At 48.5% G+C, this 144,179-nt stretch overlaps 1 protein-coding gene across 1 annotated transcript; it reads right to left on the reverse strand.

The window, feature by feature from the left end:
* Positions 1–29,702: 29,702 nt before the first annotated feature.
* On the reverse strand, positions 29,703–86,337 carry CDHR3 (cadherin related family member 3; the record flags this gene model as incomplete). Its single annotated transcript, XM_080818183.1, is given in 20 exon segments — positions 29,703–29,800; positions 29,803–30,000; positions 31,649–31,697; positions 33,450–33,481; positions 35,129–35,142; positions 37,217–37,398; positions 39,087–39,337; positions 41,104–41,275; positions 43,238–43,464; positions 44,874–44,972; positions 45,857–45,968; positions 47,198–47,369; positions 52,705–52,894; positions 54,665–54,813; positions 59,392–59,496; positions 59,889–59,983; positions 70,173–70,270; positions 73,360–73,525; positions 77,398–77,600; positions 86,292–86,337. Coding segments are annotated over 20 exon segments (2,658 nt in total).
* Between the last annotated feature and the right edge of the window lie 57,842 nt (positions 86,338–144,179).

Here is a 144,179-nt window from a genome sequence, read left to right on the forward strand (position 1 = left end):
AGCCATCATGAGGATTCAGACGGAAGAGGTAACCTCATTTCTGCTAAAGGACTTCTCACACCCCTGATTCCTGGTGGCAACATGACATTCTCATAGACCCCATTTCCCTTCTAAGGCCCTTCCCAAACACTTCTGATTTCCCAGATGGCTCCGCCAGCCAATGCTGAGATTTCTAATGCTAGACTCCTTCTCAGGCATCCCAGATTTTAGAAGAGAAAGGGAATTCTCCTTGACCCAGCCTGGCTGTGTGCCAGGTACTGTGGGGTGGGGGGGTGCTGAAATCCTTTTTCTTATTCAATCTTCACAGCCACACAGGGAGATGGGGGTTATGGTTCCCCTTTGACAGATGAGGAAACAGAAGTACAGAGAAGCTAATTAACTTGCCCAAAGTCACACACTAGAGCCAGGATTGATCTCAGACACGTTTGCCTCTTTCTTGTCCAACACATGGCCCCTTAGGGACTGTGTGTGTCTGATCAGACCTCCTAACCTGGCTCACACTGTTTCTGGGTCTAAAAAAAATGCCATTCTTTCAAATGACTCTGTGGAATTCCACTGTCCTTTTATAACTTTATTGCATGGAAAATAATCATAGGTCTTGAGGTTAAAGTAACGCCAACCCAGAATCACATGTGGCCTGATGTTCAAAAGCTTAAGGTGACACCAGTGCGTGAGGGGGACTTCCACAGATCTGCAGGCCAAAGGGGGTTCCCTTTGGGGGAATTCTGTTCAAAGCATAGAAATGCCCAGAGCTGGCTCCTCTAGCCTTCCTCTCACACTTCTTAACCCTCAGAGGGGCCTAGGGCAGGAGTCAGTGCCTGTTTACAACAAGGGAAACCTTCGTTCTGGGGGTGGGCCAGGGTGGGGGGAGATTCAAGGGGTCTGCCCAGCAGCGAGGAAGGTGCGGAAGGGCCCCGTCCAGCTCGAGCCTGACCCCACGGACTGCTGACAGCCCCACAGGGCTGTGATTAGTGCCTCCCACACACCCCAGGAGCCCTGCAGTAGCGGAGTCTGCATAATTTCATGCTTCCTAATTTCTGAGGTTAGCGAATCCATCTCCCTTCTTGTTTGCCTAGAAGAGCTTATGTAGATAAAAGCCTCCTGGGAAAGTCGGAGAAAATCACTCAAGAAAACAAAAGACTTGTAAACGAACATTTGAACGTTCTGTGTAGTCCGCATGAGACACTCTAAGGTTGTGAGAAGCCTTCCAGAGGTGTGAACAAATAGTCCCCAGATCATTCTAGAAAGGAACCCCGGGACACTGACTTCAAACAGCAGCAGTGAGCCCTGGAGACAGAGGAGGAGGGTGCTTCAGACTCGGCTCTCAGACATACTTCAGAATGTGTCAGGTCAAGTCACCCATGTCACCATGGTCAGCAGGCCCTGTCCGGGGACAGTCTACTAGGAGGCCCCCCGCCCACTGGAGGTATCAGCCTGCTTGCTTTAAGGAACAAAGGGCACGGGGGTTAGGACTGGGAAGAGAGAGCCCCATGAGTAGAGGCAGCCCCAGATAGTGAATTCCAGCTGCTGTAGGAGGGGAAGCCCCCACATGGCCAGACCCAGAGAGGAAGGGGCTTCCAAGAGGCCTCAGCCCTCCAGTCCAACCAAGAGGTGGGCAACGCACCCCGAGAGAGCTGCTGCCTCTGGCAACGCTCAGCAGTTTTCCCTTTTACAGAAAGGAAAAGGAGGGGAGAGGCTGTGAATGCTGGCCTGGCTCCCAGAAGCCGGGCTGCCGCGGAAGTGCAAAAAGCCGCTCACCCGGGCTAGTGGGCTTGGCGAAGCTCAGGTCAGGGCAGGGGCAAGAAAGAGCCAGAGGCCGAGCCCCCGGCCCTGGTCCTCTCCGGGCCTGTCCCTCAGTGGCCACAACCACGCCCACCCCACCCCTCAAAGGCCCAGAAAGAGCACTGGGCGGGGCGTGGAAGTCCCAGCTGAAGGCCGCACCAGCTTCTTCCCGCGAGCCCCCTGGAGGGGTCCGGCTGGACTGCAGGCTTGCCCCCTCCCCCGGACGCCCGGCCAGGCCTCCTGTGCAGTTCATGCCCTCAGCATTCCGGGGCCATCACGTCCTCGGAGGTATTCACCGCCTGGTTAATAAGGAGACAGGTCGGAGCCCACCATGCGAGGTCCAGCGCATCGGAGTTCCGTGGCGCCGACAAGCGGGGATGAACGCCTCCGCCGGTCCCAGCCTCAGCTTTCTCACCCCGAATGCGGCTCATGCTTCACATGATGATGGGTGGGTTCAACCAACTAACATATGGGAAGCAGGAGAGGGAGCCCAGTAAATAAACGAGAGCTCTCTTTTTCCAAGCAGCTGGAATCCGTGACCACTTCCTTCCCTCTAGAGAGGGGGTGAGAAGCCGGTGAGCCTGGTCGGAGCAAGGGCCTCGCTGGTTTCAGGGTCACATCTGTCACTCTGGAAAGCAGATGATACACGTCTGCCGTGCCCCCAGTTAGCGTGGGAAGAGGCCTCCTGCTGAGGCCGGGGCCCCAGAGGGGGGACATGTGCAGCAGGGCCCTGTTTAAGCACAGCGGGTTGTGGGCACCGCCCCCAGCCCCCACCCCCCACCGCGGCCCCGTGGAAGGGCCTCCCGCCACCCAATCCCCGAGACAGACATCTGCCATCTCTGAAGCTCACTGATTCCTCCTACCTCCCCAGCCTCACACCTGCTGGAGGAGAAGGACAGGCCTTCCGTAATGCTTTGGAAGAGCTTTCAGGGTTTCCAAACCTGGTGTTAACCCCTGATGGTCCTACCCCTAAACAAGCCTCCTGGTGCATCCTGCTGCTGCTGGCACTCCCTGTGTCCGTGGCTTCGAGGCTGATGGCTGTGCCCGTCACTTTCCCAGTGTGATGACAAAGCACGCTCAGTCCACGATCTCCTGTGCTCCTCACTATGGGCAGGAAAAGAGTTCTCCCCTTTTTATAGACAAGGCATCCCGTCCCAGAGAGGTCACAGGGCTTATTAGCAGGAGGACTGGAAAACGCGTTCCCCTGTGCAGACCTGGCCCGTGACGGCAGGGAGGAGGGAGCCCTGCTGTTCAGCCTCATGCACTGAGCTCTGGCAAGAGGCAAGACGCTGGCAAGCACACGCGCGCGCTCGCGCACACACACGTGCTCGGTTTCTTCCCAGGTTCCGCTTCCTGTCGCCAAGGGCAGGGAAGGGACCCGGAGACGACCCTCCCCGATACCGTACCCTCTGCTTCGGAGAAACAGAACAGAACCGGCAGCGGCTGCGGTGGCTTCTCTAGATTCGGAGACCGCCGTTAGTCCGGCCCCAGGCACATTCAGGCTGTCCCCTCGGAGCCAGGGTCTCCCTTAGGCTCTGCTTGGTGAGCTGCTGGCCGATGGGGCCACAGGAGACCCCTGTGCCTGGTGCTCTGTCTCCCGCCGATGCAAGCTGGGGCCCAAACCACGCATCTGGTGGGGACCCCCGGGCACCTGGCGGGGACCCTGGGGCAGCCACTGCCTGGACCAGGCGTGGCCTCTTCTTTGCAGAAGGTGGAGAGCGGTCATTTCAGACCCGCCCAACTCTCATCGCCCACAGCCTCCTCCTCACTGTGGTGCGTTACCACCCAGGGGCCGTGGAGTGTGGAGGAGGGTCAGGGCAGAGAGGAGAGGCATAAACACAGAGACATCGGAGTCCCGTGGTTTTAGATTCAAATCCTGAACACTTTCTTCACAGCGTGGTGATCTTAGGAAGCCACGGAGTCTCCCTCTTTGCCAGTTTCCTTATTTGGAAAATGGGGATAATAGCAGCACCAACCAGGGGAGCCTGGGTGGCTCAGTCGGTCAAGCATCTGCTTTTGGCTCAGGTCACGATTTCAGGGTGCTGGGATCGAGCCCCACATCAGGGTCCCTGCCCAGCTGGGGGTCTGCTTCTCCCTCTCTCTCTGATCCTTTCCCTGCTCATGCTCTCTCTCTCTCAAATAAATAAATAAATCTTCAAAAAAAATAATGATAGCACCTAACCACATGAGCTGTTAAGCCATTTAAGTGAGATAATGCCCCTGAGTTACTGGACGGGGTGCGGCTATGACAATTGCTGAGTCCACGTTCACTGTCACTCAAAGGTCAGCGAAGTTAACTCTTTTCACAGCCGTTGGGTGGTGCAAACAGAAGCTGTCCTCAGAGCTGCTCATCACGTAATGTGTCCTAGGCTTCACCTTTTCCTTTATGTCTGGTCTCTCCCGCTGGAATAACATTTCCATAGGGCAGGGACTTGTGGCTGTTCACCAATGTATCCTCGGTGCCTACAAGACCATCTGGTGCAAAATGAAAGCTCAATTTGTTGGCTGAAAGAAAGAAAAAAAGAGAGAAAGGGAGAGGGACTGAAAGAAAGAAGTAAAATCTCTTTAGGAATGCTACTGACAAGGACGGTCGAGGGGAACCATTGCAGATCCAAGACGTACCCTGCCTGTTGGTTTTGTTTTCTGGTTTGGGGGCTTTGTTATTTGGCTTGGAAAAAAAAAACCATCGTTATTAGACAGAAGAACTAATGATGTATTTAGAAACATTTGCAGTTGGAATAAAAATCGGATGATTTGCCGCCTGTTTGCTCTGTTGCGATCCCGCTGGTAAAAATACTTGCATCAAATGAAGCTGTCAAGTTCTAGATTTTTTTGTTCTTTCTGCTTGAGGCAGAAGGTCATCTCACTTCCTCTTCACTAGGGGATGCTGACTCTGTCACCGTCCGCGTACATCTTCTTCAGGTGGCGTGATGTCGTGTTGCCCTGTAAGGGGCTTGCATTTGCAATCCTGGCCAAGCCAAAGCGGTCGGTCACTGGGGCTGTACTCCTGATGTTGAACTTGAGCTGACCTTCTCTGAGCTGCCTCCTGGATCTCCAGTATAGTATAAAGGGATAAAACTCAGGAATAGATGGAGGGAAGAGATGCGCCGGCCAAGCTATGGGGGAAGGGTGCGGAGCTCTGGTGCCCCTCCAGGGGCACCATTCTCCCCAAATCTCTATGCATTCACCACCTCCCCCCAACCAAAGCTCCCTGCCTGCTCTTTTTACAGAGGCCGTGGCAGCCATGGTGGCCTGAGCTGGCTTGGCACCCCCATGGGGTGGGAGCTGAGGGAGGCAAAGGAGCCATGACCCGGATTTCTGAGAGCAAAGCAGCAAGGAAAGCAGAAGGTGACCAGAGCCGTCCCTCAGTCACACCAGACCAAAGGGTCTCACCGGCGGGGCTGGAAGCGGTGCCCAAACCCCATGACTTAGTGTTTATTTGTTGGACACGTAATTATGCAGAAATTCCCGACAGGCTCAGCGGCATCTAGTTCTCATTCCGAGCGTGGACTCAGTCGTTTCAGGATATTCTTTCAGCAGCCTGTTTGGTTCTTAATGGTTTCTGAACCAGGTAAGCCCCAAAGGAAAAGTGTCAGCAAGATTCTGTATGGGCAGAGCCAGGGAGCCGCCCGTCGGGGTGGGACTCCTCCAGGCAGTGCTCCTTGTCCCACGCATGAGGCATCCACTTCAGTCAGCGGCATGACCCAGCTGCCCACGGGGAGGAAGGGGGATTTGGAGCCAGTTGGGGGAGTCCCTCCTTCCCCTGGACTTGGTCCAGAAGGTGCTCATTGTCAGCAGATTTACCTTGTCATAAATAGTCTACCCTGAGTTCCCCAGGGGCTTGTGAGTGATTTCCGGTTTCAGAAGATCTCCTTGCAGCCCCGTTGGCCAGACTGAAACCTGAGAGAAGAGCCAAGGGACGGCCCTGAGAGTGGGGGTGGGGCAGGGATCCCCCCCACCCCCCCGCCGTGAGGAGAGGAAGGGAAAGCTCAGGGGACCCATCAGGCTCTGGATGGAAGGGTGCTTGGGGCAAGAACTTAACAAAGGCTCCGCGGAGCCCAGCAGGTCAGGCTACCGGGAAAGGCTCAGGGTCACTGAAAACCATCCCAGAAGAGCTCCCCAGCCAGGGCGGGTCCAGAATGAGCACCTGCGCTGGGAGAAACACAGCTCATCATGGTCTGGGATGGCACTTTCCTGGATTCTGCCGAGGTTAGCATTTCCATATATGTACTTAGCTCTCTGTATTTCTTCTGTGAAATGCCTGTGTATCATTTTTGCCCATTTTTGCCTATTTTTCTATTGAACTGCTGGTCTCTTTTCCCACTGCCTGCATCCCCCCTGGAGTCCCCAGACCCTTGATCTATTCTTGATTCTAATCCTTTGTCACTTCTGTGTTACACATCTCTTCTCCCAGTTTGTGGCTTATCTTTTGAAATTCTTGAAATTGAGATAAATTTGTGATAAACTGAGATTCTTAAACTTAATGTATTTGAAAGTGTGAATCTTTTATGGCTTGCGATTGCCTGTGTGCGTCTTGTTCTGGTTGAATGTCCCCCCCTCGGGAAGCTGTTGCCACTTGAGGACCTGTGCCCAGGCCCCACGGTGGGGACAGGCGGGCTCTCAACATGCCCTGACGTCAGGAAGGGCCCCGCACAACCTTAATGGTGCTGCCGCTGTCTACTTGCACAACGGTGGGCTCTGGGCTCAGACTACTCCTCTGTGCATTTGGAATCCATAGGCACCCACAGGGAGGTAGAGGCAACACATCGAGGACAGTTTGGAGGCTGCATCCAACGGCGGGTGCTGGAAATACTGTGACCGGCACCGAGCTGTCTGCTCACCACATGCCAGGATCTGCCAGGGACCATCTCACAGCTAATGACAAACCTTCCTGTCAAGGCCACAAAGCAACGCTTTGTGATGCCGCGGTAGCCTGCATCCCCCCCAGGGCAGGGCTCCAGGCCAGGCTGGTCAGTCCAGGCCACGGTGGACAATGGAGCCACAGTCGGGTCTGCGCAGGCCATGGAAGTCAGCGTGGAGAGGGGCCACAAGACGCCAGCTGACCGGCAGCGGCCAGGTCCACACACGCCTCCGGAACAGGGTGGCAAGCCGGGCGTGATTCCCGCCAGAGTTAACCGGACAACCGGAGCCTTGCACGTCTACCCAGCACCCAAGCAGGCTCCACAGACACGGGCCTGCGCCCGGCTCGCCTGCTCTCAGTCCTCAGCCTTTCCCTTCTGCTCAGGCTTTGGTTTCAGAGCCTCCCTGGGGAACCACCCACCTGCAGGTCTGACCACCTGAGGCTGGGGTTCTCTGAGCCCCACTCTCAGGGGAGGAGGGGAAGTCGGGCTTCCCGTAGGAACACTGGTTCACGTGGTATTTAACTGGTATTTTAAAACACCAGTAACAAATAGAGAAGTTATCAGGGTTTGGGAAGGCTTTTTTTGTTTTTTTGGTTTTTTAAAAAAACAAGATGCTAAATTAAAAATTTGCATCTTTCCTATCAGACGAGCGAAGAGGGAGCCTCAGCTCTGTCTGTGGCCCCATCTGGGCAGTTCCCAGGGCCAGGTCTCACTTCTGCCTTCACGCTCTGCTGCTGCCCACAGCGGCCGCCCACCGGGGGGGGCCATCCACTGCCCACCCCATGCTTATCAGACTCCTCTGCCCCTCCTCTCCCTGGCCACACACCGTGGTTCCGACCACTTTGAATATAGTTTCCCAGTTAGCTCAAAATATTTGACCTACACCCCCCACCCCATTACAATGGACTTAAATGGAATCTAATATACATTAGACTGATCATAGATTAGGCTTAAACAGAGCATCTGGTGGGTAAGAAACTAAATACTGATGAAAGTGGCTGTGAATTCAGTAACCCCCCTAAGTGCAACGATGTTTTCTTTATCAAAGGAGCATCCAGGCACCTTGGAAAAGCAACAGTCCAGTAGGTTTGCTGTCTGTTCCGTCTAAGGACATTTGGGAGTCTGCCCATGAGTTTGCAGCTGCTTACAAAAGCTCGGGTTTCTGGAAGGGAACCCCAGTGTCCCCCCGCCTCGAGGTTCAGGGCTCTCTCTGGGCTCCTCCACCAGAGAGGACGGGCATACAGATCTGGGTCTCCAGGTTGACCAGTAAAATGTAGATTTGGCCCAGGTTGCCTGCCAAGTCTGGTATAGTCTGGTCTTGGGTGGAGAACTGGTTAGATCAGTAGTTCTTTGCCCCCCACTTTCTTTTCTTGGATCCTAGAACTCCTGGGTGAAGGTTTGGAGCTTTCCTCTGAAAAGTGCATTCTACAATTTTACAATTCAGGGGATTCCCAGAATTCTGGAGTCCCTCCACAGGTATCATGGATCCCACAATGGCAATCAACTAGATCAAGAGATCTCAAAATTTCTCATTCTAAGAGTCTGTGGTTGATGATTTGCTTAGCACCTGCTGGACTTTGATTCCCTGACAAAAGGCGTTGAGCTGGGACAGTGGTCTTTGCCTCCTCCTCTCCCTTCAGCTTGTATGGGGACCCGTGACTGTGAGGAGTAATATAAAGCCACCCTGTCTTGTGTTCTGACTTCATTTCTTACAACTCTCCCGCTTGCCTGCTTTGATCCAACCATACTGGGCTCCTTACATTACTGCCTCAGGGCCTTTGCATTAACTGTTCCTACTGCCTGGAGGTCTGATTTTTAAAACCATTTATGCAAATGCAGTTTGTACTGTCATATTGTGAGTCCAAAAATTGCAAATTTTTATGAAGAGGCTTTCACTCTCATTTGGCCTTAGACTGAGAAAATATCACATGAGCACATTAAAGAATTTTTTGAAATTCAAGGCAGCTTTAATGCAAATAATAGAGAGCGTACTAGTCAGCTTTCATTACATTTGGTGGCAGTAACAAACAACCTCAGAGTCTCAGTGGCTAACAGCAACAGAAGTATTTAGCCCCAAGTTATTTATTTCCCTGGGAATCAGCGATGGCTCTGCCCCTGGCTTCTTCGTGGCAGGATGAGGTCCTGAAGGGCTGCTGCCTAGTTTTCTCTCTCCCCGCCTTCAAGGAGAGGGTGACGCTGAACAAAGGAGCCAGGAGACCTGCCCCGCAGCTTCCTTCACATTAACGACCTTCACGAGGAAAGGAGTCTGCAGGGTTGTGGAGTAGAAACTTCCTCTGGCTGTAAGGTACTAGGCACTGTCTCCCCCCACCCCACAGGGGTGGGACTGAAACCGTCACTGCCGCAAAGCAGACTTGAACTGCCACCGTCGGGGAGGGACAGGAGTCCTGGGCACTGGGGGATCCCAGCCAACATCCACCTAGACCCCAAAGTGCCTAAGATAGCACAACTGTCCAAAAGGGAGTAAGAGGGCTTCTGGGTGCCATTAGGAAGCTTTGGGCAAAGGCGAAGAGAAGGGGGACGGGAAGAATCATCAGGGAAGCGGAGGCCAGGAAGAGAGCGGGAAAGAGGGGCACGGCACACGGGCGCTCTGAGACCCCAGGCTTCTGAAGCTCAGATCCATCCGGGCCTGCACCGACAGCCCCGGGGTGGGGGTGGGGGATGGGAGGGGCTCTCTTCGTAAAAGAAGTGCCAGCAGCCTGCAGTTTCCCCTAAACCTCGCGCTCACACGGGGAAGGAATGGACAAGCGAGCGGCCCACCTAGAAAAGCACCGGGAGATTGTTTCCTTCTCTTGAAAGATCTCTTTTCTCAGCCCCAGGAAAACAAGTTTCAAAGTGGATTGGGGAAGGGGGGGTTGGGATACAGATATGGAAAGAATGAGGAGGGAACAGATGGTGCCTGCTAAGGCGACCAGATTTTTTCCCCCAGTTAATCTGGGAATGACCTAATTTACATAGCATTTGCATAAATTTCCATTTCAAATTAAAGCTGTCCTAACTTCAAGTATACAGGAGAAAATAAATGAGATCAGGCGATCTACTGTAATTGAACTCAAGCAGACTTCTGTGAAATGCAGGTCAAGCTTTTGCCTACTGTCCGTTAGAGGGAGCAGGGCCGAGAAGGCTCTCTGCCTCTCAAATTAGAAAAAGCTATCACAGGTGGGGCCAGAGAAGTGATGAGATGAGGAAATTCAACATCTTCTTTGGGAAGAACCAACAGAAGAATAGAGCAGAAAAGCAGGGACCCCAGCACCCCCAGACCCAGCAGATGACACTTGTATGGAGAATGGGTATGCTTTCTACTCCTCCCTGGCATGTGTCGGGCTACTTGTCTCTCCATCCACTCATTCTCATTCTCCCTCAAGTCCCATAGCCCACCACAGACCCTCATGGACACACAAACCCATGTGAGTGCACAGGTACCCTCATACCCTCATACACACACACACACACACACACACACACACACACACATCCAGTCCCAAATCTGGCAATTGGAACTGTGAAGCCATGAGACATGAAGTCCCTGTGATACACCAAGAATTTCCCCAGTGGGATAAGGCTCTCAGGTTGACTCTGGCCCACGAAATATCCAGGGCCCACTAAATGTCCAGGCCCTCCTCTCTGTATCGGGGACTAAATCCGATCCGGGTGGTGAGTTCCCGGGCAGGTGAGATGGACACAGAGCCACAGTGGAGGCCTGGAAGGTGTTCTGCACTGTAGGGATGAGCCGGTGGCTGAAGTCATTCCCACCCAGGGGAGCGAAGGCCAGCCAGGGGCCCTGAGTGGTGCTTGCTTCTGTGAAGGCTTAAGGTCAAGGTGGCCTTCTGCTGACAAGCCCAGGTGCTGTCCTCAGGGGCCGTGTCTCCCGATGTCTCGGCACACAGCATCCCATTCTACTTCGCGCCAGAGACCAGAGGTGGGGGAGCCTTTCTCGCTCCCTTCCTTTCCCCCGAAGCAGATTTTGCTGAGAGTTTTCAGTGCCTCCCCATCCTTGAAGTTAAAGTCCCCGTCCCCCCGCCCCCAACTCTCTTGAGACAAGAACACGGAACAGCCTGGCTCCTGGGGGTGGCAGGGAGCTTGAGGAGAGGAAGGTTTAAAAAAAAAATGAACAAGGGGAATCAGGCATCTATGAATATTTTAAAAAATTGACTTTGCCACACACTTTGTTAGGAAGTGGTGACCTAGAAGTCAGAGAAGCTCAAAGTGAGATAGAGCCAGAGTAGAGGAAAGTGTTGCTAGCAAGGCAAAGAGGGAAGAGAATGGTCAAGTGGAGAGGTCAGGGTCCAGTGCTGGCGAATTTTTCAAAGGCTGCTCTCTCCGAGCCCCAGTGCAGCCCCAGCCCCAGGCCCGGCCGCTCGGTGCCTGAGAGTCAGGAGTCTCTGAGCGGCTGCCAGATGGTTGCTGCCCAGGCTGTCATGTGGTTCAAGTTCACCCGCCACGCCAGCCTGGTGTTCCCGCTGGCCAGCAAGCGGGCGCAGCCAGGGGCACCCCAGCAAAGCCAGATGTTCTCAGCCAGATGGTCTTTTAAGGGCCCCAAAGCAGCAAAACTATTCCTTTTGCGGTCATCCTCTCGCTAGCATAAGAAACGCCGTGCTTTAAGCCCAGGGTGGCTAAGCCAGCTCTGTTAAGGGCCCCAGAACAAATATTTCGGGCTTTGCAGGCCATGCCCAGGTCCGCTGCTGTGGTGCGGAAGCTGCCATAGACGACAGGCAAACGAGCGAGGGCGGCTGTGAGCCAATAATTAGAGACACTGAGATTTGAATTTCATATTCTTCTCATATGTCGTGAAAGTATTCTTATTTTGATCCCCCCCCCCCCCCTTAAAATCATTCTTAGCTCACAGACCTACGAAAACAGGCAGAGGGCTGGATTTGGCTGGCAGGCCATACTTTGCTTTAAGCAAAGCCCAAAGCAGAAGGTTGGGGCTTCATAAATGCAAATTAAGAGGAGGTTGATTTGATTTATAGAAGAATCTAAGTAGAGGATGTCTTGAATGCATTTCAAATAGAACTCAATTGCACACCTTCTTCCTGCCACACTCACGACTACCTTTCCTCCCTTCCCTCCTTTGGTGTTTCTCATACTGACATTTGTCATCCATCAGTGGGATGCAAAATTCATGAATGGCATTTTGGGAAACATGGGATAGGATAGGACAGAATAAAAAATAGAGCAGAGTCCATTGCATGTAACAAAGGTTATATCTTATAAAATGTTGCCAGAAGTACATATATTCATTCATATTCTACACATATATGCCTATGTGCGTACTGGATCGCAATGTGAGACGTATTCCTGACAGTGGATCGTGGTTAAAAAGACCACGCTCTGATGAATACTGGGAAAGAGAGAGGTTGAATTTCCAGCCCTGTGAGTCTGACATTTCTCTCTCCACCCCTGTGGAGTTCCCTGTGGGTTCCTTTGCTGTTCGACCCTGAGAACCACTGGTCAGATGTCCTCACATGATGCTCTGGCACATGGGGTACCAGTGATGAAGAAGGCACAGGCCAGCCCACCACGACACTGAGTATTGCTCACTCAGCACATTGGAGATGGAGTGCCTGATGCCTAGGAGAAGCTCCGCAAGTGTGTGTGAGCTTGCGGCCAGCCCCTCCAGCTGGCTGGGCAAGGGAGCCTGGTCCCAGTCAGCTCCCATCCAAGCAATGCAGAGAGAGCTCCCAGGCATTCCTTCCGATGCTCCCGCCCTTTACTCTGCCCCCACACAGGGGAAACCACATGCTTCTCAGCATTTGGGTCTGCCCCCCGCCCAGCCTTCTGAATAGCCCGCCAATTCCTTGAGCCCTTCCATGTGCAAGGACCTTCTGAGTCTTTCAAGATTTTGGAAGGTCTGTTGTGTGTGTACTGATGGCCTGAGCCCTGACCATGTCCTACAAAGAGCTGGGACCTGTGACTCTCTACAGCCCACTGCTGGGGGCACTGTGGACCTGCAGTGGACTCCAAGGAGGGAAGACGTGGAGACCCAAAGTTACCCTTCCTGCTGTCATAGTCACAGTGTTTGGTTGCAGTGTTGTGTTCTGTCTTGTTTTATTATTTTATTTTCTTTGGGTGAAACAAACATCTGGTACACAGATCGTCATACATTTTAAAGGTCTCTCCTACCTCCTTTGGGTGTTGTAAGACCGCCCCTCTCCTTTCCCTGCCTGTTCATTTGAACGTGAACTTAATGGATGCTAAGTAAGTCAGAAAAGATGTTATTTTCATGCAGCGGGTCAGATGTGTGTCTGAAGAAATGGGCTCATATACAGGCAACACGGCCCAAAAGGCACCTCCAGTCAGTTGCATGCCACCCAGCGGGGCCCCAAGACAGGGGTTGGCTTAGCCAACCTTGGAACGTGCACCCTGGAGGAAGCTCTTGGGGGAACTGAATGTGCAAATGCCACCTGTCTCTGTCCCCTCCTCATGGCACCAAGGACAGCCCCTGAGCTCAAGTGGCACATACCAGTCCAGTGCTGGGAAAATAGCCCATGCTTAACAATCCTGACGGGTTCAAACCAGGGCTAAATCTTTCAAGTTCCAGCCAAACGAAAATTCCAGCACTTTCGGGGATTCTGGGGAAAGCGGGATAGGCTAAGGAAGGCTCTCTAGAAGCCCGGGCTGACTCATCCTCAGGGTTGAAGAAAGCTTGCCTGACACAGTGCCAGTTTGGGATTTGCCTAGAATCCAGCAGAAGGCTGGAGCAGGACAGCTTTGGCCCCGATCCCCACCATCCCAGCGAAGGACAGGGGTGTGGGCTAAGGTACAAAGCAGTCCAAATGTTCTCATGGGTTTTCAGGGTAGTTGTCTTTTCCAGCCAAGCACCAGCCTCCCTGGCTCAGGTACCACGTGATGTGGCAGAAGGACAGAAGTCCCAGTGCTGGGTCTAGTAACTGGCTCAGTCACCTGGCCCTCTCTGTGCTTCCCTCTCTTTGTTTGCATAACAAAGGGGGCACTGCAGATGACCTCAAACCTTTTTGTAGGTTTAAAACTCCATGGACAGGGTGCCGGGTGGCTTAGTGGGTTAAGCATCTGCCCTTGGCTCAGATCATGATCTCAGGGTCCTGGGATGGAGCCCCACATTGGACTCTCTGCTCAGCAGTGAGTCTGCTTCTCCCTCTGCCTCTGTGATCTCCCCCACTTTCACTGCCTCTCAAATAAATCAATAAATCTTTAAAACTAAAAAAAAAAAACTAAAATAAAAAACACAACATGGACAGTTGTGTCTTCTCTAAACTCTAGTGCAGGGGCTTGTTCCAAGATTGGCACTGCATGTGTGAACACCACCTCCTGCAAACAGAAAGGCACCTGGCACATCGGCCCTTTTAAACGACCTCTGAGCCCTGGATCTGCCTGGGCCATCACCTCCCAGATACTCTTCTTAATGGATTTGTCAGCTCCTTAGATCAGAGATTGAACAAAAGCCTGGCTGAGCCCAGATTAGGTTTCTCAGAGACTGGACTTGGGGTCTGTTGTGTTGAAACACTTTGTCAGAGTCAGGTGATGGCCACAGACCAGGGTGGATGGCAGCGGTGGGGGCTCCTCCCCTGTGTCCATCCTGTAACGAAAGTCCTGTGCCCAGTGACATCAAGCAGCAAGCACTATGCACTAAAAGAAAACCCCCAACTGATGAGTGGTGGGTCACTCAGGGCTTAGCACACTTTCTGCTCAGTGAATGGCCCAAGTCCAGACTTGCATGTTCCAAGTCGGCCATTGTCTTGATCATCTTCTCTGGGACTGGTGACGTTTGGCCTGAGGTCCTTAGAGAGGCAGGGGGAACTGAGCCAGGAGGGAGACGGAGGACCCCACAGCACCCAGCTATGATGCATCTGTCACCTCCACCTGAAAGGGCCCCAAGGGGTACAAGCCCCAGCAAGGTCTCTAGGGGAAAAGAGCTGATGCTGCCCAGGGAAACCCCACCCAGCTAGAAAAAACTGAATGTTTACTGCTAATTATGATCTCATGATCTCATTTAATGTACACACACCGCTAGGGGGCAGACTCACGCCGCTATGGTCCTCATCATCACCATCCTTGAAATGGAGGCACAAAAATATTAAGTAACTTTATTGAAGGTCATGAAGCACCAATATTTGACCCCCAGTGAGTTTACTATGAGAGTCGACACTCTTCACCACTAAGCTATGTCTTCTCCAGAGTAGGGACAGGTCAGCTTGGTGAGGCCAACATGTAGACTAGAGATCATGTTTTGTCTTGAGCCACTCTTTGGCAGTAAAGTCCAAAGAGTCACCAGAACTTGGTGGGTTAAATAAATAAAACTCAAACAAAGACCTGGCATCTTTGGAGACATGAGCTACTGAGGTTTGAGAATTCATGTCTCTAGGATCCGAGGAGCCTTCAAGGAGGAATTAGACCTTAGGGACAGCATTTGAGGCCTGGGCGGAAGTGGGTCCAGGAAGAAAGGAGGCTTTCTTTCCCAGGTTAATGCTCTGGCTGAACCAGGGACTGTGCCAGACCAAGGGAAACTCCAAGTTGAAATAGGGACCTCCTTACCAGATTGTCTCCCACTGCCAGCCGTGGTGGTTATGGTTATTTTATCAAAAGTGGAGGCATTCTGGTACCTTTCAATTCATTGAAAAAATCATGGCGGGATAATGGCAGAGCTTCCAAAAGCCATATGAGTGGCTGGTCTGAGACAGGCCTCCTAGGTATGAACCTCCTGTTTTATGTTTTTCTCTGTGTCTTTTTGTGGTGTTATTTTTTAAAAAGATTTTATTTTTGAGTAATCTCTACACCCAACGTGGGACTTGAACTTACAGCCTTGAGATCAACAATCACATGCTCCACCAGTCCACTGACTGAGCCAGCCAGTGCCCCCCTCTTGCTTCTTTTGAAAGCATTTTGGCTTGTAGTTGGAGGCTCTGGAGTTGGCCTTAACTACGTAAACCAGGTGGCAGCTGGGTGCTCTGTGTCAGGGAAAACGAGTATTAAAATGATGCTCAGCAAATCTTTAAAAAAAATAAATTAAAAAAAAAATCATGCTCAGCAATCTCTCTCTCCCCAGAGTCCCTCAAAGGGCATGAGCCCAGGCAGCCTTTGGCTTATAGGAAAATAAAAATGGGTAACATCCACAGAAATAGCCAGGAGGTGAGATGCAGGAAGAACAGAGGTGTTGAAGGTGCAGACAACCCTTGACAATTATGAACATCCCCACTCCAATCACCATCACAATTTTAGGAAAGGAGAAGGTACCAGACACAATGATCATGGAATCTATCACACCCATGATGCCTGGCTAAGAAAAACTGCCCCAGTCGTAGCCCCCAAGGAGGGCAGTGTCCCCAGCTGTTCCTCATCCACTGTTTGAGTGTTTTTTTTTTTTTACCAAGTGACCCTCTCTCGGCCAAGTGTGATTGGCCAGGAGTGGATGCCTTGCCCAGGACCCACCACCCATGGGGCACTGCCTGCTATTGTTTGATGAAGCCCAAATCAATGGATCCTGCCCAAATGAGAATTAGAATTAGCAAATAGATGGATCAAATTCTCTTTCTCTCGAGCCAAATGGTAGCAGGACAAGAATCATGCAGGTACACTTAGAAGAGGAGAGTGAGGAGTGCAGTCAGGAAGTCATTGATGCCGGGGAGCACCAGGACCAGCGGTTCTGAGCACAAATGTCTCCACGCACGGGCTGGCAACGTGCACTCACAGGGGGCCACCACATTGTGCGCAAGGTGGAGGACGTAGCTTTTGTTGCAGCTGAAGGTGTGTATTGTTAAACGGTGCTTGTCAGACAGAATGCCAAGAGCAGAGTTTCTGGCAGAACGGAAAACGTAAGTGGGCATCTCGGCGGGGAGAGCTAGAGCGTAACGACGAAGGGTGCGACGGAGCTGTGCTTTGCATGGGTGTGCAGTTTGGTCCTGTGCTATAGCAGACAGCTGCGGCCGTATTACTTATCCTCAAATAGAAGATACTTGAGGACTCGAAGAGGAACCAAGTGAACGGGGTGGCAAGCAGGGGTGGGATTATATTCCTTTAAAGGCTTGACAAAAATTCTAGTATTTGGACGTGCACCACCGTATTCGCGCCCTTTTGGTTTCAAGTGACTGAAACTTTCCAAGGAACTAGATGGCTCGCATAGTTGAAAAACGTAAGGACAGAACTGACTTAGGCATGGCTGGATCCACGTTTGCAAAATGAGGAGCTGACCCTTCTCTCTTACTCTGCTTTCCCCCCACTGGTTTTCTGCTTTGGTGGTCAGGCTCCTCCCACACCTGACAAGGTGGTCAACGCTGGCCTCACCCTGCATGCTTCCCTCCTTCCAGCCGCGCAGCCGCGGTAGGCCAAGAGCGATGCCTAGAAGTAGGGCTCAAGGCCCGCGGACAGCTCTCATTCGTCCGCGTTAGGACACGGATTGATTTCTGAACCAATCACTGGGACCAGGGAGAAGCAGCAATCTGATTGGCCTGGGTAGGATCATGTGTCCAGCTCCGGCTCTAGGGCATGATGTCATCCCCACTGGAACACCGAGCCTGGTGCAGAAAATGGTTGTTGCTGGAGGGATGGATGTTGAAGAGGCAATAAACGGATAATCCACCTTAGTCCCAAACAAAATGGCCGAGCGCAATCTCTCCGGAGTAATGATCCTTGAACTCCAGATGTTAACCTCCTATAGCTAATGCTCGGTGACTTTCTGTTCCCGGCTCCATGAGGGAGCTATATTTGGGGTTTATTAATAACGGGTTTGTTAATCAGGTTTCTTACCTACCAACAAAATCCACTCTGGTTTGTTTAAACAGAAAAAAACAAATGTCTTAAGGGGTATTAGTGACTTGCAGAATCTCTGACAGAGTCAGAAAATGGGGCTTGAGTCTCTGCAGCCATGAACAACACCCAACTGCCCGCTCGTCCGGGCCCAGGCTTGAACCCACCACTCTTGTCTCAGGCTCCTGGGAGCCTCTCTAGCCCTGCTGCCTCCAGGCGCTCCACATCCCCTGCCACCATCTGCTCCCATCACCAAGAGACAAGCCCATGCAGCAGCTGCTTCCTTGCTTTCCATTCTTCCTGAAGTCTCCTGTTGCTACATTCCATTGGCAGAGCCCAGGACACGAGCCTGCGTCCTAGCTGCAGCGTGAGTCTGGGAAACTGAGTTCAGATCTCCACCCTGGTGAAGTAATGCGTGTAACATGACCTACTTTCCTAACTTAGAAAGGCCGTTCAAATGATGCCGGGCTGGCACCAACATGACCCACAACCACAAGGCCACACTTCAAACAGTTTGGGTCTTCTGTGTCTTCTGGGTTCTGGAGAGCTCAATTCATGGGGCCAAGACTCGTTATTTCCACGTGTGTCCTGCCAATGAATCTGTGAGTCTCTGTTCTTTGCAACCAATGGAAGGCAGTTAACGTAAGTAATTTGGCCAAGGCAATTTGGAGAAAATTTAGCCTGGGGGAGTGTTTCCTTCCCAGCTAGACCGCATCACAGAAGCTTGAGATTTCTTCTTCAAAAGGAAAGTCTTTCAGTGGGGCTTTCGAAGGTACCTGGAAAGCACGGCCACACGGAGCCCTCCCAGGGGTACCAACCCACAGACATTTAACGGGCCTTCTTATAGAGCTCTACGAACGCCACAGCAGGCCACTGTTTAACCACAGACCATCCCCAGCCGTTGGTAAGAAGCCACATTGCCGGGGGAGGGTGGTGCTCCCTGGCAAGGCCTTCCCCTTGTGATAAGTTTCCTTCAAAGTTAGGAGTCGTGCTTTCCAGAAGAATGGATTCTCTGCCCTCCCTCCTGTGGCTCCCCACTGCTCTCAGGAACTCAAGTGATTCAATTAAGAAAGATTTTGAGGGGCGCCTGACTGGCTCAGTGTGTGGAGCGTGTGACTCTCGATCTCAGGGGTGTGAGTTCGAGCCCCACATTGTGTGTGGAGATTACTTAAACTCTAAAAAAAAAAATAGATTTTGAGTATCAACTATATCCCAGGCATTCATTGTATGATTGTGCTAACACTGGACGTCCTCGGCCCCCAGGGAGCCTTCGGACAAGTATTTCAGCCAAAGCTTACCTGAACGAGAATGAAGATGTTCAAGCACCTTTATCCAGAAAGAGATGCATGGTTTTCATTTTTACAGACTTATTGATCAGGGTCATTTCAGAAGCTGAGGTCTTTGACTTAATAATATAGGAGCATAGGGGCGCCTGGGTGGCTCACTCAGTTGAGCATCTGACTCTTGATTTTGGCTCTGGTCATGATCTCAGGCTTGTGAGATCGAGCCCTGTGTCGAGGTCTGCACTGGGCATGGAGTCTGCTTAAGATTCTCTCTATCCCTCTCCCTTTGCCCCTCCCTCCTCCTCTCTCTAAAAATAATAATAATACAGGAATATCGTCATTATACTTTCCAAACACGGAGTCTAACAAAGAAATTTCTCTGATCGGGTCATTCATTTGTGTAAAAGTCTTTCAAAGATCTCACCATTAAATCTAATTACATGTGGTAAATGAAAAGTATAAACTTGGGGCGAACAATGAGCACCTCAGAAAATCCAGCCAGTGCCGTCAGTTGGATGTACATAACTGGCTTCCCACCCTGGGAATGTGTGGACGCCCCCCTCCCTCAGAGTACTGAAATGTTCCACAAAGCAGCAAGCGAAATATTGCTCTAGACCCCAAATACTCTCTTCCCACCACAGGCCTGGACGTTCCCACGGAGGCGGCAGGTGCCCGCGACGACCGCTAGGTGTCGCTGTGAGCCCGCGAGAGCCGGGCCTCACGCAGCGGGCGCACTGGAGCCCGGTCTGTTTTCAATCAACACGTTGTCAGTTTTCCTCCCCGAGGCCCCAGGGGTGTGCTAGGAATTTTTATTTCTTGAGAAATCCTGTGATTCAGCTGCCCTTTGTTGGCCCTGCTTGAGAAAATGAAGACTGTGCTTGCTCTCCCAGCCCCCCAGGCAGGGGCTCCCTGGCAAGGGTCTTTGGACCACCAGCTACAGGGCCACTCCTTCCCCTTTCCTCCTGTGAACATCCCTGGCCTCGGCCCTTGCTCTCCCCCTCCCTTTTAGCCTCTACTCCTCTCTTTATCTTTCTCTCCTGGTACCCAGTGACACTAATGAGCCCTCAGGGGTTCTCTGCCCTGCTAGAAGCCTTGGCCTGGTGAATTTCAAGACACCCCAACCAGCTCCCACAGCAAACAGCTTGCAGATTCCGTCTCACCTTCCACCTTCCCCTTCTGATTCGACCCCTGGCCTTGCCCGCTTTCTCCAGCGCAGCCACAAAACTAAGGCCATGTTGGGGTGGGAACAGCACGAGGCTGAGCTATCTTACCTTAGTCCTGGCACAAAGGGGTTAGGAGCCGCGGCGGCTTTCAGACCCCTACCTCCCTCTGCCACTCACTAAACTGTGAGACCTCTGGCCTTACTTAGCTGTGAAAGCTTTCTGAGTTTCGATTCTTCAGAGGTAAATTAAGTAGTACCTCCAGATGCATCCATTAAGTAAAATTATTCAGCACAAAGGACCCCATGGGATCTTACACACTGCAAGCATTCTATAAATGCAAAGTGATTTTAATTGTTATTACATGGACATTTAGGCAGGCACGTTAGCACACACTCAGCCAAAGGTACAGACCTTAGGCCCTCATTTCTCCTGAAGCCCGTGGTAAGACGGTGTGTTAAGGAAACAACGTCTGGGGGGCACTCGGTCAGACATGCCAGGCAGCACCGCTGATGCTAACCCTCTCCACTCATGTCAACTGTGATGAAGCCGTTCTGAGCCCAGCTGGGCGCTGTCTTGGTCAATAGCAGTAGCTTGCTTGGCAAAACGCCCTGAGAGTTGTCCTGGGGCCTTCTGGGAAAAGGCCACTTGTGGGCGGAGCCGACCCGCACTCCCTCCTCCTGAAGGTTCAGCACACCGCTCCCTGGTTTCCAGCTACCACACAGCTACTGTGGGTTTTGGGACCACACAGCTGCTGGGGGTTTTGGGGGGTGACCACGCGGCAGAATCCTGACTGTGGGTGCCCTGCGGCTGCCCTGCGGGCCCCGAGGCCACACACCCTGGAGAGCTTGGGGAAAGGTGGAAAGATGGCAGAGTCCTCTGTCTTTTACCGAGGCGGTTCTGGACTACTCGGTAGAAGAAGCTAAATGGTAACCAGAGCCCCTGCTGGTCGGAACTAGTAACTGCAGGCCCCGTCCATCTGCCTTTAGAAGAGGGGGCTGATTCCCAGTGACCCAGATCTTAATCTACCGTCTTTGGAAGGAACTTGGATGCTCATGGCCAAGACGAGCCTGCTTTTTTTGAGCAGCAGACAGGTAGGGGGTGTGTACAGAACGGGGGAAAGAATAGACTGCTTTTTATGCCGCCCAAAGCCCCGGGCTCTGAGCTTGGCAGGACTCTGGGAGGTCAGTGGCCATTTCAGATCTCAATTCAAGCCCGACAGGAAAGGACAGACACTCTTGGGGCGTATCTGCTGGCCCAGAAGCTGGTATTGGCGCTGTACCTATGAAAGGATTTCTGCGGCCCACAGAAGCCTTGGACTTTCAGGGAAGAGAGTGATTCTGTCAGAGGCCACTTGAGTGTTCAGTGGTCTGACACCTGTCCCCACCAGAATGCAGATCAAGGGCCATTGCAGAACCCTTCTTGCTGAGGCTCAGAGCAGGCACCCCCAGGTTCCTGTCCTGGCCCTGTGACCTTTGGGCAGGTCCCCTCATCTCTCCAGCCCTCAGCTTTCTCAACTGTGAAATGCAGGGGACAGGACCATCCGCAAAGGAGTGCTGAGGGGATGAGGTCACACAAGGCAGCGTGCCCAGCACATCTCAGACACACAGTCACCATCCTGAGGTTGGTAGAGACCTAGCCACAGACCACCCCGGGGCAGAGGAAGCTGCCATGGAGAAACTCAGGGAGGTCCACCTGCACTCCAGACCACCCCTAGACTCCTCCTGCCACAGTGGCCAGGATCTGGGAAGGGCTGAACTCCCCACACCACAACCCAGACTGGGGGTGCCTCCCTTTCTTTTAAAAATTTGGGAAACCCTCATGCCTCGCTGGTGAGAAGTCAAAATGGTACAGCCACTTTGGAAAAATCTGGCAGTTTCTCAGAATGATCTAGAATTACCACATGACCCAGCAATTCCACTCTTAGAGACGGTCCGGGAGGAATTAGAACATAGGCCTGCAAAAGAACGTGTACGTGAGTGTTCATTGCAACATCATTCCTAATAGCCAAGAGGTGCAAACAACCCAAATATCCAGCAACTGATGAATGGATAAACACAATACGGTGTGCTCGTCCAGGAGACCATCGCTCAGCCAGAGAAGGGAAGGAAGTACTAGTATCTGCTGCACCAGAAATAGATCTTGATAACATTATGCTAAATGAAATAAGCCAAGTCACAAAAGGACAAATACTCTATGATTCTATTTCTGTGAAATGTCCAGAATAGGCAAATCCATAGAGACAGATGGTGCCAGGGCCTGGGGATGGGGAATGACCATTTATGGGATCTGGGTTTATTTGGAGGGAGATGAAAATATTTTAGAATTAGATAATGGTGGTGGCCATACCACTTTGCACATATCCTAAAAACCCACTGAATTTTATGGTATGTGAACAAAATCACATTATGAATAATAAAATTGTTACCAAAAAAAAAAAAAAAAGGTGGTTTCACATGCCAGCTGGAGAATGCTCTTACTGGGGATGGAGAAAGGAGATGAGCAGTGTGGGGAGGGGCCGAGAGCCTTGCCTATAAATCAGATTAACCAGCTTCCCTCCCTCCACGGTTCCTGGCTCTCCTGGCTCGGAAGAGGCTGGGGCTTCCTCCCCATTTTCTCAAAGCCAAAGCCGCAGAAATCAAAGAGCCGCGGGGATGCTGAGGCTCAGCGTGTGGGCAACAGGATGCGGGCCTCCAGGCACTGGGCCAGCCCCACCCAGCGGGAAACACAGAGGAAGAAAGCAGGGCTCCTGAGTGTGCTTCGCCTTGGTCTTAAGATTTACAAGAACCATGTTTTCCAAACCCCGAATCAGGACTGATAATTACGGTTTGTGCTCATGGGGACGGTGGGACATACCATTTTAAGTTACGACTGTCTCCCCAAATCTGATCATAAGGGTTCAGTTTTCCTGGACACATCCCTCTAAGAGCTTAGACTCTTGGGAGAGTCCCAGGGAACAATCTTTTTCCTACAACTCAGGCCTCCTGGTGAAAGGTATTTAATCAGAGCTGGACAGTGGTCAACCCTGATCTGTGATTTCGCTTTCAGAGATTTTCATTAAGTGCGGTCGACTGACCACGTTCTAGAAGCAGTGATCCTCCTTCTGGCATGGGGTCAGAAGGTCGATGGTACCTCAATGTCACCAAGCTCACGCCGTGCATCTCCTCATCTCACATCATCACAAGGAGAAGAGTGAGTATAGGACAATACAAAATTTTAAGAGATAGAGACCACATTCCCATAATTTTTAGTGAGGTGTATATGGATAAAATCGTCCCATTTTATTATTAGTTATTGTTAGTAATCTCTGACAATGCCTATTTTATAAATGAAGCTTTATCATAAACTTTAGGTACATATAGGAAAAAAATGATAGTACATATAATGTTCGGTATGATCTGCCATTTCAGGTATCCAAGTATTTCAGGTTTCAGGGGGTCTTAGAATGTAGCCCCCCCTATGGATGAGGGGGAACTACTGTACTTTTTAGACTGAGAGCAAATCTAATGCAGTTCTTGGGTTGAATGAAGTGCCTATAACCTTTCCTGTGGCTGGGCACAGACTCTAGACCTAGACAATGGATGCGTGTTTCCTCTGTTTCCTCAAAGCCTGTTTGGGACATTGACAGGAAGCTCAATGCAGCAGAAACGCCGAGGGGTTATCTTTACTTCCCCAACACACGCGTGACCACCAGCCCCCAAGAGCAACAGACTTCACAGACCAGGCATGGGGGCAGTTGCATTTGGGAGGAACTGTCCGGTGTTCTCTGAAACAGCCAGTAGCTTCCACTGACCAAATGCCCAACCCTGCTGGGGCGTCTTTTTCTTTCTATCTCTCTCTTTATTTTAAAGATTTTATTTATTTATTTGACAGAGAGAGCGCAAGTAGGCAGAGAGGCAGGCACAGAGAGAGGGGGAAGCAGACTCCCCGCTGAGCACAGAGCCCGATGTGAGGCTCAATCCCAGGACCCTGAGAACATGACCTGAGCAGAAGGCAGAAGTTTAACCCACTGAGCCACCCAGGCGCCCCAGGGGGCACCTTTTTCTAATATGGAATAGGGCTGAGAGAATTCCGGACTTCCTTCCTCTCTGAGACACTCACTCAAAAAGTCTCCTTATACCCACCATCCCCCACCTCTGCCACCTTGGACCAAGCCACCGACATTCATATCTGGATTCATCCAGGAGCTGATTAATTGGGCTCTACTTCCAGCCCTGTTCCCTGCCCCCCAGTCTATTCTCAAGTCAGCAGAGAGATGCTTTTTGTTTTTTTGGTTTTTTAAAGATTTTATTTATTTATTTAAGCAGGGTGGAGGGGAGAGGGGCAAGCAGATCCCACCTAGATCCACTGTGGGCTTCAGTCCCATGACCCATAGATCACCATCTGAGCCAAAACCAAGAGTCGGCCGCTTAACCAACCACGGCCCCCCAGGTTCCCCCAGAGAGATGTTTATTAAAATATAAGTGATATAACCCCTCAAAACACTGTCATGGCTCCTGTCATAGTTGGAGTAAAAGCCAAAGTCCTTACTAGGGTCCCCAAAGCCCTACATGATGATCGCATTATCTCCCGACGCCTCACCGTACACACATTCGCAGCCTGTCCCCACAGAGACGTGCCCCCTCCCCCACAAACCCCCCTCTGCGGTCACCTCCAGTCCTTACGCTCCTCACGAGGTTCTTCCTGCCGAGCCTCGGCTCGCCCCTGCCTTCGTATTCCCAGCCCCGAGGCTCTTCCCACTTCCAGCAATTGCTTCTCAGCTCACCATGGGGCCATTCCCTGAGCACCCTCATTAACGTGGCCGTCCCCACCCTCCACAACCCTGACCCCATTCACTTTTCTCAGTGGTATTTACCACCCTTAACCCTTCATGCATCTGTTGGTGGATTATATATATACAGATACATATGTAATATGTATAATCCATTTATCTGTCATTCCTGTGGAGACAAGCCAAGACCAACCATATGAGAAAAGCAAAGGCTACTACTTAGATGGCAAGAGAAGGAACATAATAAGCATGAGCGGGGGGAGAGGGAGAAGCAGGCTCCCTATTGATCAGGGAGCCTGATGCAGGACTTGATTCCAGGACCCTGGGATCATGACCTGAGCTGAAGGCAGACTCTTAACTATTGAGCACCCCCCCACCCCACGCCACTTGAATTCTTGCAGACACTCAAAGGGAAGCTGAGGAGCAGGAACAAAGGGAAGCCTTCAGGCATGGTCTGCCTAGGGGCTGTGGGCTTGGCGAGGCTGGAGGTGGGCTCGCTGGAGGGGGTGGGCAGCTTCTGTGACCGGTGAGGAGTGGATATGTGGCTCTCTGTGGTTGTTGCTCAGCTGGAAGTGGACATAAAGTTAGCTGTCAGTAACTCATCAAGCCCTGGGCCTTCTGGGCGGATTGTTAGAGAAGTTGCTGCTCGCCTTCCTGGAGTGTTTCTGGAGGTAGCAGTCTGGCTCCCTGCGAGCCTGGCGTCCCGTGCCGTGGTGTAGATCAGGGCTTGGTTTCCCGGGGGTTGTGGGTCAGAGTGCTGTTTTTATCTATGGTCCGACCACCGTTGTTCCTCTGTCTACTCAGTCTCTCATCCTTCCCTAGGATATAGATGGTAAGAATGTTGTTTTATTTACTGCTCGGACCCCAGAGCCTAAAGTAGCGTCTGGAGCCTCGTAGGCACACGGTGACTGTTTGCCACCGATTATCATAATGTTTGTCCAGATCTAGTGAGACGCGCCGTGGTTCTGCCGCAGGACCCGGGCAGCAAACCCACCGCAAGCTCGCAGGATGCAGTCTGAGTCTTCCGATGTTTGTTGAGCGCTCGCTGCGGACCCAGGAGGCTCTCTCTGGGGCTGTGTTACTCAGTCAGGTGACGCAGGACAAGCATCGGCTGAAAATGGATTGAAGGCTGGGATTCTGCGTGCTTTCACCTTTGCTCAAAATTTCTCTTCTCTCGCAGTTTGAACTCATCCCCGCCTTTAAGGGCTCGCAGGTTCCGGATCCCACATTAGACTCAGAGACTGCTGGGGCCCACACCTGCTTTCTCCAGCACCCACTACCTGTGAAGCTCCTTTATCCCCCACAAAGGGCCTGTGTGGGAGCTGGCCGTCTTTTTAATGAGCTGGTTATCTTCTCAGTTGGATTATTCCTTTTTAGAGCAGGAGCTGCCTCTTACCCCCAAAACAGGTGGTCTGAGCTTCTCTCCATCCCCCCTCCCCTGCTATGTTTGACCTTTTCCCTGATCACACATCTCCTAATCACACGTCTCACGGACCCCGGGATCCTGCCATTTTCTGCACACGGAAGTCCCACCTGGCTCAGCACTGCCGTTTGGAGACGGATGCTGGCCTGACAGCCCAAGCCCGGGACCCCCTTTTCAGGCATCTTAATTATTTTCTGAGACGGGCTCCCCATTAAGTCTTCTACAAAAATATTTGAGTAATTCTGAGTTATCTGTTCTTCCAGAAAGATTTGGGTTAATTTATCTTTCAGACAGAACATTCCAGGGAGGGGGCGCCTGGGTGGCTCAGTAGGTTAAGCGTCCTGACTCTTGGCTTCAGCTCAGGTCATGATCTTAGGGTTGTGAGATCGAGCCCCAAGTCAGGGTCAGCACTCAGTGGGGAGTCTGCTTTGGAATTCTCTCTCTCCCTCTGCCCTTCCTTCGGCTCTCACTCTCTCTCTCAAATAAATAAATAAATCTTAAACACACACATACACACACACACACTCACTCTCTTAAGGAACGAACCAATGAATAGGCCAGGACGGTACAGGGAGTTGAATCTTTGGGGAGGGCTTATCAGCAGGCTAAGGTCAACCGTAGCAGACGGAACAGAAGCTCCTCAAGGGCAGGGACTTGGGGCAGCTGTGTTTACTCAGGAATCGACACCTGGCGCACAGTAGATGCTCCAGAAATATTTATTGAATGAATGGGAGTCATAAACACGCGCATTAAGTTGAAACGCGAAACACCAAGTTTGAGTAGCTATTGTTTTCAGTAGTCACTCGTTTTGTCTCCTTGACTGCCTCAGCCATCACAAAGCACATTACATTAAAAAAAAAGAAAAGGCAAAGATAGAAGCATAGATGTGGAAGAGGGCTCCGAGGCGTGAAAGCGTCCATGCCTGGTTTCTGTTCCGGAGCCACACATGCTCGAAACACCCTGCTTCCCACGGAGCGCGACGGAAAGCTTGAACTCCGGGATTCAGCACGTGGTTTCAGATCCCTCAGCGAGGACAGGTCCCCCTGTGGTCTAATCCCTGAACACCTCTGCCCCAGTTTCATGACTCAGAAGCAGACAACTGAACGTCAGTTACAGAAGTCCGTATGTGTGTAAGGCCTCGAAAGGGAAATGTGAGAAATTTTTTCACAAGATCCATAGCACTCCCTGGCTTAATTTTATTCAGATAACGCCCTCCCTGCCAAGCCCCAAACCTGGTGAATGTTAGAAAACAAATGACCTCTGCTTTGGACCTCAGACTTCTGATTTCCCCTCAGCCAGGAGCCAAATGTGCAAAGGAAAAAGCAGATTTTCTCTTGGCCAAAGAAAGCCTGTCCTGGTGCCGCTCTTAACCCCGTGTCTTGGCTTCCTCCAGGCTCTCCTCTTGGGGCTTGGAGGGCGAGCGGCTCTTCCTGCCTGACACCAGGGAAGACGTCGAGCTCCTCCAGCAGACCCCAGCCTTCAGAAAGTCCCTCCCTGTGCCTGACTTAAATCTCTCCTGGCCGAAAAGCCCAGCTCCCGCTTGCCCTGTCATCTCTGGAGAAGGGGGGAACAGCTGCGCACTGCTCTCCTTTTAATCATCCTTAATGGGCTCGTAAACAGTTACGAGATCCCCCTTCAGCCTTCTCTGAGCCTCATTTTACTTGCATTGAGGCTGAGAGCTTCTGAGGAAGGCATTCTGCTCCGAGCCTCCCAGACTTGTGGAGTCTTAAATGGGTAATCAGCCTCTTCACCCACTTTAACCTCCGCAAATGAACAGCTCTGCCTCCTTTTGCGAAATTTAAATCTATTCAGGGGAGTTCCCTGGCAACCAACCCTTCTTAATAAATCACGCCTGCTCTAGGCCAGGACAGGGCATTTTTAAAAGTGTTTCTTTCTCTTGAGAAGTCACACTGATGCGCAGGCACACAGTAAACGCACAGCTGCTCCCTCGAGGTTCTGCATTTGCGGGATTGTGGGCCTGGGGAGGTCGCATCTGGCTCCCCAGCTGAGAAGGGGGTGTGTTGCTCTAATAGACTCTCGACTGGGCCTTTCTTGTGGTTATTGGACTAGGAGCATAGCAGCTGGCGGGGGGCAGCAGGGCATAGAGTTATGGCAAGACCTGCTCAGCCTCCACTAGGCACATACTGGAAGGTTCCACTTTCTGCTCCATCCTGCTATGGTTCATGCCCACTGGGGAAAGTTCCAGTTGTATGGTTGGTTTGAGCTTCCCATTGTGTCTCCACTTTGGGTCCTGTGGTTCTCTCCAATGGCAGGGGGTAGGGGAGGAACAGGGCAGGGAGGTGGGACGGTGAGCATTGTTTCAGCTTTGAGAAAGAGTGATTTCATTTCAAGGGAAGTTTTAACCGGGATGGCTAAGATGAAAATGACCGACAACACCAAGTGTGGGCAAGGAAGTACAGCCATTGGAACTCTCAGTCATTGCTGATGGAAGTGTACATCACAGCCACCCACTTTGGGATTCTGGGCCAATTCCAGCAACAGCTCTGACAATTCCACTTCTAGGAATATGCTCAGAAGGAACAGGGGTTTATGAGCTGTGAAAAATGTGCACAAGAAAGTTCATAACGATGGGATTTATAATAGTAAAATAGCAGAAGCAGCCACCCAAGTGCAGAATGGATAAATAAACCGAGGCATGGTCCTCCATGAAAGAGGACACACAGTGGAGAGAACTGAATTACTAATCTACAGTGTCACGTGGGTGATTCTCACAGACGTGATGCCCAGCAAAAGCAGCAGACATAGGAGGACCTCGGTGGCTCAGTCGGGTAAGCATCGACTCTTGGTTTCAGCCCGGTCATGATCTCAGGGTTGTGGGATCAAGCCCCGAGTCCGGCTCTGAGCTCAATGGGGCATCTGCTTGAGATTCTCTGTCTCCCTCTGCTCCTCCCCCCACCAAAAGAAATAACTAAATCTTAAAAAAAAAAAAAAAAGCCACACACAAAAGAGCATGTTCTGTGTGATTGCATTTATAGAAATTCAGAAAAGGCAAAAACTAATCTATGATGATAAAGATCAGAATAGCGGCTGCCTCAGAGGGGAGCCTATTATGAGCGGAATGGCTTAGATCTCTGCACTTGACTGACTATAAGTTATACCTCCATAAAAAAAAGAATACAAGAAGGCGTCCATTGTGTTTTCTTCTTCCCAGATGAATATCTCATTATTTATGCGTCCATTTTTTTTTCACTGCTCTGCTTCTTTTGAAACAGATTTGAGGTGACTTAGGAAGGTGTGCGGCTTTGGGTGTGTTCATTAGGGAAGCCATCGGAGTGGTGTTACACTAAGGGCAGGGGATCGTGGTGAAACCCACTGTGAGGGGAGCCCTCTGTGTTTTCATCAGGAAGTCCCAAGTGCTTCCTACAGAGCTTCCCAGCAGTCAACACGAAGAAGAAACATGATTCCACATCCAAAAGTTAACAGTTTATCTGATCAGAGGACAGAGACCCAAAAGAAATTTCTCCCATGCTCTCTTAGAAAAGGGCAATTACATGTGTTTTAAACGTCCCATTTGGAGCCCTGGCTCTCCGAGTCCTTTAGCCCATGTTTTCACCTCTGGTGCTCCCACCCCTGCCCACGTGGGAATTAGGGAGAGGCAGTCTCCCAGGGACACTCAACTCCCCTCCCCCATGCTGCGATGTGGGGCCTGCACCCAGATACCCCTTACTTTCCTGGGTGCAGTTTGGGGGAAGCCCTGACCGTGAGGGCTGGGTTTCTGCTCTTTGGGGTGCCAGGTTTGGCATCCTGGTTTCTGGAACTGGGTTATTCTCAGCCGGGGCTTTGCTGCTCAGCCCATGTCGCTCACCAGTGCTCTTTGGTGGCCTGGCCCCTTCCCCAGCGACAGCTCTATTGGGAGCATCTCCCTGGGGGCCAGGCTCTTTCCATCTTGGCATTTGGGTTGAGGGATCTTTCCACTTTCTGGCTCCCGTGTTTGAGTTGAATTCATATACTGCCCCAGTAACTAGGAGAAAAAAATATATAACCACCACATAAACAAGGGAATTCAAATACTGTCCTCCCCCATGTCCACCCCACTCCCTTCTAACCCCAGGGAAAGAGGAAAGGCACGAGAAGGGGTAGGTCATGGAGAGAGGAAGCAGGCCCGGGAATGGCACAATCTTCACCCGCCTGCCCTTTCTATGAGCTTTAGGACTCTGACCACATGGGTAGCAAATATCACGCCTCCCTGGATAGATGGGCTTAGGACAGGCTCCTGGTTGCAGGGTTAGAAAGCCACATAAATCTTGAATTCCATGTCCACATTGGATAAATTCAGTTCCGTTTCTAGCTGGGTTCCCCATTATGTTCTGATTTTTTTTTAAAGATTTTATTTATTTTTTTTTTGGAGAGAGAGAGAGAGAGAGCAAGAGAGCCTGAGCTGGGGGGAGGGGGGCTCAGAGGGAGAAGCAGGCTCCCCGGTGAGCAGAGAGCCAAAAGCGGGGCTCGATCCCAGGACCCCAGGATCATGACCTGAGCCGAAGGCAGATGCTTCACCGTCGGAGCCACCCAGGCGCCCCTGATGGGTTTGTTTTAAAAGCCCTGTGAATCCCAGGTATAAGAAGGAAGTCCCCGGGGTGAGGAGAACGGGACTCTGATTTTGATGTCTGTTGGGTTAGCGGGCATCTGGAGGCACAGACACGGAGCTGGTGCAGAGAAGCCATCTTGGCGGAGTCAGAGCGGCAGACACTCATTGGTGTGCCTGTTCACATAGTGCACTTGGCGCCTCTCTTCCTTGTCCCCTTCTCTCAAGCACACACATGTAGATAACAGCCGTGGCCTCCCGGGCTTTGGCCCCAGGAGACGGAGTCTCAGGCCACCCCCTGCTCTTGTCATTTCCGTGCGGCATGAGTGGCCTCTCGGCAGAGGATCCCACCAGCACTTATGCTAATGTGGGCACATTATGGTAACAAGTACCTAATAATAGAGGGAAATTTAATTCCAGCAGCAGCAGCAGCCTCTCCTGGAGAGGAGCCATCCTTCCGAGAAGGACCGAGCGGCTTGTGTGTGAGGATGGCAACGTGCCAACACCCTTGCCTCCCGAGTTTGGTTTCCTTCCCTTTATTCACATCTATAATTGAGCCTTTGTGAGTGGAGGGATGTGTGTAAAGGAGCTAAATTTGGAGCTGATTTCATGGGGGTGAGGGGAGCGCTGGGGGCCAGCTTTACCTTATGTTCATCTTGCCGACCGAGAAGAAATTCTTGGCCCTGATCTAGGGAGAGAGGGAGCCAAGCGTGCCATTGCTCCGTCTCTCTCGCCGCCCATGGGACGGGGTTAGAAGCCCTCAGAAAGGACTGGGGGAGGAGGTCAAGCCGAAGGGCAGGCAGAAGACACCAGTCCCCTGAGCTGGTTCGCCATTTAGGAAGGGAGGACAGCCGGGGCAGGGGGCTTTCCCAGGAAATCCACGGAAGACCTCGCCCGTAGTCGGGCGTCTGCCAACTCCAAGGCCATCACCTCCCCCCGGGGTGACAGCCAGAAGGGTCAGGCAACATCACCAAAAGGAGGGACAAACGGAGTCAAGGGCAGGACCTTGGATAGGGTCTCTCCAGGCCTCTACCCACCGGCATTATGGAAAACACCTTTTGGATGGACGGCATTGTCACTTCATTACCTGGGTCGACGGCTTCTCCATCAAAGACAGAGTTCATCTGGATTGTTTCCTAAGGAGGAGACAGAGACAGCTTGAAGCCCAACTCTACACACACCCCGCCAGGCCAGGCTGCTCTCATCCCAGCTGGCTGCTTTCTGTACCCAGGGCCTTCTTGACCCTTGTCTACTCGCTAGGCACCGTGCTCGAGGCTGGGGACCCAGCGGTGAACGTGACAGGCATGGGGGCTGTGTGCACAAAGCTTGCCATCAGGGGAGCCCCTGCCAACAGGTGCACAGCATAGGGTGATAAAGTGGACTGTGGGACTCTGACGTGCTGGGGAGGGGGGCACAGGAGGACATCTAATCCAACTTGGGAGGCAGGAAATCACCCAAGTAAATACTATCTAAGCTGCACAGAAAGAAGAGCAGAAACGCCACACAACCTTGGCTGAGACCCCCTTGCCTCAGTGGGATCTGCCGGACAAGCAGGCAAGGCAAGCAGAAGGGAAAACCCACGTGCTGCCGCCTGTGGGCTCTGACTGTTCCCCCTTGCCTCGGCCAACACAGTACTGCATCTGGGCCTGGCCTGCCTTCCCTACGCTCTGGGCTCCAGCTCCCCGACCTCCCCCCTTCTCTGTGCCACCCTCCCGGGACTCGACCTCTGTCCCCATGGAAACATCCCCTGCCCTCACAATGTGCCCTCCGGAGCTGCCCCTCTCTAGCATGCTAATGAGGATGGTATTTGGCATCTAGGGGGTCTTCCCACACCAGTTCTCATCCCACCAGCCATCACCTACATACTGGCCCACAGCTCCCCACCTCCAACGACAGAGGAAATGGAGACCATATGGGTTTTATTCATGCGAAGAGTTCAACACTTTTTATGGTCATGGAGATTTACTTATTTAATTGATTAATTTAATAATACATATTTCCAAGGTGCTCTCTGAGTGGCTTCACCAAGGGGACTTAAGAGATCCCCTCTTCCTCCCGAGTGTAGACAGGCTCATCTGGATAAGCACTTAGGTGCCGGACCTGAAGCAGAAATTCTGGAGCACAGAATAGCATTCATCATTGTGCATCTCATCCCCCCCATTTATGGGTCTCGGATCATAACAGAATCTTATTGTCAGGGGGTGAGGGAGACTGGGGGTGGGGGTCACCTTCACGTTTTGTCACGTCCCAGCGGGCAGATCGGGTTCAGTAAAGGAAAGCAAGGAGGTTAACGCGGGGGGCGGCGGGAGACGCTCCAGCTATCTTGTAAACCTTGGCATTTGTGTGAGTCTCAGCAGCTCGCAAGGTAGTTCCTCACTGCGACCCCAGGGCGGGTGTTCTCACTCCCATATTACAGATGAGGAATCCAAGGCTTAAAGAGGCCGAGGGAGACGGCAAGGTCATACGGCCAAGCCGGCCGAGCTGACCCGTGGCCCAAGCACTGCCCCATCTGCCTCGCTTTCCCACGAGGTTGTGGAACAGCAAAGGGAAAAAGTCAGTCCCAGCGAAGGCTGAGGCTCCCGTTCCGGTCTTGAAGCTCTTCTCCCCCCAACTCACTCTCCCGGGGAGCTGGGGTAGATAATAAACACCACTATTCAATATTTATGAAATCCACTTCTTCTGCAAATATATCAGCAGACATGTTCAGTGGAGGGAACAAATTCTATCAGGGGCCCGTCACACAGCAATCTGTTCCAGTGGCCAAACGCAGGCATCTCCCTGAATGATAAACACGCCCGTGAGGCTGGGGCAGGGTCCGCCCTAGAGGGGGTGGGAGCGGCCCACCATGTGTCACCCAAGCCAGGGGCCCCGCAGCCACCCACACTTACCACCAAAACCTCTGACTTCGTATCCTTCGTTTCTGCAGGGAGAACAACAGATAGAAGTGAAGCTCCTTGGACACTAAATTGACCTTAAAATTCTACCTCCACAATGAGATTTCTCTTCAACAGGCTTTGAACCTAGTATTGCAGACCCGACAAGGAATTCTCTGTCTGTAGAAATTTTTTTTTTTTTAAGATTTTATTTATTTATTTGACAGAGAGAGAGAGAGAGAAATCACAAGTAGGCAGAGCCGCGGGCAGAGAAAGAGGGGGAAGCAGGCTCCCCGCCAAGCAGAGAGCCTGATGTGGGGTCGATCCCAGGACCCTGAGATCATGACCTGAGCCGAAGGCAGAGGCTTAACCCACTGAGCCACCCAGGCGCCCTGTCTGTAGAAATGTTTATTGACAGTTTTCTACTTTCTCAGAAAAATACACACACACATGCACACTCATAAAATAATGTACAGAATTTTTTTTTGGAATGTTACTCTTTTCCCAATTTACTGTTACTGGACCTGGGTAATAAGTTTTTCACAGAAAGATAAGAAAGAAAGATCCAGTTGATACATTTGTTCATAATGTGAGGATTCTTTGCATCTGTTCCCTGTGCCCTTTTTAGAAAGTAACTAGGGTGGGCGAAAGTCTGTGAAGACCTCATTAAAATCTTTTCATTTGATGTGATCAATAACCATTATAGTCAAATTTCTAACCCCACTTAGTGCCTTGTGCATATCAGCCAGGCATGCCTATGGATTGAGTGATTAAAGCAATCTTTTTGGGAATGCCTGGGTGGCTCAGTCGCTTAAGCTTAAGCTTAAGTTGCCTTTAGCTCAGGTCGTGATCCTGGAGTCCCAGGATCGGGTCCCACGCCAGGCTTCCTGCTCAGTGGGGAGTCTGCTTTGTCCTCTGACCCTACCCCTCTCGTGCGTGCTCTCTCACTCTCTCTCAAATAAGTAAATACAATCTTTAAAAAAAAAAAGGCTTTTTTTTTTTTTAAACACACTTCCCAATTCTCTGTCCTGTCTCTCCCCATAGCCTGGGTTCCCCTCAAGGCAGCAGCTTTCGGGGCTGGGTCTGTCGTCCCCTTAGGCTTGGTGTCCCTATTCAGGTGGGAACTTGCTCAACTCACCAGCATCCCAGCTCTCCCCGCCCATCTAGCTGTACCCCGCCCCCCTTCCCACTCGCCTGACCCAAATAACTTGTGAAAATGATCAAATCTGTTACAATCTGGGAATAAAGTGTTATTTGTTCTTGCAAAAGAGGCATCTGTCCAATACAGAGCATTCGCTGTCCTCCGGCGCGGTCCCACCCCTCCATGTGCAACAGCCAGTAGATACTGTCTGTGTCTAATGCAGAATTCTTCACTCCTGGCCCGCTTGGCAGGGAACAGACCTCTATGTGCCTCCGTTCCGCTGGAAGGAGGCAATCCTGAGTAGGGACCAGGCAGGACTCAGAGCAGAGATCTGAGTGCGCAAATGGCACCGTGCACTCTGCCCTGCCCTTTCTCTGGCTACATCTGACCTCTGCGTCATTTCAGCCGCAGAAGACATGACCGAAAACGCACTGAGACAGAACTACACCCCGATTCTCTGCTGAGTTGGAATCCTTCTGTTTAGTACAAGAGAACAGGCAAAAACCCAACAACAACAGCAGCCACAGTCAAAGGGAATCTGCGTGGTACTTACCTCCTTTCTTCACCCTAAGGGGAAAAACGAGAGATGGACAAGAATGAGCCCGAGAGTATTCTGCTCTGGTTCACATGTAATAACTTGGGGCCTTTGGGCAACTGTGTTCCTTGGGATTCAGGGACTGATTAAAAGAGGGGCCAGGCTTGGGGACTAAAGTGAAGGCTGGGCTCCCACCCCTGCTCCAAACAGAGCAGTTCCATGACTGTTGGTGTGGGAACTAAAGAGGTTCTGGGAGTTGGCTAAGTTTGAAAACTATTGCCTTATCGAACTCGAGGGGATGTATTTCCTCTGACAGCACAGGTGAGTGGGGTATGACCAGTGCGCCTGGCAATTCTTCCTGCCTCCTTTTTCTCCCCAGTAGCCAGCTTGAGCAGAAGGCTTGGCTCACAGCGGAAGCTTCCAAGCTGGCATAAGCCCTGTTTTCCTATAACAGGAAGACCTGGACTAGGATGCTAAGCCCCTTCTTGTGATAACCTTGGGTTCCATAATTTTGCAACTCTCTTTTTTTCTTTGCTGTTGGACAAACGTTGGCTGCCGTATAGTTCACCTAATTTCCAGAGAGGCCAGGCCTGAGTCTGTATTACTAGCTAGTTTTTCTTCTTTAAGTCAACCATGTCGGAAACAATTAATATTTAGGATGTAAATTAAGGCAACCAAGTTCAAGGTACACGTAACCACAAATTACGTAAGAGTTGCGGTGTCTAGTGGATGACTTCCTTTAAGGACTTCTGTCCAAACCCCGTTATGGAGCACCAACCATCCTTACAAGCTTAAGTGTCACTCTTTTGGAGCCAATTTTTTCTTCCAAATCAATTTGTGAGTAGAGCCCAAACAAAAATGTCTCTTTTAATTTCAGCAGATGCTCACGGATTTCTTACCTTGAAGTCAAGGTTGCCAATAGCAACGAACTTCCCCAATAAATATGGCAAAATGCAATGCACATCTTTATGCTAATGCCTTATACTTTTGAACAGGCTTTTCGTCCATAGATTTTAAATTATTCAACAATACTCGTTAATTGGCAAAATAACTTTAAAAGGTATAGGAAGTCTCATCTCTCCCTCGTTGTGCCAAAACTTGGGGTCCAACTGCCCAAGATACCTGAGCATAGAGCTAAACTTGGAATCTAGAATCCTGAGCTCACTGGGACTGAGCCACAAAAAATAATGCAACAAGCCCCAACAAACACTATATTAAGCATTTACGCAACATCAGGAATGGTGCTAAGTGTTTCCTTTGCCTTTGCTCATTTGATTGTCTACTTTTCAAATAAGGAACTGAGATTCACAGAGGTCGCCACAGATCTGAGGCCATACAGAAAATGGTGAGCCCAGATCCAAACTGTTCCTTGTCCTTCTCCAAAGCCCAGGCTCAGAACCATCATGCTGTCATGGTGGGAGCTTCTGAGACTCAAGAAACTGGGTCTTGGGGAAGCCTGGAACAATGATGCGCTCTCTCTCCATTTCACTCTGGTGGCTCACTTCAGCCAGGAAAAGACACTCCACGGAGTACCTGGTAAGAGGCACGTGAGTGAGCAGGAGGGAACAAGAGGGAGGGGAGACAGCCGTTGCTTCCAGCCCTGGAGAGTGAGAGATTGGGGTCACATGCAAACGAACAATGGTGATTTAGTCACGCAAAAGCCCAATGAGTCACTGGAGCCAAAAGCTTAAATCCCTTATCAGTTTTCTGTGCTTCCTCTAATTCCCTCCCAACCTTTAGATATTCTGCAAATACCAGCATAGCATATCCTATCACTACTCCCAACCAGGCTTTTTTTCCCCCCGAAGCTTTTATCCAGGGCAAGGCCACTGGAGGATGAAGCCCCGGTTTCACTGGGAATGTATCAAGGACAGAGCAGGTGGCAGGGAAAACCAAAGGAGCCATTTCCTGGCCCAGCAGGTGATGAAGAGGGAACCAGGACTGAGGAGAGCTGGGGTTCCTTCCCCCACCCACTTCTTCCTTCACTCCAGGCTCCCTCCCTACCCTGGAGAGAAATCCCAATTCCTTCCATTCCCTCTCCTGACATCGCTGGAAACGGTGTCCTAAAGGAAGTGGTGGAAAGGGTCCAGCCCACCACCAACTTACGGAAGTTTCCTGTGCTTCCCAGTCTTGTGGAGACAGTGTCTGTGGATGGCTTTGGCCAACAGGACGAACAGGGATCCCAGGAGTCCCAAAAGCAGTATGGAGCCCAGAGTGATGACAAAAGGCACGTACCACGCTGATGGAGAATAGACGTTTTTTCTCAGGACCTGGTGGATGACCCTGGGCTTGAATGACAGAGGGGGGGCGTGAGCAGAGGGTGGGTCTTGGAGCCATCTTTGACATCAGCCCTCTCTCACGTCAAGTGTCTGGGGCATCCGTGCGCTCCCAGTTCTTGCTGCTTCAACACATCCCCTTATTTATAGTCTTTCCAAGCACCCAGGAGATCAAAACCCAGAAAATTTAGGGAACTGAAAAGCAACTCCAGGCCTATTTTTACTCTCTTTCTTCCCCTTCCCAAACGCTAAAAATCCCATTGGCTTTTTTCCCTGCCAAATCATGGCATAACCCTGGGACGAATATAGCCATTGTCTCTCACTGGAAAGGCATGCGCCGCAAAAGTTGTTCTCTTTAACACTTTGTAGGCTTTGCCGTGTTCCCTTGCTGCAAACTACACTGCCAGATAACACAGGGCTAATGGCACAGTGAAGCCTCCAGCTTGGCATCTGCTTTCTAGAGAGGGAGACAGGACCCAAGCAAGGTATGGAGATCTGGGGGCTGGAGATGTCACTGTCGGGTCATACAAGCCCCAGAAGGGTGGCTGCTCCTTCCTTACTCACGGGAGATGAACATGGACCAGCTCATGGTAGGACTCTGACAAGCAGAAATTGACCACTGGTCACGGGTAGCTAGGTTCTGAGGACTTCTCCTCTAGCACACTGCATGTGTGGGGCTGCTGCTAAGGCCACATCTTTCCTAGGAACAGGAGTTAGAGTCCCTCCAAGGAGAGGGAGGAGATAATCCTATTGTCAGACTCCAAGCCTCTCCCTTCCTTCATCACATTGGTTTTGCTAGGGCACCTGCTTGCTTGCTTCCTACTATCTACTATGATCTGCAATGAATGAATGAATTTGGATACCTGTCTGTCATCTGTCTCCCTCTCTAGATCGGCAGCTCTCAAACTTTAGAGCACGTTAGAATCCCCTTGGAGCCTTATTAAAATCCCAGACTGCTAGGCCCCCACTCCCAGAACTTCCGATCCAGTGGTTCTGGGGACGTGGCTGAGGACTCCAGGTTCCAGTTTCTTTCCCTAGAGGTCATGGTGATCATCGCAAGGGCAATATTCTGGGGGTGGACCTAAGAATTTACATTTCTAACAGGTTTCCAAGTGATGCTGCTGCTGATGGTCTAGGGACCACTGATCTATTGGAAGCTCGTGACAGCCTAGATCATTTTTGGCTTGTTCACCAAAGAGCTTGGCATATTATAGGTGTTGAAGTGATATTTGTAGATTGAACCAGTGAATTTTTTTGGAGTGGGGGTGGGCAGTAGGGTACAGGTTGGTGCATAGGGACTCTTCAAAAGAAGTGGAGAAGAGCATACAAGCAGCTGCGTTTATGGACGTTGACTCGCAGTGGCTCTTAAGAGCAAGCCCAGAAGTGATTGAGACAGTAGCTGCTGGCCACATGTCCATGAAAACTGACTCCTGTGCCAACCATACACAGTCAATACCTGATCTGTCACAAGCCAGTGTGGAAGTGCACATTCTTCTTAAACAACACAGGGAACGGTAATGGTTCTACGAATCCAAGGTCTCCCTCCAAACTTTGTCTACCACCCCATGACTACTCCAGTCCAGTCCGTAGTTGGAGCTCGTTGCAACATCCTAGCACCTCAACTCTTTTCAGCCCATCCTGTATTTCTCCTGGGTCAAGGGGCTCCATCCATGTGTATCACAAGGTCCCAGAGCCCTTACCCTGGGGGTTGTGGTGACAGTTGTGGTGGGGTGAGGAATGACGCTAATACTCAGCGTCACCGTCCCTGTTTCAACACGAGCCTGAGCTTTCTTCCTGCCAGACAGCAAGTTGTCATCAGTTACATAGACAAGTAGTTTGTAGTCCCAGATCTTGTCAAGCCCACTGGCGTAGTCGAAGCGTGTCGCAAGGAGCAGGCTTGTAACGTTGGACCCAGCGTTGGGAGAGAAGGTGAAATGACTGTTGATGTTGCCTAAAGGCGGTATGATACAAGGATTTGGGGAAAAGAAAGAAAAGAGAGTGAGAAAAGGGTTTAGACGAAAACCACATTCCATCGTTTCCTCAAACATCCACGCCTCAGTTGTTGGCTGTGTTTCTGACACACCAGAACCAGGTCAGTGATGTGACGGGGGCCATAATGACACCAGAGATCTCATGGGAACAGAAGAGCTCTTGCAGGGCGTCTGGGTGGCTCAGCCGGTTAAGCATCTGTCTTCAGCTCAGGTCATAATCCTGGGGTCCTGGGGTGGAGCCCCTCATTGGACTCTCTGCTTCTCCCTCCCCCTCTGCCTCTCTCCCTGCTCATGCTGGCTCTCTCTCTCTCTCACATGTTCTCTCTCAAATAAATAAAATCTTTAAAAAAAAACCCAAAAAACCAAAACCAAAACCAAAACCAAGCTCTTGCTCACAGTGAGGCTGCAGCAAGAATGAGGTAGAAAAGAATAGCAGCATGCCTGTCCCAGGAGAACAGCTGCCATCTTTCTGGGCATCAGGTGGAGATGTAATAGTCCTGGGGCAGCCTCTCTAGCCAATCCTCATAGCCAGCGTTTGTTTGGTAACAGTGTGTAACTCACACTCAGACCCGCGGGGTGGGGGGAGGCAGGGAGAAGATAGAGGAAGCTGCGTCTCCAGCCTTAGGTCAAATTCACTCCATTGTCTTGAGTGGAACCTAGCTGGCCACCTTGGTGGCCACAGCGGTGGTACCTCCTGGCTCGCAGGGGGTCATGGTCCCAGGTCCTCCTGCGTCCACCCGGGACCCTCCTCCCCCACAGTGCGGCTGGGGCTCAAGCCTCCCAGCTTAGAGCGCCTGGGGCAGAAAGGCTCCCACCCAAGCAGTCCCTGCTCAGTCCTCTGGTGGCTCCAGACTCATTACCGACGGCAAACCAGTAAATGGAGCAGGAGGTGATGCAATTTTTACTCCCTTAGCAGCGAGGAGCTCCATAAAGGCCTGAGGGTTCTCAGTACAGATTATTTCCATCTTCCGTGACTGCTGTCGGAGGCGGTCTCTGCCCCTGGGTTTTGCGCCACAGACTGCTCACAAGGCTCCCTACCCTCGGAGTTCCTGCTCTGCTGGGGCTCGGCGGCAGCCGGGATGGATTTGTATTCTTTTCCATGGAATTGCTCTGCTTATTTGGGTTTCAATCTCTGGCCTCAGCACTTCATTAGATGAGCTATTTTGTTCCCATTTCCTTCGAGGGGTGCCCTTTTTCTTTTTCTCCCCACGGTGGTATATTTTTAAAGAGAGAAAGTGAATGGAGCAAAAGAGAATTCCTGAGGACACGTTTCAGAATGCATTTAATCTATTTAATCTATTATTATCCAGAGAGAGGACTGGGATTCCCTGCCCCCACTGCAGGCTGGTGGGAAAAGAGGTGGTGGAGGAGGGGGACCCCCCAAATTTAAACGATACTAATATGGTTCATGCACCATGGTGGGTGGGAATTGTGAAGGGTGGGGGGTGCCATCCGTGGGGTTCACTCTTCCTGGGGCCTTTGCACAACCACAGACGGGAGTCTGGGAAGACTTAGGTGAGATGGGGAAGCCAGAGGACTTGGAGGTCCGGGACCATTATGCTCCTCAACCTTGCTTCCCTCATTCAAAATACCCCCCTCAAAACAAACACACACATACACACACACACACACACACTGTGCTCCATTCAGTATGTGAGCACACAGCCCCTTCTCCCTAAGCAGCTGCTGAGGCCTCTAACACCAAGAGTCCCTGGAAACTGTGTACCTGGGCCCATGGAGTAACGAAACGACCTGGGGCTGGAGTCCAGGTCGGTACACGTCAGCTTGAAATTCTGAATGTTTGTGCCAACTTTCAGATCCACTGGGATGGCCAAGAAATAAGAGTCTGGCATACAAACTGGCTTTTCATCGTTTTCTTCAAGGATGTTCACAGTTACCTAGAACGGCAAGAAGGCAGCCATGATTACCAGCCAACGCTCGCGGAGAACTTAGGGTACTTGTGGTGCCCTGCCCTGGCTCTCATGGAGCCTCCCCGGAGCTGGACGATGTGATTATTCCCATTCTCCGGATGTGGAAGCTGAGGCTTAGGGAGATCAGGTAGTGGACCTCAGGGCGTCCCATTTGGTGAGGGGCACAGTTCAAGCAATTTGATCTCGGGTCAGTCCTATTCCAAGTCCTGGGCTATTAACCTCTGTTCTGCGAGTGTGTGTGCTCTCATGTACATAATAAACATGCAAATTCACTTACCACCCCACCCACAGGCATCTAAGAAACATGGGCTCATCCCCCCAGGATGCAGCGTTGTTTTTCCAGTAATGATGACGAATTCGAGGTGACCGCCTGTCGTCCCTTGTCCATTGCCCTTTCGAATTGGAAGTTCTGTCTTTAACTTCGGCATATAGAACACTGGTTCTCCTGCTTTCGCAGGCTCGCTCCAGACCAGGTGAATTGGACTCCCAGGAGGGTAGGGCCCAGGCACGTTTGTAAATGTTCTCCAGCTGATTCTAATATGCAGCCAGGGTTGAGAAGCACCGGGATGGAAGGAGTCGACATGCCTAAGCCAGGATCTCATCTGTGACCTGGGCTATGAGCACCACACGAAGCCGGTGGCCTACCCTGCCACGAGCAGGAGCCAGCCTCTTCTGTTTCCTTGTCGTCTTTTATGCCTGGTGAATTGGAATATGGACTGGGACGCCTGCCAGCACGGAATCCTAGAACATCAGCCCTGAAAGGGACTTATGTGATCATCACCCTTTTTAAAGGCTTATGAATTTTGAGTCGTATTCATTCTACCTTTGAAATTTGGGGATTTCAGCTATTTCTGAGCCCGGGAATAAATTGAAATGTTCACTCCAGTTAGCTCCCAAAGTGGACTCCATTCATTTTTTCAAAAACCCAGCCGAACAAACACGACAATTATCTGCGACTTAGCATGTCGTTCGCTCAGCAACGCTGGGCCTCGCACATCATTAAAAACATGTCCCATTAATTCAAAGCCAGTCATCAGAGGAACTGGACTGTTCAGGTGATGGGTTATCAGGTGACTCTCCATTTAAGAGAGAGAGAAATTGGGACACAAAGATAAGCCTTGCTCAGACCCCCTTGGAAAATTGGGATCAAAGCTGAGAAATGAACTCCGTCTCCTGACTGAACGGTCGTTCTCTGGATCACACGGGGCTGCCTGCCGCTAGCCAAGAGTTCGTTTTGCCTCGTGTTCCTTCACTTTACTAATGGGAAAGACCAAGAAACAGTTTTGTCCTTGCGGCCATCATATTACCTCCAGGTAATTTTAACCACGGACAGCACAGACTATTAAACCCTTGTTACTCAGAGTGGCCCTGGACCAGCTGCATCAGTGGAAGTGTGGAAATGTGTTAGAAATGCAGATTCCGAGGCCCACTGAGACCTGCTGACTCAGTGTCTACTTTTAAGCAGATACGCAACACCACGGTTGAGAAGCAGCCCAGCCCTGGGTCAAGCCACATCCTGTGAAGGTCTACTCCATCTGATGTGATGTGGGGAGGGGTAGGAACACGGCAGAACTATTAGCAGCAGAACCACACCACCCTTCTGGAAGCATGCATCTCACCACTAGCCCACTGCCAGAGCGAAGAGAGATCTAAAGGGTAATGGGAGGAAGCCGGCGGCACAGTGGTCGGTCATCAATCTTGGCATGCCTCCCAGCCGTCCACAAACTTGGACCTATGGATGCCACTCTTTGTTTCCTAGCCTGCTGGTTGTGTCCAAGTGTGGCGTCCTGGACACCACGAGTCACTTCTTACATCTGCAGAATGTGCCCTGTTAAGATTCCTTATCACTACAGCTGCACCTGGAAGGTGCCAGAAGGATCCTAAGTCAATCGGTCGGGCTGGTGTGAACACACCCACGGCCCCACTCACAGTGACCGAGCTGCTGTCCTCGCCATTGGTGGCCTGGATTCTGAGAATATAGATAGGGGTCGTTTCGTAGTCTGCTCTCGTCACCAGCTGGAGTTCTCCCGTCTGGGGGTCGATCCAAAACATGTTTGGGTACTGGAGGCCGGATCCTCCCGTGGAGATGGAATACACAACACTGCTCTGGGGGAAGTCTTTATCGGTGGCATGCACTAGTCCAACCCGGGTTCGAGCTGGAAGAATAAAGTGCCTGAGATTAGTCCCGCTTGGGGGAGGGGGAGGGGGAGGGGAAACAACAGGAACCCACACCCCCACCGCCACGGGCAGACAGAATTTTGGAGGTCTCTCTCCTCTTCAAATTCTGTATATGTCTTCAGTTCTATTAAAATCAAATTATGCTAATGAATACACACCAGGTAACTGGCCCTATGAGCCAAGCCTTTATACAGACTCCAAGCAAGCCAGTTATCACGTGATCAGAAGCAACACCGCAGAGAACATCCTCACACCTGCTCGGCTCACAGCAGCGTCACCTAATGCCGTGCTGTCTCTTTCAAATGTTCCGTAATGAGCGTGAATCACTCTTACGAACAAGATGACAAAGAAAGTTCTTAAAAGGGTTTAGCAGCGATGACGATCGACTTTTAGAGGCTGTTCCATTTTGCTTATTTGACAATGTATGTTGGTGGGGCTGCTGAAGTTCTGGCCGGCCCCTTCTGTAGATCTTTCTCATACACTGCACTCCTCGAGGGTGGAAACCTCTTATTTAACTGTACTGCCCCAGGGCTAAGTGCTCGACCCCAAGTAGGTGATGGATAATCGCGATATGATCTGTGAAGCATGAGAAGCCAATGACTGCTGCATCTGGTAGCCACTGGATAAGGTATAAGGAATTAAAAGCATTCTCATCAGAGACTTTTTGCACTTTGTTTAAAACTTAACCCCAGGAAATGGAGACCATCCTCAAGACAGATAATAATATGGAGAAGAGATCACTGTCGAGGGAGTGTTTGGGTTGGTTGGCTGAACAGAGAAGAAGAGGAAGTATCCATGAGTAAAGGATCAAAAGCAGGGCTGAAGTGGGATTATACTGTGGGTAACGGTCCCCCTTTGAAGTCAGGGGAGATGGGGACTCACGGAAGCTGGAAGAGAGGAAGGACCTTCAGAAACCCAGATGTCGACAGAGGGCACCGAAGAGGCCTCCAGGGATTCCCGTTACGGGCGAGAATCTTTATGTTGTTTTAAATGAAGGAAATCTACAAATGGGAAATCTGTTCTCTATTTTTACATTTCAATTCTCTGCTCGAGCCGGATAAAAATCACAGCGGAGACCGAGGGAAAACAGACCACAAAAAGGGAAGATGAGAGGAATCAGGCACGCAGACAAGGAAGCATTCAGGGATTCGGAGAAACACGGCTTAAACAATAGTTTTCAAAATCTAGGTTTCATCTGAAGAGCTCCTCAGCAGTGAGGACAATTTAAAAAGAACCAAGAGATGCAACAAACACGAATGAGCCGTGAGTTGCCGTGCGCAAGCCCTCTCACGGCCCCTGAGCTGAGGGCAGTTTCCACTCCGTGGAAGGCGCGTGTGGATGACAGTCCGTGGATAGCACTGCCCTCAGTGTCCTGTCGCCTTCTTACCTGGCCTTAATTCTGACACCTCAAATACGTAGGACGGCCTGTCGAAGGCAAGAGGAAACTCATCTTCGGGCTTTGTGAAGATATAAATGTAGATGTTGTCTGAAAGCAGACACAGGAAAAAATTAAATTGCAACACACATTTATTTATTCACCATTTTTAAAGAACCTTCTGTGTCCCAGGCTCCGTGCAAAACGGAGGGGATACAAGGTGAAGACGACCCATGGGTCCTGCCTTCATGATGCTTAGAGTAGTTAGCGCCTTTGGCTGAACATGGGTGCAGGTCACCGCGGACACCGGAGGAAGGGCAAGAAGCTGGCTCATAGGGATGTTTAGGGTTACACACGTGGGCCAGGGTGGAGCGGGGGTACAGGGGCATGGGGTGGTTCTGGGTTCAGAGGTGGAGAACTGCAGGCCTGTCTCAGGGAAATTGCAGTTTTGGAAAAGGGTTGCTTAGAGATGGGCAACCAGAGCTGAAGCCAGAGAGTTAGGCAGGGGCCAGAGATGAGAGCCCTTGTGTGCCAAGCCAGAGTTTGGACTTGAACTTGACAGCTGCGGGGAGACACTGGGAGGGCTTCCAGAGAAGAAGTAATATAATGTTATTTGCATTTCCCGAAAATCACTGTCAGAACGTGGAGGGTGCACTGGAAAGGGGCAAGACAAAAGCCAGACGGAAAGATCCTTAGAAGGCTCTTAGTGTTGTAACTGAGCCAAGAAAGGGAGGTTCTGCGTTCGAGCACTACTAGGGGAGGGGGGGCGGGGCAGGAGGGGCAGCAGATCCTTGCGATTTTAGGTGACACTGAAGAAAGGACTCAGAGACAGATCAAAAGTGTCTGGCAAAGGACAGGAGAAGGTGGGACTGATTCCCAAGTGTTCGGGTTTTTGAAGTCTGCTTTTGAACACAAGTGCCTAGCCCAATACTGAGTGCTGCCTGACACAGTTTTGCTGTTGCTACTCAAAGATGCTTCATGAAATAAATCAAAACGATACTTGCTTTTATAGTAAGGAAGGGCAACGTCCTGCACCTGGATTATCACGGTGTACTTATTGCCAGCTGCTAGATTACTTGAATTTTCATAATCTAGGTCACCAATCAACTAGATTAAAACAGAGATATCATATTACACAGAATAAACAATCCTTTTAATTGACAGAGACACTTACATGGACTGTTAGTGGATATGTAAATTGCAAAACCTTTCCTATGACGCATTTTGCCCGTAAGAGGAGTTTTAATAAGTTACATCCATATCTTTCCCCACTGTTAGAGAATTTATTCAAAAGAATTTACCAGGAGAGAGAATCTATGTTTAAAGATGTTCATCAGGCACTATTGCCTAACAGCATAGGCTCAAGACTTCAGGTTAGTTGAAGAGAAGCATGATATAGAATCCTATAGGCAGGGATGTTTCCGTCCTTTAAAATATTTATGCATATGTGTATGGAATATAAATAAAAATCTATGCATAGGGAAGAAGACAAGAGGGTAACATAGCAAAATGTTAATAATGGTTAACATTGAATGGTAACGCTGTTCTGTGTTTTCTACATTCTGCAGTGAAGATGTATTAATTTCCTAAACAGAAAAAAATAAAAATTATTTTTTAGTTGACACGTGTGCATAAAATTGTTAAGACTTTCTTGGGGGCAGAAGAAGGGCTTGAGATGGGAGGGGTGGAGAGAATGCCTAGTGGGTTGCTTGCTCTCCCTGAAGCTCTCTATCCCTGATGCAAAGACCTCCCCCCCCCTCAGACCGCTCTGCCTTTCCACTTCCCTCTCCTCCTTCCCCAGCAGCCTCCAGCGGGAGCCCTGTAGGTAAGGGTCTTGCACAGCTCACTGGGACCTGCCTTTCATGCCCCTCCGTCTTCCAATTCTGCTCTTGTGCCCCTGTGGAGATGCTGCGGAGGGGGGCATCTACACACTCCTACTCCCTCAGATCCCACAGTCAAGGCGCTGGACTTTCTCTCCCTCACACCCCTCTGGGCCAGAGACGAGCACTCAAGTAAACCAAAGGGCTGGAGCCCAGAGTGCTAATGTGACCGTGACCGCGAGGGGCACACGGAACAGGCACGCCAGCTGCAAGCTTTGCAGGAAAGCATCCAGTCCTTAGCACCCCAGGCACAACTATGCATAACAAATGATTCCTGGAACTTGGGTAAAATAAAGAGCGAATGGGGAAAACGGAGTCACTATTAAGTTTGTCAATTACAGTCGCTTTGAGAGGGAGTTACCTTGGAAATTTCCCTCTACGGGGCAGCAAAAGCGCTACGCATGTTACACCAGCCTCCCCAATGCCCTTTCAATGATGCAATGACCATTCACTGACCACGATTTTCCCAGAGCCAGCTGAATCCTGTGAAAATCTGCCGCTGCTCCCCACTCCAGATGGCGTGGTGAAGTTGAATTGGTTGTTTGGTGCTTTGCTGTCATCATCAAAGCAGAACTTGTTCAGGTCCAGAAGCAACGTCCCCTTGGCTGCTCTTTCAGGCACCATAATGCTGGTGAAAAGACACGATTCAATATTTTCCCCAACAAATGGTGATTGAGTGTTCCTCCTGACATAGGCCCTAGGCTAGACACCTCTGCTTTTAATTTCAGTTCAAAGCTAGTCCATGGTGACGGCAGTCATCACCTAATGGGATCCCTGCTTTGCCCTTGCCTCCTTTCAGACTCTTCTTAACACAGCAGCCAGAGGGATCCCGTTAAAACGTTGTCAGGTCACGCCACTCCTCTGCTCCTAACCCCAAATGGCTGCTACTTCACTCCAAGTCCTCACTTTGATCTAGAGGCTCTTCAGGATGTGCACGCCCTGCCTCGCCTTGCCTGTCTGTACTCTTCACTCGCTACAGTGCTCTCTATTGGCTCCCGCCACCGGGCTTGCGGGTGCTTCTAGAACTCTTCCTCGGTGCTGCCAGAAGTCTGGGCTCAGGCCATCCCACTAGCTGTGCAAGGCTCTCCCCACAGACGCCCACCCCGCTTGCTCATCCACTTTCTTGAGTCTCAATCAATGTTGCCTTCTCAGGCAGCCACGCTGGGGCCCCTCTCTCAAATGTCAGCCGCGCCTGCCCCTTGCTCCTTCTCTGGCTCCCCCCATTTATTTTAAATTCCTAGCACGTATCCTTTTCCCATCTACTACACAGTTACTCATTTATCCCATTTGTCTCCTGCTTCCCCCCTGGAATGTAAGCTCCATGAAGACAGAAATCTGTCTGCTCTCTTCTTGGCACACTTGCTAATGTCCATCCATTGAGTGAATGGTGACTCGGGAGACTAGCACAGCCGTGAAGAAGGATAAAAGAGAAACAGAAAACCTGCCCTGCCAGCCAGGGGTTTAGGACCAGGTTAGAGAAAATCGCCGGGTGCCTACCCACCTTACCTCCCATGCTTTGCAACTCGGGATTTCTGCCCCTTGTGTTATGATGTCAAATGGCTTTGACATCATAAAAGGACCCCCTAACACGTTAGTGTCATTCACCCAAGAGAGCTTCATCAAGGGTGGAATTCGGGGCCCCAACCTCAGCTGCCTCCAGTAGCACAAATGAGGAAATTTGCCCACACCCCCGGAACTATCTGGTCCAGCCACGCTCGCGGGGCGGGGAGGGGGGGAGGGTTGGGGGGGTGAGGCAAGGAAATGTGATTAATCCCTTCAGGCTTCTGTTCATTCGGGGACTTGACTGTGCCTCCAAGTTTCAGGTTTCCCATCTATAATCTAGACATAAATCGTGTCACCTTTGCTTCGTAACAAACCAGCCTAAAAGGTAGTGGCTTAAAACGGGGCACTTGTTATTTCTCGCAGTACTAAGGGCTATCCTTGAGTTCTTTGGGTTCTAGTCTCACTTGGTTCTGGTCTCTGCTGTCTGGCTGTTCGGCTGGGGCTGGCTGGTCTAGGATGGCTTTGGTCACATGTCTGGTGGCGGGTCGGCAGTAGGCGTCTACTTCCTGCTGCCGATAATACTCCAGGCTCTTTGCATGGACATCTCAGGTTCCCAAAAGTAGCAAAAGAAGGCAAGTCCCATGGACGCACACCATTCGAGCCTGGGCTGCATCCAATCTGTGAATGTTCCTGCGGCCAAAGCAGCTGACACAGTCAGGTCCAGATCCAAGGAGTAGAAAGAGAAACCCATCCCTTGATGGGAGGAACGGTATGGCTGAGGAATTTGTGGCTGGTGTGTGGTTTGGTTTTTGCTGTCTACCTCGGTCAGTTCTCTCTTATGAAAAGGTATCGTGGCTGCCACGAGAATGTGTCCAGAAGACCCTCAAACAAGGAACGTAGCTGACCACATACCCTAGGCTGCTGTGCTCTGAAATCCACTGCTTCATAGGCAGTGAGGCCACGTGCCTGCGGCCAGGCGTCACAGATGCTAAGGCAGGCTCATTCCCGTCCGAGGACAGCTGACTCTGGCACTAGGACTCCTTGATGCCTAGCCGAACCTTCCAGAGCCTACCCAGCGGGCTAGAACATTTCTGCCCACCCTCCTTCCCACTTCCCTACGCTGAGGCCAGACTTGTGTTGTGGTCTCATGACTCTCCCAGCCTTGTCTAGCTCTCCCCCATTTTCTTCCCAAGAAGCGACCCCCTAATAAAACACAGTATTATTTATTATATCAGATGGTTTGGCGGATCCAGACCCTGGTTCCGACTCTGGAAGCCGGAGTGCTCCTTCCTCCCAAGAATCCCCCATCCTGCAGCCAGACGTTCCACGCGCTCCGCCTCTCGGGGCTGCCTAGCATGTTCTTCTCATTCTTTCCTCCCTGACGCTTGGAATTTTCCCCCCAAACGCATGACTTGGAAAACCACTCCCCCTCATTCATCAAGGCCTGCCTCAAAGGCCGGCTGCCCTTGCTCCCAGGCATCTGACCACGTTCCCTCCCTGCGCACAGGTGACTGGCCCAGCCGCAGTCTGAGCCCGCTGACCTTCTCCGCCTCTGGCTCACAAACAGCTTGCCAAGCGCTTTCAGCCAAGCGCAGGGCAATTTACAACCAGAGCAGGGGCTGTCTCGGCGCCTTTGATGCCTCCATCAGGCCCTGGGCTCATTCATCACCAGCCTGGGAAAGCTGCAGGGTCCTCTGTGCTAGGGGCTGTCTCCGTCTCCAGGCTGGCCTGAGCGCCTGCAGGACCCTCGTGACCCACGGGGGCAGGTGGGGGCCGGGCACGCAGCCACCTGCCTCCAACCCACTGGGTGTGGGCGCCCTCCCCATCTCTTCCACCTGTTCTCCCAAACTCCCCAGCAGGGACCATGCCGAAAGCCCTGGAGAAGGAATAAATATTCAGGGATGTGTTGTCAGAGCTGCTGTCAGTCCTCTTCTGTTCGGTTGGGACCCACCTGTGTGCTCCCGCATGGTGGGAATGGGGAAGGTGGTAAGGATCGGGGGTGGGCGATGCCGGGTCAGGTTTTCCAGCCAGCGGAGTTTCTGGAATAAAGATTTCCACCTCCCGAGGCTGCAGAGGAAGGAGCCCCTGCAGAGGATCTGCCCCTCCTCAGATCCTGGTTTTCACAGGATGCCTGCAAGCTGGAAAAGCCCAGAAGCGGGTCTTGAACACTGTTCAACACCTTCACGGATCAGTGCAATTAGTCTAGTTTCTGCCTGGCATTGACCTTCAGGGCTAATTTGGAGAGATTATCAAGAGCGGGACTCTGCAAGGGGTGGCCTGGACAGCCTCGGATCATCAGACTGTAGTTTTCCCAACCAATATGGAATGCGGTCTGCAGGCCACACATCAGGGGAGCGGGGACCACGCCGGAAGTGGACCGGGAAGGGAGGAAATGGACAGTGAAGCGTGGAGACAGCACGGTCCTCACCAGTCACTGCTTCCCAGAGTTCTTACCCCTCAACCCACGCCCTCCACCTCTCAGGGCAGGGGGACGAGGAAGAGCAGGAGGGCCTAGAAGGGCAGAGCACGAGGACAGGAAATGCCCCCAGGCCCTAGAACCACTCAAAGATGCTAGGTTTAGATTTTCAAAGAAAGTAGAAGTGGGACTCTGCACAGCATCTCGACTCCATCCCCAGGGCCCAGGCTCGGTGAACAGAGGTGGGCTCCATTTATGGGGGGATCGTGTAGAAATCACAGCCTGAACTACCCCCCACCCCCGACAAGCCCCACCCACCAAACAGACTCTGAGGTTAGGGTTGGGATGGAAACCTATTGCGTGGTCAAGGCTCTTCCTGACTTGATCGGGGCCGCAGCAGGAAGCAGATGACAATTTCGGATGATTCTAGGAAGGGTTTGGTAAAGGGCTATTACAAAGGTGGACACAGGGTATTTATGGAAATCCCCAGGGATGGTGCAGTATCTCAGAGCCCCTGAGGGCCGAGTTCCCTTACCTCCTCCTGGCCCAGAGGAGCCCCAGGAGGGAGCAGTTCCTGAAGCCAGAACAGAGACTGCTGTGTGCAATCCGGGAACTTCAGGAGGCAGAGGGACTTCTCTAGCCGACGGGCAGGGGGCCAGGGGGGTAAATACCCTGACTTTACGCTCCCCTTCGCTCTAGGGCTTCCCAATGGCCAAGCAGAAGCTACAGGGCAAGGGAGCCAATTCATATCATTTCCATACTCCCGGGGCGCAGAGCAGGGTGGGGAAGTCTGGAAGCTGGATCTGAAGGGGGCAAAGAGGGTCTGTCTAAACCTGGGTTTAACTGTTTCGCTGCCAGACTCCAGGCCACACTGATTTTTAGCATCGTGCTGGGCTCGCCCATTGAGAAAACGGGGAGACAATCATAAGCGTAATAAAGGAATTCATAGTTCTATTGCCAACCCTCAACAATCTTTGTCCTTTGTCCTACGGTCCTTTGCATGGCCACACTGTGGATTAGATCTGTGTCCAAAGTCTCCTGGAGCTTAAAAAGTGACCTTGCAAGACCTATCAAAGGTCACCTCAGAGGAAGACTCTCCACGGGGACATCTTAAAGGGGGACATGCTCTGGTCTTGAGCCTTGTTTCAGACGCAGGGAACGCTCCAGCCAGCATCACTGTGGGGTGCCCTCCCACCCCCACCAGGAGCCACCTTCATGGTCCCGAGAAGCTGGAGACTAGCAAGTAGGAAGCCAAAGAGATGAAGCCAACCCTGGGAGCGACTCGGGTGGCATTTAGACAAAAGAGCTAGTAGAGAGACAGTGTTGTTTGCCGAAAGGCATATTAACACAGAATCACGAGGGACTTTATTTTTAAATAACACCCAAGAGGTGTGACACGAAGCATAGGTCAAAATGTACAGAAGAACTTGTTTCTGTATTTTTCCCCCTTTCCGTTGCCTTTGGTTTACCAGCATTTAAGTTGTGTAAGGTGAATTCGAGGCTTTGTTTTGTTTTAAGTAAATACATGGTATGATTAATTCCTATTACTGGCGATGTGTTTCTCCGGAAGCTCCTAGCTACTAATCCTAAGTCTCAGGTCTCTATTATAACCGCTAACTAACAGCACTGTCTGGCCACCGGCGGCAATAAAAAAAGAAAAGGCACAGCCCACGGGGTCTCTGTGGTACGTTTCGCCAACAAAGATGAACATGCTGCAGGAGGGAGCAAAATTTAAAAAAAAATTATTTATATATATATGTGTGTGTGTGTGTGTGTGTGTGTGTGTGTGTGTGTGTGTGTATTTTGCCAGAGTACGAAGGTGCAGAAGGGAAACAAGGAAAAAGAAAGAAAATGAAGAGAGGGAAGAGGAAAGGATCAAGACAGGAAAACCTGTCTGCGAGATCGGACACCGCAGGTGGGCTGCTGTTATGGAGACATGTCCCAGATGTCCCTGATTCTTCGGTTCCTGCCAGAGAAGCCGAGGAGTTGGGGCCCCACGGAGCACTGGGGTGGGGGAGGGGCGGTGCCCAGCCCGTGAGTATACCTGAAGGAGGTCTTGGAGCATGCGGCCGGGTTGTCATTAATGTCCTCCACGATGAAGGTTATCTGCATGCGATTCTCTTGACCCCCCGAGGGTCTGTCCTTCACCAGAACTTCCAGAGAAATGGAGGGATTTTGTCTTAATTCACCTGCATCTCGGTCTAGCCTGTGGGCCACGTGGATCGTACCTGTCACTGAGAAGGCAAAAGTGAGAACACGACTCTTCGGAGACTTGGGGACAGTTGGAAAGATCGTTCTGGTGTGAGGACTGGCTTGCAAGGAAAATACCCTCTCTACAAACACGTTTTTAAAAACTTAGGTAATTTCCTGTATTGGACATCGATTGGGATGCCCGGCCTGACCCTTCTAGAACCTGTTGCCTCAAACTTCAGGGTTGGCCTTGCCCGCTATAGGACTGGCAGGCAGCCGACTCCAGCTTGACCCACTGCGTTCTCTCACTGGAGAATATGTCACCGAGACCCACCAGGCAGGTTAACCGTGGAGCTACGGATCGGGGGCTAGAACCCTTGCCACCGTGGTGGACGAGGCAGCGCCAGTTCCCACCCTTCCAGTGACCCACACACTTGTTCTCATGGGATCACCAGGATCCTGTTGGTAGATCTCCCCTATCTGTTCTTTCTCCTCTCATGCCTGGTTTGGCTTGCCTTCATTTTTGTTACTTGCAACCAGAGTCTTAATAAAGATGCCCCCCCAAACCACTGCATTTCTTAAAAGTTGCATTTGCAGTACTAGTGTGAACAGAATTCTAAACCATGGTTGTCCATGCTTACACCATTAGCTGAGTGAGGTCTTTGATGACAGGACTAGACAGTGCTCAGAGATAGAGCACGATTATTGCCTAAGCCTGCCTCTCCTGGGACCAGGCATCTTTCACCGTTAAGCCGATGGGGCAAATAACACATCGTCTTTCTGGGACTGTCCAATGTTTGCCTCCACAAAGTCATCATGTAAAGTGAAGTCCTTTGGAAGAATGTGATAGGAACTTACAAGGTGGTATTGCCTAGGAGTGGTCTCTTGGGTCACAATCTTTGGTCTGAATCCACTTCGTACCCTGAAGACAGGTCATTGTCTTGGACAAGTCATTTACCCTGTCCAAGTCTCTCTCTTAGCCTTAGTTCCCTCATCTATAAAGTGTGGGTTACGATATTTCATTGGGTTGCTGTGCTGAGTTGAATACTTACAATGGAATATATGTGGGTCACTTAAGATAATACCTAGCATATGGGAAGACCCCAATAGAAGATGGCTGTCCTAGGAGGGAGAGCTCTCCTTTGCACTGACACACTTAGTTGGGAAGATAACTCCCAGCAGCCCGGAGATTGCTCTAGAATGACGCGGTCCAGTGTGGTAACCACTAGCCCCACGTTTCAGCGCTTGAGATGTAGCTAATCCAAATGGAGATGTGTGGTCACTATAAAATACACAGCGAACTTACAGACTTGGTACAGTAAGTGATAATGTCAAATACGTCATTAATAACTTTAAGATATTTGTTACACTTCATGACAATATTTTGGATATGTTGGGGTACCTAAGCTGCCTTATTGAAGATAATTTCCCCTGTTTCTTGTTACTTTTTAAGAATGTGGCTACTGGACTTTAAACTTACACACATGGCTTCTGTCCTGTTTATTTGTGGACAGTGTTGGTCAGAATCTTCTTTTCAGGAGACTCCCAGATACCCTTAGGGTAGTGAACTCACCCATTCTTACACCTGCGTCTAAGGTGGAGGAGGGACATAGCTGGTCACCTTGGGACCCTGTTCTGTTTCCCCGATCCCAATCCCAGCTGCTTTTAATGCATCTGTTACCCTGATGTGTTAACGATACTCTCAACAGAAGGGCATGCCCCAGAACAGAAGACAGATGAAATATTTGTGAAAGAATCCAAATGGCTGAATGAAAGGGTGCACAGGAGGGTGAGAGTGTGTGTGTGTGACTTACACTGGTTGATCACGAAATAGCGGTTAGCAGTCGTTATGCTGTAGAGTAGGAAGCCGGTGAAACCCTTATCATCGGGGTCCTCCGCAGTGATGTTGGCCACAATGGTGCCTGAAGCCAGCTCCTCAGCGATCGTGTACACTCGAGCCAGGCTGAGCAGAAATACAGCAGACACGGCTCGTTTTCAGGGGCACGGGAGGATGGAGTCTGTGGGGTGGGTATTTTGGTTTGCGCTAAATATAGCCCCGAGCTTCTGAAGCTGCATCCGCAGGCTCTGAGAAAGCAGTCACCGCTGAAAGGAGGGGGGACAGGCTTTTGAGTTTCCAAAGATCACGTCCCCGCGGCTGCCACCATGGACAGTGGCCTCGACCTCTGACGCCACACCCACCTGACGCCGATTCACAACGGCCTGGGCGTTAACGTCTTTTATAATCGGGATGCTTGGCCGATCCGGCCACCTTCTCTCCCTCTCCGATTGTTGTGCAAAAGCTCCCTGAGTGATTTTAAAAATCCATCTGGACACAGGTTCCTGGCTCATCCCCTGGCTGCCACCAGAAGCGATGGTCAATAAACAATAAGTACTTTTATTTCTTCTTTGTCTTCTTCTGTCTTGCCTGCAGAAGCAGAATTGACGCACAGAACCTGCACACCTTCCTGAGTTGCATTTCTCATAAGGTCAGTTCTCTGAACAGAGACACCAAGGTCACTGCCCTCCGACGGTGACTTCTTACGAGATAACCCCACATCGCCGACTCACCCATCTTCCTCCGGCTCCACTGCTTTGGGGACAGGATGATAGTGAGGCAGATAGGTTCCAAGTTTTAACCACACGACTTAGGTAAATTGAGTAATTTTGAAGGCACCAAGGGAGGCTTATTGTTTAGAATAATCCTGCAGGAAATCCTTCTGCTGAGGGAAAGTCATTTCAGTGGGACAAATCATCACCCCCTGATTTACCAGTTTCCTAAGTTTGGATTTTCCCTTCCTCAAGAGGGAAACGTTGTATCTCAGGTCTAAATGATCGCATTCGTTTGGTGAGCTCAGGATTTTTCTGCAGTTCTGTCTCATCCTCCTCGCAGAGTAGATGGGACCAAAGGGAGGAGAAAGGAGGGGGAGAGGGAATGTCCAGCTGATGTCAGACCGAGGCAGGCCGAGAGGGGCTGCGACCAGGCCCTCCCTCACCGGGGTTCCTGCCTGGGTTCTGGGTCTTGAGGTGACCCATTCTTGAGGTGACCTCCTGTCGGTGCACTCCAGTGTGGGGGACAGTCATCTTGTTCAGGCCAAGAGGCCACCCAGTGCCCCCCTGACGCTGCCCATTGATCCACTTACTTGCCTGACGCCTTTCTCGGTGAATCTGGGCTGCGGCCCATCGTGGGACAGGAATAGGCAAAGGGGAGTGGGACCGAGGAGGCAGGGGGTGGCAGGAGCCAAACCCAGAGCGGGAGGAGAGAGGGAGGTAGCCCCAGCTCCCAGAGCTGTACTAAACCCTTGTGTCCCTGATGTGAGAGCCTCTGTTTCTAACGCATTCTATCTTTTCTTTGGTTACTTTGAGAGGCTTCCGTTGACTTCGAACACAGAGACTGCTACGGCTCCTGGGCCACCTTCACCCCTTGGCCCCGCTGCTCCCAGTGTGGTCCCGGCATGTCTCACAGGTTCCCCTGGAGATTCTGGATCTGAACGCAGAACTCAGGCCAGCTCTGGACTGCAGAATCAAGAGCCACGTTTTCCCAAGGTGACCGAGGAACTCGTCTGCACTTCAAAGTTTGAGAAGAGCTCTTATTGCCTAGGAGTGGTCTCTTGGGTCACAATCTTTGGTCTGAATCTGCTTCGTACCCTGAGGACAAGTCATTGTCTTAGACAAGTCATTTACCCTGTCCAAGTCCAGAGGTGACAACCCCAGACACCCAGGCTGTCCTAGGACAGAGGACACCTTGGGAGGGGACTCCCCTTCTTCCAAGACAGTGGTTCTCAGTTGGGAGTGACTGTGCTGTTTGTCACAAGTGGAGGCAGGGGCTGCTACTGGCCTCCAGGGGGAGAGCCCAGGGGTGCAGCTGCGCCCCATACAGTGCGTGGGTCAGCGCCCACCGCAGGGAATGTCCACAGAGCCGCTGCTTAGGGCACGCCGTTCCGCAGGCTCCTTTGCCCCCCCACCTGGCACTCCAGGAAATCAGGTCCCATGAAGGGGACTGGTCAGGCTATCTCTTAGGTACACCATTCTCTCCTTGGCTCACCTGATAGTGAGCCTGGCAGAAGGCAAAAAGTCTTTGGCTTATTTGGTCTGGGGACCCAAGACCCAAGTGTGTATAAAATTACATTTAACATAAGGGGGGGGACCCTCAGCCCACAGTTAAGACCTATACAGCCAGGGGCCCTGCGGTCAGCCAACGGGGTCAAGCTCTGATACAATTACATCCCCATCCCCCTACCTTCTTCCTACTGCCCATCCCCCCATAACACCGGGTTACCAGGGCCCAGGGGAGGGGAGACAAGGGCCAGTGGCCACACTCACGCGGAAGGGCATGAATCCCAGAGGATGGCTTCAGTGTTACGAATGCGTATGCAGTAGGTGCATAAAAGTGTGCGTGCACTGCGAGGCACCAGGTTGAAAACGATGGCGGGAAGATACCGAAGAAACGGGCAGTGGGAGAGAGACCGCTGGAGTCTAAGGTCAAGTGCTCTGCCAAAGCGGCAAGCAATGTGCTTGCTCCGTAGAGGGCAAACAGAAGTCACGTACTTTTACAAGAAGGTGCTCGATTCTACTAATAGCAGGATCCGCGAGTACACAGCGGGAGGCCACAGAGCATTCAGGGGTTTGATCCCACACAGGGGTAAGACGGTGAGCTCTCCGCCACAGAAGGGGTGTTCTCTTTGGCTGTATTCAGTGCGGGGCTTTACCAGCTAGTAAAGCTAGGAGGGTTGTTTCCACATTCCGCAGCTGAATCAGTCTGAGGGTTTAATTGTGTTAATTCTGAATTAACTCATGGCTCGTCCTGGCACTGGTTTGGAAGGGAAAGAAGGATCATGGCTCAAGGGAACCAGGAAAGCCCTCCACGTCAGTACCTACTTTGAAAGCAAGCAGACTCTTGCAAACCACGGATGGCTGAGGGACAAGGTCGACTTTGATGAGCCCGTGGGTGAAGTCAGGGCAGCCCCCCCGCCCCGGGCCTTCCAGGGACAGACTCTTGCAGACATCCCAGCCAACACCCGTGGATCACTGTTTGACCTAAAGCCCGATGACTTGTTACGAAACGGTTAAACAGTCACACAGACCTTTTGTCTGGCGTGGAGCCTAACAGGATCATTTCTCAAACCAAAAAGGAGAACCAGAGTTCCAGACCCATCTCTGGGGGCCCCAGCAACCAGCCAAGGCCACTGTCCAAACCAGACAGTCTGCCCCTTGGGAGAACTTACTTCTCCCTTTGCAACCCTGTTAGCCTTCTTCCCCATGTCACAGATTGGAACAGGGGGGCGACACGGCAGACCTCATGGCCGTCGCCTGCCCCTGGGGGTTGCCGATGAGTCGGCATTGCTGTGCCAGCGAGTACTGGAGTCTGAATCCAGGCGGGGATGTCACAGCTCTTTACGAATCACCTGTGCTGGGCTCCCGGAGGAACCCGTCCGCAGAAACAGATCGCGTCATCCTTCCGAGCTTCACAGGGCCACGGGCGTCGCTGGAAAGCCTGACACGGGCGTGTCTGCTGCTCTTCCCTCCACGTGGACCCCCAGCCCCTGGGCTGCAGATTGTTCACATACAGACTGTTCACATCCAGAAGTCTCAAAATTGTGCTGTGTTTTGCCAAACGGGACTGGCTTAGCCGGTGCGTAGGGCGGCCTTATACCTGCCGATCGCAGAAGACTTTTGCAAATGTTCTACGTAGTTCTGGGGCCTGGGGCCTTTCTGTTGGTGGAGTCTCCCCAACTTTCTGTATTTTACTCACAGCCACGAAAGCGGTTACTATCACTTACCAGGCTGGTGATTTCACTGTTCACTCGGGCTGGTTCCCGAGCCCAGCTCAGCAACGGGGATGGGGCGAGTCTGGCAAGCAGTAAGCTGGGTGGTTTGCAAGTCATATTCCAGCTCAGAACCCCAGCTTCCCTCTGAGATCCCAATCTATAACAGGCTTGACTGTGCCCTTTGGGCCTGGGCTGGTGCCAGGCCCGTTCCCCCAGGCTGCTCGCACCAGACTTACTTCCCTACCTCACCTCTACTGCCAGACACCACCAGATCTCTTTTCTGGACCCATCATGGCAAGAAGAAATCTAGAACATCCCACCGCGGGCAGGCCTCTTAGGCACCATTGTCAGAGACCTCTCCTCAGTCAGAGAGGACACCGTTCTGAGAGTGGGCTTTATAGAGCCTTGACTGATGGCGCGTGCCCTTGAACTTCACTATTATTCATGCTGGACATCTATTAAATAGTACCTGTCTTGTCGTTACCTCCTACACAGGTCCAGCGGCCAGCCCCGCACCAGGGGCGTCGTGTCCAGCCCCTCTCCGCACTCCCCACCATACCCACAACCCCATGGTGCAGAGGAAAGGGGAGCAAAGCTGGCAAGGGCATGTCCGGAGGTCAGAGAAAAGACACCGAAGATCTCAGGCCTCTTGTCTCTCCTCCAGGCCAGGGCAAAGGGCATCCCTCTGGCATATATTAAATGCGTCTGAGAAACCCGGGCCGCCCAGAAGGGATGGCGGCTGTGGCCCACGGAGCCCTACACGCCCTCAGGCCTACCTGGTAAAGCGAGGGACTTCATCGTTGACGTTCACAATGTTCACCTGGAGCGTTGTGGAGGCTTCGAGCCCTTGGCTATCTCTCACTCCCGCAACTAGACGGAAACTGCCAGGGAAACCCCCAGAATGAGGGACTCAGGCTTTGCTGACACTACCTCAAAGTGGAGTGGGGGGGAAATGGGGTGGGATGAGGGGGGAAGGGTCTGCCCCGTTCTGCCCACCGTCCTCCAGATGCACATACAGAGTCAGAACTGCTAGGTCAACCCTTCCTTCCTTGTCTCTACAAACCCATGCCGCCCTTCTTACTATGTGGAGATGAAGGTTTGCGATGGGGAAGGAGGCCTTCCATATCATTGCCTTAGTCCCTCTTCCTTTTGGAGGTCTCCCTACCCTCTGAACTCAGCAGGACGACAGCAAAATTTGCTCGGGGCCTCCCTCGCTTCACCACGCCTGCTCCTCGACCCTGAGACTTCAACCAAGGTCATTGGCAAAGGCTACCTTTTGTGTCCTGCTTCAAAGTCAAATTCTGTTGTGGAGAAAAGGGTCCCATTAGCAGACATCCTGAAGTTCACTGAGGAGACGATCAGGAAATACTAAAAAACAAAGAGAAAAAAGAATGTAACTGAATGTATCTCTTCTTCTTTCTCTGGGGAGACTATTTCGTTCCATTCTTGTTTTATATTCTTGGCCCATGGAACATCCTTCATGCTTCAGGATGAGGCCCAGTGCACAGTTCTCAGACTCAGTGATCCTTGAAGCAAGAAAGTTCTGCATCTGCTGGCCTGAGCCTCTGACCTGAGAAGCCACACTCTGAGGAGATGGTCCCTGGGTCCTGCTTCAGTGACAGAGCGAGCATGAAGGCTCCCGGTTGAGGCACCCTGCTTCCGAGTCCGGTCTCCTTTTCCCTGTCACCGTCTCTCACTTGTGCTTCTCAGGATAATGTCTGGGGTTGAGTCCAGGTCTTGGCTTTGACCAGCACTTTTTAAACATGGCTACCATGCGTTAAGCAATTAAGTCGATACTAACGTAAATAAGAACTGGTCTCTACCCCTGGAACAATTTATGATACAGGAGGGCGCAAAAATGTTCACAAGCATCATTCCCTGGCATGATGGAAGGGAAAAGTGAAGGGACAGGAGTGAGAGAGGAGAAAACTTAGCAGGACCTCAAGTCCAAGTTGGAAGCTGGTTTGTAGCTACGAGGGCTGTTTCAGTCTGATCTCAGGTTTATGGCCACTGGTGAATTCTTTCTGCCTCTTGGGGGTGTTGAGAGTATAATCCTTTATGGCTCCCAGTGCCCAGCCCCACTCCCTTGATGACCCCTGACTAGCCACACTTGCTCTGACAAAAATAAAAGCTTATTTGCACAGCCCCCTAAGGGCAGCCCGTGGGAAGACCACCCCCGTGCTATCCAGGCGTGTTCACCAAGATTGCTTCCTCGCCGCGGTGATGACGTCAACGAGGCAGGTGAAGGACCTGGATCGGAAGAGCTGAGTCCAAGTTCTGGTCCTCACCACGGGATCTGGGACAGGTCCCTTCCTTGCCTGTCCTACAGGGATGATACCACCAACTGCTCCTCTATGTTATCATGAGGGTTCCATCGGAAGCCACACTGGAAAATGCAAAGCACCGCTTCTGTATTTATAGCCATTTATCCCAAAGGGCTTTAAGGTTTGAAGTTTTGATTATTTCCTACCAGGATGAGAGAGGATCTATCCTCCAGGCCTTAGATCTCTGGATCAGATAATCAGTGGAGTTTTTGCTATCAGAGCCACAGCCCCTGAAGTCTAGAATCAAAGGAAACGCCAGCCAAGGCTTCCAACCCAGCGATTTGCTCTGTTGTGCGTTCGCAGCTAAGCTCCCCATAGGAGAAGAGCGAACGCACAGAAAAGAGATTAACGATCCCATTTGGGGCCATTAGAAGGTTTTAAACCATTTTCCTAATTGTAATAAAACATGCTTTCTACACACAAAATAGGAAAGACAGAAAAATATAAAAAAGAAACTCAAGAATAGTCACCTGTAAAATCTTACGATTTTCACGAATAGCCCTCCGTTCTTTTCTATGCAAACGTACACCCTCCAAAAAAATTTTGAGATGATGCTCTGGTCAAAATTCCATTCTCTTGTTCTTTCCCTTTGCAGCTTCAGCCCTTCCCCGTATTCTTAACTCTTCCTTTACAGCCCAGTTGGTTAATGATGGCACACATTCTACTGTAGGGCTTACTTTACTAAGTCGTTCTTGCTGGTCCTTTAAGTGGTTCTTACCCATTTTTAAGGAGGAATGGGCAACACCAAGGAACACCCTTCTTCCAGCCCCCCAAGTTGTATAAACAGCTTGGCAGCGCTCAAAGGTATGATGTTTAAATCCCAAGCACCCCCTCCCCCCACCGTCTCTCCAGCTCACAGCCTGGGCAGCAGCTGCCTGTACACAGAGCCGTGTTCTGTGCCTTTGAGCTGAGCCTTCCCTGCAGAGAATCCTCACATATCCATAGATCAGAGGCGCAAGCTGGATGTGATGGCAAGGTTTATAGACCCAGGGGAGCATTCACTCTATGCACCTGGATCGGGATGCCTTTCCAGAGTGTCTAATGCTCTAGGAGATAGGTCCCCTATCTATCTATTCCCTATCTATCCCCTAAGAGATAGTTCTGCTCAGTCTCAAACAGGAGAAAATCTCGGGATACAAAGGTGACAGACAGACCCTGCTCTCCAAAAACTGATGGGCAACCGATAGAACATTCAGGGAAAATGTGGGAGACGTGCTCAGAGGGAGACAAACATAGGATATGATGGAAACAGAGAAGAGGAACTTAGCCCCGTCTAATTGAAGAGACACGAATGGTGGTGGTTGAGTCAAGGGCAGGGTCTCTGGAGCCAGACTGCTCAGTCTGAATCCCGGTTCTACTTCTTTGCAGCTGTGAGAGCTTGTACAACAAAGACCAATAATAATAGAGCATGTCGAAGGGGTTATCACGTAAAGTTCTAGAACAGTGCCTGGCACGTGGTAATTCCTCAATCAAGGTTAACTACCACTGTCAGTTAGCGTGTAAGATCCATGAGGGAAAGGGCTTCGTTTTATTCGTTACTACATCTCTAATGCCTAATACATAACAGATGCTCAATAAATATTTTCCTCAATCAATACCCATTTGTGAAATGTTAAATATCGGGCTTTTCTTCTTGCCTATGTCCCACCGGAGACCAGCATTCCCACCCTAAAGAATCTTAAAAAAAACAAAAAGGCAACAACAATGAAAATCTTGCTGAATTTAAAAAAAAAATCTGTTTTACTTCAGTACAGCGAGGCTTGATTATGAAATCTCCCCCAGTTCTGCCTAGGTCTGAGCAAACAAGAAAAACCAAACAGCAGCAGGCAGAAAGGGCGGGCGACTGTAGAATCAGGAACGTGGGGGATTTCTTTTTCTTTTTGATTAAGAGGCTGATTTCCTGGAATCCTGATTTTTTTTTTTCTTTTAACACCAGGCTAATTTCCTTATCTCTGAACCTACGAGCCTGAGTTAATGGGAATAGCAGTTTTGTACTTAGAAAGGAGATAATATCCATAGACTAAAAATATTGTGTCCTGTGGCCATTTGCCAGCAACTTGGTAAAGCTTTCTTTAAAACCTGGCATTCACTCCCCTTTTTAAAGGCTTGTTTAATCAAAGCTGCTCTCTTGGTATTCATTCTTGGAAAACAGAAATTAAATAGAATGAGAAGCCACTGCAGCCCCTCTCTGCTGCACCACCGGCTAAGAAAAGTCCTGAGTAATCAGATCAATTCGGTTCACAGATGCTTGTCAGACAAGCGCCGGAGTGTCCCCACTGGGAATATTCCTTTACCAGGTCTCTCTCTTTGCAGCCCCTTGCCAGCTACAGTTTGCTCCGGGACACAATGTCTTCAGTGTGGAAGACAACAGAGCCCGAGTTTCCCCTTCATCGTGTTGCTAGTGTCGCTAGTGTTGGGAGAAAGGAGGGTGAGAGGCAGCTGGCCCAGTTTCCTGAAATGTCAGGCTCCTGGGGGCTGGTGGGGCGGGGGGGGGGGGGGCAGGCAGAGTGCGCCACCTGGGCAGGGTTCACTCACTGCAGCTGGGCCATGGGCAAATTGTGATCCAACCTGTGCTCATGGGCAGCCATCCGTGGCTTTCAGGCCTGCCGTGGAACCGAGCGTCAAGAATTCAGCCTCCGGTCTCCCGAGAACAGAGCCGTCCACTTCCAGGGGCCATGTTTCCAGGGGGGAGGAAGGACCCTTCTGCCTCCCGGGGCCAGGAATGCCAATGGGTCAGCAAGCCCCCGAGATCATGCCCCCAAGCCCACCCACCCCCCGCCGAGGACCCACAGCACACGGCATCATCTTCCAATGTGGCTGTAGGGGGCTATAAATATGAGGCCACGTTCCCACTGCATTTTTTCAGTGTAAGGTGAACATTTTATAAAAGCCTTGACTCGTCTTTCTTCCCTGGTTCCACCCCTATCCCAGCTCAGAGATAGGAGGTGCGGGACAAAAATAGGAGGGAAGAGTGCCTGGGAGAAAAAAAAAAAAAAGGCACCATAAAAAATCCTACTGTGAACCTTTAACTTGGCTTGGGCAGTATTATGCGGGTGAGTAAGCCGGTGAGAGGCAAGCATTTGAATGTTTTTAAGAGCCACGTTTATAAATGAAAAATGCTATAGGTACGGAATCCTTTACTGGTAAGGCTGCCAAGGATTCGACCCTCTCGAATTCTCCCATTCCTTCTCCATAATCTGCCTCAGTCCTATTTTCTGATTCAGGCGTCACTGATCTTAAGGACAACTGACCCCATCTATTGGAAGAAGTGTCTCTCCCAACATATGAACAGTCATCAGTGGTGCTGTATGTGGAGTGGGAATCGTCCAAAACTGCTTTTTCCTTTCTTGAGCATTTTAGCAAGAAGAACCTGGAGTAGAACGTGTTTTGCAGACTCCTGAGTTAGCAGGCAGGTGCCACGGGCCAACGAACAAGTGGTGTGCGTGGGGGTGGGGGTAGAGACACGTGGGGAGTGGGAAGGGTGCTGTCACTCGGGAAATCAAGGGGACACCAAGAACAGAATTTGCTGGAACAAGCTAGAAGGGAAGGAGTAGGGGCTGGGCCGGGAGAAGTCGATTCTCACTAGAGTTCCGGGGCCCAGGCAAAGGCCTCAGCTCCTTCCCTTATCCGGAAATAAAATGCTGCTCAGTGCACCTAAAAAGTCCCAGCCAGCCAGCACCCACAGCGGAAAGGACAATCTTATTCCCAGGAAGAGGGAAAGAACAGCATCTCAGAGCCTGGTGCAAGCCGGAGCGGGGAGAGAATGACTTCCCGTTGCCCTCCCGGTAGCTCAGCTAGTAGCAAGGTCATTGCTCTTTTAATTTCATCCTTTGTCTGCCCCAGTGAAGACAAAGCACATTTCACTTTATGCAAAAGTCCTTCCCTAATGGAAAGGCCGAGAGAAAGCTCCTTAATGGAGGAACCGCTGCACTAGATCACTTTGCCTCCAGCTGCGAAACTGATTAACGTCCTGAGAGTCTCCGAGGAGGCTTCCCTGCCATCACGGTGGCCCTCAACGAGAGAGGGGGAGGTAGAGTGGGGGAGCTGGGTGGGAGGGGGTTGGATCTCTCTGAACCTCCTTCAAGAGGTAGGGAAAGCACTGGGGGAGGGGGCCCAGAGAAAAAAGGCCGGTTGGTATGATTATTCACAGACAAACCGTTCCGAGCCCAGTATGAACACATGTCTCTGAGGACGTCCTCCTGGAACCCGTAACGACACAGAAGGTGCCCAGGGAGGGGGAGCTGCTGCCAGATCCAAGCCTGCTCCCTATAGCAGGAGCCACCAGCCACTGGCACCTGTGATGATCGAGCATTTACAATGGGGCTGGTCTGAGAGGAGACAAGCTATAAATCAGCATATCAGAAACGATGAGCCCGGAGACTTACTATTAAGAAAAAGGAGGTAAAACAGCTCATGAATCGTTTTGATGTTGGTCACATGTTGAAAGATAGTAGTTTGGATAAGAGTATTTAAATATTGAAGAAGTGTATTAAAATTAATTTCACCTGTTCCATCTTATTTTTTAATGTGGTTCCTGGAGCATTTAAAATGGCATACATGGGCATCATTTCCTGCTCGCATGCCCGCTCTGTGGGCAGTGCTGGTCCAAACAACGTACAACTACCGGCTTTTACAACTGCTTTGGAAAGGAGGGAGCAAATACCAGCAGTTTCTGCATTGGCCCCACTTTCATGTTATCTACAACAGAGTTTTAATTTATTAAGGTGGGTAGGGATTGTAGGATTTGTCATTTAAGGGGTTTCTGGAGACGTCCTAGAGCTATTTAATTCATCCTTCCTCCTTAGCATTTCCCACTGGCAAGGCAGCTCCTTGGAACCCACCAGGAAAGCTGATAGGCACAAACCAAGCCAAGGTGTCTTCACGCGCATGCTTTGCTGGTTTGTTATTGTTCCGGTTTTGTTTCGTTCTTCCTTGTGGGAAGTCGCATAGTTTGTTCATCAGTTTAGGGCCATTTGAAATGGGCACCTTCTTCCTCCACCTCCACCGTGATCCCAAGATCATGTAAGAACTGGTGGTAAATCTGAACGGAGATCCCGTAATTATCTTGCGGGTCGCACCTTTGCCAGGTAGAGGGTTGGCTGCGGTCATGGAGGCAGGGGAGCCAGGAGGCCCTGCCATCCCATTTCGGACTCCTCCCTCAGGACCACCCTTGCAGCCAGTGCCCAGCTTGCTGCAAAGTGCCGTGACCAGACCTGCCGCCAGATACGTTGACTATCAACCCAAGATCCTTCAGACCATGGCAGTACCGACCCAGCATCCTTAACACAGGCTCCCCTCTGATCATGGGGCACAATGCCATTTTTTCAAACACCACTCTTCTGAAGACCTGTGTCTTAGAGGAGTCCAACACAGAGAGGACTCCCCAGCAGCAGGTCGTCATGGGCACCGTTCCCATCTTTATAAGTGTGGCTCAATATCCTCCTTCAGGCTCGCTTTCACCCCAGGGTTCTCCACACAAATTCCGGACCATGCCGTCCTCAGTGCCATGGCTGACAGACCAGCTGGCCACAGAAATGACATGGTTTAGGTCACGGTACTCCCGGTAGACACCCTCTGTGTTGACCCTATCTGCTGTGGGGCGGGTGGTGCTGTGGGCCCAGCAGGAGCTGCCATCCTGGGGATGGGCTAGTTCCTGGGAGACAAATTGACCCCACTCACCTTGCACTGGTTGCAGCTCATGAGCAGAGGCCTGGGGTCTGTCCTGAGCCCCAGCTTCAACAGCTGGTCCCCCTGCAGGGCCAGTGGTGGCTTAGGCTCTGCAGGAAGAACCCCAACGGCAACAGCGGGATCCGTGCCGTGGCTCCTGGCCCTGCTCTGATGTTTCATTAAACCTCTACTTGTTTCTTCAGTTCAGTGGTTCTCGAAGGGTACAGAGCATCAGAATCACCTGGGAAGTTTGTGTTCCAGGAATCTGTGCTTTTTTCATTTATTTTAATTAATTAATCAATTAATTTTTAAAGTAGGCTTCTGCACCTAGCAAGAAGCCCAGTGTGGGACCTGAACTCACGAACATGAGATCAGGACCTGAGCTGAGATCAAGAGTCGGCCGCCTTAACTGTCAGAATCTGGTTTTGTTTTTGTTTTTAGAGCGGCCTACATATATTCTCAGGCAGGGGCCTTAACACCTTCTGACAAAGCCCTCCCCGCCATGCTGACGGAAAGACTCGTCCTGGGGGATTTGGCAAATACACAGACTCCCAGGCCCCTCCCAGACCCACAGGAAGAGAAAGTCCAAGAGGGAGACTTGGGAAATTTGGGAAGCCATGTCTTAAAGCAGTGGTTCTCAATCCTCGCTGTGCAAGAGATTTAGCTGGGGGCCCCAAAAAGCCTGAGGCCTGGGACACACACCAGGACAATCACGTCAGACTCCTGGGGGGCAGGACCCAGATACCTGTCGTTTTTTAAAGTTCGTCTGTTGGTTTCAACGGGCAGCCACGGGCTTCAGGGACAAGGACGGGTTTGGTCATAGTAAATCAACCCAGTTCCTTTCTCCTTATATAGGACAAAGTCTATCCTTTCATACCTTCCAAGCGCCCAGAATAAAATGTCTAAGCACAAAGGCCACACGGTGTCACTTCCTAAACTGTTAGTACATTTTTCTCATCTGAGAAAGGTCCTTTCTGGATTGTGCTCACTGCCCCTCCAGGCTGACTGTCAAAGGTCTGGGCAGCTGTTGGTGCTAGTGCAGGTGTGATTAACACTTTCTGCTCCCCTCCCCAGAGAACTCCTAAACCCACTGCAGAACCCACAGGTGCGGGCCCCCTAGTTCCAGGTCCCAAGCCTCTGCAGCTGCTCTCAGACCTCTTTGGATCGCACTGTTTTCTCCCAAGGGAAAAACGCTGCGGCTGCCTTTGCTCTCCACGTGGGGCTGCTTCCCTTCATCAGAAAGGGTTAACAACCTGATCGACAAGGCGTTTTTAAAGGGGTGCCATGACCTTATTCTTTCTAGATAATTTAAAGATGGAGATTTAAAAATAAGCACTTTTTTGACACTTGAGATTCCTTCCACTTGGCCCCCACTGTGTCTTGTATGAACTTTAGAGTAGTTGCCTTACTGAATTCTAATAACCTGGTGTATGTGTGAATGTCTCCCACCCAGACCATAAACTTCTGGAGGTACAAAGATGGGTCTTTCTCGTCTTTGTGCCCCGAGTATCCAATAGAAAGCCGGGCACATAGTGGATTCTTGGTAAGTGTTGAAAAGAACTGAATGTATGAATGAGGTACTATATTCTGGGTTGTTGACCCAGCCAAAATTCCTTTTCGTTTGGTCACCATCAAAAAACAGTGGCCAAGGGGCACCTGGGTGGCTCAGTGGGTTAAGCCTCTGCCTTCGGCTCAGGTCATGATCTCAGGGTCCTGGGATCGAGCCCCGCATCGGGCTCTCTGCTCAGCGGGGAGCCTGCTTTCCCCTCTCTCTCTGCCTACTGCTCTGCCTACTTGTGACTTCTCTCTGTGTCAAATAAATAAATAAAATCTTTAAAAAAAAAAAAAAAAAAAACAGTGGCCAAGGGCGCCTGGGTGGCTCAGTTGGTTGAGTGACTGCCTTCGGCTCAGGTCATGATCTCGGAGTCCCGGGATCGAGTCCCGCATCAGGCTTCCAGCTCCAGGGGGAGTCCGCTTCCCCCTCTGACCTTCTCAGCTCTCATTCTCTCTCTCACATGAATCAATAAAGCCTTAAAAAATAATTAAAAAAAAAAAAAAAACAGTGGCCAACAGTTCTGGCTGGTGAGAAGTAGGGCCTCCAGGAGGATCTTTGAGATACAGACTGGGTTGGCCTGCTCCCGTCACCTTGTACCCCTTCCTGGTTTTTTCTTCTTCTTCTTCTTCCTGCCTGGAACTTAAATCCTGGAGGTGCAGCCCCCGTATTGTGATCATGAGGTGAACAAAAAGAGGATAAAACCAGCCCTGGACTGCCTGCCCTCCTCTGCACTTCTTGTAATGGGAGGGAAAAAAAAAATCCCACCTCCGCCACTATGGTTTTCTGTTATTTTCAGACAAACATACTTATAACTGATATAACAAGGATGTTATTCGTAAGTTCGCATTTAAAGCACCGCGTATTGTTCTTAGCATACAGTAGGGACCCATTAAGTGTTTGCCTACTCCACTTACTCAAGCAAATAGAACCTTGAATAAACGGTTTTGGGGACAGAAGAGTCATCTTCTGATAAGAACAGACTATTCCCTAACTCAAAATATGTCTGCTAATTTGAAAACAGCGCTGTAGACCATATTATACGGGTCCTGGAGGTTATTTCCAAGGCTCACGTCCTCCTGTTAGAAAAAGTAGCCCCTTTGAAGCTGCAAATCAAGCCTCCAACAGCAGAAACAGCCTCCCGGCGTTACCAATTCCCTGAGTGTCGTATTTCAAATATGCCCTTCTCTGTAAGGCGGGCTTTGCAGGAGTGATGCCTGATCCAAGGTTAGTTGGCTGGCTGGTGTGAGCTTTGTTTTTGTTTTTGTTTTTCTCCAGCCTGGGCTGCCCAGCTGCAGGGTGCATGGACCGCTTGAGGGGACAGAGCTAGGAGCCACAGCGTCCTGGCCCAGGGACAAGCTGACAGCCTCCTCCGCCTGAGGGTTGGTGTTTACAAGAGCTCCACTGAAAACTGCATGAAGGAAATGGATTTAGGAAGAAGAGTGATCAGCTGTCCCAGAATGAAACTCGAGGGAAAGTCCCAGGACCCAGTTTCCAATTTCCCCTGTGGGATTTCCTCCCTCTTATTTGGAATTTCTGGGATTCTCTTTTAACCTTTTTATTTTTTACTTTCTAACTTAGCTCCAAGCAGCTTGACATCACCTCTCGAAAAGGAAGTGTTAATGCCGGTCTTTGGGGTACGCATTTTTTGCTTACTTTTAAAAGAATACAGCTGGATTTTTAGCACCTTAGAATTAAAAATACTGAGCAATTTCAATATGCCAGGCCCTGTGCTAAGTGGCTTTACGTGCATTATCTCATACTTAAAATCCCCAGTGTGCAGGTGCTTTTATGCTTCCATTTTATAGATGAAGAAATGGGAAGTTCACGAGTCTGATCTGGCGTGTCTACGGCCAGAGCTCCCTTACCCATTCCGACGTCCCCCGTGCTCTGCACCATGGCGGTGGACAGCCTATTCCTCCCCTCACCACTGCCCAAGCCCCCGGCCGAGGCTCCAGCCTCCCGTGTCAAAGGCAGCACAGAGAAACCCGACTTATTTATCAAGGAGACTTACACTGAGGGGTATGTTTCGGCTTATGTCTTCCGGATCAAAGGCTTCAACCTGGTAAATGAATCCCGGGTTTGTTCCTTCCAGTATGTAAAGGTCTAGACCTAGATCAGCGCCCGAAGTGTAAGAAGATGCATTTTATTAGATAAAGCCAATGAGGAATTACAGAACCAGGACAGCCGTACCCAGCCAAGGAGAACCAAGTGCACTTGGTGTGGTGGGAAGGGGGGATAAGGCTGGGAGTCAGCCTGCCGCCGGCTGGCGTGAGCAGACCGCTTATGGGAATTTATGAAGTACTCAGGGGGGACAAACTGGGATCGTGTTTCCTCTGCTGAGAGGTGATCTAGGGGAGGAACCTCCCGGTACAGCTCCTCCGTGTTCCTGATCTATGTTCACGGGCAAATTCCTCCAAAACCACGCTAGGGTCACCTGTTGAAGGGCACTTAGCATGTCAGCTGAAAGGACTTGCAGCAGGAATAAGGGAGAGGGCTGCAGAGGCCCAGGAACGGGACCAGAAATTACTTCATCTCCTTCAGAGTTCTGGGCAGCCAGGGGGAGCCTGGCACTGGGCCCCAGCAGCCTGGCCCGAGGGGTCTCCGCACCCCACCCTGGCCTCTCTTTCCCAGCACCCGTCCGTCTGCAAGAGGGCTGAGAACGTGCACGCCAGCTCACTCTTTGGGGCCACTGTGCTGAGGGCTTATGTTTTCTCCTTTATCATCATAACCCCCTGTACGTAGGCATTCCAATTCTCTCCACTTTACAGACAAGGAAACAGGCTCGCGGGGACTAGGAGGCTGTCTCAGCGAGGAAGGAGGTGACAGCATACAAATTCAAGCCCCGCCTGTCTTCGATTTGAGCTCCAGCTCTCATTCGCCTTTATCACTGCTCGCGCTTGCATTCAAAACGGTGTTTACTGAGTCCTCACTCCATACCCGACACCGATCTGTCCAAGCACTCGGGACATAGCGGTCCTCTCAACGTGCAACCCCACTCTCACGGAGCTTGCATGACAGTGGGACGATACAGGCAATAAAATCAATGAGCAACAGCGGGGAGCCTGCTTCCTCCTCTCTCTCTCTCTGCCTGCCTCTCTGCCTACTTGTGATCTCTGTCAAATAAATAAATAAAATCTTTAAAAAAAAATCAGTGAGCAAAATGTGTGAACGTTACTGAGCTGGGTGCTGGAGAAAATCAGGGAATGGAGTGTTGTGTGAAATAGTGGTTGGGGGAGGTTCGAGACACTTGAGTCTAGATTCTTAAAGAGATGAGGATCGTAGACATACAGGGGAAGAGGGCAAAGAGCCATTGAGAAGATGCGGGTGAGGGTGGTTTGGGGACCACAGCGGAGGGGGGGGGAAGAAATGTGTGGAAGTGGTCATGGTTGGGTTGGAGGGGGGCAGATTGAATGATGCCTTGAGATTCTGGCTCTGCTCCCGAGAGAGATGGGAAGTTCTTGCGGGGCTTGAAGTAGAGGCGTGCCTTGATTTGATTGACATTCAACAGGATTCTTCTGGCTGTTCTGCGGAAAATAGACTGACAGGGGCAAGGGCAGAGCAGGCAGGCCGGTTAGCTCGCCATTGCCATCGCCATCGCAGTAAGGCGGGTGACCCATGACTAGTGACTTTCCCATGTTGGTGGCAATGGAGATGCCAGGGGGCAGTCAGACTGCATAGACTTGGAAGTGGCAAGATTTCCTCATGGGCTTGATGTTGGATGTGAAAGATGGAGAAATTAAGGCTGACTTTGAAGTTTTGGCCTGAGCCATTGGAAGATTATTGGTGCCATTAGCTAAAATGGGAAAGACAGGAGAAGCAGGGTTTTTTTTGGGTGGGGGGAGTGGAAGTCAAGAGTTTGATTTGGGGGCATGTTAAATTTGCAATGTCGTGTTCTGACACCAGTTCCAATGTATGGGGGATACTCCTACAGCATCAAGCAATCCTCTGACACCAGCTGGGGGTTCTACAATTCAACTCCATTCTGATACTATCTACCCAGAGCTAGCTTTCAGACTCTACAGACCAAGAACTCACCCCCATGAGACACCCCCCATCCCACTTCAGACACCAATTCCAAGTTCAGGTTATTGTCCGTGCTCCTGACCCACGGGCTATAAATCTGAGTTTCCCACCATCGAACCTCTTTGGGTTCGATGAATTTGCTAGAGGGGATCCCAAAACTCAGGGAAATATTTTACTTGCTTACTAGATTACTGGTTTTATTATAACCAGGTCTAACTCAGGAAAAGACAGAAGTAAGAGATGCATAGACCATGACATGGGGAAAGGAGCACAGAGCCTTCATGCTCTCTGGGCACAGCACTCTCCTGAAAGGGCGAGGTGGCTCACCAATCTGGAAGTTCTCCAAACCCCACCCTTCGGTGCTTTTATGGAGACTTGATTACGCAGGCGTGGCTGATGACATCACTGGCCAAGGGCAGGTGAGTTCCATCTCCACCCTCCTCCCCTCCCCAGAGGTGGGGGTGAGGCGGAGTGCGGGACTGAAAGTTTCAACCTTCTAATCACATGGTTGGCTCCGCTAGCAACCAGTTCTCACACTTAGGTGACCTGGGGGCATTCCAAAAGTCCCCTCACAACATCCCAGATGCCTATTAGACAGGGCAGACAGAGCTGTGGTATAAGACGGCCAGATATTGGAGTCAGGAGCTCAGAGGAGAAGCTGGACGAAAATGACAGAGTTGGAGATTGTGAGTATGGATGGAGGTCAAAGTCATGAGCCTGGGAGAGCTCACGCAGGAAGTCACCCTGTACTCCACTCCTGTATATTGGCCCCCGGGCTGCAGCACACCCCAGCCGCACATGGCCCTCCAGGGGTCCGAGGGGAGAATAAACAGGTCAGTCAATGACCACAGCACACAGGGATGAGCCTCTGATGGGCTGGGCCCCGCTTCCTCCAGAATGACCCGCTCGAGGGCCCTGAGCCTCAGTATCCCCCCACCAAGGACTGAAAGAGGCGCAAGAGAAACCACAGAGGTGAGGGGCTTTGTACGTTGTTGGGCATCATTTTGGGGAAGTCCTGTCCTGGAGGACATTTCATTTATTCCCTGCTCGTTAAGCAGCTGCCTGTTCCAGGCAAACAGCTGCTTGTTTACTTACTTTTCTGTTTTGCTCTGTCCCCCAGGGTCCCCCCGCGATGCCACCGTCTGGGCTGAACGGCACAGCCCAGTGAATCTTACCTTGTGCCAAGTTGCCTTGAAACTGAGGCGGCTCGTTCACATCTGTTACCTGGACAGTCAGGATCTGAAGGTCGGTGACACCAACATCATCCTTAACATAAATCTGCAAATCAAATATGTTTGGTCCTGTTTCAAAGTCTAGTTGTTCCTTCCCCGTGGTGACAACCTAAAAGCAAAGGCAGAATTCTTAGTAACCAGGTGAAAAGAGATGTTTCGTATGCATGCATTTTGCGAAGAGACGTTACTCGGAGGGAAGCAACCAGCATTCTGGAAAGCATCTCTCCCCCACCACCAGAGGAACAGGTTGTTTTGCCTTTGTTCTTCCAACCTAAGCCCCTGAGATTTCTACCAAAGGGACTCCTGCGTGTGAAGCTGCTTTTCAGAGGAAAGTAAAATATTTAGGCGGCATCCTGGTTCCATTGACAGGCGATGGAAAGCCAGGAGTTAAAACCCAGTCACTACTTGGGGTAGGCATCTAGATGAGTCCCTTAGCCACCCTGAAGATGGTCAGACTTTCTGGTCTTTAAGAATAAGCCACTGCACTTTCCTGGGATTGTTGTGAAGTCACATCTTGACTCGGCAACCCATGCTAATTTTCCCAAGGCCACGTCCGTGAATAAACAAGGGAAGGATACATCTGCTGAAATAAGGAACAATATACACTTACATCAACAGCCGGTTCAGGGTTTTTGTGCGTTTCCACACATTCTCCCACTGGTGGAAACTTGTTCCCTGCACTCTAAGTGTTTTTGGAGCTGTGGGAGGGACACCAAGAACCAGGGCCAGAGAAATATCACCGGAATCATCAGCAGGAACCCAGCTGGCCCACGATGTGAGGGTCCTCCTGAGGCCAGCTGGAGGCCAACTTGTGACCTCTCATACCTACATGCATGCTCCTGCCACCAGCTTAGACCACGGGGTGCCCCTGTCCTTTGGGGACCTCAAGGACTAAATTTCATAAATGTCTTAATTATGCTTATGGAGATTTTTGTTTGCTAAAACGCCTGGGGCCAGGCAGGTGTTCATTCTCCTGTCTTTGGGAGAGCACTTACCTCCCATCTCACTGTCATGACTGACAGTGTGACCTGATGGGTGTGACCTTGAGAAAGTCCTTTACCTTTCCCTGATTTTGTTTCCATGTGATTATAATTAGGCGAATACTCCTTGCCCCAGTAAAACAGCTGAAGTATAACACAGGGGATTATAACAAAAGCTAGATCAGGATACTGTGGAGAATCAGGGGCAAAGTTCATGGTGAGCTCTGTGTAGTCAGGGAAGACTTCATGGAAGAGGCTGTGCAAGATCTCGATTGGTTGACAGAAGACAACCACAGAATGGAATGAGTGCATGCGGTGGAGGGAGAAAGTGTAGAGGAGGGTTGAGAGAGGAAATGACGTAGTCTCATCTCTACCTGTGAGCAGGGTCAGCCTGGGACCCACATACATAGAGATGACCTGTCTCCATGCTTGATGTGTGACAGGCGAGACCTCCCCGTGCCTCAGTTTCCCACCTCTAACGTGTACATAATAGTAGTACACCGTGTTGTGGGGCTGTTACGGGGATTAAATAAATGAATTCCCAAAATGTTTAGGGGGATTCCTGGTATATGGTCAAAGCACCATAAATGAGAGTTGTTATCATTAGCCTCATTATTATTAACCCCCCTTACCTTCCCTGCAGCCCCAGACGTCCCAGCAGTTGTGTTCAAAAGCAGAGAGGCCTGGCCCCTGGCATGAATCAGAGGTCACCCTCAGAAAGCCTAGTACAACAGAGTCCCAAGGCCAACAGTGACCAGACCTCTGGGCCAGAGATCCAAAAACCTTGTCGCTAACCTTCTCTTGCAGAGTGTCAAGTTGGCCCATGGGAAAGTCAAGTTGTGCCACAGGGATGGCACTGACCCATTCTGTAGGCCGCAGAAGCAACTCTTGTGAGCATTTTGGGTTGGAGAATAGGATCTTTCTGGGGGGGGGGGTGATAGTTGATGCTATTAGGCGGTTTCTGGGGAGAAGCAGTCAATGCTTCGGGACCCATGAACGTGTGGCCCTTCCTAGTTACTGACATAGCACCCAGGAGGGCACCAGGCCTAGGACAATACACTGGACACTAGAGCCAACATCAGTTGAGGTGCTAAGAAAGTCACAATTTCTAGAGGTCAGACACAGGATGGAATTCCTCCTTGATTGTCAGCCCTTTTGGAATCATATCAAACTTGGAAAGGATGGGTCCTTTTACCTGACCGGGGGGCTCACCAACCAGCAACAGAAGCGCAGGGCAATATGGAAGAAAGAGCCTAGGATTGGCCATCAGAAGACCTGAGTTAAGTATTTCATCTGTTATGGTTACGTGATCTTGGACACACCAGCCAACTCTGCCATCTCTCTGTGATCTTAGTTTGAAAATAGAAATAAATCCTTTACAATGGTGGTAACATCAGTGTCAGTAGTGACAATCCAGAGGTCACTACTAGATTATGTTTCCCTGTGATTATAATCAGGCAAATACTCCTTGCCCCAGTTAAACATAACTGGGGTCATAAACAGAGGTTATATAATCCAGAGAATGCGCGGTGGGATCGCTACACAGTTGCCATCCTCACCATCAAAGGCAGTAGACTCTAGAGGCTAAGGGTGAGAGTTCTCAAGGGAGAACCACCCCAATGTTGGTCAGCTGCTGAACAGATAATCAAACTGTGGTCTATCCTTACGGAGGAATATGACTCAGCCATGAAAAGGAAGGAAGAGCTGACCCAGGTTAAAGGAAACTAGCCAGTCACTAAAGACCACATACAATATGAATCCATTCATAGACAACACCCAAGATAGGCTAATCCATAAGGCAGAAAGGAGATTGGGGTGTGCAGGGACTGGGGGAAACAGGATAAGCGTTCTAAAACTAGATGGTGGTGATGGGGCACCTGGGTGGCTCAGTGGGTCAAGCCTCTGCCTTCTGCTCAGATCATGATCCTAGGGTCCTGGGATCGAGCCCCACACTGGGCTCTCTGCTCAGCAGGGAGCCTGCTTCCCCCTCTCTCTGCTTGCCTCTCAGCCTACTTTTGATCTTTCAGTCAAATTAATAAATAAAATCTTAAAAAAAATAAAAATAGGGACGCCTGGGTGGCTCAGTTGGTTAAGCGGCTGTTCTCATGATCAGCTGTGTTTAGGAACACCTAGTATGTACCTCAAGGAGGCAACAAGACTCGACCAAGCAGGCTGAGCCCACAGGGTCCCACCAGTTCCCCAGGGTGATGGCACGCAGGACTCACGTCAGGGCTAATGATAACCACCAGAGGTCTCTACGCGGATGGAAGGAAGGGCGGGGTTGGGGGTGGGGGTTCAGACGTCTGGATCCTAAAGGCATCCCTGGAAGGGCCTCCGAAGGTACCAATAGAAAACACGCAGATAGGTTTGTCCTACCTAAGGAGGAGCACCGACTTTGGAAAAGACTTAAATGACAAACTAGGAAAGAGAACAGAGTGTAACAGCTCCTGCATGTGAATGACGGGGTCTGAATGATCCAAGAGGAAACATTCACACAGCACAGCTGGGCTTTCAGGCTTGTATTTTTATGAAGGGTGTGTTCTTCCATATTAAATAAGTCTCCTCATAGATTTCCTCCTGGACAAATCACAGAATTCGAGAAAAGCAGAATCAACAGACACAAGTTCATCAGGGCCTGGCTTCGGAGGAGATGAATCCCCACGCTATGCCCCCCAAAGGATTTAGATAGTCTGTGCACGCCTAATAGCTGACGTCCCAGGAGGGCAGGTGGCCATGAGAAACAGGACTTTTATTTGTAACAATTTGTAATAATTTGAGCATATTGCTTATCCCACTGGATTAAGTGCAGAAAGAAGGTCCAAAGTGTTTAGGGGCCTCTCTCAAAGAGAGATCTTGGATGCCCCAGACGGACCTTCTGGGTCCCAGCAGAGGAGGGAGTGAGCCCGGGAAAGAGAAGGAACGGGTCAACCATCTAGAATCCATCCACCCTCATCTTCAGGACCCGTCTCTGTGGACAACTCCCCCAGGGCCATGCACTTGCCTCAAAGTCGGTGCCTGACAACCAGTTCACCTTGAAGGCCTCAGTGAGGGGGCTCGTGTTGATAATCAGGGGCCACCCTGGGATCACAGGAGACAGCGAGGCTGATAAGTTCACAGAAAACTTGTGCACTGGCGTCTCAGGTGGAGAATTTTCAGCCACAGTGCTTGTAGCCGGCAAGTGGATAAGGTGCAGCGCTTCTCTCCCTGTGGGTTTAAAAAGGATGCAAAATGGCATGAATGCAAAGCCTTGTGCTGGGAACAAGGACTGAACAGCTTGGTCTGTGGCTTCAACCCGTAGCCCGGGGCGCTGCTGGAACCTGGTCACTCCCCAAGAACAAATACTCTTGCCAAGGACTGGAAATGGAAATACGAGATCTTTCAGGAGCCAAGAAAACGACCACCACCAAACAACCATGAAATCTGCTTCTGTCATTCTGTAAAGAAAGCTGCTGCTTTCCTCGTCTCCCCGCGCCCCTTCTCTTTTCTCGCAGGCTTTGTGAAGAGCTCGGGAAAGAGGAACGTGATGCCTCAGGGGGCAGACCTCCCCCTGCACGACCAAGGCCGGCCATGACACACCATCTTACAAGGGCCGGGGAGTTTACAGGAGTTTCTTTTCCTTGTCTGTGTCAGCGTCTGATTCAGAGGTCCTCAAAACTGAGTGTGTGTGACAGCCCAGCTCCAAAATCATGGTAGACCTCCCCGCATCCATAACTAATCTCAAGGACAATTGTTTGTCATTCTAGGATTGGGGGGGGTGTCATGACGATGAAGACCCATCAGTACATCTTGATTGACAGATTAACTCCCATTTCACAGGGAAGGAAATGAGAGAGGCCCGGGGAAGGCATCGCGTTGCCTCGGGCTGTATCTCAGCCAGACTTTCACAATCTAAGAGAAAGGATGTTTCTTCCAGGAAAGCCTTGGGATGTTCTTCAGTCTCCTTGATCCTCTGCAAGATTTTGCAGGTATAGAGGAGAGCGCCAGGTCCTGTTCTTTCATGTTTCCATAGTGATAGTTACTCTGGGGGGGGTGTGTGTGAAAAGTGTCCCCCCTCCAAAAATAAAATCCATGTTCACTCAGAATCTCAGAATGTAACCTTATTGGGAAATAGAGTCTTTGCAGACGAATTGGTTAAGAGGCAGTCATTCTGGATCGGGGTGGGCCCTAAGCCACCAAATGGCATCCTTCTAAGGGGGGACAGGGCACCAAGACACACCCATGAGGCAGAAAGCCATATTATGATCGAGACAGAAGATGGACTGATGCAGCTAGATAACAAGGACCAGCAAACAACCACAGAAGGCTAGGAAGTTCGTGGAGGACAGATCTCCCTCAGAGTTTCTAGAAGGAACCAATCCTGCCAGCACCTTGACATCAGACCTCGGATCTCCTGATCCACTCTAGGAAGTCAAAGTCAAAAGTCAAAGTCAAAAACCCATTTATCCATTGTCCCAAGTAAGCATACAATGTAAAATCCTTTCTCTCGCTTATTCCCCAAAACAATCCTCTCAGAGATGAGTATTAGTGGCACCATTTTACAGATGAGAAAACGGAGCTGAATAATAATAAGTAAAAAACCAAAATTTACACTGAAGCCCCGCTTCTTAGCCAGCTTCCTGATCTTGGCCCCCATTAGCCCTTGGGGACAAGCCACTTGGAATGGGAGGGAGGTTCCAGGGACAGGAAAAGGATCTGTCCTACCAAAAAGTGTAGAACTTCTGGGAACAAACAAGCCATGGGGAAGTGCTGGGTTTTGTCAGAGAATGTTTTTATTCAGACTTGGGGGAAGGGATGCGGAGAAGTAGATGGCCATGTAGGAAAAGTTGAAATACAAACACACTGGTACAAGCTTTCGTAAATCTAAAATCATTTTAGTTTAGAGACTAAAGTTCATTATGCATAAGTTATTTTTGCTCCCCAAATGTTCCAGTTTTGTGGACACAGAGCAATGGCTCATAAATAACAAAGCAGCTGAGGTTTAGGGTGACATGGATGGGAATAGATTTTTTTTAATCTATTAAAATTGACTTTAATATTATAGCATTCTCGTGATAAAAATTGGGAGCCAAATAATAAGCTATTTTAAGGCAAAAAAAAAAAAGAAAGAAGTTTCCCCAAATAGTTTTCTTTTTTTTATTTTAAAGATTTTATTTATTCATTTGATAGAGATCTCAAGTAGGCAGAGAGGCAGGCAGGGAGAGAGGGGGGAAGCAGGCTCCCTGCTGAGCAGAGAGCCCGATGCGGGGCTCGATCCCAGGACCCCGGGATCATGACCTGAGCCAAAGGCAGAGGCTTTAACCCACTGAGCCACCCAGGTGCCCCCCCCAAATAGTTTTCTTAAATGAGCAAATTAATCAGTTGCTTTGGTGCTTGAGGTTTTTTTTAGACATCATTCCCTCAACGCCCTCTCATGCCACGGCCAGAAGTCACCAGGCCCCCTGAGCTGTTCACCAGACTGTTTCCTCTCTGTTCAGCAAGACAGGGATGGTCATAAGCAAAGTGAAAGGTTGGTAATTTCAAGGAAACCCCCACCCTCTTTTGTCCCCTCCCCCTCACCCTAGTGACTCGGGCCCCTCCCGTCAAGGAGGAAGGAAGACTCTGCTCGTATTTAGGCAAAGATAGAGCTCCCTGGGTTTTTCTCAAGAATCGCCTGCAGTTAGGTACGTGCCCAGCCCAGATGAACAGACCCAAACAAGTAACCACTTGCCTTTACTGAGCACCTACTCGTCAGGCTTTGTGCGGCTCTGCTGCCTGATCTCAGCCGTTCTCAACACAAGCCCGTGGTACAAGTGTCACTATCACCCTTCCACGTGCCTGAGGTGGCACCCTCAGCAAGGGGCCGTGGGAGGCCTGGTGCACAGCATCTGGGGCTTCCCGCTAACAGGTGGCGCATACCTACTACAGACAGTCTGTCGCATGCCTGTCAGGTGACCACACACACATAACGCTTCATGGTTATTCTACGACCCGGTGACATGGTAGCCAGATGGTGCAGGGGTCTGGTACGACATTGGCCCCTCCACCCTGATGTTAGGTCATGCTGATGCAATCTGGGGGAGGCTGTCTGGGGGAACAAGATAAGGGATCGTGCTGCAGTATCAGCTTGACATGGGCTCGGTGCGGGGAGGGGGCTTGGTGAGAGGTTTTCCGCAGCCTTGCCCTGAGCCATGGCCACCAACCTGGCTGTGTCTCCTTCAATGAACCGAGAAGGCTAGATACACTGTGCTCTTCAAATATCCCCTGCCAGTCGCTCCTCGTTTGCTCTGCTGAGAGTGTGTCCATCGATCTTGTTGTGTTCATTTTAACTTCGATAAGCCCTGGTTTCTGGAAACTAATTCGTAAAAGAAGCAGCCTTCCCATCCAAGGCATCTGACCCCAAAGACGGGCTCTTTGCATGGCTCCATACATTATGGACCTTTCCATAGTCCTCTTTGAATGGCCATTTTTTGCGTGGCAGTGAGAGAGGTATGTTGAAGGCGGGAGTGGGTCTATTTGTGCCCTTCAAGCAATTTGTGTTGGGGACTGCCTGTTTCAGGTATGGCTAAAGCCAGGCTGTATCCTTGGATATGTCCTTTCTTCTGGCATTTCCCTCTTGCTCTTTTTTTCTGTTTTGTTTTTTAAGTAGGCTTGGGGGCTTGAACTTACAACTCTGAGATCAAGGCCTGAGCTGAGATCAAGAGTTGGACGCTTAGCTGAACCACCCGAGCAGCCCTCTGCTGCCATTCTTGCTGGAGACGTTCTGTGCTTCAGCCTGTGGCGTCCGTTCCCAGGGCAAGGTCACATGTGCCAGGGGCGTGCCACAGGATCCTGAAGACTTCGTGGCAGATCCTCCAAAGACACTGGTAAGAAAGGTGGTCAAGCTGGGATCTCCTGACTCTTAGGTCAACAACAAGCTCCTCCAGCCCTTTTGTTATTACAAAAAGTAGTAGGAGCAGCATTAATAGCCATAGTAATAATAACAACTGGTGCCTAGGGTCCATGCCCCCAAAATAGAGCATTTAATAAGATGCAAAACTCACCAAATGTTCAAACCATTCTTTATATAATCAGTTTAAGGAATGTGCCCAAAGGTACTCAGCTGATCAGGGGCAGACGGAAGGTTAGAAGCCAGGGAATGGCTCTAAGACACTACACACACTTGCCTTCCAAGGCTGGTCTTCTGAACTTTCTCCAGTGGTCCGAGTGCTGGAGACCAAGAAGGAGGCTTTAATGGAATTTGACTTACACATGCATCTTAATTAAGGATCAAATTAGAGTTGCTTGAAGCGTACACTTTGAAAAAGAAAGAGCACACAGAAGATTTATTATCAGTCACTGAGCCCACTGAAATGTCTTCCTTGCTGTAGAGATCTGGGGACATGATGTGTTCACTTGTTTCCAAATGAGCAAAATCATCACCTTGCCAGAAATGGACCCACAAGGCCTCCGCAGGCTCAGTTGTGGGGGCAGCAGCCGGCCAGCCGGGGCCTCTGACACCAAAGCGGTGATGGGGTTCATGAACGTGGGCGCTGTCGTCCTCTCCCCGCCAAGGGCTGCAGCCGCTCTCACTTACAGCGTGACGTCAATACACAGAGCAGTCCTTGCCCAAGACTGTCGCTCCATAAAGACCTTTTCATTCTCTCCAGTAACTACTGAAAATAGTAGTGAGAGAGATCGGGGAGTGTTGGGAAAAGAGCACGGGACTGGCAACTAGAGCAGTTGCTTCAAGGTGGACTCTGCCACCGCTTGACTGTGTGACCTTGGGCTGGTCCTTTAACTTCTCTGGGGCCCTCTGTCAGCTCTGTCCCTCAGGGCTGTGGTGCCACACCACCAGTGCCCATGAAACAGAGCTTAACTGCTCAGGAAGGCGCCTAGGATCCGAAGGGAAAGCTTACACGTCTACGGTTTATTACAGAGAAAGGAGGCAGGTTCGTATGCCCCACAGCTGAGGGCTGCCTCGTGGGACCTTGGGACTGAAGAGGCCAGGGGCCAGCCTCCATCATCCTCTTTTCTCTCGGGGCCATAACAGAATGCACTCGCTCAGATCAGAAACCACCGATGTAGCCTCGAAACCAGGGAGCCCAAAATAGAGTCTCAGCTGGACTTTTTATATTCTGCTGGTCATGTAAGCACCATTACGTAACCAGCCTCAGCAGCAGGGCCTTCCAAGCCAGGTGCAAATCATCAATCTCACCGTTATCCACGAACAAGCTTACAAGCCCCTACAAACCATTGCAAATCTCCCTGGACCCAGGGCTCCAAAGCAGCACTGTTCATTAGCACGCTTCTGGCCTTGACCATAAGTCTGTTCTGGGCAGGATCTTCAGCAAAGCAACTCAGGCTAGTTCCGGGCCGCTAGAATTCACTCTCCCAGCACAGATACCATATCCTGAACATGCATATACTCGATAAACCATAAAACATTATAGAATGTGGTTTCATTACTTGCAGTGTCTTCCCCTACCTTTAATTTACATGATATCTATTTCCCCGGATGGGACGCTCACCCATGTTCTTTGGGAGGGCTGATCCATGCCAGGCAAGGCTAATGGCGGGGAGCCCATAGGAGGACGCAGAAGGGAAGACGGTGACTCTACTTGCAATTCTGTACATTACCCTAGGTCACAAGTAGCAAGAGAAAGATGTGTTTGTCTTGGAGCAGCAGTTTGTCTTGGAGCTGGAGAGGGAAGACAGCCAGATTGCCATGGAAAGGGGGTGGGAGGAAAGCCGAGAAGAGGGACACCTTTTGTCCTTCTGATGTCAACTCTGAACAGGAAAAGTGACATCATAGGAAAAGTAGAAACCTTTTGCAATGTTCACTGGAACTCCCCCCACCCCCCCAATACAGGATTAATCAGCCAACAAGAAGGCTTTCTGGATATGGACCCCATCTTCCTGACTTTTCAAATGATGGGAGCCTGGATAAGGAAGGGCTGCTCCTGGTTCCTCAGGGAGCCTGAGACACTGAGTCTTGGGCCTCTTTTTTATTTCCCGACATTGCCTCGCAGGGGGCCAGGCGCGATGGCAGGCTTGGGGGAGGAGTTCTTCCTACAGAGACACGAGTTAGCCTCCTACCCGGTGCTCGGCCGAGAAAACTCAAACCAATGAGGTTTGTACCTTTTTCAGGTTCACATGGATGTTCTAGCTACTGGGGAACCCTTCTCTCATTAAACACCCTGGCATTTTTTTATTTCCAAGAGAGTGATACAAAAGTTAGTTCCCTGGAGAAACTTTCTCAAAAATGTAGACAACTTCAGGATGTGGTGGATTTAAACATAGCGAGGGATCCTCGCTAAGTCCTTCAGCTTCGCGAATCATGCTCGCTCCTTCAGAACCGATGGAACCAGAAGACTGTTTTAACCCAACTCTCCGACCACTGGGCTTGGGGGGTTTGTGTAGTTTATGTTCTCCTGGGGCCTTCCCGTATAAGCCACGGGGGGAATGGGACACTGCGGCATCCGCAAAGTCGTGAAGAGAAATGGTTTCATTTCTCTCATCTTCATAGGAGGTGGGAAGGACAGAAGCTAATTTAAATGCCGACATGAGATGTACATTTCTGCATTTGGAGGGGTCTCAAAAAATATGAAAAAAAGAAGCCCCCATAAGGGATGATGATCAATGAAACCAACAAATATTTCTTGGGTTCCATAGATATGTGTGGCATGCGGGGACCACAGAGCAATACGAGAAGCAAAACTTGTGACTGTGGGGCCCACATTCACCGCGAGGAAATGTGACAGAAGAATTCTATAACCCATGCTGCCTGTTCTTGAGCACTTATTCTGTGTTGGGCACCATAACCAAACCCTGGCATACATTCCACATGTAGGCAAGAGGAGCGCCAAGGGTGCGGCGGGAAGAGTACCCACCAGGAGTTGGGGCGATCCAGGAAGGCTCCGTGGGGGAGGTGGGGCTTGACTTGGTTGTTGAGGGGTGTAGAGGACTTAGAGCAAATGAGAGGAAAGAGGACACTGGAGCATGTTTGTTTGAGATTATTATGGTGATGCCTGCTTCCAACAGCCTTAAGGCAGCTACCAGTGTGGCTGCCCGCCCCTCCCCTTTGTGCCATGGGACTCTGGTATTGGAGAGCCAGGATGAGAATCACGTTCCCAGACTCACAAAAGAACGTGAGAGGGAAACAACCTGCATCACAGCAGACCTTCAACAAACCAGGATTTGCCCCCATGGAAGCAAAAGCAGGGTACAGTGCATGGTCTTTTGGAGACGGAGGGAAGTGAGTGTGGTTTTGACAAGGAATTTCAGATATGCTTACAAACCTTTGTGATCTGTCCCTTTCACACACACGTCTGATGATTAAGTTCCAAATGATAATGTTCAGCGTGAGACACTGGGTTCTTCCTAACCTCACTCTTCCCCCAGTGGTGACAAATGTCACCTCTTAACTCAAATGATCGTGGTCCAAAAAGCCTATAATTCCGGGAAAATCTCAAATGTTTGCTTCAAGGGAGAGTGTGAGTTGCTGGAGACCCAGCCTCACATCCCCAGCTCCTCTTGCCTTCTGCCAGGAAGAGAAGCCCAAGATTAAAGAGGGTTCAGTATTAGGAAACCCAGTCATTTACTTATGTTATTAACAGATCAAAGGGGAAAATTAAGTGGTCATTTCCATAAATCTGGAAAAAAACATTGGATTTAAAAATCTACTGTGATTCAGAAATAAATACCAGGGGGGAAAAAAAAGTATCTCCTTAACATATAAACCATTTCTGTTTCACACCAAAGGTTGACATCCTGTTTAATGGAGAATAAGACAAGAGCGTACATTCTTATCATTATTCAACAACAGCCTGAAAGTATGGGCCTGGTAATTAGATAAGAGAAAGAAATACAAGACAGAAAAATAGGCAAGGAGAAGTATAAATGTTGATTATTTTCAAACGTGGGAAATGCATGAGAGTCACCTGGAAAACCATGACAAATAATAAGAAAAGGCATTAGGAGACATTCATCCATTGCAATGATAATCAATGAAAACAGACAAGGGAAGAAAAGATGTTATTCACAAATATGGAAAAAGAAAAAAATCGAAGAAAGAACTAGAAATAAACGTAATCAGAATGTGCAAGATCTCTGTGAAGGAAATCTTAAACTACTCCAGAGGAAAACAAAGACTTGAACAAGTATCTAGAACTGTCTAACAGGAAGGCTCAACATCCTACGTAATAATCACTAACATTTACTAAGCATTTACCATGTACCTCTTCCAAGTGTGTTACTATATAACTCATCAAATATGTAAATTACCCCAAACTAATCTGAAAATTTAGCATGATTGAATTCCATACATTATGCATATACTACCTATTCAAAAATAAGATTGAATTTAAAAAGCTCAATTTCCATAATCCAACCCAACAACATTAAAAGGATCACCCAAGATTCTCCAAACTCTTGAATAAGGAAGCGGGAGTACAAGACGCTCTAGAGTGAATCTGGTTCTTCAATCAGAAGATGTTTTCTCTGCTCAAGACTGAGACAAGAGCCCCTTGATACCTCAGTTTTCCCATAGGATGACTTGTCAACTTCCGGTTGCCTCCAGAAGGCTCCAGAGAAAAGCCAGAGTCTCCACAAAGACTGACTTGACATACACACAAAGCTCTGCTGTGAAACCTTTCCCAACCTTACATCCTGAAGGACGTCTGGCATAGGCCAGTAGGCAAGGAGAGAAAGTGAAGTCTGCGAGACCAGAGACTAGACTGTGGCTTCGTTCGGTGCCCCTCTTCTACAGGGCAGCCCCACCCCAGCCTCTGAGAGCTCCCTGTTGCCGCATCATCTCATTCACCAGTGCGGATAAGCCCACCGTTGAAGAAGACCTCCCAGAGGCCATTTCCTCTTTGGGGGCGTTATCACTCAGTGATAGTAACTAGACCGAGGGAGGTGGCAACATGGCATCCCTACCTGACATGGCCCCCAGGAGACTCAGGAGAAAAAATGCTCCCTGCATCTTGGAGAGTTCACGTCTGTAGGCACTTCCAGCATATTATCCAGCAGCGGAGTCCCGCCCAACACCCAGACTTTATTCCAGATGCCACTCATCTTCAGCTCCTGGCTTTGTTGCCATGTGAGAAATCAAACAGAGGCTTTGCTGGTATCTCAGGGAGACTCCAAACACCACAGGACTGTTTGTTCTTTGATTACCTGCTTCTGTGACCTCATGGTACCCAAAAGGCCAACCAGCCAGCCCTGGTGAGCTCACAGAGCCATTCTTAAAAGTCCGCAAGAGCAAAGAAAGCAGAGGTCTGGAGATGGTGGTAAAAGATGAACGTAAGCATCGACGTCCGCAATGGTCCCCACCGCCCCGGAGCCAGGTGTTTCGTCATTCCCGGAGGCCGGGGCTGTGTGGGAATTTTTCTGCTGCTCTGAATTAAGGAGCAGGGCTCAGAGTTGGGACCAGACCCCTCCTCAAGGCAGACTGGCTGTGATAGACCCCCGCCCATCACCACCAGCCCTTTAGCCTTCAGTGAAGTCTGTGGCTTTAAGATGACTGGGGTAGTGAGGCTTCCGCCCACTGGGGAGTGATGTGGCCCCAGGCCGGGCCCCTAGGCCTGGTGAGTGAGACACAGCTGAGCTGGGGTCCAGACTCTGCTCAGAGCAGGAGCGATGGTGGCACAGAGGGAGAGGGAGTGGATAGTAGCTGACATAGCGGAAGGAAGCCAGACTTGGACCCTCCCTCCTGCTCCTCACACGCGAGAACTGCCTGCTGCCTGAGGGGTGCCCAGGAGCCCAAGGCTGGTGCCAGGAGTGGGGGCACCCCACCAGTGAACCAGTACTTGGCCACTCAGAGAACCTTCATCAAGCTCCTTCCAGCCCCCACTGTACCACCTGAGGCCCCCTTTCTCCATTTTGCCGTGTGACCTTAGGCAAATTACCTAACCTCCCAGAATCTCAGTTCTGCTTCTATAAATCCAGGAGGATAACGCCAGTCATGCAGTATTCTTGCAAGCGGCAATAAGATAATGAAGGGAAAGAAACTAGCCCTTGGATATGCTCTGGTGATACTGTTTTTTCCTAATAGGACATCTCCAGGACCACGGCAAAGGCGAAAAGCTAGGAGTTCCTCCCTAAACGTAGGCTGGAAACATAAGAATAAATAGTTGCCAAGTTACCAATTCTCACCTCTCAGTTTTTCCTGTCATATTAGTTACTGTAAATAATCCATTTCATTATGCCTAATTAAAGTTGAAGTGATGGCTCAGATTAAGTTATGGAAAACGTCAGAATAATTAAGCCTTCGAATTAAAGAAACTCACATCTGTTTAATTTTCAGCCTGACTGCACAGCGTTCCTCATGCTGCCATTTTCACCAGGATACAGAGAACCTCCACTTAACTTCCCCCTTTACGGCCTGGGGATCGTAAGGGTCACGTTTTGGAATTTGTCGTGGGTTTGTTCTCCTGTAATTACAGCTTCTCTTCTTAGCGCTGAGGTAGTTTCTGCCATTATGATGTTCTGTGGTCCCTGCGTCAGCTCCCCTCTTCTTCTCGAAGCACGTGGTCCTGGCACGACGGACCAGCTGGACCAGAGTCATGTGGAGGCAGGACCCTGAGGTCCCCTGGCTCTCCTGTTCCTGACTGTGGGCATGCTGAGTCCTCCTGGTCCCACCAGGGTCGTGGCCAGGTGAGATGAAAAAGAGTGACTTGAAGGGGGCTGGGACCTTTGGGACAGGCACCCCTCCAGCTGCCCATGAAAGACCTGGGGAGCCTTCTCCCACATTGTGTCTGGCCACGAGTGACCTCAGGTCCTTCGAGTATTTAAAGCAACTTTTCTGGGACCCAGCTACTGCAAGTGTCTAATTTGCCAGCAAAGATGTTGTGCTCCAAAGATTTGTTGACTTGGAATTTGGAACACGCTTTCCTACAGATGAGTTGTTCACAGCCCAGAAAACCTTGCGTAAGCTAGGATGCGCTGGAAATGTTATAGAATTGAGATGCAGCAGAGATTTTTAAACGTTGAGCTCCCTCAGCAGTTCTACCAACACTGGGGGGCCGGCCAGGGACGCCGGTCACCTTTATATCGCCGGGCAAGTTCTGCCCACGATTCTCATTCATCCAGTCCTGGAACTATGGGCTTCCAGAACCCAAGCTCAGATACATGGCACCCAGCTCCACCGTCCCAGCACTTCTGCATGGCGGGTCCCCCTTAGGAAGAGAGTCCTCGAGGCCAGTACCACACTCCCAGCGGTGGTGGTCATGCTGATGGCCTGCAGCTCCTTGTAGGAGTGGACACCCGCCTTGCCGTGTCTTCCATGCGGTTCAGCATACCCGCAGGCACACCCTCTTTCAAACCACACTCTCTCAATTCTCTCATTGTCAGTGTCCAGCCAGTCTCGACAAGATTTTCCAAGCCAGAGAAGCTCTTCTCTTCCATTGCTTCCCAGTTGCATTGCATGTCACCTCGTGCCAGATGCATAATCAGAGAAGTTGTGAAATTCCTGAAATTGCTCTATACTCCCTTGCCCTGTGCTATCCTCTCCCCCGCCCCAAACACCCATCCTGGGAGAGCCTCTCGGCTTTCTGGGAAGGAAAGAAAGTGCCACAGCCCTCCTCATTTCCAGAACGCCAGCAGCACTCACTCCTGGCCTTCAAGGACATGGGAGGGATTCCTCTGAGGCAGAAGCCCTGAGGAAGGGGAAGAAGAATTTCCCTCTACCCTTCTAAGCTCTTGGCTGAGACCCCAGTAATAAAGGACAGAGTGACAAGAGAAAAACAAACAGAACTTTATTAATGTATATATTTCATGGATACATGGGAGATAACTGGGGGAAAATGAAAAACTCCCCAAGGGGGCTCAGAATTCAAGATTAAATATCTTAATAAGAAAGGGGAAGGGAGATGTTCATGATCTTAGGGGAAGGAAATTGATTTTTCAGCAAGATGAATGGGCCCTTAAAAGAACAGATGAGAGGTATGATAGTTTGTGACCTACTTTGTCTGGTGTGGGGTTGACTTCTAAACTCTTCTCCTGCGATAAGAGCCAATCTTATGTGGTTGATGGCACTCCCAGCGAGAAGATTTATGACAATTGAGTTTCTTTGGAGGATCTGTCTTCAGGTAGATGAGGAGAATTTGAAGAAAGTGTCTCCCTGTATTTGCTGTTTTTCAAGTTCAACTCAACATGATCAATCTGCCAAGGCTGCGTTTCCTGGGGCAGCACGTCCTGACCTCCTACCGTCCTATTTTGGGGTGCCATCGCTTGCCACCCTGCAGCCCGCAGGACCCACTGGCAGGGCTCCTGCCCTAGCTCTAGGAATGGAGGAGCGACTGAGCTTGACTTCCCTTAGCTTAACCCTACTTGGCTCTAAGGGACAGAACACTGGTCAACACAGGCTAGGCTCAGCTCTCACCTCCAAGAAACTCCAGATCATTCTTATTTTCTATAACAGCATGACTGACATGTGCAAATCAGTGGTTTTTTAAGTATATTCACAGAGTTGTGCGACTATTGCCATAATGAATTTAAGGACACTTCCATCCCCCCTCCCGCCCCTTAACACTCAATGCTCCATGTTTCCCCAGCTCCCTTCCTCCACTGCCCCAGCAATCACTGATCCACGTTGGGCCTCTATAGGCTTTCCTGTTCCAGACACTTCATATCAATGGAATCATACCCTATGTGGCCTTTCTGACAGACTTCTTTCACTTCGCAAAATGTTTTCAAGATTCATCCCTGTTGTAGCATGAATCTTCACTTCATTCCTTACCATTGCTGAATTGTATTCCATGATATGGATATCCCCCATTTAATTTGTCCATTCACCAGCAATAGACATTTTGGGGTTTTTTTCCCTACATTTTGGCTATAGTGAATAGTGTTATGAACATTCCTGCATAAACATTTGCAGGGACATATGTTCTCCTTGCTCTTTGATATATACCCAGGAGTGTAACTGGTAGGTCATATGGTAACTCTACCACATCATTCTCTCCTTCCCCCCACCCCCGTGGTTGGTTTTTGCATGTTTATGGGGGCCTCTGACAGGGAAGAGGGGCCTCTTCCCTGTCCACAGAGGTGTTCATAGTTTCTTCAGCCATTTCATGCTTGGACCTGGGGATCCTAGGGTGGTTGTCATGTGGAGCACATTCCCGTCATCTCAGAAGGGCCCTGGGTGGCTCAGTTGATCATGATGTGGGACCTGAGTGGGGGCAGAATTACAGCAAGGCCCCCGATGGTGAAGGACATCACCAGCACAGGCCCTTGGCTCTGGCATTCTTAAGGCCGCACATCTAGCGGCCATCTTGGTCTTGTCAGCTGCCAGATCATTCTGTGAATACACTAAGAGCCACTTAATTATACACTTTAAATGGACAAATGGTATGGTATGTGGATTCTGTCTTAATAAAGCTGTTAAAAAAAACCCCACTACACAATGCAACCATTCCATTTCTAAGTATTTACCCAAAGGAAATGAGAACCTATGTCCGTCCACATAAAGACTTGCCTATAAATGTGCAAAGCAACTTTATTCATAGCAACCACAAGCTAGAAACAGCCCAAATGTTCATTAGCTGGCAAATGCATGAACAATTGTGGTATATCACAATTCCACAAACAGAATACAGCTCGGGGGTGGGGGCGGCGGTGAGGAATGAATTACTGATACAGTCAACATGGATAAATCTCAAAATCATGCTCATCGAAAGAAGTGAGACACAGAGAGAGAGTACGTACTGTTCTATTTCATTTATATAAAATTCTAGAAAATGCAAACCAATCTAAGTGTCAAACGACAGATCAATGATCACACAGGGCCGAAGGTGAAGGGAGGGGTAAACTGCAAAGGGGCAGGAACACTCATCTGGAGGTAGTAAAAATGTTCTGTGTCTTGATCGTGGTGTTTTCACAGGCATACACAGTTGTCAAAACTCATCAAGTTGTACACTTTCAATGCACACAGTCCTTTTTACATAATAGACTACATAAATGTATTTACATGTACTACATAAATATATTTACATAAATATACTAAACAAACATTTTAAGAGCGCACTGTAAACTGTAAAGCATTAGGATGTTTATTTGCCAGGGGCAGTATGAACCCCCCGGGGACCTTTGGGAAAGTCAACTATTTCCCACTCCATAATCACTTTACATGTAAAATTAAGAGTATTTCAAATACTCTCCCAATCTTTTCTATCTGACCCTCCGTGAGCATTTATTGAAAACCTACTATGTGTAAGGCCCTGTGTTAACTAGGGGAAGTGCATGAATGAAAAAGCACTTAAGCTAACAAACCAGCTCCAAGGCTGATATTTTGCCATTTGAGGAAGGAAACAAAATATGCTTTCATGAGTATTTTTCTGGTATGTCTTCTTTTCCCTTTTTTTTTTTTAAAGATTTTATTTATTTCTTTGACAGAGAGCATAAGCAAGGGGAGCAGCAGATAGAGAGGGTGGAGCGGGGAACCCAGTGAGGGGCTCGATCCCAGGAGCATGACCTGAGCTAAAGGCAGACACTTAACCAACTGAGCCACCCGGGCGCCCTGGTATGTCTTTTTCTATCTTTTTATTCTCAAACATTCTGTGTAAATTTTAGACATGATTCTTTTTTTTTTTTCCTAAGATTTTATTTTTTAAGTAATCCCTACACAAAATGTAGGGCTCAAACCCACAACCCTGAGTTCAACTCATATATTCCACTGACTGAGCCAGTCAGTTGCCCCTTAACATGATTCTTGATTAATAAGTTATATCTTGTTTTTAAAAATTCTATCTAAAGTCCCTTTCTTCCAACAAATACTTTCATTTATGTTTATTGGGATTAATTAGGGCTATTTTCATTCCTACCCTTCTTTTTATTGTTAATCAAGTTTTTCTGTTTTTTTTCACCTTTTTAAAATTTTTAATAAAAATGAGCAATATTTGGGGCACCTGGGTGACTTAGTTGGTTAAGCATCTGATTCTTGATTTTGGCTCAGGTCATGATCATATGGTCATGGGATTGAGCCCTGTTCAGTGTATTACGAAACATAATTTTTAAATTGACATATAATGTATTATTTGCCCCAGGGGTACAGGTCTGTGAATCATCAGGCTTACACATTTCACAGCACTCGCCATAGCATATACCCTCCCCAATGTCCATAACGCAGCCACCCTATCCCTACTCCCCCAACCCCCAGGAACTCTCAGTTTGTTTCATGAGATTAAGAGTCTCTTATGGTTTGTCTCCCTCCCAATCCCATCTTGTTTTATTTTTTCCCTCCCTAGCCCCTATGACCCCTGCCCTGCCTCTCAAATTCCTCACATCAGAGACATCATATGATAATTGTCTTTCTCTGATTGACTTATTTCACTTAGCGTCATACCCTCTAGTTCCATCCACCTCCTTCCAAATGGCAAGATTTTGGGTTTTTTGATGGCTGCATAGTATTCCATTGTATATATATACCACCTCTTCTTTATCCATTCATCTATTGATGGACATCTAGGTTCTTTCCATAGTTTGGCTATTGTGGACATACTTCTATAAACATTTGGGTGCACATGCCCCTTTGGATCACTACATTTGTATCTTTAGGGTAAATATCCAGTAGTGTGATTGTTGGGTTATAGGGTAGCTCTATTTTCAACTTTTTGAGGAGCCTCTATGCTGTTTTCCAGAGTGGCTGTACCAGCTTGCATTCCCACTAACAGTGTAGGACGGTTCACTTTTCTCTGCAACCTCACCAACACCTATCGTTTTCTGACTGTTTAATTTTAGCCATTCTGACTGGTGTGAGTTGGTATCTCACTGTGGTTTTGATTTGTATTTCCCTGATTCTGAGTAATGTTGAGCACTTTTTCACATGTCTGTTAGCCATTAGGATGTTTTCTTTGCCGAAACATCTGTTCCTGTCTTCTGCCCATTTCTTGATTGGATTATTTGTTCTTTGGGTGTTGAGTTTGATGAATTCTTTATAGATTTTGGATACTAGCACTTTATCTGATATGTCATTTGCAAATATATTCTCCCATTCTGTCAATTGTCTTTCAGTTTTGTTGACTGTTTCCTTTGCTGTGCATAAGCTTTTGATCTTGATGACGTCCCAATAGTTCATTTTTGCCCTTGCTTCCCTTGCCTTTGGTGATGTTTCTAGGAGAAAGTTGCTGTGACTGAGGTCGAAAAGGTTGCTGCCTGTGTTCTCCTCAAGGATTTTGATGGATTCCTGTCTCACATTGATGTCTTTCATCCATTTTGAGTGTATTTTAATGTGTGGTGAAGGAAATGGTCCAGTTTCATTCTTCTGCATGTGGCTGTCCAATTTTCTCAATACCATTTGTTGAAGAGACTGGTTTTTTTTTCCATTGGATATTCTTTCCTGCTTTGTCAAAGATTATTTAACCATAGAGTTGAGGGTCTATTTCTGGGCTCTCTATTCTGTTCCATTGATCTATGTGTCTGTTTCTGTCCCAGTACCATACTGTCTTGATGATGACAGCTTTGTAATAGAGCTTGAAGTCTGGAGTTGTGATGTCACCAACTTTGGTTTTCTTTTTCAACATTCCTCTGGCTATTTGGGATCTTTTCTAGTTTCATATAAATTTTAGGATTATTTGTTCCATTTCTTTGAAAAAAATTGATGGCATTTTGATAGAGATTGGGTTAAATGTGTAGATTGCTTGAGGTAGCATAGACCTTTTCACAATATTTGTTCTTCCAATCCATGAGCACGGAATGTTTTTCTATTTCTTTGTGTCTTCCTCAGTTTCTTTCATAAGTACTTTATAGTTTTCTGAGTACAAGTGCTTTGCCTCTTTGATTAGGCTTATTCCTAGGTATCTTATGGTTATGGGTGCAATTGTAAATGGAATCAACTCCTTAATATCTCTTTCTTCTGTCTTGCTGTTGGTGTATAGAAATGCAACTGATTTCTGTGCATTTTATATCTTGACACTTTACTGAATTCCTGTATGAGTTCTAGCAGTTTTGGAGTGGAGTCTTTTGGTTTTTCCACATAAAGTATCGTATCATCTGCAAAGACTGAGTTTGACCTCTTTGCTGATTTGGATGCCTTTTATTTCCTTTTGTTGTCTGATTGCTGAGGCTAGGACTTCTAGTACTATGTTGAATAGCTGTGGTGATAGTGGACATCCCTGCCACGTTCCTGACATTAGGAGAAAAGCTCTCAGTTTTTCCCCATTAAGAATGATATTCATTGTGGATTTTCATAGATGGCTTTGATGATATTGAGGTATGTACTCTCTATCCCTACACTTTGAAGTTTTTATCAAGAAAGGATGCTGTACTTTGTCAAATGCTTTTTCAGCATCTATTGAGTGTATCTTATGATTCTTGTTCTTTCTTTTATGAATGTATTGTATCACATTGATTGATTTGCAGACATTGAACCAAACTTGCAGCCCAGAAATAAATCTCACTTGGTCGTGGTGAATAATCCTTTTAATGTACTGTTGGATCCTATTGGCTAGTATTTTGGTGAGAATTTTTGTGTCCATGTTCATCAAGGATATTGTTCTGTAATTCTCCTTTATGATGGGGTCTTTGTTTGGTTTTGGGATCAAGGTAATGCTGGCCTCATAGAATGAGTTTGGAAGTTTTCCTTCTGTTTTTGTGTTTTGTAACAGTTTCAGGAGAATAGGTATTAATTCTTCTTTAAGTGTTTGGTAGAATTTCCCTGGGCAGCCATCTGGCCCTGAGCTCTTTGCTGGGAGATTTTTGATGACTGCTTCAATCTCCTTACTGGTTATGGGTCTGATCAGGTTTTCTATTTCTTCCCGGTTTAGTTTTGGTAGTTTATATATCTCTAGGAATGCATCCATTTCTTCCAGATTGTCAAAATTGTCCAGATTCTTCCAGATCTGTCAAATACGCCAGATTGCTGGCGTATAGTTGCTCATAATATGTTCATATAATTGTTTGTATTTCTTTGGTGTTGGTTGTGATCTCCCCTCTTTCATTTATAATTTTATTAATTTGGGTCCTTTCTCTTTTCTTTTTGATAAGTCTGACCAGGGGTTTAGCAATCTTATTAATTCTTTCAAAGAACCAGCTCCTAGTTTCATTGACCTGTTCTAGTATTCTCCTGGATTCTATTTCATTGACTTCTGCTCTGGTCTTTATTATTTCTCTTCTCCTGCTGGGTTTAGGCTTTCTTTGCTGTTCTTTCTCCAGCTCCTTTAGGTGTAGGGTTAGGTAGAGACCTTTCTTGTTTCTTGAAAAATGGCTTGTATGACTATATACTTTCCTCTCAGGACCGCCTTTGCTGTGTCCCACAGATTTTGAACAGTTGTGTTTTCATTATCATTTGTTTCCATGAAGTTCTTCAGTTCTTCTTCAATTTCCTGGTTTACCCACTCATTCTTTAGGAAGATGCTCTTTAGCCTCCATGTATTGGAGTTCTTTCCAACTTTCCTCTTATGATTGAGTTCTAGTTTCAGAGCATTGTGGTCTGAAAATATGCAGGGAATGATCCCAATCTTTGGTACCAGTTGAGACCCCATTTGTGACCCAGGACGTGATCTATTCTGGAGAATGTTCCATGTGCATTGGAGAAGAATGTGTATTCTGTTGCTTTGGCATATAATGTTCTGAATATATCTGTGATGTCCATCTGGTCCAGTGTGTCATTGAAAGCCTTTATTTCCTAGTTGATCTTTTGCTTAGATAATTTGTCCATTTCAGTGAAGGGGGTGTTAAATTTCCCTACTATTATTGTATTACTGTCAATGTGTTCCTTTGATTTTGTTATTAATTTGTTTATATCTTTGGCTGCTCCCATGTTAGGGGCATAGATATTTAAAATTGTTAGATCTTCCTGTTGGACAGACCCTTTAAGTATGACATAGTGCCCTTCCTCATCTCTTATTGTAGTCTTTGGCTTAAAGTCTAATTTATCTGATATAAGGATTGCCACCCCAGCTTTCTTTTGATGTCCATTAGCATGGTAAATTGTTTTCCATCCCCTCACTTTAAATCTGGAGGTGTCTTTCGCTCTAAAATGAGTTTCTTGAACCTGACGATTCACAGACCTGTACCCCTGGGGATAAAAATACATTATATGTTTATTAAAATAAAAAAAAAATTTTAAAAAGAAAAAAAAAGAAAAAAAGAAAATAAAATGAGTTTCTTGTAGACAGCATATCAATGGGTCTTGCTTTTGTTTTTATCCATTCTGATACCCTATGTCTTTTGATTGGGGCATTTAGCCTATTTACATTCAGGATAACTATTGAAAGATATGAATTTATTGCCATTGTATTGCCTGTAAGATGACTGTTACTGTATATTGTATCTGTTCCTTTCTGGTCAGTTACTTTTAGGCTCTCTCTTTGCCTAGAGGACCCTTTTCAATATTTCTTGTAGGGTTGGTTTGGTGTTTGCAAATTCTTTCAGTTTGGGGGGTTTTTTGTTCATTTGGTTGGTTGGTTTTTTGTTTTGTGTTTTTGTTTTGTTTTGTTTTTTGTTTTTTTGTTTGTTTTTGGTCCTGGAAGCTTTTTATTTCTCCTTCTATTTTCAATGACAGCCAAGCTGGATGTACTATTCTTGGCTGCATATTTTTCTTGTTTAGTGCTTTGAATATATCATGCCAGTCCTTTCTGGCCTGTCAGATCTCTGTGAATAGATCTTCTGCCAATCTAATATTTCTACCATTTTATGTTACAGACCTCTTTTCCTGAGCTGCTTTCAGGATTTTCTTTTTGTCCCTGACACTTGTAAGTTTTACTATGGATGACAGGGTGTGGACCTATATTTATTGATTTGGAGGGTGGTTCTCTGTGCCTCCTGGATTTTGATGCTTGTTCCCTTTGCCATATTAGGGAAATTCTCTACTATAATTTGCTCCAATATATCTTCTGCCTCTCTCTCTCTCTTCTTCTTCTGGGATCCCAATTATTCTAATTTTTTTTTGTCTTATGGTATCACTTATCTCTCGAATTCTCCACTCTCTCCACATGGTCCAGTTTCTTTGCTCAGCTTCTTTATTCTCCATCATTTGGTCTTCTATATCACTAATTCTCTCTTCTGCCTCATTTATCCTAACAGTAAGAGCCTCCGTTTATGATTTCACCTCATTAATAGCTTTTTAAATTACAATTTGGTTAGATTTTAATTCTTTTATTTCTGCAGAAAGGGATATTATTTCTCCAGAAAGGGATTCTCTAATCTCTTCCATGCTTTTTTCAAGGCCAGATAGCACCTTGATAATCATCATTCTGAACTCTAGTTCTGACATATTACTAATGTCCATATTGATTAGGTCCCTAGTCATCAGTACTGCCTCTTGTTCTTTTTTGGGGGGAGTGAGTTTTTCTGCCTTGTCATTCTATCCAGATAAGAATAGATGAATGAGAGAACAAAATACTAAAAGGGTGGCAAAGACCCCAGAAAAATATACTCTAACCAAATCAGAAGAGACCTGAAACTGGGGGAGAAGAATGGGGAAATAAATAAATAAATAAATAATAAACAATTAAAAAAAAACATATATATATATTAGACTGGTGAATAGAACAGAGCCACCCACTTGATTTTGAGTATATTCTGGTCTTTTAGAAGAAACTACTTCCCAAAATTTTAAAGAAAGAACAACTTACATATGTATATACAAAAATAAGGGTAAACACGATGAAAGGATGGAATATGACTGTAAAGATGAAAATTTTTAAATTTCTAAAAAAGAAATTGGTACTATAAGTTGGTTAGAAAGAGAAAAAAAAAAAAGAGGAGAGAATTTGATCAGGCTGGAGCCTGGAACAAAGCCATGTGCTAGATTTAGGGTATATTTTGATCTATTAGAAGAAATTGTATCCTAAAATTTTAAAGAAAAAACCCTCTATATGTATGCCAAAAAAAAAAAAAATAAGGCTAAATACCATGAAGGGATAAAATATGACTATAACAATGAAAATTTAAAAGATTTTTTAAAAGGTATTGATAAGATCAAATAGTTTGAAAAAACATTAAAATAGGAAGGAGGAAAATTTTTAAGAAATAGAATAAGAAAAAAAATTTTTTAAATTTAACTTTGAAAGACTAAAGGATCATGGGGGAAAGGCCATAAATTCTATGTATTGCTTTCCCCTAACTCTGGAGTTCCACTGTTCTCATTGATAGATGAACTTGGTCTTGGCTGGATGCTCTTGCTAATCTTTTGGGGAAGGGGCCTGTTGCAGTGATTCTCAAATGTCTTTGCCTGAGGCAGAATTGCACCGCCCTTGCCAGGGGCCAGGCTAAGTAATCTGCTCGGGTTCACTCTCAGGAGTTTTGTTCCCTGAACACTTTCTGTACAGCTTTAGAGGACAGAAATGAAAATGGCGACCTCCCAGTCTCTGGCTGGAGGAGCCGAGAGCTCAGGCCCCACTCCTCAGTGCACCCTCAGAGAAAAGCAGTCAATCCCTCCCATCTCCCTAGTCTCTGGCCACACTCCATGCTCACCAGGCCTGTGACCGAACATTTCTATCTCTGGTGCATGGCCCCATTTGGAGTCTCCAAACCCAGGAGATTCCTGCAGTGTGCTTCTGCACCACTCCTCCTGGGAGAGGAAGGTGAGTCTCCCAGGTCTGCCACTTGTGGGGTCCCTGCTCGAAGAACCATAGTCTGACTGTGCCTTGGAGCATGGTTTAAGGTGGTCCTGAGCCGGGAGCCCCCTCCTCAGCTCCGTAGAGCTGGCTTCCCTGCTCCGATACCTGGGAGCTCTGCTGCACTCAGGCACCCCCTTGGGTCTTTCTGTGACCCTGCAGGTCCTGAGACCACACTGTCCCCATGAGGGCTTCACCCCTCTGGAGTGATGTCCCTCGGTTCTAAAGTTCTGATTTTGTGCTCCGCTGCTCTCTGCCAGGAGCCAGCCCCTCCCACCACCATCTCTATTCCCATATATCCCCTCGGATTCACTTCTCTGTAGATCCTACCTTCTAGGAAATGATCACTTTTCTGTTCCTAGCATTGCTGCTCTTCTCCTCTTCTATATCCTGTTGAGTTTGTAGGTGTTCAGAATGGTTTGATAACTATCTAGCTGAACTCCTGGGACCTGATGATATTCAGATCTCCTACTTCTCTGCCATCTTGCTCCTCTCTCTCTCTCTCTCTCTCTCTCTCTTTTTTTTTTCCACTTTTTCTGACAGATCTCTTTTTGTTTCCTCCACCCCATTAACTTGGAAGACATACATCTATTTCTATTTCTTGTGTGATTTGCCTTACTTTAATAGAACACATAACTTTATGTTTTTTCCCCCAAAATGCTAAAGGTCATTGTTAGTTTTATCTTTGTCCTCTCAGAACAAAGACCTTAGCTGTCTTCTACGTCTTCTCTAAAAATTCTTCTCCCATCTTGTCTATTTTCTATGTTATTTAAAGTTAAGTTTCTCCTTGTTTCTAAAAGCTTTTAACCATCAATATTGTCTGCATTTACATTTATCAATATAAGTTGAAGATTCCTTTGCACACTTTTGCTTCTTGCATCTCAATACTTTTTTCCTAGATTCATTTTTCTTCATACTTAATTCTTTAGCTGTTTTTTTCTGCCTGGCTCGGTAAGCAATAAGTGCTCTGTATGTCTGGAAATAATGTTTATTTCATCCTCACTTGTGAAAAATAGTTTAGGTGGGTATAGAATTCTAGCTTAACATTTTACCCTTCTTCCTCTCATTGAGGATATTTCTCCCCTGTCTTCTGCCATCAGCTCCTACCTGTAGTGTTTTTTGTTAATCTGATGGTTTTCTGGGTTTTGTTTTGAGGAATATGTCTTTTCTTTCCAGTGACTTTTAAGGTTTCAAGTTAGCCTCAATGTCCTGTGATTACAAAATTCTAATTTTGTTGTGAGACTACCAGCTTAGTTGTTCTTGAGGATGCATTATAACTTCCTGGCCTCAAAAACCTAACAGATTAATAACTGTTTTGAAAGCTCGAATGGTTTACAGTCAAATGAAGAACATATTCATTGAGTTAAATAGTATTACTATCAAAGAGTTTCTCATTATGTTGTCTTTTCAAAACAACTTAAATAGATCTGATAGAAGTGGCCATAAATCAGTACTTCTGCTTAATGTCAGGTACTCTCACTTATTTTATATGAAACCCAGCGTTAAAATAACACAATTTGCAAATAGGATATGAAAATCATTTCATGGTCATTATGTATAGGTATGTCTCATTACAAAACTGATCTCTAAAAGAAAAAGAATATCTGAATTGTCATACCAGATAAATAATATTAAGGGTTCTTATAAGACAAATTGAGAGTTGTATTGGTCTGGTCTGGTTTGATTTTGCTTAATTTTGAGGACTTATTAGGATTTTCTACCTTTTCAAAATGTTAGTATACTCTCTTTGTGCAGTCCAAATATTTCAATTTACAAAAATCTAGCTTAATATGCATCTTTTCAGAAACACATTATCCTTTAATATGTGACTCTTTTGTTTGTGTATGTTTGTAGTGCATGTGAGTGATTGTGTTTGTGTGGTGGATAAACCCACATTCAAAAATAAGTTCCAATTAACCAGTTGGGCTATAAACAGCTCCCTGTGCTTCTGTGGGGCTCCATAACCTACATTTAAAACCTTGACTATATTAAAAACAAGAAAACTCTTTGCCTCTGAACTCCTAACAGTTCTGTCCCTTGTTAAAAGTTTTCTGGACATTTAGCTGATTATATTCATGGAGTTTCCGCACATGACTAGAAAATGTGAAAACTGTGTTAGCACTATCGAATCTTAGAGGCTGAAAGGGCCACAGAGATCTTCTAGTTGAGTACTATATAAGCTTTGCATTTTCTAGGTAAGAGAACAGTTTAAATGCCTTACCCTAGCTCCCAGAGCAGTTAGTAGAGGTCCTGGAGTGGATGGATGTCCAGCCTCTGTGTTCTCCTCCCTGCTGCCTTTCTCTCACTCTAAAAATGTTGATTAATAGTAGGAAGAGCACACCAGCAGCAGTAAATGACTGGTGCATGTGTGCTACTTCACAGAAAGCACTTCTATGGGCAGATAATGCCTTCTGCTAGGACTACTTCATTGACCAATGCTTAGAACGTAGGTGTTTCAAGCTACTGCCTCTCTCCCTCAACAGATAATGTGAGAATATAGATAACCTGCTACAGAAATTGCCAGAACAGTGGCTGTTTAGCAGACAAAGAACCATGGTTGGACAGGATTCTGGGCAAGAGCCTGAGGAATGAGAATGGGAAGTCAGTCACTAGCTCATTGGGCATGATCATCACTAGCATTACACAACTCCCCAGGGCCCAGCATGTGGGTGGCTTACCTGAGGTTCCCAGATTTGGAGAGCTCTGACCCAGAAGATGATGGTCAAGAAGGAAGAGAAGGCTTCTTCCCACAGGTATTTAAAAGAACCCTTCAAATGTGTCTATGCATGAACCTGCTCGTGTATGAAGGTATTGCCATGAAATGAGACTTTTCATCTTGAATTCCCATTTTGAACTGATATAGAAAACCTTACCTAGCTACTTTCAGGTAAATCTACCCAACTTCAGTGACTTCCTAGCCATTCCAGTTTCATAACCAAGTCATATTGTGATTTTCTTCTCCCTCTTTCTCCTTATCCCTGAAGCTGACCCTAATATCCAACTCCTTTCACATTTGCCAACATGGTGGTGAGGGCTTGGGAGAGGAGTGGTTGCTGCGCACCTTATTCTTGGTGCTTTACTGCCTTGTTGCTTCAAATGTACCCCATACTGCCTGGTCTCCAAGAAGTCTTCCCAGATTTCCTACAGTCCTGTCCAACGCTAAAGCTCAAGGTCCCATGGGCTTGCTACCCCCTAGATAGCTTTTGTGTGTCATTGAAGAACCTTGGGCATATTCACATGTCCGCTCACACACTTTCAGAGACACAGGGAGCTCAGGCTACCTTCTGGCCCTGTATGTCATGCTGCCATTTCCACCTTAATGTTGATACACAACCATGGAGCCAGTTACCGTCTCCCTGGACAGGGCACAGGTCCCCTCCATTCTCAGATGTCCAAACTCAACAGGAGCTCCTTGTGTGCCTTCAGCAGACACACCCACATCTGCTACGTGGCTAGCATGGAGGTGGGGAGATGGGGCATAACTTCCACATTGCACCCAGCTATCTTATTTCCCCTTCAGTTTTCCTCTCTCCACTCAGAGTAAGGGTTTCACCCATTGGCTCAGAAGTGGGGAGGTTGCGGGTGGAGAGAAGGCAGGGAAAAATGCGTGCTATCTGCTCATATCCTCTTTCAGATCCTCCCTCTGTCTATGCCTGGAGAAGGCCTTCTGAAGCTTTGTTCTTGATTTCTGCAGTTTGGATTATGGCAAGTGAAGGGGAATGTAATCACATACCACAGGCTGGGTGGCATTTTATTATCCTACAGTTCTGGAGGCTGAAGTCTGAGATCAGAGTGTTAGCTGGGTTGGTTCCTCTTGAAGGCTGTGAGGAAGCATTTGTTCTGTGCCCTGCTCCTAGCTTCATGGGGTTTGCTGGCATCACCCTGATCTCTGCTTTCATCCTCACATGGCGTTCTCCCTGTGTGCATGTCTGTCTTTGTGTCCAAATTTCCCCTTTCTTATGGAAACTGATTGCATTAGATTAGGGTTTTTTTAGCTTAATTACATCTGCAAATAAGGTCACCATGACACTTCATTTTATGTGTCAACTCAATTAGACCATGGAACCCAGAAAGTGGGTCAAACATTAGCCTAGATGTTTCTCGGAAAGTTTTTGTTTTTTTTTTTTTGTTTGTTTTTTACTGGAGATTCATGTTTACGTCAGTAGGCTTTGAGTAAAGCAGATTACTCTCCATAATGCATGTGGGGGAGGTGCATCTCCTCATCTGACTGACCTCCCCCAGGCAAGAAGAAATTATGGCAGCAGCCTGCCTTTGGACTCAACCCATGACACCTCCTTGGGTCCCCAGCCTGCCAGCCTCCTTTGCAGATTTGGGACTTGCCAAACCTTCATAATTACATGAGGCAAGTCCTTAATTCAACCAATTTCAGGGCACCTGGGTGGCTCAGTCCTTAAGTGTCTGCCTTTGGCTCAGGTCATGATCCTGGGGTCCTGGTATCAAACCCCATATCAGGCTCCCTGCTCAAGAAAGAGAGAGAGAGATACAGAGGGAAAGACAGAAAACCTCTAAGTTCTGTTTCTCTGAAGAACCTGACTAGTATTAATATAATTACGGGAATGGTGGGGAGTTAGAACTTCAACATATCTTTTTGGGGTGGGGGGAGAATTCAATCCATAACAGAAAGCGTCCAGACCACAAGTGAATGGTGTGTGTGATGATGGCAGGGGCAGGGGTGGCGTGGACAGGCATCTCCACTAATGCTATGTACGTCCCATACTCCAGGACTGTTGTCACCAGCAATGTATGAGGGTTCCAACTTCTCCACATCCTTGACACATCTTCTTAACTCTCCTAGTCTATAGGCTCCCCCCTACCTTTTTCTACATTTTTCCCCTTTGTAAATTATTTGTTATTTGTCAAACTTTAGGTCATTTTTCCTGTGGTTATTCCCTCAGTCTCTATTTTAATGATTATATTCACATGTATTGTTTAAAGTGTCTCTATTTTCCCTGTATTTCCTCTTAATTACACCATCTCAAGCAGCTCACCCCCTCTTCCAGCCAGCCATTCTTGACGCTGGCTTTGTGTCAGGTCAAGAATACCAAGCTTTTCCTGGCCCAGGGCCTTTGTACGTGCTGTTTCCTCTGTTTGGAACTTTCCCCTCCACTTTCAACTTGTAGATCTCTGATTAAATGTCTCTCTTCACTAAGAGTTTCCTTAATCACTTTCCCTCCAAGCACCCTGGGTCCTCTCATTCATGGCTCTTATCACACTTCACTGTGTATTCCTTTCTTTTCTTAGAGAAAAAGAGAGTGTGCATGCATGCACATGAGCGGGGCCAGGGTGCAGGATGGGACAGGGAAAAAGGGAGGGGGAGAGAGAGAATCTTAAGTAGGCTCCACAGTCCAGTGCACCTCCGGACAACAGGGCTTGATCTCACGACCCTGAGATCATGACCTGACCCAAAATCAAGAGCCTGACATTTAACCAACTGAGCCACCCAGGCACCCATTCACTGTATATCTTCATGAGGTCATTTGCAGACAGCCCATCAGACTGTGAGTGCCATGAAGCAGGGCCCACATCTGCTTCATTCATGACTGCAGTAGCATGAGTCACAGAACCATTTACTTGCTAACCAAATCAGTCAGTCCTCAGAGGAGCAGCGTTGGACCTGAGCTCAGGCCCAGGGCAAGACTATGCGGCCACCCAGGTCCTAGATCGCAGACGGAGGCTCTCACAGAGAAGACAGTAATAAATGAGCCACAAACTGTCAGCACCAGAATCAATTAAAGCCCTGTTTACATTTCTTTGTCAAACATAATCACTTAGTGTTTGAATTAAAGTCAGGCTCACTATTGACAGCCTCTACTGTGCATCAAATATTGATACGATTTCTACGCTATAAGACTGTTGTATGAATGCACACAACCCCCCCACCCCCGCCACCTTTTGTTGGATGGGGAAAGCAAGCCACCGGGAAGTTCAGTAACCAGCCCAAGGTTACAAATCCAGGAAGTGCTAGAGCCAGATTCAAAGCCGGGCAGTTTGGCCCTAGCGTCTGGGTTTCAGATCACTCTGTTGATAACCTCTGTGTCCCTATTATTGAACTCCATAGAACAACCACATACGTAAATAACACACGGGTCCTCTAAAATGGAAGGGTGCCTCCCTCTCCTACCACCTCCCCCTCAATCCTCCTCCCGCATTCATTGGAAAGAAAAGTAACTGCAAATGGTGTCTGGGGGTGGGTGGGCAGGGGGAAGGCCGAGAGCCTAAAGAACCAAGATTAAATCTGGTTTAGTTTGGTTTTGTTTTTTCTTTGTTATTTGTTGCTCTAACAAGAAGCCCCCTCACTGCCCCCTCCACCACCACCAATCACTGAGCAGAGCGGGTGGGGAGGGGTTCAGTCATCAGGGAGGAAAGGAAGGGTTTCTGCGGTCTGGGTGCTCCTTGTGTTCGGAGCGAGGGGACCGGCTCATGGGTGTTTTAAGCTCCAGGGCCTCCTGAATGGGCCACTTGGCACTTACTGGTGAAGCACCCAGCTTGACCCTGGGGAAAAAGGGGCAAGATGAATGAATGCCTTTTGGGGCTTTGTCTGGGGAGATAAGAAGCATCCCAACCCCTGGAAGTCCCCAAGGCCAAGACCTGGATAGGGGGCCGTGAAAGCAGGTATGGAGTCAGTCAGTGAGGTCAGTGCCTCTGCAGGGAGGGGACCCTCTGAGGCATTGTCTGATCTGAGAGCTGAGGGACCCCTTTATAAGCGGGCGGCACTATGGCCAAGTGGGCAGTAGATCAGCTGTACACCTGGATGGACAGCTGGGGACAAGGAGGGGCAGCAGCCGGTGAGCCCCATGGCCCTGCCCCATTCCAGGTGGAGGGCTCCTGGCCGCGTGACAAGGGACAATGCGCCAGCCTAACCATATAAGTCCGGACCCCATGGCACTTGACGGTACTCATCAGAGCAGCTGGATGGAGGCACAGCTGAAAAGAAGAAAGTTTTTATTTAGTTCCCTCAGTTCGGGACCCTTCTCCAACGGGCTTTCAGGAGAGAATATTCTAATACTGACCTAATTATTCTTGGAAGTCCATAAGTTCTCTAGGCATCTGAACTCGAGGGAAGCAGGGAGGGGAGGGGCAGGTAAATGTAGGTTTTTACTCAGATCTCTCTTACTCCTACAGTAACAAGGGTGGTCTGGGAAGGAACAGTGAGTCATTTCTCTTTAAGTGTTTCTGAGGTCTTTGATTTAGCAAGGTCCTTTCTGCCTGAGATGTCTCCAGTTTCTCCGCATTTCCTCTGCCCCTGTTAAAGGGGTATCAAGTGAGGGGGGAAGGGCATGAGGAATGAGAACGCGTGCCTAGGCAGAAGTGAGCAGCTGCAGGAAGCCGGACACAGGGCTCTCTTGGCTTCCACTGTGTCTGCTTAAGGGTGCCCGGCTGATACATTGGTTGACATACCAGTGTCCCTGGGAAACTCCAAGCAGTCAATGCAAGCAGGCATGAACGAAAACAGAGAACAGTCTGGGGTTTCTATGTACCCAGGCTGGAGGACAGCTCTGCTTTCGCGGATCAAATCCGTGGGTTGCGAGCTTATGCTGAGGTCTAATTGTTAGAGCCGGGATGGAGGCCAGCGTTTCCTTGGAAAGTCCACTGTAGAACCAGGTTCTGCAACTTCACAGCCTTGACACACAGACCACAGTGTGTGGTCTGGGAGGGACAGATGGCACCCTGCTAGCCATGGCAGCACCCAGAGGTGGTGGCAGTGTCTATCCTTAATGAGAAATCAATTCTGACCTCCTTGGGTTGCAGCTGAGAAGGTGGTATTTGTGGTGGTGTTTTTAAGCAGCCTTCCCACCCAGTGCGGAGCCCGACACTGGGCCCGAACTCACATCCCTGAGATCAAGACCCGAGCTGAGACCAAGAGTCAGATGCTTAACCAACTGAGCCCTCTAGGCACTCTGAGAAAGGGGTATTTGGAGCAGGTGAGGTTTCAGAAAATGGAAACAAGAAGACATTTCTTCATGAACCAAATCAAGAAGACACATTATGTGGACATTTGAATATCTTAATTTGAATACATGACCTTTGGCAGTACTCCTGGATGGGCTTCATCAACTACACAGGGTATGAGTGCATGTGCGTGTGTGTACACATTTGTATGCATACGCACACACGCATGCACACACACAGTGCACATACAAGGGAATTTTTTGGCAAGATACTATGCTACTGGTCACTATGCTACTGGTCAGGATTGGGGTGGGCATGGCAGAGATGCTGATCAGAGCCTTTCCAGCATCATCATCTTCTTGGGGAATTTGGCCTCTCATGATCCGTAGAAGGAGAAGCTTCATTTACCACACTCACACCACCCCTAGCCACAGATGACTGGAACACAGTGCTCCACCACCTCCAAGGACCCCAGGCCATAGACAGAGCTGTGTCAGCCATATTTGCTCTTTCCTTTTTTTTCTCTCAAGGCCTTGACCTAAGAGACATGAAAATGGTCAAATGACGGTGGTTATACAGAATCAAGAGAGGGGAAATGAGAGGCACCTGGCTGGCTCAGCTGGTAGAGCATGCAATTCTTGATCTCGGGGTTGTAAGTTCAAGCCCCATGTTGGGTGTAGGGATTACTTAAAAATAAAATCCTTTTTAAATTTTTTTAAAGATTTTATTCATTTATTTGACAGACAGAGATCACAAGTAGGCAGAGGGGCAGGCAGAGAGAGAGGGGGAAGCAGGCTCCCCGCTGAGCAGAGAGCCTGATGCAGGGCTCGATTCCAGGAACCTGGGATCATGACCTGAGCCGAAGGCAGAGGCTTAACCCACTGAGCCACCCAGGTGCCCCTAAAATCTTTTTTTAAAGGAATTTATGTATGTATGTATGTATTTAAGAGAGAGAGAGTACACACGCAATGTGTTAGTGAGCACAAGCAAGGGGAGGGACAGAGCAGGAGGGAGAGGGAGAGAGAATTCCAAGCCGACTTCCTGCTTCGCACGGATCCCTACACGGAGCTCAGTCCCATGACCCTGAGACCACAACCGCAGCTGAAACCAAGAATCTGACGCTCAACCAACTGAGCCACCCAGGTGCCCCTTAAAAATAAAACCATAAGAAAAGATTGGGGGAGTGTGCTGGTAAGTAAATAGAAAGGGAAAGAGAAGCAGGAGACAGAAGCAGACGCTCAGATGAAAGCAGAGAGGAGAAGAGTCTGTGGACCCATGAGAGAGGCAGGGGAAGCTTGAGATCCCACACCCCAGGTCCGCTCTGAGTGATCCAAATAACCTTCATCCCTAATCTCAGGGTGAAGCCTTTAACCCTGATTAAACTCAAACCAATTTGAGTAGTGTTCTGTTTCTTGCAACAAAATGATCCCTAAAGCAGTACGACTGGACAAAAGGAGAGGATAGGTGTCCAAGACCCCAAAGACAAGCATATCTATATGAGGATTGCTAGGATGTCTGTGATTTCGGCAAGGTAGAGTCAGTCCTATGACGTGTGTGCCGATCCATTTAAGCTTTGAGTTTTTTCACTAAGGGCCGTCAGTTGCTCTAATGGAAAATTCCACTCCAGGGCAGTCAGCTCATATTCTATCAGAAAAGCCACACTCCAGAAGCAGCCACTCCAAGCACTTCTGTGATGGAAGTCTCACGGAGTACCTGAGGCTTGGTTAATTAGCATAGTGAATGTCAGAAATGGATTTTTATTGTTTAAATTAGTACACTGTTTATAGGTACAATGAATATTAGAAATGGACTCTACGGTGAAATTAAAGGTATTCAAGACAGGTGGATTGGCTGAAACAGTTTAGTCATGTACCATCCTTCACTGTTCCACGAGCAGCATGGTGGATGTGGAGATGTGTGGCCCGGGGTCCCCCTCCCAGAAAGGGCTTGCAGCAAGGAGTGGGGTCGGCAAGCATCTCTGGCCGCCCGCCCCTCCAGGGTCTGTTTCAGCTACAGGAGCCTCCTTGCTCAAGGCCACCTTCTTGGGGCGGCCCTTGTCCAGTGACTGGGCCCGGTAGGGATGAAGTCCCAGCCATTTTGACACAGTGCTAGACAACCCTGTAGGGCAGCCTTCAGTCCAGAACTCAACACGGGGTTGCTTGATGCCTCCTCCAATGTACATTATTATTCATATTTTCCTTCTGCACAATCTCTATTCCTTCGCCCTCCTTTCTAAACAAAATGTACTTTAAATTGTATTGAATTGAAATCCTTCTAACTGAAGTAGATTCCTATAAAGCTGTTATTATCAACTAGTAAAGAATAACTATTATTTCATCAGCATTCATAATATATTGTTATTGGCATTGATAAGTGTCTTCAATTTGTGGATTATAAATCCCCATCAATATGAAAATAGATTACATCATACTCTTTATAAACTACGACGGGAAAACACATGCAATAAGTGTAAATGAAGTTTAAAGACCATCCATACTCTGCGATATTCAATTTTGGGCTTTTTTTTAAGAAGCGGAATGAGCCAGCCCTATATGTTAACTCATTTCATGTCAGTTGCATTCTGTTTCTGATGATGGTTCCTTCCCCCTTTCCTTTATGGGATTTGGTTCCTAACAGACATTTTCCACCCCAAACTCTGTCTCAGCACCTGCTTGCAGAGAGCCTGACTGGTGACAAATGGCACAGGGTGCCACTGCCGAGACAAAGCACCAGAGACCGGGTGGCTTCAACCACAGACAGTTACTGTCACACAGCTCATCCCAAATGAAGATGTTGGCAGGGTTGTTTCCTTCCGAGGACTGTAGGGAAAGCGTCTGTCCCAGGCCTCTCTCCGTGGCTTGTTGATGGCTGTCTCTTCCCTGTGTCTCGATGACATCTTCCCTCTATGCCTGTCTGAGTCTGTGTCCAAAATTCTGTCTGAGATCTCACCAGAAGCACCATTAACATTCCTATTTCAAGCAGCATTCTGTTCAGGATGGTACGTGTGTGCTCTAAGACAATAGAGACTTGCTCTCCAGCTCTTTCCTTCCTGAGCTCTCGCCCAAACCACTTTTACACCCGTTATTTCTACCAATGATGTCTTCAAGGCAATCTAGGCTTTTTCAGTCCTGTGTTTTAAATTTGTCCATTTCTTTACCCTTTCCTCATTCCAAAGCCACTTTCACATTTTTAAGGCATTTGTTACACCTGCAGCCCACTTCCTAGTATTAGTCAGTGTTCCCCAAAGAAGTAGAACCAATAGGAGGCAAAGATCTAGATATAGACAGATTGAGATTTATTTTAGGAAATTGGCTCACATGGTTGTGGGGGTAGCAAATCTAAAATTCAAAGGGTAGGCTGGGGGCTGGTAACTCAAGTAAGAGTTATTGTTGCAATTCTTGAGTCAACTGATGAGTCTGAAGGCTGGAAACTCAGACCGAATCTCTATCTGTAGTCTGGGGTTAGAATTTCTTCCTCTTTGGGGCATCTCAGTCTTTGCTCTTAAATCCTTCGACTGATTGGATGAGGCCCACCAACATTGTGGAGGATAATCTACTTTACTCAAAGTTTACTAATCTAAGTGTTCAGCACATCAAAAAAAAAAAAAAAATGCCTTCACGGTAACATCTAGACTGGTGTTTGACCAAGCAGCTGGGCACCACAGCCTAACCAAGTTGACACATAAAATTAAATATCACAAATATGCATCCTGGGATGGCCCCTGAGGCATGGTCCAGTATAGTTCAGTGTCTGTGCATTGGTTCAGGGGAGCTCTGGCCACCTGTTGCTGAGTCCCAGTGTAACAAAATCCTGCCTCTGGGGTATTATTGTCCCCACTTCAAATGACCCTCTCATGCAAGGGGTGCTAAGAGCTCCTGAAAAAAACAGAGTGCTGAGTCTCCATTGAGTTTACTAGATAGTTTGTGTAAACTATTTGAACCAGTTAGTTAAAAGCATTTGATAAATTTGTGTATGCATGACCAAGTTCGGTAGAAGATCTGGTCTCTTTACAAACTGGGAGCAAAGTTATAGGGGAGCAATTCACCCTTATTTACCTCAATCTCCTTCAATAGCTGTCATCACTACCAAGAACCTAAAAGCATCATGACCAAATTGACATAGGTCAGTTCATAGTGACAGCGATATGTAGCCTCATTTTAGCTTAAGGACCCTCCCATGACTCACCACTTCATTTCATTCAGGTCTTATTGTTCAAATGTCATCCCTTCTGGGCAGTGAATCTAACTACATTAGCCAGTGGACACGTGCACACACATATGCCATTATCTGTCACCTGCTTCATTTTTCTCATTGGCACTTATCAAACCTGAATGATATTTGGCAATTTTTAAATTTGGTTTGTTTTTCTGCTCTGCCAGTATGGGAGTATCAGTAGGGTACATGCCTTGCTCATGGCTCTGTCCCTAGAGCATGGAGCCATACTGCACCTATGTTGGAAGTTAATCATTATGTGTTGATTGAATATAGGAATGGATCTATGCAGAAGATCTACCTCTGTCAGGTGGTGATTATGGGGCCCTGGGGCTTTAAGGCACAAAAGAGGTACTTTAAAACAAGTGGTCAGGTGTTAACTTTTGATCCTGTAACTCTGCTTTGCCACTCTCTCCCCTTGCTGTTCTCACTCTCTGGAATATCTTGATCCCTGGTCTTCCCACATAAGGAAGGCTCAATTTCTGGTCCCCAGGAAAGAGTTCATCTAACCTGTCCAATTGCACGAGAACTTCAGTAGATGTTGTTTTATGTCAAGTGGTATGTTTTGACTCTTCATGGATCACCTGGTGTTTCTGAACAGAAACACTGAAATATAGTGACAGGTTGCTAATTAAAAGGATAAGGGCTAGCAAGTGGGGGTGATGGCTAAACAGAAAGAGGGCACTAAATAAATTGATAAAGCAAACAAAACTCCAGAGGATATTTTAAGTCCACATAGAAGAATACTCTGTTTTCAAATATTGCTTAATTAGATAAGAAGCAACTACCTATTTGCCAAAAAAACTAGTGTGTCAAGTACAAATCATTCTTCATTAAAGCAGTTCTTCTCCATTTCTAAACCAGGCAGACTTTTGCTAATATACTTGTAGCATAGATATGCAAAAAAAAAAAAAAAAAGAAGAAGAAGAAGAAGAAGAAGAAGAAGAAAAGAAATGTATCTCTGATTAAATCTCTCTTCCCAGAGTTGGTTTACATGAAGTTTTTCTTTTTGACACCTACAGAAACAATAGCAACCTGTGTGATTCACAGGTGATGTGGTGATGGTGGAGGAGGCAGTGAAGGTGGAGGTCAAGGAAGTGATGGTGGTGGTGGTGGTGGTAGCGGAGGTGGTGATGATGGTGGAGGTGGTGGTATAGGAGGTGGAAGAGGTAATGGCGATGGTGCTGGAGGTGGTAATGGTTGAGGAGGTGGTGATGGTGGTAGAGGTGGTAGAGGTGGTGGAGGTGATAGTAGAGGAGGCAGAGGAGGTGATGGTGGTGGAGGTGGTGGCAGAGGAGGTGGTGGAGGAGGAGGTGGTGAAGGTAGGCAGCGATAGTAGCAGAGGTAGAGGAGGTGGTGGAAGTGGAGGAGATGGTGGGGGTGGTAGAAGAGGTGTGGGTGGTGGTGGGGTGGGGTGGTGAGGGGTAGTTTGAGGTCAGGGTGTGGAGGCCAAGGATGTGGAGCTGGTCCCAGTGGAGGTGGTTATGTTGTTGGAGGTGGTGGTGGTTGGAGAGGTGGTAGTAGAAAGAATAGTATACACCTCCAAACCTCTCTCTGGACCACCCCCGAGAGACGTGCCATGGAGGCTTCCTCCTCGACCCGATCTGGCTTCAGTCATCTCATCTCCAGAAGTTCAGGTTTCATAGAATGTGTTGAGATTGGCAGCTGTGCAGGGTTGACCTTCTGTCAACAGGTCCTCACCCTTGCTGAGTTTTGGAGAAATGTTGCCATCTAGTGCCCCACAGGAGTCTTCACCCTCTAAGACAATAAACCAGCCCCCACCCCCAGCTTCATTCCCCCCTCTCCCCCACCAGAGGTCACACAAACCACAGGCCAGGACTGGTGAGCACAATCCCCTTACCTATAGGAGGAATCATGGAAATGTCTCCAGATATTTTTCTAATCCCTTTTTCTCTTTACAAAATGCACAAGAGTAAGTTAGATACAGCAAGAACAGTGACAGAATGACGATTTAGGCAGGAGTTAACATTTACTGTGTAGAGCACACCAAACTCAGTGAGGAATTAAGGAGAGTTCTAGACCCAACAGTGAACCACATGAAGGGAGTCATGGCATGGCCTGAACCTTGCACTCTGGGTCATCTCCTTTCGGAACCTTTCATCCCCCTCCAGGCCCACCAAGATATAAACCCTCCCACCCTCGCCCACCTAAAGCCCCCAGTCTGTTCTCTCCAGCTCATCCTCTCGGCTTTCTGCAGTAACAGCTAGTGACATCCATCACCGACACTGTCGTCTGTGTTCCTTGACCTCCCCTGTCAGGTAGAAGAGGCCTATTTTTAATGGAAACCCTCAATGACTTCACAATGATTAGTGACTCTGTAGAGGGACAAGTGGCAAGCCAGGCCCGTGGGGAAGCTGCTTTGATTAGGAAGCTTTCTGTAGTTTCTTTTGAGCCCCAGGCATGCTCCAACTTCAACCCTGACCTTATCTTTCATGGCGGGTATGTCTTGATTTAGATGTACATACTCATTTGTTTCCTTGATTCCCACCTCCCCAACCTGACTGTGGGCTCCATGGGTGTGGGGACCCGGGCTGTGTCGTTCACTGCTAAACGCCCAGTGCCTGGCACCATGCCTGGCTCACGGGAGCCCTCGGACAAATGCTGGAGAGAAAACTGTGCCCATCTATAGGGGTATTTGGTACAGTGAGTGGAGGCTGAGCACAGAGTACAACACTCTAGTCAGAAGGGACACGGTCTGGTGTCACGATTCTCCAGTTGTTTTCCCCAAAGCCCTTGGTTCACTTGCTATTAAGCTGAAGCCTGCCACCAGCACCCCTCACCGCCCCCATCATGAAGAGAGCCCCTTTCTCCGTCTCCTCAGCCCATCCTCTGGGCCCTGGCAAGCCTTTAAAATGTTCAAGGCAGCACAGTGTGAAAACAGCTCATCGGGTCCCTTCATTTTACAGACAAAGAAATCCGTGGAAAGCAGAGAAATGTGGAAAGGTGACAAAGGTAAGAGACTAAAGACCAAAAAAAGTGTATGTCAGAGAAGGAAAGTGCTTTGTCACAGTTTCTCCTTTCAGCCCTTCGCTGTGATTCCAGAACACTCTTCAAGAGCTGGCCTCTCTCCTTTGGGAATTCACAGTGAGATACATCCAGGCCGGCCTGGAAACAAAGCGTCCTGGAGAGAAGTCAGGGGCTCAGTATGCTGGAGGAATCCGCAGCCTCCTAGGTGGCTTGGAGGACCCTGATGGGTAAGGGGGGTGCAGGCATCCCAGAGGATCTGTCTGGGAAATCGCAGCCACGTTGAGATGTTGAGGACAAAGGCTTTTCTGTCCTTTGCCACCCGTGAGGCGGTGCTTTTCTGAGCAGCTCTGATTATAAATCCCTGTCCTGCTAAGATGGGTAAACTTGGCAGCATTCAAGATCTGCCTTGTGTCTTAACTGTTTCTCAGTTGGTTTGGGTCTGGCAAAACCCCAAACGCATTCTGCCAAGTACTCTTTCCCTTAATTTCAAATCCCCTGAGTGGCTTAAGGGAAATTTCATCCATATGTTTCTGAGTCATTTACTGTGAACTCATCTTTTGGTAAAAGAAATATGTTCTCAAGCCAGCACAGTCCAGAGAATAGCAAAGTTTGAGGCTGAAATAGGTCATGCTTTCTTTGGGGAGAATTTCCTGAATTTTCTGAGTATAAGGAGGAGGGAAGACAGCAATATTTCCTTTTCTCATATTGCTTCCTCTTTCAGCATGTCCTTTCTTAAGGTTTACTTGAAAGCGTCTATAATTTATGAAGATGGTAAATGCCACATTTGCATTTGGATCTAAACAAAGTCTATAGAATTGTAGTTTTCAACACAAATTCTCATTTTTAACCTACGCCGGAAAAGAAACAAACAATTATTGAACACATACTACACAGCGAGTACATATCAGCAGCCTGGTGAGATAGACATTATCCTCACATGTAAAGAATCTGAGGTTAAGAAATATTAAGAAATTAGAAAAGGTGTCTACTTAGTGAAAGGCAAAGCCAGAATTCAAATCTATGGCTGACTCCCAAGTTCACATTCTGTCCACCAGTGCGTGTTCACTGAAATGCACAGAAGAGAGGCCCAACGCATTCTAGTTGACAGTCATCCTAGAGCTAATGATGGATTCTGGCTAGATGTGTTTTATTAAGGCAATGGGGACTAGATTTGACCTTACTGCAAAATAGTTATCCTCTTTTCTGTTGCCTCAGGAAGGTTTAGAACCTGCCCTACTCAATACGGTGAGATGTCATACAATGACATGTTGTGGAAATTGTCAGTCTTGGAAGAGAAGTTTCCGATATCATTGATAGTGATGACAAGCCTCCAGGTACCGCCAACGGCTTACAAGAATTACAGGTAATACAAGAACATGATAAACAATACCATGGGGATGCAGTCCCAAAATCCAGAATGTTGAAAATTCCACAAGGCAAACAGCCCAGCTTCTTCAATACATAAATACCAAAGTAGGGACACCTGGGTGGCTCATTCACTTAAATGGCCGATTCTTGATTTTGGCTCAGGTCATGATCTCAGGGTTGTGAGATCGAGTCCTGCCTCAGGTTCCACATTCAAGCAGAGTCTGTTTAGTCTTTCTCTCCCTCTGCCTCTCCCCCTGTTCTCTCTCTAAAATAAAATCAACCAATCAATCAATAACAAAGGGGGGGAAATGAAGGCAAGAAAGCCTATAGATTCAAAAAGACAAGACATTTCAACTGAATACAATGTGTGGATCTTATTTGGATCCTGATTTGAACAAACTAAGAATAAAAAGAAATCACGAGATAATCAGGGAAATTTGAGCACTTCCTGCATATCTTATATTAACAAATCATTGTTGTTTTTTGGATGTGGTAATGGTATTGTGATCATGTTTTTAAAAAAGGAAGGACAGATCTTATCTCTTAGAGATACTACTGACTTATTTACAGATGGAACAATATGATACCTTAAACTTGTTTTAATGTAATGTGGAGTGGAGGGACAGCTAAAGGGAGCCCGGTCACATGTGAACATCCACTGAGGCTGGGTGATGGTAAAAGGAGTTCCTTCTATTAGACAGACACTTATATGTTGGAAAGTGTCTATAATAAAAATTTTTTAAGTTGTTATAATTTTGATTTTTTTAAATAAAAATAATTCTAATGTTTTGCTTCCTGGATAAAGCTATGAAGGGAAAATTTTTAAGTGATCTTTTGCTAATGATAAAGTGAATATATGCCCCCTGTCTAGCATCACATGAAAATGAGAACAAGAACTCCAAATTAGGTCATATGCCATCACATACATTCTTCTGCAAATTTTTTGACGGCCCTTTCCTAACGCGCACTGAAAGTTCACATGATCTCACGTGCTCCCATGACATCCAGCGCCGGCTGTGTCCATAGCCGTCTTGTTTCATCTATGCCTTTCCTTCCCCCTTCCCGATGGATTATTTAAAAACAAATTCCAACATTTAACCACGATGGGCACGGAGTAATGTATCGAATTGTTGAATCACTACATTGTACCCCGGAAACTAATATGCCACTGTACGTTAACGATCCTGAAGTTAAAATGTAAAACTAATAAAAAATAATTCCACGGATCATTATTGTTGCATCTGTAGAACTTCTGCATGCATCATTTATTTTTCTCTCAGATTCATGGGATTAACAGACGAGCTTCAGATGGATTTGTAGAGTGAAGAGTCCGCCCAGAGATAACAAGAGATAAACGCGGGCAGATTTGGAGGTGCAGGAGACCGCGGAGGGCGGTTGGGGGAGGAAGAAAGGCAGCAGGTGCGGAGTAACCATTGAGAAGGGCAGATTAGAGGCTCAGAGCCACACCTGGGGGCTGCGGTTGCAGGGAGGGGACTCCCGTAGCTGATAGCCAGAGCAGGGGAGGGGCTGGCTAGGGAGGACAGCAGGGGAAGGGCTGGCTGGGGAGGACAGCAGGGGAAGGGCTGGCTGGGGAGGACAGCAGGGTCAGCCCCTCCGGCCTCTGCGCTCACCTCCTGCGCTGTGTGATGTCATCACACCCGAGCTGCCGCGGAGGGGGCCGCGCGGGGACCCACAAGGTTTGGGATCCTGAAATTTGTTCACTGGAACTGTCAAAACGTTTCTTTCCACCCAATTTGATAGAAACACTCCTCTGCCTCCTTCAGGAGAGAAAGGCAGGGAACACTTAGCCTTTTCCTGATGACTTAAAGCTCGTCAAGGACAATTTGGGGACTTATTTTACACGTGGGCTCCTAAGCCAAAGGGTCACTAGATTGTTCTGTCTTTTTTAACAGGATAAGATTAAAGTGGAAGACAATCTTCTCTCCCTCAGCTGGACCTTGTTACAGACATCAAGATACCGGTGTTCGGCTTCTGACATGGCCCTTCTTTTTTTATTATTATTATTTATTTACTTATTTGAGAGAGAGAGAGAGCGAGATATGACAAGTAGGCAGAGAGGCAGGCAGAGAGGAAGGGAAGCAGGCGATGCGGGGCTCGATCCAAGGACCCTGAGATCATGACCTGGGCCTAAGGCAGAGGCTTTAACTCACTGAGCCACCCAGGTGCCCCTGACCTGGCCCTTCTAACCCAGCTGTGAAGACTGTGACTAGGGGCACCTGGGTGGCTCAGTGGGTTAAGCCTCTGTCTTCGGCTCAGGTCATGATCCCAGGGTCGGGATCGGGCTCTCTGCTCAGCGGGGAGCCTGCTTCCCCTCCCTCTCTCTGCCTGCCTCTGTGCCTACTTGTGATCTCTCTCTCTGTCAAATAAATAAATAAAATCTTTAAAAAAAAAAAAGAGTCCATTGGCTATGAGGATCCAGGAGGCTCACCTCTGAGGGAAGTGTATGGAGTTTGTGCCACCTGTTTGCGTCTTCAGAACCTTGTGCTTCACTTTATAGTTTTTAGCAGAATCCTGGACAGTTAAGGCTGCTGAGTAGATGATGTATCACTTCTGTATTGCTTGCAGCTGTTTGATACAAGATCAAAAAAGATCCTAAATCAGATCTCAGCACTTTCCAGAGATCGGAAAATACGGCAAGACCTAGGAGCTGGGCATCAAGTAGCCTGAAAATATAGCACACCATGGTAGAAACACCCTCCTTAGGTACTCTGGGATCTTGGTGGAAAAGAGTTTCGTATGGAAATAGTCATTTTTAAAAGCAGTTTTTATTCTAAAGGAACATACCTTACAAAAAAAAAAAGAGATGCAGAACTTTAGATAAGAACATGTTCAGCTCTATCAAAATCAGTAAGTCTAGGGGCACCTGGGTGGCTCAGTGGGTTAAAGCCTCTGCCTTCGGCTCAGGTCATGATCCCGGGGTCCTGGGATTCGGCCCCGCATTGGGCTCTCTGCTAGGCGTGGATCCTGCTCCCCCCTCCCCGCCGCCTGCCTCTCTGCCTACTTGTGATCTGTCTGTCAAATAAATAAAATCTTTAAAAAAAAATCAGTAAGTCTAGGAGGGAAAAGACACTCATCTGATGAAGTGAATGAAAGATGTTTTCCCAAAACAGAATACGAACCTTTGCATAAAGACAGAGAGCTGGAGGGACTCGACTCCCCAGACATCGGTTACAGGCCTTGGTCCCCCACAAGAAGAACAGGTGGTCACCTTTCCTGCTATCTCACTGACAGTTTCCTCTCTGAGCACGGAGACCCTGTGTTCCATTCCACCTTGACCAACAACAAAGTGTAGTTGATGTGTTGGAAATGAGAGGGATCTCCAGTCCGATTCTCCTGGTGGTCCGGGGTTCCCCAGCACGAGAGATTGGAATGCAGGGTGCTGGCAAGCAAGGGGTCTGGATGTTAGAAAGAAGGTTTTCACCTTCTTTCACACTATAAGGAAAAGACAGAACACATTTTATTCTAGCGGTGACTCTCAACCCTTCCTGAGCCGTAACATCATGTGGGGAATATGTATTCCTCGAACTTCTCTGGTTGAGCTGTAATTTAGATAAACCCAATGGACAACATTTAAGACCCCCACCCTTCATATGAGTTTAGATAAATGCATATGCTTTGTCACCCACCCTGCCATCAAGATAGAGGATATTTCTGTCACCCCAGAAAGATTCCTCACACACTTCCCGGTCGCGGGTAGGCTGTGCCGTCCCACAGGCAGCGTCTGTTCTGTTCCTTTCTCCATATCTTGGTTTTGACTGTCCTTGAGTTTCATATAAAGAGAATCACAGAGTAGGTAGTCTTCGCTCGGCATCGTGTTTCCGAGGTCCATCCGTGTTGTCAGGTGAATCGGGACATGTTTTCTGTAACAGTGGTATCTAACTGTATGGACGTACCACAGTTTGTTCCTTCCATCTGTAATTGAGGGGCATCTGGATTGTTTCCAGTTTGGGGCTGTTACTCATGTAGCTGTGAAGTCTTTGAGTGTGCGTGTGGTTTGGTTTCTCTTGGATAAAAACAGATGTGGCATTTCTGTCCTGAGGAGGGTGTGTGTTTCACTCTGTGAGAAACTGCCAAACCAGCATCCAAAGTGATCACACCATTCTGGTCCGCTAGCAGCAGCCTGTGAGAGTTCTAGCACTTTCCATCCTTGTGTTGTCAGGTTTGTCTTTTACTTTAACTGTTAGTGGTCATATCATTTTGGTTTTACTTTGTCTTTCTCTGATGCCCAGTGGTGTTGAACACATTTTCACATCCTGATGGGCCCCTTATATATTTTCCTTTGTGAAGTGCCTTTCACGCTTTTTGGCCATTTTTTTAAATGGGTGTCTTTTTACTGAATTACAGGAATTGCTATGATACACTGGATACAAGTTCTTTCTCAGATATATGTGTGGCAAATATTTCACCCAGCCTGTGACTTACCTCCTTTTCCTTAACAGTTACTTTTGATGAGTAGAAGTTTTTAATTTTGATGAAGTCCATTTTTACACTTTTTTTTCTTTTGTGACTATCTGGGCAAACTTAAAGTAAAAATACCCATACCTGGGCCCAAGAGATCTGGTTCAGTGGGTCTGGGTTGGGGCCAAGCATCAGTGCTTTTTATTTTTTTTTTTTTTTAAGATTTTATTTATTTATTTGATAGAAATCACAAGTAGGCAGAGAAGCAGGCAGAGAGAGAGGGAAGCAGATTCCCTGCTGAGCAGAGAGCCCGATGCCGGGGCTCAATCCCAGTACCCTGGGATCATGACCTGAGCCGAAGGCAGAGGCTTTAACTCACTGAGCCACCCAGGCGCCCCGCATCAGTGCTTTTTAAAGGTTGCTCGAACCTTCCAATGTACAGTCAGGGTTGAGAACTGCAGCACCAAGAGGAAACACAACTTGAAACCTAGAGCATTGTAAATATATAGATATATTCCAGATATAAAAATATCTGGAAATATTATAAGGCATAATCCAAATGAACATTGAGGAGGGACCTAAAAACCCCTGTTGGTCAGTACAAGGGGCGTGTCAGTGAGGGTAGGGAGAGGGATATGGAAGAAGGACAGGTCAGGAAGGGCTGTGGGCTTGACAACTCTGGTCTCAGGCCTGAGAAACACCCAGGGAGCAAAAAATGGACCTCGTAACGTGGTGTTCGGGACGAGAAGATGAACAAGGAGGACGAGGGTTCCGAGTCGATGAGGAACAGATGACGGATCTGCCCGGCCACGCTTGTCCTTCTGTCCCCTGCCATCTGGAAGCAGAATCTACAGCACGAGTGAAACAGAACACAGACGGCGCAGAGGGAGCGGCAGCGGAAGATGGATGGGGACACGGAGAGGCAGCCCCAGGCAGCTCTAAAAGAGCTCAGGCCTTCCGGCCTCGTGAATTACAATCCGGGGAAAGGAAAGACCTCGCAGAGGTAATTGAGGAATCACGCTGTGATCTCTGAAACTCATGGACTGAGTGAACATGGCCAGAAAACCCACAAGGAAAAAAATGCTCCAAGTCTTGAAGCGAGGGCTGTCAGCCAACCATCAGGTGGTGGCCGTGTCCAGCATGTGCCCCCGGGATGGGCCCATTGACGACTGGGCAGCCGGAGGCAGCTGTCCGGAGAAGGCCAAACCCGCCCTTTCCAGAAAAAAGTAGGTGTGACTACAAATCCTGTTCATAAGACTGTGCTTGCCAGGTTGGATCTTATGAACGCGGGTCTGGGCCCAGCCCCATTTCTAGCTTCTGTTATAGGAGTAATAATCCTGTTGTTAATTATTTACATTTATTGAGTACCTACTATACGCTGGGCTCATGTTTCTCAAATTCGAAACGCTTGAGTCCTCAAGAATCCACACTTAGGGGCACCTGGGTGGCTCAGTGGGTTAAAGCCTCTGCCTCTCGCTCAGGTCATGATCCCAGAGTTCTGGGATCGAGCCCCACATCAGGCTCTCTGCTCAGCGGGGAACCTGCTTCCTCCTCTCTCTGCCTGCCTCTCTGCCTACTTGCGATCTCTATCTGTCAAATAAATAAATAAAATCTTTAAAAAAAAAAAAAAAAAGAATCCACACTTAGCCCAGAGAGAGCCACAGATCCCAGTTTGCAAAGTACTGGGTTGCGAGCGAAGAGCTAGTGGACGGATAATTACAGCCAGACCGCAGAATATGATTCAGCATGAAAACGAGATGAGCATTCAAGACCCAAAAAGACATGGAGGAATGTGAAATGCATATTTCTAAGTAAAAAGAGGCCAATCTGAAAAGACTAGATACTGTGTGATTCCAACGATATGACATCCTGGAAAAAGCAAAACTACAGAGACAGTAAAAGATCAGTGGTTGCCAGGGCTTGGGGAGAGTAAAGGAAGGATGGGCTGGAAGGGCACAGGGGATTTTTAGGGGAGTGTAATGACTCTGTATGGCACTTCAGCAGTGGATACATGTCATTGTACGCTTGTCCAAACCCGTAGAACTCACACCATCAAGAGTAAGCCCTTATGTAAACCAGGGAATTTGAATGAAAATGGTGTGTCCGTGTAGGCTCATTGACTGCAGCAAATGTACCACTGTGTTTGTGGGGGAAGTCCTGCGTGTGCGGAGTGAGGGGTATACGGGAACTCTTTTTCTGCTCAATTTTGCTATGAACCTACAAGTCCTCTAAAAAATAAATCTGTGTTTAAAAAATAAGTTAAGAACAGAGAATAAAAATTTCATGGAGAACATTTGGATTCCTAAATGTACAACCGTGGACCCAGTTGAAGAAATAGTGTGTAAGGGGCTTCATATGCATTATTTCTATTTTTCTTTTCTAAGACAGTGGGGAGAGGGGGCGGGAGGGACAGAGGGAGAAGGAAGAGAATCTCAAGAAGGCTCCACACCCAGCACAGAGCCTGATGGGGCGGCGGGACGATCTCACAACCCTGAGGTTGTGAGACCTGAACCAAAATGAAGAGTCGGACGCTTAAACAAGGGAGCCACCCAGGTGCCCCGCATTATTTCTAACTCTTAAAATGACCAGCAGGATACATATTATTATTCTAATTTTAGAGATGATTTAACTGGGACATATTTAAGTAAGTTGACCCAAATCACATTGCAAGTAAATGGCAGGACAGGATTAAGCTCAAGCCTTCTATGTAAATGAAAAACCCGTTGCTCTTGACCATGGCACCCCACCACCTTCCCCTGCCTCCTCGGCTTACCTGCTGTATACTTACTCAGCCAACTTCAGCTCCGTCTCAGACCTCTCTCAGCCTACCTCTGCTTGCATGCTTCTCCCCTCATCCTGACTGTGTTGCTGCCGGGGCCCCTGACCTACCCTCAGTCCAGTCCTCAGTTGTTTGTTTTTTTTTGTATATATATTATTTATTTGACACAGAGAGAGAGATCACGAGTAGGCAGAGAGGCAGGCAGAGAGAGGGGGGTGGGAAACATGCTCCCTGCCGAGCAGAGAGCCCAATGCGGGGCTCGATCCCAGGACCCTGAGATCACGACCTGAACAGAAGGCAGAGGCTTAACCCACTGAGCCACCCAGGTGCCCCCAGTCCTCAGTTTTAATTCCCAGCCCTGCCTGCCAACCTCCTTCTAAGCTAGCCAGCCCTTTAACCAGCACCACTCCTACCTGCAGCCTCGATTCTGCCCTTTCTCTCCCCTGTATACCCAGCCGTGCCTTGCCTAGCCCGGCCCCTCAGCAGGAATCAGCCCCAGGCATAGCCGATGAGTCATGAATGGGAAGGACTTATGCCACCCTCTGCCACAGCTAAAGGAGCCCAAACCTTCATCACTTCCAGGAAGTGATGTCGTATATTATCTAAGACCCGTCAGAGACTGACGTTGGACACCATCTATGAATTTGAGGTGCTTTGCTTTGAGAAGAGGCTTATATATTCATCCACATGTCTGGTGCCTTTTGGAAGAATGGCGATAATGTCAATACTCTGAGCGCTAGATCTCAAGGAACAGAAGAAGGACAGCAGTCATCAGCCGCCTTGCAAAGTTAAAAAAAAAAAAAAAAGATGTGAACCCAATTTTGCACTGTCATAAAGAACCACGCTCCATGAATTACTGCACCAACAACACCTGTATGGTGACCTCGTCTCTTTCCAAGACACGGCAGCCGATGGCGCATGCTTGCGTGGGAGCAAGCTTTAGTAATGCTGCGCCTCTGTCTGTCCAAAAATGAGTAGTAGCAGTATCTGTTACCTGTTTAAACACCTTCTGGGATTTTGGAGCCTGCATATCTCTAAGGTGATATTTCAACTTTTTAGTGAGTTCACTCTAAGCGTAATTGCCTTTCTGACTTGGTATGTGAAGTCAAGTTCATAATAAAGCTGTTATTATAGGGGGAAAAAGCGGGCAAATGGTCAGCCAGCCAGTGAGCTTTGGAATCGGTGGGTGGAATTCCTGAGCCCCTCATGGCAACTACCACATCTTTTCTCCACAAAGGTGAAGCGATGCCTTCTGGAAGCCAGGCAGGGGCTACGCCTTAGCAAAATAAGGGCTCATTAGCTGAGCTCCATCTCCCTGAGTCGTAGCCGTGGTCTCCCCAGGGAACGGGGACAGCCTAGGAGGCTCAAGGGTGCTCTCATCCGAGCCAAGGCTAAGAATGAATGTCAATTCCGTTAATTATTTCGTGTGTGAGAACTGAAACGTGTGAGGTCCTCAGCAGCCGTGATCCTGACTCTGCTGCCGGTGACAAACATGACTACCAGGCTCCCACTGGTGTGCACTGGCGTACAGATCCCGTGGGACACCCCCACCCCACAGCTCCCCACAAAGAGTTCCTCAAAAACAAGTTTTGCCATCTATCTTCTTTGGTCATCTCTGTGAAAAAAAATAACACCAGGGAGCTAAGGCTATGAAGCGGGTACAAGGTTTCAACACCACAGTCGTGCATGGTTGCTTCCTAATTCACCAGGCCAGGTCTTGGCAGTCATGTTCTCTACCGGATTACACTCTCAGAGGCCTTATACCCCAGATAAGTGAAGGGTGGAAACAGACACATAGCCTCTGGGTTCAGCCTAATCACTAAGCAAGCTTTCTGTGCTACCAAGCGATGATTTTATTATAATTTGGCTTCATACAGAATTGTTACAAGCTAAGAAGGCACTAATTAGTGAACATGAATATTCTATCTTCTTAACGGTTATATTTTTCAAAATAAATTATTTAATAATCTTCCACTGTATACAAAAAGAATTCCTTTCCTACTGCCACTATTAATAATTACCACGAATGTAGCAAGCTCGACAACACAAATTTACCACCTTAGGGTTCTGGAGATCAGAAGTCTAAAATCAAGGTGAGCAGGACTGTATTTTTGCCAGTGGCTCTGGGAGAGAGTCTATTTCCTTGCCTTTTCCCGCTGCCAAAGGCCACCCACCTACATTCCTTCACCCATGTCCCTGCCTCTGTCTTCAAAGGCAGCAATGCTATAATTCTCCAGTTCATCTTGTGTTGGTCTCATTTCTTTATTGACTGCAACTCAGAAAGGTTCTCTGCTTTTGCTCTTCAAGATTCATGTGATAACATAGAGCCCACCTGGATAATCCAGGAAAATCTCGCCATCTCAAAATCCTTAACTTGATCACACCTGCAAAGTCTGCTTTTTCATGTAAAGTAACATATTCCCAGGTTCTGGGGATTAGAACATGGTTATCTTCGGGGGCCACTGTGCTGCCTATCACAAAAATAAAGAGTAATCTTAATGCCATTCATGCTTTCAGTGCCTCTCATAATCCCTGTGTTTGTGAATTAGAGTCCACGAGACTGGTATCCCTTATCTCAATTTTCTAAGGGGAGGACCATCCTTCATTTATTAGACTTACTAACATTACAGAACAAATTATTTTTCAAAGAGTATTTGTTGGAAGCCACAGTATGGGGGAGGTCTGTGGGGGGAGGGCCAAGTAGTGCATGATCTTTTAGGGAAAAGATTTCAGTATCTATTAATTTCTCATCCCTTATCTAAAAAGCCCTGATATGCCTCTGGATTTACAGGTTAAATACAAAACTATAGAAGCACGTTTTTTTAACTGGTGGAAGTCAAATTTCTGGATCGTATCAACTTCAAGTATGGCATCCAGATAGAGTAACACCATCCCCCAGACACCTACCCCACTCAGCTCCAAGACAATCTGGGTTTATATTTTGAGGACTTCCCACAAAAAAACAGCTACCAAAAATTTATAACTTTGAGGCGTTATCCACCGGATCTTTAAAGACCTGAGGAAATTATTTACCTCTGTTCTGACTCACAGCAATCTTTTCTGGGGGAGGGAGAACCTCTTCTCTATCTCCTATCCTTTCCTGGTCTAAAATTCACCAGCCTGGTGACCTTGCAGGAGCACAACTTCCTACAAATTCTTCTCCTTCAAAGAGATGTAGACCAGCATTGTCCCACAGAACTTTCTTCAATGATGAAAATGTTCTGTAATCAGCACTGATCAATACAGTAGCCAGTAGCTACATATGGCTACAGAGCATTTAAAAGGTAGCTAGTGGGACTGAGCAACTGAATTTATTTTATTTTATTTATTTATTTGATAGAGAAATCACAAGTAGGCAGAGATGCAGGCAGAGAGAGCGGGAGAAGCAGGCTCCCTGCTGAGCAGAGAGCCCGATGCAGGGCTCGATCCTAGGACCCTGGGATAATGACCTGAGCCAAAGGCAGAGGCTTAACCCACTGAGCCACCCAGGTGTCCCAAGCAACTGAATTTTAATTTTGATTCATCCATTTCAATTTTATATCATTGTGGTTACTGGCTTCCATACTGGACAGGGCAGATCTAGACCATCTGAGAAAAAGGAACACTTGGCCATCAAGGTCATATTTTTGATCCTGTAGATCCCACCTGGAGAGGTAGGAATCAGGCACTCTGTCATATCATGTGTGGACCACGGCAAACCCAAGCATTTCCAGAGTCTAAGATGCTGACACCAACCATCAAACCCACTGTTTCAACATCAATACACAGAGCACACTGAGTATCCGGAACCATAGGTTTTCTGTTCTGGCCCAGAAGACTGACTATCTGGCCAGTTCAAAGAAGCAGGGCGCCTGGGTGGCCCAGTGGGTTAAGCCGCTGCCTTCGGCTCAGGTCATGATCTCAGGGTCCTGGGATCGAGTCCCGCATCGGGCTCTCTGCTCAGTGGGGAGCCTGCTTCCCTCTCTCTCTCTGACTGTCTCTCTGCCTACTTGTGATCTCTCTCAGTCAAATAAATAAATAAAATCTTTTAAAAAAAAAAAAAAGAAGAAGAAGCAGGCTCAATGCACAAGAATACCCAGAAATTTGCCACAACTCAGCCTTGCTGTCTTTGCATTTTTCCACAGAGAGCAGCAGCCCAAGGCACGGACCATGGCTGCTGCTTGGCCACTGAGGCAACCATAGGGTACACTTTCTTTTTTTTTTTTTTTAATATTTTATTTAATGAGTTGAGAGAGAGAGAACATGCATGCCCATGAGTGGGGGGAGGGGCAGAGGGAGAAGCAGACTCCCTGCTGAGCATAGTCTCTATCGCAGGACCCTGGGATCATGACCTGAGCTGAAGGCAGACACTTAACCAACTGAGCCACCCGGATGCCCCCAGAATACACTTTCCAACACCCAGACACTGTGGCCATGTCTTCCTTCTCAGTTGGCACCACCATTATATTTTATAAATTGGACCTTCTAGCGGTTCTAGAAGGAGATGCCGACAGAAAATGGACACATTCAAGGAGTGTTCTTGGGTCAACTCTTCATTTAGTTCCTGCCACATTCCTCGTAATTTCACCCAGTAACTAGGTTGTGGGAGTAACTGGTGTTTCCCTAAGCTCCCCAAGGCAGAGCCTTTCACTACTATTCACCATATTGGCTAATGCATCTGCTAACACAGCTTATTTTCTATCAGGCCTACAAGAAACCCATAGTGGCTACGACTGCCCAGATGCGTATTTGAAACGCGTTTCGTTTTCATGAATCCTCCCAAGTGGGTTGCCTCCGTATTGTAGACTCAGTTTATACCCCAATTTTTGCAAAGCAGAAATTAAAGATGGCTTTTTCTCTATGCTCTACTACCACCATCACCAAGCTATCACTTCTCACCGTTAAATTTCCCCTCTAATACCCATTTGTTCTGCTACATTTACGCCAGCTTCTGCCAGCCCCTAGATCTCTTAAAGCCATCATGATAAAAATAACTACCAGTGCAAATGTCCCATTGACAGGCCAGTTTATACATAATCTTGCATCAGATCAGGTCTGTCTATGAGATTAGGTTGAACAAACTGTCTCCCTGGAGAAATTCTCCATGTTAGGAACCTAGTACATATACTCACCAAAATGCCCCAATTCTGCCTTTTCTGCTTTGTACGCCAAACTCTAAGACAATGAATAACTTTTCTCTAGTCCTATTTCCCACTGCCTGGGTCATTTACTCTGGGGACCTGGAGCCATAGATCCCCCTTACCCCTCAAATCCATCCTCTTCTTCATCATCCCCTCCGCTTGGCAACCAAGCTTGATTCTATGTCATGACCATAGCACCTGGCTGCCTCCTCTCCTGATAAAGGATATGAAAGGATTCTAAAAAAGTTTCAGTTCCTGGTGAACTAGGAGATGTGACCTGTATGATACATACAGCTATATACATAACCTCTAAAAAACAATGCCCTCTGTCACCAGTAAGAATCAAGACCCACTAGACTGCACTTGGATAGGGGCACATAATGTCTCAAGATAGAGACCATTTAAAGGGCTGGTCTTCAAAGGGGGCTGTTCTTTCATTAGTATTGAATGTATGGACACCCGGATTCAACAAATATTTTTTGTTTACCTTGATGTGCCAAGCTCTGTGCCAAGCACTAGGGATTCCAAGATATTTTCTGGCCCTCAAGAAGCTCACACTCCAGAGGAGAGGCAAGCAAATAAATCAGTTACTACAATATGGAGCAAGTATATCCTGTGAAAGAAATGAGATAAGGGCACTTAGAGAGGGTCACGTTCTTTACAAAGGGGAGAGGGAGCAGGTGGTAGGCAGGGGAGACACTGGAGTGAACTAGCAATTAGGTGGGTGGGGTAAGGTTGGAACAGGTATTTCTGGCAGCAGGAGCAGTATGTCCAGTAGCCTAAAAGGGAGCATCTATGAAATGACCACACAGAACGCAGTCCCCCAGAGCCTGAGGCAGGCAAAATAAGGTGGGAGGGAGTGGGAAGAGAGGCATCCCTACGGAGGAGCTGCCGTTTCATGCTGAAGGGCTCGATTTTATCCTGGAAGTCATAGGAAAACCACTGAAGGCTTTTGAAGCAGGGGAGAGGTATGATGAAGTTTGTGTTTCAGAATAAGGGCTGAATCCACGGCGTGGAGACTGGGAAGCCAAATCTGGAGGCAAGAGGACCGAAGAGGTGTCTGGGTAGTGATTCAAGAGTGAGATGACAGGAGCGCCTGGTTGGCTCAGTCAGTAGAGCACTTGACTCTTCATCTTGAGGTCAAGAGTTCCAGCCCCACGTTCGGTGTAGAGATTACTTAAAAAAACAAAAACAAACAAACAAACAAAAAACAGAGTGAGATGACAGTGGCCAGGGTGAGGACAGAGTGCTGGAGAGAAACAGGCAGTTTGGGGAAATATTAGAGGTAGAAAGAATAGGGCTTGGGGCGCCTGGGTGGCTCAGTGGGTTAAGCCTCTGCCTTCAGCTCAGGTCATGATCTCAGGGTCCTGGAATCGAGCCCCTCGTCGGGCTCTCTGCTCAGCAGGGAGCCGGCTTCCCCATCTTTCTCTCTGCCTGCCTCTCTGCCTACTTGTGATCTCTGTCTGTCAAATAAATGAATAAAATCTTAAAAAAAAAAAAAAGAATAGGGCTTGGTGATTAAACTGACCAATGGGAAGCTGAGGGACCAGGGGTGCTCTAGGAGAACCCCAAATTTCTGGCTTGGACAGTTGGGTAGTTGGTGTCATTTGCTGAGACAGGGAATGAAGTTGTCCCATTACAAGACCTAAGGAGGCAAGTCATTCCTCCAAGATCCACCCTCACTTTTTTTTTTTTTTAAGATTTTTTATTTATTTATTTGACAGAGAGAGAGAGAGAGAGAGAGAGATCACAAGTAGGCAGAGAGGCAGGCAGAGAGAGAGTGCGGGAGCGGGGGGCAGGGGGGGGAAACAGGCTCCCCGCCGAGCAGAGAGCCCGATGCGGAGCTTGATCCCAGGACCCTGGGATCATGACCTGAGCCAAAGGCAGAGGCTTTAACCCACTGAGCCACCCAGGCACCCCCCACCCTCACTCTTAACTCACGTCAGCCTCACTCCCCTGACTCTTGGGCTTTCTAGGTTTCTTAGTTTCAATCAAACATCAGCCTCCATTCTTCCCCTGCTCCTGCTGTTTTGCTTCCTGAAGGAACATCTGCTCTTGTCCCATTCTTGATCTGTCCTGGTCCTTTGATGCATCTGTAGGGTGGACCCTTGAGTTCACCCCACTGAGTGGTAATCAAGTCTCCCCTCTAATTAACCAGCCCAACTTATGCATGTAACCAGCCACCCACCTTGTCTCTGAAACTGCCTTCATTCATCACCCTGTCGGCCTGGGCCTTGCCTGCCATTCCAGGCTCCACGGAACCCGGCCCCTTCCAGAGCCACTCAGAGCCCAGCAAAAAAGTGAGTTGATATCAACCCACAGCAAAAACCCTCAACCAGACTATAGAAGATATTTTGTGAACCTGAAAGGGGAAAGGTGATGACAACTAGGAACTCACAGAGGGTTTGCTAGAACAGAATTAAATACTTCCCTTTTTAGACAGGCTTACTAGGTTAATTAACAGGAAAATGCTGTGGACAGAAAGGCATTCGACCAAATTTCCCTTGTCCTGAGAGACAAGACTGAATGGTCAATTAGGGGTCTTCACCTTTGGTTGGATAACTGTAGCCTGGGAATGTGAATTAATTGATTAATTAAATGATTGATTAATTCCCCTGCATGCGCTCAAAGACTCTGCTCTTGGTCTTACCTTCAACAAAACCTTTATCAGCGATTTGGACACAAAGAAACATTATAGTCACTAAAATATGAGCATGACATTGAGCTCGTTAGTTTAATGGGCTATCACATCGGGAAGCTACATGATCTGTATCCTTTGGGACGGTAAGTCATCACAACCAAGAAGAAAGATACTGGAGATGGAAATGACGTCTCTCTTTGAAGAAAAAGAATTCTGTTTGCAAGGATCAACAACAGTTTATGAAAACAAACAAAAAACTAAGGGTTTTCTTGCCACCAAGGGCAAAATGAGCAAAGACCTTGTTCTTCCTCATTCCTTCTCATTCCTCCAAGCCCACAAGGCAGTCAGAGGTCAGAGCAAAGGAGGCTGGTTCCCCTCTGTTCTGAATGGAACATCCAGCTTTGCAAGTGTGACAGTGTCTCCCTGCTGGGAGAAGAATGGGGGGGGGGGCGCTCTGATACACTTCAGTTTAATACTCACTTAGCGTCTATTTGCATTTTAAACCAAAGAAAAGAAAAGTTGGGAGCACGACTTGTTAGTTAAGAGTGCAGAATCTGGGGGCACCTGGCTGGCTCAGTCGATTAAGAGTTAAACCTCTGCCTTCTGCTCAGGTCATGATCTCAGGGTCCTGGGATCGAGCCCCGTGCCAGGCTCCCCACTCAGCAGGGAGTCTGCTTCTCCCTCTCTCTCTGCCCCTCCCCCCAGCCCCCACCCTCATTTGTATTCTCGCTCTCCCTCTCTCTCTCTCTCTCTCTCGCACTCTCAGATGGACAAATAAAATCTTAAAAAAAAAAAAGTGCAGGATCTGGAGTCAGACAAATTCTTCGAATTTCAGTTCAGCTACTTATTAGTTTGTAGGAACCAGGCGGGTGGGTCACTTAAACCTGACTGGCCCTCAGTCACCTCTCAGCCCTGGAAAGATACCTCCTCCATCAAGTGCTCATGAGAGATCATCTGAAAGACCTACCTAAACTCACTTTAGCCATGTTCAGGGCAGAACAACCAGGACTAAGAGCCCAGCACTGAGAACAGAGATCTTGAGAAGGAAGACAGTAGCTGTCTTTAAGTGCTGGGGGGAAAAAACAGGAGAAACATTTTTCTGTGTTGCTCTAAAAGGTACCGTCGAGACCAACGGGTAGAAATACTTGTGGCGGAAATGCCTTTCAATTCGGTGTAAGGAAGAACTGGTTCAGCACAGACCAGAGAAGATGCTCAGGGGAGGCTAGCCCGAGGCACTAGGCTGGGTCAGTGGTTCTGAACCCAGCTGATCATCAGAGGCACAAAGAGAGCTCTCCCACACACAGCTTTCCTGCCCCCATGCAGTCCCAATGCATCTGGACAAGTCAGGGAGCCAGAATATGTATTTTAGTAAAGTTTGCCAAGAGACTGATGAAAAGCCAGGCCTGGATACCGCTAGATTATGACCTCTCTATTGCCTTGACTTTAAGAATCTGTGATATGATATACGCTAAGTCGGGCAGCCGGGTCGCTCAGTCGGTTAAGCGTCCGCCTTTGACTCAGGTCATGATTCCAGTGTCCTGGGATGGAGTCCCACATTGGGTTCCCCGCTCAGCAGGGAGTCTGCTTCTCTGCCCCTCCCCTGGCTCGTGCTCTCTCTCCCTCTCTCCCTCTCTCTGTCTAATAAATAAATGAAACCTTTAAAAAATATATATATGCTGACTTGAATTTTGAAGAGGGAAGCTAGTGTAAATGAGGGCCAGAGCGTCTCTGTAGGAATGGAAAAGGGGGATAAGGGGGTTACCCCATTCCCGCAACAACCCAAGTGAGGCCAGGATCCCCCGGGGCCCTGTTGCCCTCTGACAAGGGACATGTCAAGTTCCTACAAATCACCAGCAAGCATTTTCTTTGGAAACCATCATCCCAAACAATCCGTCCCTGGCAGAATCATAGGACATATCCCATTCTGAGCAGCAAGCTAGGCCTTAGACAAAACTGAAGGGAAAGGGAGATGTGAAGATGCCGGGGCTAATGACGAGAACAGAGGACAAGTGCAGCCTTTGGTGCTTTTTAATTGGAAGGAGATGTTATTTCAGGCAACGAGACATTCAAGAAACATCATTAATTGTTGCTGTCACCGATGAGAAGAAGGTAGACAGGGAACGGACTTTTTAAAATTAGCCATCGTTAAGAAGTAAGGAGGGGGCACCTGGGCGGCTCAGTTGGTTAAGTGTCTGACTCTTGGTTTCCACTCAGGTCGTGGTCTCAGGGTCATTGGATCAAGCCCCACAATGGGCTCTGTGCTCCGCTGGGAGGGGGGGGGGTCTGCTTAGGATTCTCTCTCCCTCTGCCCCGCCCCCTGCCTGCACATGCGCTCACACTCTCTCTCTCAAATAAATAAATATTAAAAAGTAAGGAGGAGCTCCTAGGCCTGGGGGGGGGTGTGGCTCAGAGTATTAAATACTAGTCAGTTACTGTCATTACAAATCATCTGAACTCAGTAAGCATCTCTCTGTTGTAATATTGAGATATTGGCTTATTCTCAGAGCCACGTTTCCTAACTTCAGGCAAAGGAGGACACCTGAAGAACTCAAGAATGCACATGGGGGCGCCTGGGTGGCTCGGTGGGTTGAAGCCTCTGCCTTCGGCTCGGGTCATGATCCCAGGGTCCTGGGATCGAGCCCCGCGTCGGGCTCTCTGCTCAGCAGGAAGCCTGCTTCCCTCCTCTTTCTCTCTGCCTGCCTCTCTGCCTACTTGTGATCTGTCTGTCAAATAAATAAATAAAATCTTTAAAAAAAAAAAAAAAAAAGAAGGCACATGGACCCAAACATTGTGTGCGTGGCTGCATACACTGGTCTCCTGCATATTTTCGCTACTATTTTTGAACTTTACGTGGACCCTGTTGTAATCAGTAGAATACATTAATAGTCACTTATAAACATTACTGAACTCACAGCAGTTTCCCATTCCTGAGATCTGTCCTAATTGATGGGACCAAATACAAGTACGTCTGGGTATGCACCAACCTTCTCCTGCTTGCAGGAGTCAAAACTGACTTCCACAGCCTAGGAGGGGCCTGCCTGTGTTCATTTTCTTCCCATACACCCTGCAAAGAGCTTTCCCTGGCTTCGCATGGAGCTGGCTCTTCAGGTGTTGGGAGACACAGAGAGGGATTGGAGGAAGAGCACGGAGGTAGCTGCCTTCCTTTTGTGGTGGGGAGGTCTGCTTCCTACCAATAAAAATCTTCATACAATTTTCCAGCAAACAGCTCTCTGAGGCTACCAACATAAGTGAAATAAGTGTAATTTACTTTATTTTTTAAAGAGACTGCTGGGGCGCCTGGGTGGCTCAGTCATTAAGCATCTGCCTTTGGCTAGAGTCATGATCCCATCCTGGGATCGAGACCCGCATTGGGCTCCCTGCTTGGCAAGAAGCGTGCTTTGCCCTCTCCCATTCCCCCTGCTTGTGTTCCTGCTCTCGCTGTCTCTCTGTGTCGAACAAATACATAAAATCTTAATAAAAATAAAAATAAAGAAGACTGCTATTGGAAAACCAAAGAATTATCAGGAAGAGGATTGCCTGAATCTTTCATCGCTTCAAAAAGTAATCATTGATTTTTTACGATATGCAAGATTTATAAACTGCCCTCCAGGAGTTTACAAGAGTAGGGATGGAGAAGACAGGTTTTGGGCATGCATGCCCAAAAGTCAGACCCAGGAACTTACTAGTTTCTATTTTATTTTGAGTAAATAAACCAAAGGAAGTTGAAGTTATATGTAGAAATAATTTCATTGCACACAATTTCTCATATCGAAACTTTAGAAGCAATCAAAAGGCTTTAACAATAGAGGAATGTAAAAGTAAATCATAGTAAGGCTACTCAACAAAATACTGTGTAGCCTATAAAATGTCAATATTAAAGAACTATAGAAACGTGACAAATGCAGAAGTACTGAGTGAAAAAAAAACACAATGGAAGAGTGTATCCATGCCATAATTATAGTGGAATAAAAATATGTTACCTATATTACCTACGAATAAGGGCTGACGAGAAACATGAAAAAAATCCAAAAGATTTTAATTATTGTTAGGAATTTCCGCGTGAATTTATCTGCTTTTATCCTAGAGTGTGTTTACGTCATGATAAAGCTCAGTACACAAAAGAAAGTACAAATGTGAGCACGGAGAGGATCTCCTCCTCCTGCACATTAGAGATCCTCGAGGCCGTTACCACAAATTCTCAGTCTAAGCATGTCCCTCTCCTCAGGTGGAGGGAGAAGATCAAACCCACAGTTCAGGACACTGCGGTGCTGGGGTTCTCACAAAAACAAGGCATGGTGGCTCCCTTCCGGTCTAGAAGGAGATACAAAGCAGAGTCTGAGACCTGTTATCACCAGGAAACCGGCCACACAAAAACCCTCTAGAGTGTGTTCTTCCCAAAGGAGAAAAGAGGGGCTGGCCTGGGTGCCTCAGCTGGTTAAGCGTTTGTCTTCAGCTCGGATCATGATCCCGGGGTCCTGGGATCGAGTCCCACGATGGGCTCCCTGCTCAGTGGGGAGCCTGCTCCTCCCTCTCCCTCTGCCTGCTTTTCCCTCTGCTTGTGCTCTCTGTCTCTCTCTGACAAATAAATAAGCAAAATCTTTTAAAAAATAAAATAAAAACAAAATAAAATAAAGGAGAAAAGAGACTCCTGCCTTCCATAGGCAAAAATAAATCTCAGATTGGCGATCTGGTTGTTCCAAGGTCACACAGCAAGTTGCTAGTGGGGCTGATTTTCCAAACTGAGTCCAAAGCTTACTTGCTCTTCTCTCCAGACCAGGAGAAGACGGGGGTGCATCTAGGATGTAGTCCAAGTCAGTGCGCCCATGGGCTATCAGCCCACTTGGCTCTTGAGATTTTCAGCCAGTGTTCTCCGTCGTGCTTTTGCATTACAATGGTCTGGGGGTGAATTTTAAAATTTTTGGTGCCTGGACCTCCCCTTCGGAGATTCTGCTCTAACTGGTCTTACTCGGATCTGAATAAGACAAGGGTGGGCTATCACAAGTCCCCAGCTCATTCTTCACAGCACGCAGGCTGAGAACCACTGGTTTAGGCCCTTTGCACTTCCAGACTTTATCCTGGAAGCCTTGCCACTGGCCCCACAATTTGAATCAAAAGAGCGCTCCGTCCACTCTTTGTACTTTTTATTGTCGTAAAATACAAATGACATAAAATTGACCACGGGCATCATTTTAAGTGTTCGGTTGCATTAGGTGCATTCACAGTGTTGTCCAACCATCACGTCTGCCTAGTTCCAGAACGTTTGCATCATCCCAAATGGAAACCCAGTAAACAGTGGCTCCCCATTCCCTCCTACCTCCTGGTAACTGCCAATTTGCTTTCTGTCTCTACGAACTTGCTTCTTCTGGGCATCTCCTATCGATGGAACCATGCACAGTGTGTCCCAGCAATTGGCTGCTTCTACTCCACATGTCGTCCCGGTTCTTGCATGTCATAGCCTGTGTCAGTATCTCACTCCTTTTCCTGGCGGAATAGTACTCTGCCGTAGGGATCTACCACCCTCTGCTTATCCCTTCACCAGTTGATGGATATCTGGGTGGTTTCCATCTTTGGGCTTCCGCTCACTTTTCTCCCCAGCTCTGAAGTCCCTCAGGACCCGGAGAGGAAGCGCTTTCTGAGTCAAGGCTCTGAAGTAGGCGTGTCGTTTTCCAAGTGTGATCTCCCAACCAGCAGCTCTTAGGAACTGGAAATAGAAATGCAAAATCACTGTCCCTGTCCTAGACCGACTGAATCAGAGTCTCTGGGGGCAGGTGGTTATAAAACTCAATGTTTTAACACGTCTCGCAGGTGACTCAGACACAGGCTGAGGTTTGAGAACCACTGTTACTGACTCCGGCTGGGGTTCCAACTCGAGGCGTGTGGGCTGCCTTCGCTCAGGTCAGGCTGCCCCACGCTGCGCACGAGGCACCTTCAGAGCTGCACGGTCCAGCCCTGGGCAGCCTCCCTGGGCTGCGGTCATAACACCCCATCTGTCGGGATCCAAGTTGCCAGGGGCACCGAGTTCAGCTGGCACATGAGACAAGGTTGACACGACTCCCTTGTGTTATCACAGCTCTCGGTAATAAACAAACACATGTTGTAAGAAAATCGACTTAATGAGAGAGCTGCATCCTAGCAGTTTACATTGTTGAGTGTCTTGTACACGGGGAACTGCAGTCAACATGCTAGAACCAGCTTCTCTCGTAGAGAAGCTACCAGAAAGCAGTTGGCAGGGGCTCCACGGTTTTCGGCTTTCTGCTTCTTTTTCCCACCTGGGAGGACCCCTGCTCCTCCAGCCAGCCCGCAATGCTGTTCACCAGTCCCTCCCCCAAGGCCAGAAGCCGTGGCAGCTCTGCACCTTGGATGAGGCTGTTTCTCCCGCCTGTGATGCACCCGCCCTCGCTCCCCACTCACCGACCCCAACTGTCTCTCGTTATTCAGCCCCACTTCCTCCTTCTCCCCTGAGAGCCAAGGCGGGTCATGCCCACCGACAGCCATCCATTTCTTCCCCCTGGTTTCCGGTGCCACCACCCCTTATTGAGTCATATCATATGGCCAACTTCTGTTTGGGGTCATTTTTTTTTTTTTTTTAATAGACATCGGGATGCCTGGGGGGAGGGGAGGCTCCGTCGTTAAGCGTCTGCCTTCAGCTCAGGTCATGATCCCAGGGTCCTGGGATCAAGTCCGGCATCAGGCTCCCTGCTCGGTGGGGAGCCTGCTTCGCTCTCTGCCTGCCACTCCCCCTGCTTGTGCTCTCTCACTCCCTCTCTCTCTGACAGATAAATAAAATCTTTTGAAAATGAAAAATATATTAAAAAATAGACACCCTTTTTATTTGTTTATTATGTTCAGTTAGCCAGCATATAGTACATCATTCGTTTTTGAGATAGTGTTCAACGTTGCATGTAACAAAGTTGCATGTAACACCCCGTGCTCAGCACACCATGTGCTCTCCTTAATACCCATCACCCAGTTCCCTGATCCCCCCACCCCCACTCCTTTCTGGAACCCTCAGTTTGTTTCCTGGAGTCCAGAGTCTCTCATGGTTTGTCTCCCTCTCTGCTTTCTTCCCGTTCAGCTTTCCCTCCCTCCCCTGTGCACTCTTCTTTATGTTCCACACATGAGTGAAACCATATGATTATTGTCTGTCTTTCTCTACTTGACTATTTTCACTAAGCACAATCCCATCTCCAGTTCCATCCATGTTGATGCAAATGATATTCATCCTTTCTGATGGCTGAGTAATAGTCCATTGTGTATATGGACCACATCTTCTTTATCCATTCGCCTGTTGAAGGGCATCTCAGCTCCTTCTACAGTTTGGCTATTGTGGCCATTGCTGCTATGAACGTTGTGGTGCACGTGCCCCTTCTTTTCACTACATCTGTATCTTTGGGGTAAACACCAGTAGTGCAATTCCTGGGCCATAGGGTAGCTCGATTTTTAACTAGACAACCTTATTAGAGCAGCTTTAAGTTCTTAGCAAACCTGAGCAGACAGTACAGAGAGTTCTCCTGCACACGTTGTCCCCCTCACAAACACTGTCTCCATTAGTAGCATCCCCCACCAGAGTGGTACGTTTGTTGGGGACCTCCAGTGACACATAGTATCACCCAGGGCCCACCCCTTACATTAGAGATCACTCTTGTACATTTTATGGATTTGGACAAGGGTATAACACCGTGGGTCCACATCACAGCATCCCAGAGAATAGACTCACTGACCTCAAAATCCCGCACTCCTCCTGTTCTTTCTCCCTCCCCACAACCCCCAGCAAGCCCAGATCCTTTTATTGTCTCTGCAGTCTTGCCTTTTCCAGAATGTCACAGAGTTGGAATCCTACAGTACACAGCCTTCTCAGATTGCCTTCTTTCACTTGGGGGTATACATTTAAGATCCCTCCATGTCTTTTCACGGCTTGCAAACTCCTTCCTGATCATTTGTATTATGCTATTATTTTTGTCTTTATTTTGTAAGAATTTAATTCCCAACGATTCTGTAAGCTCTGATGTGTCAGATCTAGTAGGGAGAAATGTTATTTAAAACCTTGACTGTGGGGGCGCCTGGGTGGCTCAGTCAGTTAAGCATCTGCCTTCCGCTCAGGTCATGATCTCAGGGTCACAGGATCGAGTCCTGCATTGGGCTCCCTGCTCAGCGGGGAGCCTGCTGCTTCTTCTCATTCTCTCTCTGTGCTCTTCCTCCTTCTATCTCTCTCTCCCTCAAATAAAAAAAAATTTTTTTTTAAAAGAAAGAAACATGCTATATGAACTTTGATGAGACTTTATGGGTGAGAAAATCAAGCTCTAGGCATGGCTGGGAAGTAAAGGGGGAAATGCAGAATGAGCTAAACTCTGTTCTGTAAGGACGTAACTGGGATTTGAGGAAGAGCAACCCGTGAAGGTAATGCCAAGCCAGGGCCTTAAGGGAACATGGTCAGTAATCCTGATAAGGCACAGGACATCTGGCTTTCTGCTTTTGCCTCTCTCCTCTGTTGTGCCCCGTTTCCTCCGCTTAGACCAAGCACAAAGCCTGAGGCACAAAGGAGAAGGGAACTGGGGCTTTGTATAGCAGAGGGTGACGTGAGCAGGGATAAAGCAGTCACCCCCTGGCCTGATGAGCCCCCGTGAGCTGAGCAGGAGACCACGAGCCATCAGAGACAGCCTCTGGAAGTCCAGAGAAGAGCCTGGATCGCACAGAAGGCGAGATGGGACTCTGCCAGCTACTCCGGATCACACGCAGAGGATGAGTCCGGAAGGCTGGACGGCTGAGAATCGGGCTTTGTTTTACAATAGTGATCCACAATGTCTACCGCGCAGAAGCAGCACAATGTTATCTTTGGCCTTTCTGGATCGTTCTGCTGTGATGATGGTTGAGATGGGGTGGGGGGGCTTCAGGTGTGTTTCCTGCCAGACAGTTTAGGAGGCCAATATCTTAGTCCAAAATCACAATTAAAGGAAGGTGCATTGAGTATCCTATGGGGGCCATATACTCGTTTTTTTCAAACAGCCAAAATGAACTTCGGCGCCTTGACAATTTTTCAGACTCAAACTATTGCAGGCATGACACACAGAGAATTTTAGGTCCTTCATCATCCATACGTCTGCGCCTTCAAGTGGACTGAAGATCCTTTTTTTTTCTTTTAGATTTATTTATTTTAGAAAGAGAGGGAGAGAACATGTGCATGGGGGAGGGGCAGAGGGAGAGAAGCAGACTCCCCGCTGAGCGCTCAATCCCTCTCCCCGCTCCCAACCCCCGAGATCATGACCTGAGCCGAAACCAAGAGACTCTCAACCGACAAAGTGCCTCTGAAAATCACTTTCTAAGGTGAATCTTGGACCTATTCCCCTGTTTGCTCTCCCCTTTCCTGAACCAAGGTCATGAGCACCTTCAGTTCAAGCCCTTGGATAATCTGTTGGTTCTGTCCCATCTTGGCTGATGGAGAAACCACACTGTACCACCCTAACTGAACCCATAGGATGTCTGCTCCTCAGGAACTTCTCAAGATGCAGACAGTCTCTTGAACTCACTGCAGCCCAGGATCTGTCAAAGCCTCAGCTGACAAGGACCATGACAAGGCTGTTGAGTCCAACCAGTTTTCCAGATCGAGAGAGGCAGTGGCACAGGCCCTGGAGCCTGCCTGCCTAGGTGTGAAGCCCGGCTAGAGATCATGAGCTCTGTGACCCTGGGGAGCGCCCTTAACATTTTTTTCTGGGCTTTGGTTTACTCATCTGCAAAATAGGACTATCGTAGCACCAATCTCACATGATTGTGGTAAGACTTGAGTCAGGCTCAGCGCCCTCACTGGCTCCTCGTAGTGCTCAGTAGGCATTAGTGATTACTGGCCCTGGAGAGGCTACTATAGCCCAGGACTCTATCATGTTGGCTCTCGGTGGAATACTTTCTGCTGGATTATGCTGTGGCTTGTTGCCATTGGTTTCTATTAAGGGACAGCCAGTAGCACTTGTTACGGCGTTTATTCTAAAGAAGTTGTTGAGGAAGATGGGATCCGGAGGGAGACAAACCATAAGAAACTCTTACTCTCATAAAACAAACTGAGGGCTGCTGGGGGGTGGGGGTGGTAGGGATGGGGTGGCTGGGTGATTGACATTGGGGAGGGTGTGTGCTATGGTGAATGCTGTGAAATGTGTAAGCCTGATGATTCACAGACCTGTACCCCTGGGGTACATAATACACTATGTGTTAATTTAAAAAAAAAAGAAGTTGTTGAGGACACTTTATAATATTGCAGTGTCCTCCTTCGAAGGGCTCTAGAGATCTTTCTTTCCACCTTAGTCTGGGATGTTGCCTCTCCTGAGTGCTCTTTTCATGCCTCACGGGGGCCCTGAGAAAGCAAGTACCGCTTTGCAGTAGGTGTCTTTGCATGGGCCTCATGGCTGGCTTCCGTTTGTGACCCTGCCCCTTGTTCTCCTTCTACAGCGTCGTTCTCGGCCTGGGAACAGTAATTCTTCATCACCATCCACATTATCACCCACTGAGCCACGGAGCACCTTCTGTAGGCCAGGCCAGGGCTGGGAGCTGTCCCGGATGTTTGCCCAGATCCACCAGGGAGCCGTGATCACGTCTCAGATAAAGAAACCCCGGGGCAGGAGGACGGTGGGATCCATCCAGGTCCCCGAGGAGGGGAAGGGGAGCACTGGGATTCCGGCCACACAGCCCTAACTAATGTTCTTTCCTAGAAGCGAGGCATTTCCATGTGCTGTCACAAGCCCTTGAGGGAACGAGTCGTGGAATAAATAAATGAATCACATTTTAAACAATGCCTTCTCTCGCTAGTTCCCTTATTGAACCAGTGGGACTAGGAGTGTGGTGTCTGATGCTCCCAGGTCCCCTGAGGGTCCCAGGACACCCTGACTAACAGCCCTGGTGGAAATGAAGATCAGGAAGCAGCAAAGGCACAGGTGAATGTGGCCCCTGGGGACCGGGACATGGTTTATTGATCACAAGGGGCCTCCGAAGCAGTACCGGGACGGTGGGGTTTGCATCCTCAGCCTTGCCCCTGCTCGCTCCAGCCTTGTGATGTCTTCAGCTTACTTCTCCCGTGAAGTGTGGGATCGAGAGACTTTTCCCATACGTCCGTGGAGGCGGCAGCGTGACACAGCAGATAAAACCCAGGCTCTGGAGTCCCTGGTCTTCTCACTGTGCCTCAGTCTCCTTATCTATAAGATGGGTAGGCTAAGGATACGGAAACCTCCCCAAGGGGAGGTAGTGCGGTCGATGGGTTAAGAACACAGAGCCCAGCAGTCTTTGAATTCAGGCTCTGGCAGGAGCTGAATGACCCTGAGCAAGTTTTTTAATCTTCCCAAGCCTGGGTCTTCCTCTATAGAATATGCATGCTGGTAGCTACTCCTCCCAAGGAGAAATAACATAAGTTAACATACAATCGAATGATTTCAACTACGCTTGGCACACGGTAAGCACCACAGTAACTGTCAGCTCTTCCCATTGCTATTATGACACCTGCGAAGTGCTTGGAGTGGCCGGCAACAGCCGCTCGCTCTCCCCCCTCCCGGATTATAGAGACTGAGCAGCGAGCAGCACTCTGGGAAACTTCGGTCTCCTCCAGTGCGGGCAAGGGCAGGAACACGTGAGCGACTCTTTGCTGGGAAACTTGAGCGTGAATCCCCCCCAAGCCCTCTGGCCTTGCCGAAGCCAGGAGGGAAGGCTGGAAGGAGGGAAGAGGGGGAGGACGAACCAGCTTAGGTGCACTTGGCCGAGGCTTTCTCAAGGCAGAGAGAGCCTCTACCTTTGAATTTGCAAACTAAATAAACCCACCAGCTCAACTCTTTGGCAAGTCTGTCACAAATGAGCTCCAGGCCTGAAGAATGTGTTTCTTGTGGAAATCTACATGAACAAATAGAACACACTCTTCTTCCTTTTCCAAATAACCCAGCCTGGAAACAAGAAGTCAACATCTGGCTAAGCAGGGGTGAGGCTGCGACCCAGGGGGGGCCATTCTAGGCTTCCCACCACCTGCTCCTCACAGCTCCCGGTCTCCTCTCTGCACTCCCGAGTCATTTTCTGTTATTGTCATACCTCCCGGCACAGAAAGCTGCCTGGGCAAATTAGAGATGAGGTCAGAAACAGACACAGGGCTGTTACTGAGAAGAATTCCTAAGGAGAGAAAAGCATCTACAGAAATAGAAGCTGGAGGACAGCAAAAAGAGAGTTTTAAGGTTCCAGGTAAAGAAACACAAGCATGAGAGAGAAAAGCATAGGAGAATAGAATCCAAGAATCAGGACATATTATTATATTTATTATTGAACCTTTTTAAAATGCTCACTGTGCACCAAGCCTATATGCATTCTCTCATTTGATTTTGAAGATGGATGCTATGACCCTCATGACTTTATAGATGGGGAAACTGAGGTTTAGAGAGGTTTGGAGATTTGCCTGCTCATGACTGTCCTGTGTGAGTCAGGAAAGACTGGAGAAGAGTCACAGAATATCCATAAAAAGGAATCTGAAATTGACAGCTTTTATCAAGAGGCTAGAAATCCTAGCATGGTTTAGTGGAGTAAAAAGAGGGCTGGGGCGGGTGTCGGTGGGGAGGAAAAATTGTAGGGACGTTCATTGCCCCCTTTCCCTTTTCTTAATTTTTTTTAAAATTTAATTTAATTTTTTTTTCTGTGTTTGCAAAATTCATTGTTTATCTTAATGGGTTCTTGAGGGTCCCTGGGCCCCGGCTAGGGGAGCTTGCTACACCCTCAGTTCCAGGAGGGGGCGCTAATGTGCTCAAGCCAGTCAGCACTGACCATCTCCCACACTCACTCCCCTTCAGTGAGTGGTGTGGGGGTGGATGTAAGACCCAGTCTGAGCCAGTGAGATATGAGGTGTGTTTTCTGAGAAAAATAAACCTTCTCCCTTTTATGGACGCCCCCCCTCCCCCATGTGACTGTGATCCAGCCAATGAAATACAAGCAAAAGTGTTGTTTGGCAGTACTTCCAATGAGTCTCCTTACAAGTGAGGGGGCAAGACTTTCTCATGTTCCCTCCTCTTGCCTAGAATTCAGAGATAATGGTGAGAGTTCCAGCAGTCATTTTGGACCTTGAGGTGACCTTGAGAAAGGGATGAGGAACTTCAAGTTAGACATCTGGGCCCATGATGTGATGGAGCCATACTTCCACCCTTGGATTGCCTGCCTCTGAAGTTCTCTTCCATGGGGGAGAAATATGCATCTATCTTGTTATAACCACTGTGAGAGGGGATTTTCCATCACACAGAGTAAACTCAATTCTGATAGATGGACCCAGACATCTGCTGACAAACATCTTGTAGTTATAAAGGAAGGCAGACTTGGAGTAAAACTGATACCATGGCAGCAGAACAGAAACAAAAGAAACCAGCTCTTTCAATAGATCATGGAGCTGCTGGATCAAGTATGTCCTGAATCTGACATTTATCATGGGATTTTGTGGTTACATGAACAAACACAATTGCTTTATTGTTAAAGCTTATTTAAATTGAGGGTTTTGCCGCTTGCAACAAAAAGCATCTTAGTAGCTATATACTTACCAGTGCTCTTAAGGAGGTAATATATTAGTATTTTGTTTCTGAAGGAAGCTGTACAAACAGAAGTGTATTTAAAGTGTCTTGGGGTGCCTGGGTGGCTCAGTGGGTTAAGCGTCTGCCTTTGGCTCAAGTCATGATCTCAGGGTCCTAGAATCAAGCCCCGCATCAGGCTCTCTGCTCAGCGGGGAGCCTGCTTCTCTCTCTCTCTCTCTGCCTGCCTCTCTGCCTACTTGTGATCTCTCTCTCTCTCTGTCAAATAAATAAATAAAATCTTTAAAAATAAAAATAAAAATAAAGTGCC

This window comes from Martes martes (genome assembly GCF_963455335.1).
Source record: "Martes martes genome assembly, chromosome: 11".
Classification (NCBI taxonomy): domain Eukaryota; kingdom Metazoa; phylum Chordata; class Mammalia; order Carnivora; family Mustelidae; genus Martes; species Martes martes.